At 32.7% G+C, this 110133-nt stretch overlaps 7 protein-coding genes, 1 long non-coding RNA gene and 2 pseudogenes across 14 annotated transcripts; 5 read left to right on the top strand and 5 right to left on the bottom strand.

The window, feature by feature from the left end:
• Positions 1 to 6840: 6840 nt before the first annotated feature.
• LOC127904922 (uncharacterized) lies at positions 6841 to 20150 on the bottom strand. Of its 2 annotated transcripts, XR_008058353.1 has the most exons (3): positions 19872 to 19890; positions 14474 to 14574; positions 6841 to 7330 (listed from the first exon to the last, which is right to left on the bottom strand). It is a non-coding gene; the product is annotated as an uncharacterized LOC127904922 (long non-coding RNA). The 2 variants fall into 2 exon arrangements; XR_008058352.1 differs by lacking the exon at positions 14474 to 14574 and having other exon boundaries at positions 19771 to 20150.
• Positions 20151 to 43142: 22992 nt separating this feature from the next.
• On the top strand, positions 43143 to 47384 carry LOC7491408 (granule-bound starch synthase 1, chloroplastic/amyloplastic). Its single transcript, XM_052456216.1, has 14 exons — positions 43143 to 43310; positions 43692 to 44047; positions 44141 to 44221; positions 44351 to 44449; positions 44572 to 44661; positions 45118 to 45181; positions 45267 to 45367; positions 45461 to 45570; positions 45678 to 45921; positions 46006 to 46182; positions 46273 to 46464; positions 46588 to 46674; positions 46753 to 46881; positions 46990 to 47384. Exons 2-14 carry the CDS (start codon positions 43706 to 43708, stop codon positions 47104 to 47106), a joined length of 1833 nt encoding a protein of 610 aa, XP_052312176.1. The 5' UTR covers positions 43143 to 43310; positions 43692 to 43705; the 3' UTR covers positions 47107 to 47384.
• Positions 47385 to 48544: 1160 nt separating this feature from the next.
• LOC18095990 (cellulose synthase-like protein D2) lies at positions 48545 to 51236 on the bottom strand (annotated as a pseudogene).
• An 11737-nt stretch (positions 51237 to 62973) lies between these two features.
• LOC7491407 (glucan endo-1,3-beta-glucosidase 11) lies at positions 62974 to 66015 on the top strand. The gene is made up of 4 exons (XM_002300469.4): positions 62974 to 63305; positions 63395 to 64506; positions 65258 to 65460; positions 65840 to 66015. The coding sequence occupies exons 1-3, from the start codon at positions 63254 to 63256 to the stop codon at positions 65336 to 65338; spliced, it is 1245 nt and encodes a 414-aa protein (XP_002300505.3). The 5' UTR covers positions 62974 to 63253; the 3' UTR covers positions 65339 to 65460; positions 65840 to 66015.
• A 244-nt stretch (positions 66016 to 66259) lies between these two features.
• LOC7491406 (ubiquitin carboxyl-terminal hydrolase 9) lies at positions 66260 to 75550 on the bottom strand. 2 transcript variants are annotated; one of them, XM_052450058.1, is made up of 14 exons: positions 75313 to 75550; positions 75023 to 75228; positions 73514 to 73750; positions 72561 to 72708; positions 71745 to 71804; positions 71531 to 71629; positions 70365 to 70757; positions 70114 to 70254; positions 69425 to 69595; positions 68666 to 68923; positions 68445 to 68587; positions 67499 to 68062; positions 67104 to 67374; positions 66260 to 66919 (listed from the first exon to the last, which is right to left on the bottom strand). In XM_052450058.1, the coding sequence occupies exons 2-14, from the start codon at positions 75196 to 75198 to the stop codon at positions 66755 to 66757; spliced, it is 2826 nt and encodes a 941-aa protein (XP_052306018.1). In that variant the 5' UTR covers positions 75199 to 75228; positions 75313 to 75550; the 3' UTR covers positions 66260 to 66754. The 2 variants fall into 2 exon arrangements, with proteins under 2 accessions (XP_052306018.1, XP_024445736.2); XM_024589968.2 differs by having other exon boundaries at positions 71531 to 71626.
• Positions 75551 to 76923: 1373 nt separating this feature from the next.
• LOC7490704 (uncharacterized) lies at positions 76924 to 83423 on the bottom strand. 3 transcript variants are annotated; one of them, XR_002977434.2, is made up of 9 exons: positions 82248 to 83423; positions 81711 to 82063; positions 79512 to 80618; positions 79277 to 79435; positions 78828 to 79176; positions 78625 to 78695; positions 78385 to 78507; positions 77980 to 78159; positions 77658 to 77804 (listed from the first exon to the last, which is right to left on the bottom strand). XR_002977434.2 is itself a non-coding variant. In XM_052455498.1 (8 exons), exons 1-8 carry the CDS (start codon positions 83188 to 83190, stop codon positions 77451 to 77453), a joined length of 3510 nt encoding a protein of 1169 aa, XP_052311458.1. In that variant the 5' UTR covers positions 83191 to 83423; the 3' UTR covers positions 76924 to 77450. The 3 variants fall into 3 exon arrangements, 2 of the variants coding, with proteins under 2 accessions (XP_052311458.1, XP_024439817.1); XM_052455498.1 differs by lacking the exon at positions 77980 to 78159 and having other exon boundaries at positions 76924 to 77855; XM_024584049.2 differs by lacking the exon at positions 77980 to 78159 and having other exon boundaries at positions 76924 to 77804.
• A 4459-nt stretch (positions 83424 to 87882) lies between these two features.
• LOC7491404 (polyadenylate-binding protein-interacting protein 11) lies at positions 87883 to 96351 on the top strand. Of its 2 annotated transcripts, XM_024611441.2 has the most exons (11): positions 87884 to 88074; positions 88295 to 88761; positions 89278 to 89385; positions 89496 to 89540; positions 89618 to 89690; positions 89810 to 89922; positions 90036 to 90095; positions 90200 to 90247; positions 90344 to 90412; positions 95736 to 95797; positions 95897 to 96351. In XM_024611441.2, the coding sequence occupies exons 2-11, from the start codon at positions 88327 to 88329 to the stop codon at positions 95952 to 95954; spliced, it is 1071 nt and encodes a 356-aa protein (XP_024467209.1). In that variant the 5' UTR covers positions 87884 to 88074; positions 88295 to 88326; the 3' UTR covers positions 95955 to 96351. The 2 variants fall into 2 exon arrangements, with proteins under 2 accessions (XP_024467210.1, XP_024467209.1); XM_024611442.2 differs by lacking the exons at positions 90036 to 90095; positions 90200 to 90247 and having other exon boundaries at positions 87883 to 88074.
• Positions 96352 to 96469: 118 nt separating this feature from the next.
• Positions 96470 to 99707, bottom strand: LOC7490702 (alcohol dehydrogenase-like 3; annotated as a pseudogene).
• Positions 99708 to 105555: 5848 nt separating this feature from the next.
• On the top strand, positions 105556 to 107040 carry LOC7490701 (uncharacterized). 2 transcript variants are annotated; one of them, XM_024595934.2, is made up of 2 exons: positions 105556 to 106107; positions 106681 to 107040. In XM_024595934.2, the coding sequence occupies exons 1-2, from the start codon at positions 105683 to 105685 to the stop codon at positions 106823 to 106825; spliced, it is 570 nt and encodes a 189-aa protein (XP_024451702.2). In that variant the 5' UTR covers positions 105556 to 105682; the 3' UTR covers positions 106826 to 107040. The 2 variants fall into 2 exon arrangements, with proteins under 2 accessions (XP_024451702.2, XP_002300502.2); XM_002300466.3 differs by having other exon boundaries at positions 105569 to 106103.
• A 1411-nt stretch (positions 107041 to 108451) lies between these two features.
• Positions 108452 to 109102, top strand: LOC7490700 (uncharacterized). Its single transcript, XM_002300465.4, has one exon. It carries the CDS (start codon positions 108452 to 108454, stop codon positions 109100 to 109102), a length of 651 nt encoding a protein of 216 aa, XP_002300501.4.
• The last annotated feature ends 1031 nt before the right edge of the window (positions 109103 to 110133 follow it).

Here is a 110133-nt window from a genome sequence, read left to right as displayed (position 1 = left end):
GAGACGTTCTGTGCCCAGAATTCAGAGGTTCTCGGCAAGTCTTACGACTGAAATAGTCAAGGCAGTACAGAAATCAATTTTCTATGATAGACAAGTCAGCAAAACCCTGCCAACAACTGCCTTTGACTTTTTAATTTTGGACCATAATGAGTTCACACATCCGTCCAAGTTGTTTTTGAAGAGACAGACATTTTGATCAATGCCTTTTCGTTTAAATAACAAGAATACAGAGTCGGTGATAATCCTCTGCTTAGAAGAGCAAGGTTCGACATACTCTCATCAGAAATAATTGAAGCCTCGGAGAGAAAAGGTGGTTGTGGATGCATGGCATATGTTAAAAACACAGGCAACTCATAGTCAGATTACCTTTCGAGGGCTCAAAGGACATATTCGGATTCCTAAGTGAATAATATCAGGCAAGAGTTCTATAATTCTATGATGTCTTTTCCAGGCAAGTGATGCAGGTCACCCGAGATTCCTCATCAAAGAATCTGTAATGTCTGAGCTAGAATTTTGGACGTGAAGCGTTTTAAACTGGTCTTCACTCTTCACTGCCCATGCGTTGTTCTTCTGGCCCTAGAAATGATCAGTCTCCTCTCGGTAGGTGGAGGCATGTACTCTTTGAACCAGGGGATTAGGTCCTACCAGTACTGTATATAAATAAATATACTTGCATTGGGTCAACAATTCTACAGTAACTCTGTTTGATTAGTTGAAGCATTCTTTTTAACGAATTTCTGCCATTGCACGAGTTTGACATTTTCCGTTTGTCCACCGGATAAAACCAAAAAAAAGAAAAAAGAGAGAGAGAGCTTGACATTTACAGGTCCCCCACAGTGCATTTATTGTACTAAATTTGCTTTCCACATGGAGATGGAATTTACCTGTGGAATTGATAAAAGTTGTGGTTACTAGAGCCACCACATCTCCTTACATCATCTAAGATAAATGGAAAGCTAAAAATGAAAAATAAATATTATTTTGATTTGTTTATACTTATTTTACATGCTTTGAATGGAGTGTTAAATAAAATATTATTTTATCATTTCTCTTATGAAAATGATATTTCTATACATCTTGAAAAAATATCAAAATACTATTTATTGTAATGGTATTTTTTTTCATTTGATTTTTATTTATATCTATGTTTTTGTTTTTTTTTTTAAAGATTATTTTGGTCTCATTATCTGTTTCATGGGTTTAGCAAATTCACCCGAGTTGACTCGAGTCATTTTTTTATTTCTTTTAATTAATTTTATTTTTAATTTCATCATTTAATAGCAAGTTGATTCAGAATTGTTTGCTTTGCTTTTAAAATCGTCAAGTCAATCAGATCATATGTAGTTGTTAAAATAATTGTCTATTAAATATATTAAAATATAATTTATTTTTCTAAATGACTTTTTACCAATACAATGCACATAAATAAGAAAAATATATTTACATTATTAAAAAATCATATTGCTAATTTCCTCTTCTACATATAATCTCTCCTTAAAAATGCTTATAGATCCCAACAATATTATGCTATACTTTAAAAGACGTGGGAAAAATATTGTGTATATATTGTTGACATAGACTCAATGCACTGTGGATCACATTATAAACATAAATTATTTGCATTGTAGACGACGCTGTAGCACCATAGAGGCATTGCCTTTGTTGTTTTTAGTTAAAAAGTATTGTTGGGAGTGTTGTCTTTTTTGTTTTCAGTGCCAAAAGTTATTGGGTCTGGCTTGGCAGCCACGCCCAAATCATTTTCAAAAGGTGTTGGGTCTAGATGACCGCCAGATATTTCTAATTTTATTTTTTTTTGCCTCTTTAGATTTTTAATAAATTGATGTTACTTTTTTTATACTATACAAAAGTTAGATGATGATAAATTTTTTTTTATTTGAGGGTGGGTTGAATTTTCTTATTAAAACATGTTTGTTTTTTGCATTTCAAAAATCTTTTAGAAAAATTTGAAATTTTTTTACTTTTTTCTTTACTTCAAATTAATTTTTTTTTATGTTTTTGTATTGTTTTGATGTGATGACAGACCCAAGGAGCTAGACCCGCATAAATATCAAACTAATTTCTTTCCCTTTAATTTTTTTCCTTTTAAGATATTTTTAATTTTTTTTCCTCTTTAATTTTTTTCTTTTCTCTTATTGAATTTTGTTTTCATACTGTAATCAAGAAATAAATTGATGTGATTTTTTTTATATTGTACAAAAGTTGAGTGATGATATTTTTTTTTCATTTGAGGTTGGGTTGAATTTTCTTATTAAAAAATATTTGTTTTTGCGTTTCAAAAATTCTTTAAAAAAAATAAAAAAAATTATTTTTTTAATTTTTTTAAAAAATATATATTGAGTCTGGGTCTGGTTGCACAACAAGACCCAAGAAGATTGGGTTTGGCTCTGCAACCTTTTTCCTTTTAAAATATTTCCAATTTTATATTTTTTAGTCTTTATTTTTTTTATTTTCTCTTATTTGTTTTTCATATGGTAAAGAAGAAATAAATTGATGGGAATTTTTTTATATATTTTACAAAAGTTGGGTGATGATAATTTTTTTTCATTTGAAGTTGGGTTGAATTTTCTTATAAAAAAATATTTGTTTTTGTATTTCAAAAATACTTTCAAAAACAATTTCAAATTTTTTATTTTTTTCTTTAATTCAAATTAATATTTTTTAATGTTTTTGTTTGTTCCGCGTTCTATGATGGGCTAAAATAATTTTATTAAAAAAAAAATACAACGCCAGAATGAAAAAAATCAATGATGAAGGGCATAAAAATGACTACGTCAAATATAATTTAATTAGATAGCAAAAACAATTGAACTAAAAAAATCATAAGAACCTCAACAACACAAAAAACACCAAATTTTTTTTTTTTAAAAAAACCAAATCTTAGCTAACCAATAAAAAAATCTTAATTGAAAAAAAAAATACAAAACAATTTAAGCTAACACGAATAAGCATGTCAAATCTACAACCTGAATGAAGATGCCAAGATAAGTAAATAGAAAGCTAGAAAAACATGACGAAGTCTAATTTCAAATAAAATCAATATAAAATGATGAAATTAAAAAACAAGTCAATTAACAAAAAAAATTAAAAAAAAAACACTAGCAAACTAGGCAAGCCTACCAAACTCTACCTAAATCATGCAAAAGAGATAATTCAATAGAAGACAAATAAGAAAAAAGTACAAAACTTAATTATAAAATAACTCAATGTTGAAAAATAAAATCAAAAAAAAAATAAATTAAAAAAAATTAACCCAAAAAAACCCAAGTCACCGAAGCTAACCCACCAAATTTGCAGCATGGGCGATAAGATAGAGATAATCAAATAAAAAGGAAATAAAAACAAATATGAAGCCTAATTTTTTTTTAAAAAAATACACAAAGTGGAAGAATTAAATTAAAAAAAAATCCTTGTAAAAAAGTAGAGAAACAGAAAGATGAGAGGTAACTCAACTAGTCAAGTCTTGAGTTTGCTCTTCAATAGTCATGAGTTTGAGTCCTCTCAGTGTTACTGAAGACTTATATGATTATTAATTTCAGGACCCGTGAAATTAATTGAGAAGCGTGCAAATTAACTCAGACACTCATGTTAATAATAATAAAAAAGAGTAGAGAAGCGGAAGCGGAAGCGTACAATGCCTATACTAGTGAGAAAGAGGAAAGGATGCATCGTCATGAAACTAAGAAAATTATTTTGAAATGTTGTGACAGGAAAGCTCCAAGTGCACGCTGAAACAAAGGAGAAGAGCACCGAGAGCAGTTCTAGTTTAACTTGTGTGTGGAAATGCATCCGTCTGTTCGCCAATAATCAATGCTTGCAGACAGGCTAATGGTCAGTCCATCCGAAGATTAATCAAATAATTTCCAACCTGGTTAAGCAAACAACAACAAAGGTTGATGACATGAAACGTACAACAGTTTCTTTAAATCAGACATGGGAAGGAACTGTTGTCAAAATTCTGCAATTAATTAATACTCTAAAAGATATTGTTACTCGTACCACTGTTTATCAAGAAACAAATAATTGTGAATCGCTTATTACACTCTTATAGATACAAATTGATGGCCAATTAAAACATATTTATTAAGAAATGACAAGATTTAAAGATAGAAAATTAAAAACAAAAAAAAAAGATAGTTTTGCTAATATTGGGGCTAAACGTATATTTTAGTTCTCCGACTTTTCAGATTATAATATTTCAATTCTTAACAATTTATGAAATTCAATTTTAATCTCAAATTTTTATTTTTATATCCTAGTTTAAGAGAAGAGAGAGAGTGAATGAATTCCGATGGTAAAAAAAAAAATCTTGACTAAGATCTATTGCAGCCATGAAAACTGGTTATTTTGGTTTCAATGGGTTCATTTTGATGAATAAAGTTTAGACAAAGTGATGTTTTTTCCTTAAACTTGTTTGAAATTGTAGATTTGAACCCGAAAAAAATCTTGAATTTTGGGGTTTGTTATGGGTTTTAGAGATAATTATTTATTTATTTATTATTAGAGGCTATAGATATATTTTACAAGGTATCTAAGGTGTTTTATGAATTTTTTTTTGTTGTTGAAATATGATTAAGAATGAGTTTTTCTCGGTAAAAAACAGACTAGCATGATTTTTCAGTTACCGGAGATTGTTGGAATCTGGACAGTAAAGACGACATGTCGCCTCTGTTTTTTCCAAATCTGGACAGTAAAGATTTAATGGATTTAATGGATTAAGTACCAGACGAGGAGCTCTGGCCTTCCTAGCCCAACATACTAGGCCTTTCTGTTTTTTTTCTTTATCCATTAAATCCTTTTATTTTTTTTTTATCTCAATTAATTGAGTAAATTTGTTCAGAAAAAAAAAGTAATATTCAATAAGGAGAGGGAGGATGATGAAGGTGAGTAATGATATTAATAATAACGACTCAAGTAGTGAAAAAGACTAAATTGGTTGAAATAAATTTTCAATTTTGGAAAATTATATTTAATTGATTGAAAAAAAAAAGTTTCGTTTGATAGAATCAATAATTTAAAAAGCTCCTTTAATGAGTTGATGAAAACTTAGAGGACAAATAATGAGTTTAGCCAAAAACTACATCGTTTTCAAGGAAAACCTGGGATGAGCAAGGAACCTTGTGTAGAAAGAGCATCCAGTTCATTCCCTAGTTTTGGATCCCCAAATGTTGTACCTTCCATGAGGGCCAATCCCAAAGCCCATAGGGACCATAAGGACCAGAGAAAGCCTAGACACAGCTAGTTATAGGTGGAAGTAGCCCTGCGTCGGCAAATTCCACTAATTGCAATTCCATGCCATAAGGATCATGGAAACAAGTAATATCATTGATTAATGGAGTGATCGAAGGGCGCCGATGGAGGAGAAGATCTATGCAAGACGGGTTTAAGTGCATAAATCCAATTGATAAGGAGAATTTTATTGTATCAAGATTCAATAATCTGAGTAAATTAGTGAAAAAACTCGATTTTTTTTTATCAAAATAATATCATTGATTAATCTGATTACCAATTTATGCTCGAAAAGGGTATTATAATTAGGCATTATGTTGATTTTTTATGCCAAAGGTGAAGTTAAGCAAAAGCACGGATACATATGGGCTAACTATCCACTTGGCCTTAATTGCGATGATCTCATTATGGCTTTGGCACTAGCTGTGCGTCCCCATGTATTCACCACACATAGAGTGTGTTTGGTATTGCGGTAACTGTTGTGATTGTAGTTTAAAAAAAGTTGTTTTATAAAAAGTACTTTTAGTTGAGGTTGGTTTGAAAAAATAGGTGTTTGGTTAAAACTGTGATTGAAATTGAGTTTGAATAAAAAGTAGTTTAATGTTTTTGGTTAATAATGCTTTTGAAATTGAGATTATAAAATAATTTTAAAAAATATATATTAATATTGATGGTTTTTAATTTAAATATTTTAGATTTAACTATTGTTATTACATCATGAAATAAATAATACTTTATATAAAATATTTTTTATTATTCCATTAAACTATTTACAATTCCATCACGTATGAAATACATCCGACAATGGGTCATTGAATAATGTTAAATACTATTTTTTTTGAATAAAACACAATTAAAAAATAAAAAATAATTTTTATTTTTTATTGTACTGGGTCGGACCTATTTCAATGCATTTAAAGTTTTGAACCGGAACCGGTCGGACAGGAACAGTGTATGCTACACTGCGTGAACAGTGTATGCTGCACTGTTCATGCTAATTAATTGGCGTGAACAGTGCGCAAGAAGCAGCATTTTGCTGCTTCTTCTTTTCCTGCGTCCCGAATGTAAATTTACGTGGGATCCATACACAGTAAACTGTGTTGTTTTGTTAACCAAACAGGTTGCATCTGCGTTTTAAATAAAACGCAGACGCAACCTCGTTAACAAACGGGTTCATAGAAACACTAGAGGCTAACCATGATGATCTTGATTCTTGTTTATAGCATCATAACTAACTAGGAACTTCTGCAAATTTGATAGCATGGAGAATTGCTATGAAGTTACAGCTCGGTGAATTTTAAGTGTATTTGTTTGAGTGGTTGTGATTGAGATTGAGGTTAGATATAACTCTCAATTATAAAAATTAATTTTTTTTCTTTTTTCTTGTTTTTTTTTTTTTGTTGAACAAGCACGAATACAAATTAGACAGGGAGATTAGAGCTGCTATGTACAGGGGATCTTGGCTCTGATAAAAGTAGCCGAATAACATGATTGCCATGATTACCTAGCACCCCCCGCAAGAGCATAGCTTTGAGTATGGTTTTGAGAATTTAATCCATCAAATAATAAAAACTCAAAATTATTTCAAGAAGATGAACAAAAAGAATATTCTAGTCATACAATAGTATATTAGAATTACATTTTAACATTACAATCACCACTTCAGATAGATCGATCAATCAAAGAATAATTCCTACCTTTTTCTTTCTCTACATATCCCTATAAATAAAAACACAACTTCATTGCGTCATGTCATCGAATCTCAATAGTTAACAATGGTCTCGAAGCAGTTGAGTCCATCAAGCTCTGGTGCAAACCTTGGCACCTTCTTCTCTTGTTTCCTAGCCAACGATCTCGAGGAGCTTCCCTCTCGATTCTTGATCAACTTATCTTCTCCCACCTCACTATTATCACCAGCGGTCAAAACCCTCTTGGTATTGCAATCCATGGTTGTAAGAGCGAGTGAAGACCTCACTTTTTGACCCAATAACTCAGCACACAAAGCATCAAAAGAACTGAACATAGAATTCATGGTCTCTTCAAGAAAATCTTGATCGCCCCAAATCTCAAGTAGTAGAAGACCCTTTGAAAGCTAGAGAGGAAGATTCTAGTTTGCTTTTCTTGCTGTGTTTAGGTATTTGACGAGGAGCAATTTCAAGAAAAACTATATATAAGGAAGAACCTTAGCATCCTTAGAGAGTGGGAAACCTTTTAACTTCCAAGTTGTTTCCTTTTCGCTGTAGGAATGGGTTGGGGCTCAAAAGCGTGTGGACGCCAGCTTGTGGGGGCGGCTAGGGGAGACCAACTAACCATGTGACCATTTTCAACTATCGAAGGCATTGTCTCGTCGAAGGTGCTTGGCTACGACTTGGTCCCAATCTCAATTCTCAAATTTTCTTTTGACCTTGCCACTTTAAACGGTTGTGGGTTATTTTGTTTATTATATTATTGTTATTGTTTTACTAGTGATGCTGGGTAGAGGTTAGTGAATTTATATTTTATTTAATACTAATGCAATAACATGTATACCGCCATGATATATTAATATATTATATAAGTGACCCGTGCTGCGCTGCATGCCGGGTTACAAAGATTTTAATATATAAAAAGTTTTCAGATGATGATAATATTTTTAAAGAGCAAGAGAAATTTAGAATTTGGTCATTAATTTGAATAAGTTGAATAAGCTTAATTTAGAATCTGGATCATTAATTTAAATAAGTTGAATATTATAATAATATTGAGTCAGTTAGGTCAACTCGTCAAACTCACGAATTAGATCATGAGATGACGATAACATTACAACAACACACACAAAAAAACACGAAACCTAAAGTTTTAAAAAACCAGTGTTGAATTATGATATAGGAAAAAAATAAGCAAAAAAAAAAAAAAAACCCGATATCAACCCTTGTTAGCTTAAAAACCCATGTTGTGGGAATTTGATCAGAAGCACCAAATATATAAAAAAACCACAAAGATCAATTCTCAATAAATTAAATAATCAATAACACAAAAGGATCTAAAAGAGAAAAATTAGTTAGTAAAAGGCAAAAAAAAAGGCACAAACCATCTAAATTAACCTGTCAAACTTACGATATGTAATGAGATTAGAATAACTCTATAAAAAAAACAAAGAAAACCATAAAACCTATTTTTTTTAGAAAACCAACATCAAGTAATGAGATCAAAAAAGAAAAAAAAGTCTTAAAAAATATGGAACCATGCCAGCTTATAAAACCTATGACCTGAGCCATTTGATTGGAGGCATCAAATCCAGAAAACTGCAATTTTTTTTATAAAAAAAATCAATTGTTAAAGAGTAAAATTGAAAAAAAAAACAATAACAAAAAAAATCAAAAGAAAAAATAGAAATTAAAAGAAATAAGATAAAATTTGAAAGAAAAACATTGAGAGGGTGAATAATTTTGGATTAAATCGATAAATTGAAAAGAAAAATAAATTCTATAAAATAATTTAAAAGAAAAACCACCAAAAAATAAAGATCAAATCTAAAAAAATTAACAGATTAAAATTTTTAATTAAAAGATAAAATTAAAAACAAGCCCGCGCCACCGAAGCACGACGGCCTATCCCATTCGCTTGACAACTTGTATTTTCTTAAAAGATTTTAATCACTTTAAAAGACAAATCCACTCCTCAAATAACTTCCTTATAACTAAAAAAACCCACATGAAAACACGAAGTTGCCCTTAAATCAAGCCTAAATAAATTATAAGGTGAAGGTCAATTTCATGTTTTACTGTGCTATGAATAAAGAAATGCGCAAATGCCCACAAAGCAAGGCTCAAGTAATTTTGACATAAAGGATAAGCAGTAATTAAATTGTGCGAGAAAACATGAAATCTCAAAAAAGCTCCCAGCAACAAAATATTTCACTATTCAAAAACAATTACATGAAAAAAGATTATTTTACCTCTAAACTCAGTTTTCTGATATAATTTAAGGAAGGATAAAAATATCATTTTATTATTACAATTCATAATAAATTCTCTCTTATGGTACAATGAATCTCACGCCCTATATATTTTGAGTGTGTTTATATATAAATAGAATTAAAAAATATATATATAAATATCATGTTGCAAGACGAATTTAAAAATATTGGTACTCTTTTCATTACCAATCAAATAAAATATTCATAAAGAAAAAAAACCCAAACCTATCCAGGTAAGTTCATGTCGGGGGATGCTAGAGGACAACAACTGACCATGTGATCATGTTCAGAGATCAAAGGCATGTGCCTTGTCAAAGTATGTTTACCTGCTCGGGAAATGGATATGCTTAGCTAAGACATGGTCTCGATCTCAATTCTCGAATCTTCTTTTGACTTAGAACATATAAAAAGATGAAAATGTGCCCGTGATTATGCCACTAATTCTGTTGGTGGATATCTGCGTTTGGCACTTGAAGAAAGCATTTCACCTCCCTTCTGGCGGAAAGTCCTTTTATCAGTCGAGGATTAGAGACTTGAGAATGAGATCAACTCGGCTTCCAATAATATTTTAATATATTTTTAATTAAAAAAATACTTTTAATAAATACCATGAATCACGTAAGTGTTTCCAGGGTGTATTCTTTGTTTATTTTAAGGATTTTTATATCATTTAAAGGATAAGTGAATGACGCAACTTCACTGGATTTCAATTGTTTAAATTGAATTTTCAACCATTAAAATTGATTATATCTTTCTTGCAACGTGCTTAATGACCTTAGCACCTTGCTGTGTTCAAATTCCCATCTTATCCCATATTTATTTATTTATTTATTTTTGGCAGGACTTGGAGTTTTTTTTACATGTATACCCTTTGGGCCTGCTTGAATTTTTTAATGGAGTACAGACAGAAATTTTAAGAACAACCTAGCAAATTGTCCCTCATGAGACGAGCCAATTGGCTAATTGAACTAGCAAACCAATTTAGGTAGAGTTGTATAAAGGAAGAATGAACTGTCATCATATGCCAACTCATATAACGGACGATTTCAACTAATGGCAGCTGATATGCCAAGATTATCGCAAGCTAGAATCAAAGATTTCTACTAATGACAGTTGATATGCCAAGATTACCGCAAGCTAGAATCAAGGATTGGTTTTGTATTTATTTTATTTACAGACTTTCCATACTTGGTTACTCTGTTTTTGTATATAAATTAGTTTTTAACAATTAAATAAAATTGTACAAGATTCAAACTAGTGCGTGCTTGTTATCAAATTATAAGCAATGAGACGAGCCTTGGATAAAAAGAGAGCAAGCTCTAAGTGAGTTTGCTCCACTAAATTGAAAACAAAAACAATTATTTTAAAACTTGACTCATGATTTAAATGACTCTTGACTTAGACCGACCTGAGTTTTAAAACAAATAGAGGAGAATTGATGTAGTATAAGATGGTCAAAACTCGGGTTGACCCATGCTTCAGTTAACCATGAGAAAATTCAGTCACAACCTGTTGACTATTTTAATTTTTTTTAAAATAATATCATTTTGACTTTCTTATAAAACAAAAAGATTTGATTGACTTGAATTAACTCGAGTTAACCCACTCGATTTATGACCCAATAATGACCCGATAATTGTCATGGATTGACTCCAGGGAAGGGTCTAGAAACAATTATGAGAATAAGAACCTCATTTGAAAAAGAAATTAAGAGGATAAACACAAATTTTGAATTGAAAGGAAAAATTAAAAAAAAATCAAATTAACAAATGAATCTAAAATAAATAAAAAATCAAGAGAATAAAGATTAAATTTATATAAAATAAAAAACTCAAGATTATGGATCTAAGGTTGAAATTGAAAACAAATTAAAATTTGATAAAAGTCTAAGAATTAAAATTAGAAATCAAACCATTGAGGGTTGAATGATAAATATCATCAAATATTGAATTGAAGGGCAAAATTGAAAAGAAAAATCAAATTCACAAGAGAATCCAAAACAAAAATAAAATTCAAGAGAATGAGGACCAAACATGAAAAAAATAAAAAAATAAAATCATGGATCCAATGATGAAATTAAAAAGAAATTAAAATTTAATAAAAAAATCAAGAATCAAAATTAAAAATCAAAACATCGAAGGTCAAAGCTAAAACAACATAAAATAAGAGGACAAATTCAATAGAAAAATCAAATGATATGATCAAATTGAAAAAAAATAAAGAAAACTTGATACAAATAAACAAATGACTAAATATGATTAACTTAACAAATCACACACCCTTTTTCTAATTTTCTGCAAGGGCTGCATGTTTTTCTAGGTTGAAGAGAGAGAAAAGAGGGGGGAAAGAAAAAATATTGTCAAAGCTCCACCGTGCGTTAGGCAGAGACATGCGCCTGTCCACCGTGATGGGGGTGGCAAATGCATTGAAAGTCGTCTCGTAATGTGATGTTCAGCCACTGGGAGGCGTCGCATGCACTACCCAAAAGGCGCAGACGCCTCCAACTTGTAGGCACGTCTGAGACATGCGCCAGCAAATTTTCTTTTTCTTTTTAATTTTATTTATGCAAATACCAAATTTTCCTTTACCCGCACAATATTAATAAAAAAACATGATAAAAGACCAAAAAATATCTAAAGCTTAGCTATCGATTATTTGACTCTAAGGGTATGTTAGTGACTATAGTGTGCAAAAAAGAATGAAAAATAAAAAAAACACCCCTAGTCTTATTGTTAAGGGGATTCAACTTTTGAGGGTATTTTAGATATTACACTATGCAAATCTAATAGTAAAAGACTCATTTACCCCCATTGAATCTTGTAATAGCAAATGTATCCCATTAAAAATACAATGCTACCCTTGCAAGCAAACTATAAAACTTAAACCACCAAGGGTAAAATGATAATTTTGCTTTAAAAATTCATAATAAATTATGAGTGTGTGCACAGTGAAAGGCTAAATTCTTTTAATATTTTTTGTAATAGGATTTTGAACCCTTTTCTTGACCATCAATTAAAATTTTGAGACTTTAGGAGGTACATGATAACAGTAACAAGGCCTACCTATCGAGGCGCATAGTTTTCAGAACTAGTTTAAGATCTGACATGATTTATAACTTGAATCACTAAATTATTGGGTTAACATATGGATCACCTGACTAATTAGGTACATCATTTTTCTCTAAAATACCAACGTTTTAATTTTTTAATAAAAATATTCTTTGAAGTTGACTTGACTGGGTCTCATTCAAATTTAACTGGGCCAATTGGATCGTGAATCAATTATTTAGGTCAATCAGATCTAATCAGGTCAATATTCAAAATGATTTAAATCAAAACCCACCCAAATTAGGTTCCTTGTCATCAACTCTATAGATTGACCAGTCGAGTCAGCCAAAGTTTAATAAGTATGATCACGAGAAACAGGGTAAAAAGACAATCTACAAACCATGATCAGTAAAGAAAAATTATTATACATAGCTTCAATCCCAAATTTGAAAATTACACAATTTGAAAATTTTGAAAATTCCACATCGAAAGGAAAAAACAAAAACAATTAGTGAGACTAAACCAATGTTCAAGCCACTCTAATAGAAATCATTCAAGGAGCCGTCGTTTCAAAGATGGATAGTCCATCCATGAAGGGTGCAAGAGCTGGTGGCACACGCTGCTCTTTATTATTATTGGCCCTTGACATTGTTGATGGCTTGTTATCACCATTATTCTCGTTCTTCTTGCTAGTAGGTTGATCTGTCTTCTTTGAAATTCTCCAACTCCTTTTCTTTTCCAAATCCTTTGAAAGCAGACGACATTGTGTCACAAAAAGAAGAAGAGTATATCCTAGATATTCTTGTTGAGTTATGTTGATTTACCCTTCTAAGGAAGATATTATGTCACTGTTATAAGACTCGTTGATCCACCAAACTAGGGCTAGCCTCAAGTCAAGTGAGTGAAAAAACTCTCTTTTTTTTATTAAAACATTATCTTAGGATTATTTTTTAAGAAAAAATCAAAGTTTGAATTGAACTATGCATTATGTTGATTTGTCATGCCATAGCTGAAGTTACTGTGTGGATTGATATCAAAGCAAAAAAGAAAAACACAGGTATACATGGGCTAACCATCCACTTGGCCTAAATTGGGATGATCTCTCTGTGGTTTTGGCACCAGCTGTGCATCGCCATGTATTCACCAGACATAAAAGCACTGGAGGCTAACAGTGTAATCCTGATTCTTGTTTATAGCATCATAAATAATTAGGAAATGATGCTAATTTGCCAAATCTGATATAATGGAGAATAGCTAGCAAGTTGACCAGAGGAGATCCCTAAGCCTAGGATTAAGTTGTTAATCTGAATTTAGATTGACCACCATGCTAAGTCAACTACTAATAATTATTCTCTTAATGAGGGTTTAAACTACGGAGACAGGGAGATTAGAGCTGAAATATACAGGGGATCTTGGCTCTGATAAAAGCAGCTGAATAACATGATTGTCATGATTTCCTAGCACCCCCGCAAGACCATAGCTTTGAGTATGGTTTTGGGAATTTAATCCATCAATTAATAAAAACTCAAAATTATTTCAAGTTGTTGACCATAGGAGAACCTTAAGCCTAGACAGGGAGATTAGAGCTGAAATATACAGGGGGTCTTGGCTCTGATAAAAGTAGCTGAATAACATCATTGCCATGATTACCTAGCACCCCCCGAAACACCATAGCTTTGAGTATGGTTTTGAGAATTTAATCCATCAATTAATAAAAACTCGAAATTATTTCAAGAAGATGAACAAAAAGAATATATTCATATAATAGTATATTAGAATTACATTTTAACATTACCATCATCACTCCAGATAGATCGATCAAAGAATAATTCCTAGCTTTTTCTTTCTCTACATATCCCTATAAATAAAAACACAACTTCATTGCGTCATGTCATCGAATCTCAATAGTTAACAATGGTCTCGAAGCAGTTGAGTCCATCAAGCTCTGGTGCAAACCTCGGCACCTTCTTCTCTTGTTTCCTAGCCAACGATCTCGAGGAGCTTCCCTCTCGATTCTTGATCAACTTATCTTCTGCCACCATACTATTATCACCAGCAGTCAAAACCCTCTTGGTATTGCAATCCATGGTTGTAAGAGCAAGTGAAGACCTCACTTTTTGACCCAACAACTCAGCACACAAAGCATCAAAAGAACTGAACATAGAATTCATGGTCTCTTCAAGAAAATCTTGATCGCCCCAAATCTAAAGTAGTAGAAGACCCTTTGAAAGCTAGAGAGGAAGATTCTAGTTTGCTTTTCTTGCTGTGTTTAGGTATTTGACGAGGAGCAATTTCAAGAAAAACTATATATAAGGAAGGAACCTGACATCCTTTGGAGAGTGGGAAGCCTTTTAACTTCCAAGTTGTTTCCTTTTCGCTGTAGGAATGGGCTGGGGCTCAAAGGCGGTAAGGACCGCTTCTTGTGGGGTAGCTGCTAGCCTGCTAGGGGAGACCAACTGACCATGTTCCACGATCAAAGGCGCGTGTCTTGTCAAAGCATGTTTACTTGCTTGGGAAGTGGAGATGCTAAGCTCAAATCTCAATTCTCAAATTATCTTTTTGACTTGGAAAATATAAAAGATGAAAATATGCTCTGCCACTTTTATTGGTCGAGTATTAGTTTGTTCATTATATTATTGTTGTTGTTCTTAGGACATCGATCATTGCTGACAAATTACCATAGTTTTTAAATCCTACCATGATTGACGCGGGGTAAATCTAAGATAATAAGTTAGATGGGTTTACATGAGTTAATTTCAGTCAATTTATTTTTTATTTTGTAAGAAAAAATATATTGATATTATTTTGAAAAATACTTAAAAAAAAGAAAGAGAAATCAATGAATTTTAATTAGATTTTTATATTTTGTTTTAATTAATCGGTTAACCCAAGTTTTTTTCTGGATTAAAAAAATAATAATTCTCTCTATTCTTTTCTAATACCGGCCAGTCCTAGACCTAGAATACACCTTAATTCACCAATAATGATGCTGGGTAGAGTTCGGTAAATTTATATTTTATTCGTATGCACGTGATACTTATCAATAATTATGTTCACATATTTATTGATATGATAATTAATATATTGATTTTATATTATCATATTAACAAATTTGCACTCATGACGTCTTGAAATATCTATGTCAAAACTGTAGTGTTTTAGAATCGACATCTTTAAACATTATCATTTTTTCTATTAACAGCTTTTAGTGTTCGCGAGACAACTTTTCTTTATTGAAATTATTTGTTTTCCTAAATCCTTAGCAAATCATGTTTGTTGGTCGATTGTCGGTCCAAGATATCCTTTGTTTGGTTTATGGAAAGTTTAAATGATCTAGGACAAATGATGGCATAAATCAGCTCGGTTGGTGGGTTGCAAGAATTTAGAGAATTAAGAATAAGATTAAATTAACTTCCACTGAAAAAAAAATAGTATCATATATGAAGAAAGTGTAACTGTAATTTAACCCCTGATTTGAATTAGTTGACTTGATAAAAATTAAATTTGATTTTTTTTAAATTTCAATCTTCTCTATTAAGTTCAAATTTGGCTCCCAAACTTAATTTTTTTACCAATTAAGCCCGTAATAAAATTAATTTAACCCATTTAAAGTATAATTAAATCCTTATATCTAATTAAATCCTTCAATTGGCCCAAATTAATTCTTAAATATAATTAAACTTTAATTTTGCCCATAATTAAATCAAATTGGCCTATTAAAAATCTAATTATGTCCTTATACTTAATTTTTATTCAGATTTGTCCAATTATGATTTATTTTGACTTTGAATCTGCATTGTCTCTCCTGTTTTGGGTAAAATGGGGTACAATTAGAGTCTCAATTTCATCTAAAATTGCAACTTGATTTTTTATATATTTGAAGTCCTCCTAGTTTGCTTTTTCTAAAATATCAATCTTTATTTTATTTTTTGATTTTTTATTTTGGAAAGGAAGAAGATAATTTTGGGAAATAACCCATAAATGAGTTATGACAACCCAAGTGACCCTTGGCTTAGACCGACCCGAGTTTCAAAAGAAATTGAAGGAGAATTGATGTAATATAAGACCGGGTTGACCTATGCTTCGGTTAACCCAGGAAAAATCCAGTCAAAACCAATTAACTATCTTTCTTCTTTTTTTTTTCCAAAATAGTATTATTTTGACTTTCTTATTAAAAAAAAAATATTTCATTGACTTGAGTTAACTCAAGTCAACCCACTCGACGCGTGACCTGAAATTGACTCCCGGGTAGGGCATAGAAACAATCATGAGAATAATTAAGGACCTCATTTGAAAACGTAAATTGAGAGGATAAACAAAAAATTTGAATTGAAGGGCAAAAATTGAAAAAAAAAATAAATTTTTAAAATAAAATCATGGATCCAAGGATGAAATTGAAAAGAAATTAAAATTTGATAAAAGAGCCTAGAATCAAAATTAGAAATCAAAACATCAAGATTCAAACCTAAAACACATAAAATAATATGACAAATTCAATAGAAAAATCAAATCACAAAGAATCAAATTGAAAATAAAATAAATAAAACTTGATACAAGCAAACAAACAACCAAATGTGATTAACTTAACAAATCACACACCCTTTCTAATTTTTTGCAGTGGCTGCATATGTTTCAAGGTTAAAGAGAGGGAAAAGAGGGGGGGGGGGGAAATACATTGTTGGAGCTCCACCGGGCGTTGGGCAGAGACATGCGTTGGTCCACCATGATAGGGGCGGCGAGATGCATTGAAAGTCCTCCTGTAATGTGATGTTCGACCACTGGGAGGTGTCGCAGGCACCGCCTAAAGGGCCCAAGCACCTCCCAATTGTTTGCCCGTTCAAGACACATGCCAACAACTTTTTTTTTTAATTTTATTTATGCAAATACTAAATTGCCCTTTACCCACACAATATTAATGAAAAAAAATATGATAAAAACACCAAAACATCCCTAAAGCTTAGCTATAGATTATTTGACTCTAAGGGTATGTTAGTGACTATACAATGCAAAAAAAGAATGAAAAATAAAATACACCCCAGGTCTTATTGTTAAGGAAATTCAACTTTTAAAGGTATTTTAGATATTACACTGCATAAATCTAATAGTAAAAGACTCATTTACCCCAATGAATCTTGTAATAACAAATCTGTCTCATTAAAAATGCAATGCTATCCTTGCAAGCAAACTATAAAACTTAAACCACCAAGGGCAAAATGGTAACTTTACTTTAGAAATCCATAGTAAATTGTGAGTGTGTGCTCAATAAAAAGCCTACCTAGTGAGGAGCATAGCTCTTTTAGTATTTTTGTTTTTGTAATAGGATTTTGAACCCTTTTCTTGACCCACAACTAAAATTCTAAGACTTTAGTAGGTACACAATAATAATAATAAGGCCTACCTAGTGAGGAGCATAGTTTTAGAACTCGTATCACTAAATTATTGGGTCAACATATGGATCACCTGGTTAACCAGGTTTTTTTTTTTTTTAAAAGAACAACGTTCCAATTTTTTAATAAAAATATTCTTTGAAGTTGACTTGACTAATTTGATTGGACCAATCAGATCATGAATCATTTTTTTTAAATCAATTAGATTTAATCAGGTCAATATTCAAAATGATTTCAATCAAAATCCATTCAGATCAGGTTCCTCATCATCAGCTCTCTAAATTGACCTGCCAAGTCAGCCAAAGTTTAATAAGTATGATAAGGAGTAACGGGGTAATAAAACAATCTGCGAACCTTGATGAGTAAAGAAAAATTATTATTGATCTACCAACAAGAATTAAGAAAAAAAAACAAAAACTCAAATATACATAGCTTCAATCCCCAATTTGAAGATTACACAATTCAAAAACAACGAAAATTCCAGATCGAAAGGAAAAAACAAAAACAATTAGTGAGACTAAAACAATGTTCAAGCCACTCTAATAGAAATCATTCGAAGAGCCATCGTTTCAAAGATGGATAGTCCATCCATGAAGGGTGCTCTTTATTGTTATTGGCCCTTGACATTGTTGATGGCATATTATCACCATTATGCTCGTTCTTCTTGCTAGCAGACGACATTGTGTCACAAAAAGCTATAGATCAATTGTCGAGTATTTGTAACAAAAACTCAGTGAGTGACAAAAGAATGGGATTAGATATTAGACAGTCAGGAGAAAAAAGTTGTCTTCTCCTGCACTCCTTCGGAAATTTCATTGAATGAAACTCCACAGTGAAAGTTATGTGCCCTAACTCCTATTAGCAAGTACACACTAAATTTTGTAAGAAAAAAAGAAGAGTATATCCTAAATTTTCTTGTTATGTTGATTTACCCTTCTAAGGAAGATATTATGTCACTGTTACAAGACTCGTTGATCCACCGAACTAGGGCTAACCTCAAGTGAAATGAGTGAAAAAAACTCATTTTTTTTATTAAAACATTATTTTAGGATTTAAAAAAAAATCAAAGATTGAATTCAACTAAGTGAATTCACCAAACTCGCAAGCTGGACTTGAATCAGGTCGGCGCTTATATCTATGCATTGTGTTGATTTGTGATGCCATAGCTGAAGTTACTGTGTGGATTGATATCAAAGCAAGAAAGAAAAACACAGATATACGTGGGCTGACGATCCACTCGGCCTAAATTGGGATGATCTCTCTATGGTTTTGGCACCAGCTGTGCATCGCCATGTATTCACCAGACTGATATCATGGAGAATAGGTAGCAAGTTAGAGCCTGGGTGGTTTGCTAGTTGTTGACCAGAGGAGATCCTTAAGCCTAGGATTAAGTTGTTAATCTGAATTTAGATTGACCGCCATGCTAAGTGTTATGCTTATAATTGTTCTCTTAATGAGGGTTTAAAGTACAGAAACAGGGAGATTAGAGCTGAAATATACAGGGGATCTTGGCTCTGATAAAAGTAGCCGAATGACATGATTGCCATGATTACCTAGCACCCCCCGAAACACCATAGCTTTGAGTGTGGTTTTGAGAATTTAATCCATCAATTAATAAAAACTTAAAATTATTTCAAGAAGATGAACAAAAAGAATATTCTAGTCATATAAAAGTATATTAGAATTACATTTTAACATTACCATCATCACTCCAGATAGATCGATCAAAGAATAATTCCTAGCTTTTTCTTTCTCTACATATCCCTATAAATAATTAAAAACACAACTTCATTGCGTCATGTCATCGAATCTCAATAGTTAACAATGGTCTCGAAGCAGTTGAGTCCATCAAGCTCTGGTGCAAACCTCGGCACCTTCTTCTCTTGTTTCCTAGCCAACGATCTCGAGGAGCTTCCCTCTCGATTCTTGATCAACTTATCTTCTGCCACCATACTATTATCACCAGCAGTCAAAACCCTCTTGGTATTGCAATCCATGGTTGTAAGAGCGAGTGAAGACCTCACTTTTTGACCCAACAACTCAGCACACAAAGCATCAAAAGAACTGAACATAGAATTCATGGTCTCTTCAAGAAAATCTTGATCGCCCCAAATCTAAAGTAGTAGAAGACCGTTTGAAAGCTAGAGAGGAAGATTCTAGTTTGCTTTTCTTGCTGTGTTTAGGTATTTGACGAGGAGCAATTTCAAGAAAAACTATATATAAGGAAGGAACCTTGACATCCTTTGGAGAGTGGGAAGCCTTTTAACTTCCAAGTTGTTTCCTTTTCGCTGTAGGAATGGGTTGGGGCTCAAAGGCGTGTAAGAGAGAGGTAAGGACCGCTTCTTGTGGGGTAGCTGCTTGCCTGCCAGGGGAGACCAACTGACCAAGTTCAACGATCAAAGGCGCGTGTCTTGTCAAAGTATGTTTACTTGCTCGGGAAGTGGAGATGCTAAGCTCAAATCTCAATTCTCAAATTATCTTTTTGACTTGGAAAATATAAAAGATGAAAATATGCTCTTGCCACTTTTATTGGTCGAGGATTAGTTTGTTCATTAATTATATTATTGTTGTTGTTCTTTGGACATCATTGTTGACAAGTTACCATAGTTTTTAAACCATGATTGACCCGGGATAAATCTAAAATAATAAGTTAGATGGATTTACATGAATTAACTTAGTTAATTTATTTTTTAAAAATATAATATCATTTTGAAAATATTTTTTTTAAAAAAGGAGAGAAATCAATGAATTTTAATCAGGTTTTTATAATATTTTTCTTGGGTTAACCAGGTCTCTAGTGTTTTCCAAGTTAAAAAAATAATAATTTTCTCTCTATTTGTTTCTAATACCGGCCTGTCCTAGACCTAGAATACACCTTAATTCACCAATAATGATGCTGGGTAGTGTTCGGTAAATTTATATTTTATTCGTATGCACGTTATACTTATCAATAATTATGTTCACATATTTATTGATATGATAATTAATATATTGATTTTATATTGTCATATTAACAAATTTGCACTCATGACGTCTTGAAATATCTATGTCAAAACTGTAGTGTTTTAGAATCGACATCTTTAAACATTATCATTTTTTCTATTAACAGCTTTTAGTGTTCGCGAGACAACTTTTCTTTATTGAAATTATTTGTTTTCCTAAATCCTTAGCATATCATGTTTGTTGGTCGATTGTCGGTCCAAGATATCCTTTGTTTGGTTTATGGAAAGTTTAAATGATCTAGGACAAATGATGGCATAAATCAGCTCGGTTGGTGGGTTGCAAGAATTTAGAGAATTAAGAATAAGATCAAATTAACTTCCAATGAAAAAAAAAATAGTATCATATATGAAGAAAATGTAAGTGATTTCGTCCTATAGAATTGGAATTGATGAGGTCCTAAAAAATACAAGTAACTTAGAAGTAAAGTTTATGTGTTGGATAATAGATTAATTTATTGTTCTAGTAATCTGATTCATTTTTTTCTAGCCAAGGTGGCTAATACCTGTAAAAGGTCTTCATGCTTAAATAAATATTTTTTTAGAAAGAGAAAGTACAATTATATTTTAGAAAGATGGACTCTTATAATATGTATGCTAAAAATATTGAGAATGAAGAGATTGTGAACATGAAACTTGAAGGATTCATAGAGAATTTATAACTCATGAGTCTTATCTTTTTATGTAGATGAGGGGCAGAAAAGTCATTTAATCAATGTGATATTTTGAGTTGTATTTTACTCAAAATAATATTTATTGGGTTAATATAAAATATATTGAGAGACCGGCATGAAAGTCATGAAACATTATCGAGGAAGTGTTGGGCTCAGGCGAGTTGCCTAAGCCTGTTAGAGGTAGAAAATAGGCCTAGGCACGTTGCCCAGGGCCCATGGTCATTGGTTCTAGGCAGTGCTTAGATCCATTCTTTTTAGGCTATCGGGGGTTTTGAGCCCATTAAATTTGGGTTCATCAATAGCCCCCAAATTTTTGTGATTTTAATACGCAAAGACTTGTAAAAATACTCAATTACCATGACGAGTTCGTCGAATTTTCTTCTTATGATAAGAGGGGTGGAAATCATGGGTAATATACCGAAGAGCTCGTGTGTTGGGGTATGCACCATGGTTGAAAAAAGAAGGGAACCATGAAGGAACTCATACTTAAAAAAATTTCAAAAGAATAAGGTGAAACCATGCATGAAAGAATCCATACTTAGAAAATGTTTCTAGTGGCTAGGAGGAACCTATGTGAGGAACTCATTTCATTGGAGGAACTCAATGGAGGAAACTGATGGAGGAACTAACACTGCCACAATCTTTAGATTTATCGACGAAATTTTCTGTCGGTATTTGCACTACCATTTCGTTGGTAAAAAAAATTACCGACGAAATCACTGACGGAAAGTCTCCGTCGGTGAATCTTTCGTCGGTAATTTTTTGTCCGTTGATAATAAAAAAAGATTATTACCGATGGATTTACTGACGAAAAAAGCGAGCAAAAAAAAAATATTTCATTCCGTCGGTAATTCCCTAGGAAACAAACCGTATGTAATTCCATCAGTAATTATTTAAAATATTTAAATATATATATTTTACAAAACTATAAAATAATTAAATTAATATTAATCAACACTCTACAATACTCAAAATGCTTGGAAAAAAGAAGAAGAAAATCAACTCAAAAAAATTTACAACAAATAAATAACACGAAAAAATAAATTCAACTAAAACAATTCATATGAAAAAAAATTAAAAATCCTATAAATAAATCAACTAAAAATTGATCTCATATGAAAAAAAAAAAAACCCTACAACAACATTAATACAATTATTAAGAACAAAAACAATAAAAAATAAAATAAAAAACAAATATAGTAAAAAAAACACGAAAAAAGAAGAAATGTTTTTTTACCTTAATGTAGTTACAAGTAAAGCTAAGAAGAGAAAAAAAAATTCGTAAAGTATACTAATTAAAAAAAAATGAGAAGAAAAAATAAGAAAGGAGAAGAAAACATACATGAGAATGGAGGAGAAGAGAAAGAGTTGAGGAGAGAAGAGAAGAAAAAGAAGAAGAAGAAGACATACATGAGCATGGAGGAGAAGAGAGGAGTTGAGGAAAGAAGAGAAGAAGAAGAAGAAGAAAGGAGACGTATCTGTTGTGAAATTAAGGATTCTAGGCTTTTTATTGGGGCTTTTTATCGATGGTTTTACCGACGGATAATTAAATATTAATATTTTTAATCATTTCGTCGGTGATTCCGTCTGTAATATTTAATTTAAATTTTGAATTTAATCAAAACTTTTCAGAAACCGTCAAATATCACCAACAACTTTTCAATCCGTCGGTGATTCCGTTTGTAATATTTAATTTAAATTTTTAATTTAATTTAATTTTTTTAGAAAACCGTCAAATAACACCGACGAATTTTCAATCCGTCAGTGATTTTGTCTGTAAAGAACAGTAATTAACAGTGCAATTGTGAAGTGAATAGTTCTATAGCTCTCTGTAAAATACTGACGGAATGTTCCATCGATGATTCCTTTTGTAATTGACATGATGAATAGTGTTGACAGTTTACCAACAATTTTACTGACGGAATTACCAACGGAATAAATTATTTTTTTTGTGTTGTTTTAATTATTTTTTTTGCCACTGTAATTCCCTCGGTAAAAACCGAGGGAATATTTATGTTGGTAAAATCCGTCGGCAATTTACCAGGGCCCATTAAATTTGGGTTCATCAATAGCCCCTAAATTTTTGTGATTTTAATATGCAAAGATTTGTAAAAATACTCAATTAATTACCATGACGAGTTCGTTGAATTTTCTTCGTATGAGAAGAAGGGCGGAAATCCTGGGTAATATACCGAAGAGCCCGTGTGTTCGGATATGCACCATAGTTGAAAAAAAAAAGGAACCATGAAGGAACTCATACTTCAAAAAAATTTCAAAAGAGTAAGGTGAAATCACGAAGAAATCCATACTTAGAAAATGTTTCTAGTGGCTAGGAGGGATCTATGTGAGGAGCTCATTTCATTGGAGGAACTCGATGGAGGAAACCGATGGATGAACTAATTAATCCCATTTGAGGAACTCAATGGAGAAAACACAATTAAAGAACTTATTCCATTGAAGGCACTTAATGGAGAGAACTAATTCCATTGGAGGTACTCAATAGAGGAATCCAATGGAGGAAACCAATGAAAAACTTATTTGTGAAAAGGCGTCTGACCGGCGAGTTCGAGAAGAAATATAAGTATAAGTTTTAACTTATGTTGTCTTGATTGAATCTTGTGTGCTTGTCTTGATTGGTTTTGAGGTATGGAAGTTATTAATTTATTTTTGTATTTTTCAAGCAATATATGGTGAATTGTGTCATGTCGTCGTGTTATGAAAGCAGTAAGCTTAGCATTTTCAAGCAACAAACATGCTCAGTGCTCCACTTACTGTTCCATCATTTTGTTCATCAATGGCTAATTATTAATATTGTGATTGTTTTGATTGTTAGAATTAATTTTCAAGCATCATGCATCCTGATGATCATCTTCTTGAAATTTCAATACTGTAGTAGGATTTGTTTTGCTTCTTTTGCGTTGTTGTTTTCTTACAAGTATGTCAATAGGAACAAATAAACAGAAACATTATTGTTGATCTAGACCGAGTTTCTAATTTTTTATTATCATTTTATTGTACCAAATATTGAACTTAAAGAAATTCTAGAAGTATAAATTCTCAGTGTTGTTGTTTATATGTAATTTTCAAGACTAGTTGGGACTTGCTAATATATGGGATTGGGATAGATTAGAGATTGTTTACCATCGATCAAACAATTTAAAACTTCGTACAAAATAAGGAATTTACCCTTCTATTATCTTTATTACAAGTTTTATCTGTCTAGGTATTATTCTCTTATGTTGATTCTCTTTTTGTTGATTGTTAGATGTTATAATCTATGAAAAAGATGAAGAATTTCTTTTATGCTGGTTGTGAGATGCTAAAAAAAAACACCGACGAAATATTCTTTTTATTAGCGATTTCATCAATGTTTGTTCCGTCAGCACTTTCTAACGCTAACGGATTGTTTGACAAAAAATGGATTGTAAAAGCTTATTTTGACAACAAAATATTCTGCCAATGATTCTGTCGGAATTAGAAATTATCGACGAAATAAAATCACCAATGATTAACTTTTTGATGACAATATTCTGCTGGCAATTCTGTCGGGAAATTCGAATACCAATGAAATATTCCATTGTCATTCTTCAATTTTTAGGAAGTGGAAAGAAGGAAAAAAAAAAAACGTCTGTGGGGAACGTTTGAGGAGGGTTGTTTACAATGATATCCTTTGTAGCGTTAGACAAGATATTTCTAACAGAACTTGTGTTTGTGGTTGCCTCTGCTTTGATAGTTCATTCTACTTCTCAATTTCATCATGGATAGGGTTCATACTAAGCTGGCAACTTGGAAATAGAGAATGTTGAATAGGGCAAAGAGGGTCACACTTGTTAAATCGATGATTAATGAAATCCCCATATGCAGATTTTGTGGCTTCCTCGAGCGATATGCAATGGCATTGATAAAATCATTCGAGATTTCATTTAGAGCAGCTCTGACACTGGTCGTGGTTTCAATCTTGTGAGTTGGGATACTATTTAAGGCCCTTATCATGGTTGTCCCTATTCCAGCTACTCCTCGTCCAGATGACAGGATTCTTTGGGAGGCTAATGATGTTGGTGTTTACAATTTTAAGTTTGCCTTTCATTGGCTACTGGACAGATCTACAACGCTGCAAGGAAATCCAATTTGGATCTAGGTTTGGAAGATAAAAGATTATGAGAAAGTTGGGATGATGGTTTGACAGATAATTCCTGATCGTCTTCCTACAAATCTTTTACACTACAAACAACACATTGCTGGAATCATATGGACAAATACTCCCATCTATAGCTGCTGCAACCAGAAGGAGGAAAGTGTTTTGCATTGCCTGTAGGACTATCACTTTGCTGTAATCATATGGACAAATATGGGAATAGTAAATGCTCACGGGTTTTGGAACATAAATGTTATGGAATGGTGTAGACATATGGTTAATTTCTTCTAATGATTCGTTCTTTTTTCTTTCGGGTATTTGGTGGATCTGGAGGTGTAGGAACATCATTGCTTATGGGGAGAATTGTGCAGGTAACAATTGGCTCATAAACCAAATTCATCTTTTTAATGAGGGTCTTTGCAATGCTTGGGTGAAGCAAGCGATCAGGCTTTGGAGGAATTGGCATTAACCTGCTTTCAGAGCTTCTCGCTATTAAACATGGGTTGGTTCTAGCTTGGAACCAAGGCTACAGGAAGATCATCTGCAATTCGAACGCCATAAATGCCTTGCGACTAATTCATGATGGAGATTTAATTTTTCATAAGCCTGGGGCTGTTATCGTGGATATCAAGGAGCTTTTTTGAAAAGAGTGGGAGGTTCATCTTCTTCATGCATTGAGAGAAGCCAAATCATGTGCTGACTTCATGAAAGCCTAGGTTTAAGAGCTTGCAGATTCAATGGACACTAAATATCGTAGAGGAGATTAGTTTTTGTTTCTTTTATTTCCACTATATATACCAAAAAAACAAGCATGTAGTGATAATTATTTGGACTAATGCTAATTCATCCACCCCAAACACTCTTGGCGAGTCTTTCTCAACTTTGATATATAATCTCTTTTTATTGATTTGCATTTCAAACACTCTTATGGGTAAAGAGATAAAAAATATATATATAAATCGAACAACAAGAAATTGAAAAATGTGAATCTAGATTGCTTGACTAATCTTAATTCTATGAAAGAGACGCAATTTTCAAAATCCAAGAGAATTTTGTATTAAAAACAATGATTATTAAACTTTGCTTAATTTATCAGGTTGACTCAAGACTTAACCGAGTTTTTTTAAATTGGGTTGGAAATTATCCCGATTAAATTTAAATAATCTGGTGAATATATAAAAAAAAATACTCAAGTAAATCTTAGCAAAATGAACTCCAAGATTTTTTGAAAAAAATTCTTATCTAAAACTACATCGTTTGATATTGAAAAGAATTATTCAAAAACATTGTTATTTTATTTGAATGATAGTCTTAGAACTATCATTGGTCAGACTTAAAACTATGTTGAACTGCTAGAAATCCCAACTAGAAATTAATCTCAAAGAACATGTGTAATCCATCCAAGAAGGTAACAGGCGCTGGTGACACATGCTCCTCTTTATTATTAGCCCATGGCATCGTTGATGGCTTGCTGTCACCATTCTTGCTCTTGCTTGCAAGGTGACCTATTCTTTCTGAATTCTCCGACTCCTTTGCTATGTGACCACCTGTCTTCTTGATCGTGGAAGACAGCAGAGGCACCCCATATTCATCACCAAAGTAATCAGCACAAATTGCACTTGCTGAACCAAAAACAGACGACATTATGTCACAAAAGGCTATAATTTCCAAGTTCTTCAAACAAAATTTAGCGTGTGTGACAAAAGATTGGAATTATGTGACCTTATATAGTAGGTACCTTGTCCGAAAATTAAGAAATAAGATTAATTTGCCGCAAGGGAAAACTTAAGGTCGGTACTCATGTACTTGTCAAGCACTCTTTCTTACAATATTCCTGAATTACTTGGGAAATTTCCTTGAATGAACTTCCTGGCAAGCACATGGTTGCCAACTCGATCCCATAGCTAATTAGAACAACCTAAATTTACTTTTATTCGTTTAGGGTTTAAAAAATTTCCCACTTGGGTATAATCAAGCAAGACTAAACTAGCAAGAAACTACAAAAATTCTCGATCTATTTAATTGAAGTCAATTCATTTTTTTAGAATGTGATTTTGCTCGTACTTGAAGAATAATAGAGATCAAACGTGAGAAGAACAATTAATCTGATGAAGAAAAAGGTTAATTTTGTGTCCAAAATAATTGATTTTAGCCTTGAAAATGGCTAGAACGTGTGGATCATGTTATTCCATGGATATCATGATGTCTTTTTCTTCTTCTTTTTTGGAATCCTGCTTTTCACTTTGATGGAAGTAAGCTTTTAAAAACATCATGGATGTCTAAATTATTTTTTCATGGATATGTTACAAAATTCAAAGCTCTCTTGAAATCTGGATTTACAAATCTTTCAGGCTAACAATCCAAAAGTACAACAAAAACTATGAGAAATCTCAGTTTAGTTATATATAGACACGTAGAGACTTATTCTCAATTGCATCGAAATTTATAAAATTTTATCAATTAGGTGTCAAACGATTTCTATATTTTTCAACTGTCTTTTTATAACTTTTTTTTAGTAATTTATGTGTGATGTGTATACTTGATGCACTTGATTTAAAGAAAGATTAATAAAAAAAAATTAATGAACATTGGTATGGGGTCCTCACGGTGTCAATAAAAAAAATATGCTTGGTTGATGCTTTATTTGGAAAAATCAAATTAAATTTTGTTGAATTTTTTTCTGATTAAATCCTTTCAGGCTATTTTTTTGGTCACTTGACTTTTTTTATTTTTCAATCTGATCCTTTTTTATTATATTGATATAGCATTAGGCTTGGTGATTTGTTTTAGTTGGCTTGGTATGAGGTTCTTGTGGTTTCAGGAAACAAATATGACACTCGATTGCTGCTTGATTTGGCAAAATCAAGTTTAGTTTTGTTGATTTTTTCTAATTAAATCCTTTTTGTGGCCAATTTAATGAGTTATTGGTAGAATTTGTAATAGAAAAACAAAATACAAAGAAAAAGGTCCAAATAAAAAAATAAAAGAAACCGCATGTTCAATCTAAAAATCACACAAAAGATCATTTAAGTTCAAAAATTTATTTTATTTATTTTTTAATCTCTAGGTTGAGAAAGGAGAGAGAATCTAATTAAAAAAAAAAAAAAAGAGAAGTTGTTGGTTGGTCACTTTCCAGCAACCAAAACCAATGATCTTAGTGTTGTTGATATATATTTATACTAATTCTTTTTGTATATTAATAAGAAATGGAGGAAAACTATACTAGAATATCTTTTTGATAGAGTTTAAATTATTATTTATCTATAATAAAAAGTAATTTTATTACTTTATAACTAAAAAATATAAAGCAGAACATGATATTAGATAGCTCAATATATATTTTTATCTCTTTTTTTTATTTTATCTTTGGTTTAAATTAATAAAAAATTTAATATTTATTAACATATATAATTTTATTCAACTCGTATTAAATTTTTAATTTGCAGTTAAGATTTTTGTTGACAATAATAATAATAATAAAAAGTTTAATCATTGTTTTGTGTTGAAAAAAATTGCTTCATGCCGCTCGGAGAATCAAATTAATTTACTTATAAAACATGAAAGAGAAAGAGGCAAACACCAAGCATGTTTGTATAATAAAATAGTAAAATACCTTTTTACCGCAATGCATCATCGTAGTCGTTATTATATCACAGAGCTCTCCTTCCAATTGATAGGGTAAAAAAAAACTAAGAGAATCTAAATTGAACGGCATCGAGCTTAGGCAAAACCATCACCCTTTCCAACTGCCAACATGTCAGCAACCGCACCTTTCTCTCCAATCAAAGCCATCCTCCTCCTTTAAAAAATTAAAAAAAAAATTAAAAATTAAAAAAAAAAACCAAAGCCAATAAAATCACTAACCTCCTTACTTACCCACCCAATTCCCAATAGTCGAAGATTGACCCTAGAAAGGGTCTAGAACACTGCCCGATCGTTATTGCATTTTTACTTGTTTTGTTTCTCTTTTAAAAATATATTTAATTTTAAAAAAATATTAAATTAATAATTTTTTTAAAATAATTTTAATGTGTTAATACTAAAAATTTTAAAAATATATTTTGATATTTTTTTAAGTCAAAAATAAACATGCTATAAATTATTAGGTTAACATGTAAGCTATCTTGTCGGTTTAGATAATGGTTATTAAACCCGGACCGGCCCTGCAGGTCGACTCGGGGGCTGGACCGGTCCGGTTTGTCAAAAGACCGGCCGGTGCAATGACTCGGCCAAACCCGGTCGACCTAGCAGGTTAACCCATGATCCAGGCGACCCGGGCAAGACCTGGGCGAGACCCGGTGTTTTTTTTTTCAAATGTGGGATTTGAAACCCATTAGTATATATACTTTATATTCCCAAGAAAAAAGTTATGCTTTTTTAATGTGGGATAAAAAAACATTTTGATTTAAATATTTCAACTTAAAAGGATAACATAGTATCCTTTTAATGTGAGATTTGAAACCCGTTAGTATATATAATCTATGTTCACAAAAAAAAAAACTATGTTTTTTCAATGTGGGATTTGAAACCCCTTAGTATATATACTCTATATTTCCAAGAAAAAAGTTATGTTTTTTCAATGTGGGAAAAAAAAAATTAGTTTAAATACTTCAACTTAAAAACTTTTTAAAATATTCTTTAAAAATTTATTATTTACAATATGCAAAACCTATATTTACATGAGTTTTTTCTTAATTTTTTCATATAAAAATATTAAAACTTTAAAAAATTTTAATTTTTCCGGGTTGACCCATGAAACCCGAGATCCGGCTCTGTGGCCGGTTCAACCCCGGACCGGGTTTAATATATATGGTTTAGATTAATTATTTTTATTAATATGATTTTTTTTTCTAATTTTATTTGATGCTGACCCGATTGAATTTTGTTTAGATTAATTAACGGTCAATAGTTTATCTTATTCACTAGAAAATTAGCCTAGATCTAACATCATCGCATTTTTTATGATGCCACGTTGACAATCTCATGGATTATGGTAGGTAGTAGGAGCAGGAGATAAGACCTATTAAAATAAGAAATTAATATTAACATATTGCTAATAAATTTACATTAAAAATCCACGTGAGACGGATCTTAAAGCAAAATTAAATTCCATTAACCTGGGAAACCCTCCACCGCTGTATAAAAAGGCCAAAAACATTGTAAACGAAGGTCACAAAACTCAAGAAACTCAATTTCTCTCGACGTCTGTTTGTGGTAGAGATCCGGCGAGAACGACTCGTCGGATTTCGCCCGTTTTAAGCCTTAAAATCTCTTCTTTTCTCAAATCCCACATTAAAAAGAAAAACCCATCAAGAAAACATGAAGGGTTCGTGCACTCTTGTTGCTTCTGTTCTTACTGTCTCCACTGTAGCTTTATCATCATCAGCCCCACCTTCTTCTCTTGTGGTTGAGGTTCTTTTTCTTTCTTCTGGGTAGAAGATATTGTAGCATTTGATGGTTAACTCGATGTAAATCCTGACCGTTGATATGTTTGTTGTTTTGAAGGGTTCATCAAGATCATCCTCAATGGAGAAAAGCGGTGGGTCTAATAAGGAGAAATTTGCGCCAAGATTTGATGGATTAAGGTTTATCGAGACCCTTGTCACGGCTCACAGATAATTGCTGAGTTAACCATTATAATCTCTGTTAATTTTGTTATTTTGAGGGATTAAGATGTGATTAAAGAGAGAAGGATTTTTATTTTTATTTTTTATTTTATTTTTTTGGAATGGTGTCTACTCGGTGACTTTGTGTTTTTCTCTTTGATGTCATTGTGCTCTTGTTATTTTGGAATTTTTTTTATTTTGTAATCTGACTTATAATTATTATTGTTTTTGTTGCTAATTTGGTATAAAAAGAATTAATCAGGGGGTCTTGCGTGTTTTATTTATTTATTTATTTATTTATTATTATTATTTTGGGTTACCTTTATGTTTCCTGGCATTGATTTGTGGTGCATGGGAAACAGCTGCCTGTGGGTTGGGATGTGCTGTGTGTCTTAAAGAGAGCTAAACTGGTTGTTAGATTTTGTTTTGTTTATGAGCTGTCAAATTAGGTTTTTGTAAAGAAAAAAGATGGAGATCAGCTGTGTGTGAAATGATATGCTTTTAAAGGGGAAGGAAGTGATTAGATTATAAAAGATTTGACATTTTTCACTAAGAGATCGTTTGAAGTGATGCTTTTGATCTTGGAAACTTTGTTGCAAGTGTTTTGCATTGTGTTGACTTGAAAAAAATAAATGAATTGATGTATTTTTTATAATTTTAATTTATTGATATTAAAAATATAAAAAAATAAAATTTTTATGTGTTTTTAAATAAAAAAATACTTTTAAAATATATTCAAACGCATAAATTATTGTAAATATGTTTGTTTTGCTTTTTGAAAGTTTTTTTTAAAACAATTAAAATATTATTTTTTAAAAAAATATTTTTTTTGTTTTTATTTTGTTTTGATATGTTAATATTAAAAATAAATTTTAAAAAAATATCTTGAAAAGTAATTGTTATATAATATTTAATAGATATTAATTTTGTAGGAGTTTGGTAGTTGCGGTTTGTAATAAAAGTTGGGTTTAAAAAATAAATTATAATTGTTTTTGTTTTTTTTAATTTGAAGTTTTTATTTTAATTTTATGGTATTAAAAAAAAGTTATAAATTGTAGTATTTTTTAATCCAAATTTTCACTGAGAAGCATAAAAATCAAAGAAGCATCTCCAATACAATTAGTTTATGCAAATACTGGACGGAGAACGACCCAAAATAGGCAATCTAACAACCAAATTCGTGATTTCAAGCTAGCTGGAGAGCTTCATCAAATTAGGCATGTCTTTGTCTTGTGGGTTCATGCTGGTGTTGGGCGGTTGCTGCTTTAGTGTGTTTTCTTGTACTTGTAAAGAACGTAAACAGCAGCTGCTGTGATGGATTCATGGCCATGTTTAGCCCATTGCTGTTGATATTTCTTTCTTCTTACACAAACCTTAACAAAAATGGTTAAAGTGTTGCCACGAATGGTAGATATTGAAAGAATCTATAATTGTTTGGTAAACTTGGTTAGAAAGTAATAGATGGTTAGGTACAACATGTTGTCTTGTCTGCCTTGTGAAGGAGTACCATACATAAATCGTTCTTATTAAACCTAACACCATGTCAACTCATTATTTTTTTTAATTAATGTTTGGTATCCGAGCTAATTTACATGCACATCGACTAATCTTACGAGTCTTAAAGTTAACGATCATATAAATTTCTAGTGACCATTATATTAACAACCACATGGCTCGAACCTGAAACTACAAAGAAAGCAAATTTCTTAGAGTTAATTCTTACCATGTAAACTCTTTATTAGTCGAGTTGAGTGAAAAAAATATGAACTTAGAGTTAATTGAGTTAATTCTCTAAGTTGGTATTTAAAAAAATTAAAATAATATTATTTTAATTTAAAAAAAATACTTGTAATTTAAATGAATAAACAAAACAGAGCAATATTATTTTAATTTAAAAAAAATACTTGTAATTTGAATGAATAAACGAAACCTCTGTTATGTTGCAAGTCTTTTTCATACTATGATTTAGTTTGTTTTTTTATTTTAAAAATATTTAAAAATAAATAAATTTTATTTTTTTAATTTTTTACTTCAAATTAATTTTTTTAGTATTTTTATATTGATTTGACTTGTTAGTGTTAAAATAATTTTAAAAAAATAAAAAAATATTATTATAAAATATTTTAAATCAAAAAATAATTTAAAAAACATCCGCTAAAAATTTGTCGGTCACATTTTCATTGTTGCAGACTGACACCGTGGTCATGCTATAACTACATCAGGAAATAGACAGGTGAGATTTGAGATTTTTCTTAAAATTCACCTCTGCATTTATGCCTCAAGCACATGGCATGATATTTGAAGCCGCACGTCTAGACCCGTGGCCCATGCAAGGTTCAGGCCATTGCTGATGTCCCCTCGCAAGTTCGTGGTCTCTATTAAAATAGTGCATGCATAGTTGTTGAACCTGCCAGTTCGGCAGATTGATTAGAGAATATTTGGATTTAGAGTATAATTTGCCTTTTTTTTTTTTTAGTTTAACATGGATGTTCGGACCAGTTTGCGCTCATCTCGACTAATCCCACGGGTCCTGAAGTTAACGACCATGTAAACCTCCAGTGGCCATTATATGAGCAACCACAGGGCTCGAACCTGAGACCACAGAGGGAGCAAACCTCTTGGTCCCAAACTCTTACCACTGGGCCACCACCTAGATGATTAATTTGTATCATTTTTTAGTTAGACTGAATAAAACATAGACTCACTCAGTTGATTTTATTTAATTTTTAATGATTTAATTAACCTGTTAATCAATGCTTAGGAAATTTTAAAAAAATAATGTTATTTATAATAAAAATAATTGATTTATTACTCACAGTTTGATTCAATAACTTAGTGACCCAAACTCTTTTCTAGATCAATTCAGAAATCAAATAAAATCCGAAAACTATATTTACGTGGATTGTCGTCCACCTGTGGTTTAACAGAACAACAATTGACCTCAAATATGATTATTATTTTTTAATTTGAAATTATACTGCATATTTGGGTTCATAAAATCAAGGTTAAATTACTTGAAAATTAAGTTTTATAATTTATTTTGATTTGATTTATACAAGGTTATCATGGTTTCATGACTCGACATGCAAATTTGCAAGTTAGTCTAAGTTGACCCGAATCAATCTAATATATTGTCGTCTCAATATTTATTAAAAATATATCATTTTAAATATTTAGTTTTTATAAAACTATATTTTTACTAATCATCCGAATTGTTTTTTGATCTGTCAAGTTGACTGAATCATTAGATATATTAACAATAATTAAATAATTTTTTTATATTAAAAAAATTATTCTGTCACGCAGCTTAGCCATGCATAAACAATCTAGTCTTTACTATTTACAGTTCTTGTGTTGCCAAAGTGCCATTGCCATAGAATTTTATTGTTGGGATATTGAACTTAACTTGAAAGAGTTCTTAAAACCAATTAAGAAAAAATAGACCAAGAAAAGTATAAACTCCATAGTCAGAAGTAAATCAAATACTAATTAAAATAACATTCACTCATTTTTTTTAGCAAATCAATGTTGTCGGTGTCGGTCACAGGAGTGGCAAGTGTCTCAACTACAAGCTCCGAAACCCTAAACTTCCAAACTATTCACATGAATCTTGCAAGTTGCCCAGGAAAACAGTGGAATTTTGCTTAGAACTAGAAAAACAATTGAAAAAAGAATCTAAAATTTGTTAATTTGTTAATTTGTTATAATATTCTCAAAATCTAAAATTTCCTACTTGATTGTTGTTAGGTGCCATACATAGAGAGTTAGAGATGCAAAATGCCAAAATCTAGTTTTTTTTTCTTGCAATTATTTGTTTTTTTTTATTCCTTAGAAGATTTGGTGGGTTTTTTTTCTTGCAATCTTTTCTCATTCTTGAAATAAATTACCAATTGATCTAAAAAATCATTCGAGATGACAAGCACCTGACTTATATATCATTTTAGCCATGTTAATCATAATTGTTAGGCCCAATTTAAAGAATAATTTAGGAAAGGATATGGGTGCTCGGGTTACTGAGTTAATCATTTTTATTAAAATAATAAAAATGATATAAAATGATATGGGTCCTCGGGTTACTGAGTTAATCAATTTTTTTTTGTTGACTTAATTATGTTTAGATTGAGTTTAATTAAATTTATCATGTCATTAAAAATCCAATAAGATCAATTCTTATTAAATCAAATTTTAAAAGATAAAATTAAAAAAAAAACTATAATTTTTAAAAGGTAAAAAAACTCACTCAGGTTAGCATGCTAAATCCCCGATTTGATCGTGATGTCAAGATAACTCCATAGAAAGTAAATTAAATAAAATTATAAAACTCAGTTATCAAACAACTCAATGTTGATAGATGAAACTAAAAGAAAAATTAATTTAAAAAAAAATAAAAAAGAACTTCATATCAAGGCGACAAAAAAAAAACTACCAAGTCACATTCCAAATTAAAAACATATGAAAGGATCAAATTGAAAAAAAAATAAGTTGAGTGGTTGAAATTAAAAAAAAAACAAATTTTTCTTTAATAGTACAAATCAATCATTGATGTTGACAAAAAGGACCAATATTTCTTAAAACTTCAAATTCGATCCCTAGAGCTCTAATTATATTAAATCAAAAAAAATTTATTTTATTTTACCAAACCGATAATTAACCAAGCATGATACAGTTCCTTAAAAAAAGGAAAAAAGAAAGAAAGAATGAAGATGTCCGAATGAACAGTGCATCCCCTCAAAGTCTACAGTGAATGATGACTGAGGGGACTTAGTTGTTTTTTTTATATATAATTATAATTTATAATTTATAATAATTATCACAGCTAAGAGCAAAACAACTTCTCTTCTTACCCTCAGATTCTTAGCCATTTAAATTACAACTATAAGATAATGAAGTACTCAAGTCTGAAACCCAATGGGCAGCATTATTTCAAAAAAATAAAATAAAATTGAGGCCAATAGTTGTCTTTTAAAAAATGGCATGGAATAATGAGGGTCACAAGGACTCACAGGGAGACATCAGTTCATGTAAGGGCATTTTAACAGAGACCACAAGCTTGCTAGAGGACATCAGCTGTGGCCTCAACCTTTCATGGGCCATGGAGCTCGATGTGACTTCAAATCAAGCCATATGCTTGAGGCACAAATGCAAGGGTGGTTTTTAAGAAAATCCCAGCTGGAAATTTTGACCTTTCCATATCAGTATAGAACAATAATTTTATTAAATAATTTTGATGGATGTAGTTGAATTAATTAAGTTATATATATATTTTTTAAATATTATTAATTTAAATTTTATAAATCTCATGATCACTTAAAGTTTATATAGTTGTTAATTTTAGGGTTTGTAGAATTAGTCAGACTGCGAGCAACCTAGCCCGAACATCCATGTTAATCTAAAAAAATTAATCTTATTAAATGATCATCTTCAATAAATCATCCATGTTTGTTTTATTCTGTTCTATTGTTAATTAATCTTGCATCTTCCTTCACTACTGATGAAAACAACGTATTCTTGCCTTGCAGCTTATTCTTTCAAACAAACACATTGATTATTAATTGATCTCTTTGACAAAAAAAAAAAAATTATGGTTCTTCTAAATGGTTAAGAACTCAAGCAACTAAAGAACTCTCTCCTCCATTGGTTTAGCCCATACATCCTTTACTTAGGTATTATTTGTATTTGTGGTTACATCATATTTTTGAAAAAAATTGATTTTTTTCAAATTAATTTTTTGGATTATTTTGATGTATTGATATTAAAAATAATTTTTTAAAAATAAAAAATATATATTATTTTGATATATTTCCAAGCGAAAAACACTTTAAAAAAAACCACGAACACTAAAACACTATCTTAGATTGTTTATCTTTAACCCCTTTCTAATTATAAGATGCATGGTAGTGTTTGTCTCAAGATGAGGATGTGAGTACTCTTTTGTAAGAATGGCCACACGAAGAGGAGGAAGAAAAAAGCAAAGTAAAAGAAGCATCAATATCACAATATGTGTCCTTTGACTATGTTTACGTGCATGGTGATACCTCACTTTTAAGAAGTAAAAGGACGCACAAGATGATTCGGATGTGTTTGGTATTGTGGCAGCTGTTGTGGTTGTGGTTTAAAAAAAATTATTTTATAAAAAGTACTTTTAGTTGAGGTTGGGTTGGAAAAATATATGTTTGGTTAAAATTGTGGTTGAAATTGAGGTTGAACAAAAAGTAGTTTAATGTGTTTGGTTAAGAATGCTTTTGAAATTGAGGTTATAAAATAATTTTTAAAAATATATATTAATATTTATGATTTTTAATTTAAATATTGTAGATTTAACTATTGCTATTACATCATGAAATAAATCATACTTTATATATAAAAAAAAAACTATTGTTCCATTAAACTATCTACAATTCCATTACGTACAAAATTCATCCGACAAGAACTACAAAATTAAGTAAAATATTATCAGGAATAAAATTGCGATTACAGTATGAGTAAATTTAATTCACCTTAAACTAATTTTTTTAAAAAAACAAAAAAAAAATTGTTGTTCACGTTCACGTGAACAGTACGAGTGAAATCAATTAAATGTACTGGTTTTTTGAGAAAAAAAATTATTCACGCGAACAGTGCGACAGTGGAGCATGGATGCTCCACTGTTCATTAGAAATCCTCACGAGAAGCAGCAAATGCTACTTCTCCAAAACCTGCGGCACGACTGCAAAGTTGGTGGGTCCTACCAAGCAAAATCACTTTTTTTTTTCTTTACCAAACGCTGATATGTGTGGTTGCGGGTGGTTCACCTGCAGCCACATTACCAAATAGCCTATGTAAGAATTAGGAAAGAGATTGATGGGGAATGGTCTGAATTTTTTTTAACGTGGGTGTTCGGGTCAATTTGCGTCCGCGCACCTCGATTAATCTTACGGGTCCTGAAGTTAACAACTATGTAAATTTCTAGTGACCATCATATTAACAACCACAGGAGGAGTAAACCTTTTGGTTCTAAATTTTTACCACTTCACCACCTACTAGATAGTTATGATTCTTTGAAACTTGATGTTAAAGATGAACTTTTGAATAATTTTTTTGGTTCTTTTTTTTGCAAGGAAATGATTAAAGCTAGATTATTCGGATGAAGAAGATACTTATAATCCTTGACAATGCATCATTAGCTACTTCACCAAGTGTATCAGATTTTGGATTTTTTTTTTTTGAAGTGCATGATTTTTCTTTTTTCGATAGCTGTAGTGAAATTCTTTTTCTTGACGATGTAGCTCATAGAACATGATGTGCATAGTTCAAGATTTAGGTTGAAAATTAAGTGCATAACTTGCATTGACTCGGGTCTATTGAATTTTAAATGAAAATATATCTTTTTAGATATAAAAAAAATAAAAATAATATTATTTTGGACGAAAGTTTTTTGAAAAAAACTCAAAATATCACACGGGCTGATACATTAAATTATTTAAGTTTAATCAAATCAATTTTACAGACATTTTAAAAATAGACCTAACTCAAATTAAGTCAAGGGTAAGCTGATTATTAGATAAATCTATCCAATCGAATCAGATTGGATAATTATTGTAGTACTGTAATACGGATGAGAAACTTACTGTAATGGTGGATTTCATAATTTGTTATCATATAATCCAAACACCAAAGATTTAATTGAGTGCTTATTTAATTACAAATCATTAGAGATATGTTATTTTGTAAAAGAAAAAACAAATCATAATATAAATTTTATATATATATATATATATATATATATATATATATATATATATATATAAAATCATGAACCGTTAAATTAGTCGATCCATTTATGATCCCACCATAAAATGGTTCAAGAATTTTATTGAACACTCAGGTTCGAGCCTTATAGTACCTGAACTTTATAGTTGTTAATATGATAGTCACTGGAGGCTTATATGATTATTAATTTCAGGGCCCGTGGGATTAGTTGAGGTGCGTGCAAGCTAGCCCGGACAACCACATTAATAATAATAAAAAAAATTCTATTGAACATGGAATTTAAATCCTTATAATAAATACCATTTTTTGCATATGAAATGAAATTTAGGTCGTTACAATAAGTTAATGGATAGACTTTCTCCTAAGATACTGTTCTTCAATTCCCTTTATTACATGAATGAAATGACATATTATTTATTGTACTCCTAAGTAGACAAACAAGAATGTTTCACCTAACCGTCTATTACTCTCTAACCAAGTTTACCAGACAATCATAGATTCTTTCAATATCTACCATTCGTGGCAACACTTTAACCATTTTTGTTAAGGTTTGTGTAAGAAGAAAGAAATATTAACAGTAATGGGCTAAACATCATCATGAATCCATCACCAGCTGTTTGATCTCAGCTTGGTATCTTCTTCGAGCCCGTTTGGCTTTGTGGCTGCGGCTGTGTTTTATTTAAAACGCAGTTTGCAGCCGTTTGGTTAAGAAAAAAATTAATATACTGTTCATTGGATTCCACTTAATTTCTGCGTTAGAAACGCAGCAAAAAAAAAGCACCGATTTCTTACTTTTCTTACTTTTTTTTCACTATTCATGTTAATTGTATTGTTCAATGAACAGTGCAATTAACATGAACAGTGCAAGGAATTACACTGTTCACTTAAAAATAGTGGACAGTGCAATTCTCTTGCACTGTTCACTTGCCTGCGTGAACTCTTTTTTTTTTTAGTGTGTTAATTTTTTTAACATTTATTTTTTTAAAAAAAAACTAGTTTAGAGTGAATTTTATACCTGATAATATTTTATCTAATTTTATTACATGCTAAAAATATTATGAAAACTGTAGTTTTTGTCGGATGTATTTCGTACGTAATGAAATTATAAATGGTTTCATGGAATAATAAAAAATATTTTATATAAAATATGATTTATTTCATGATATAATAGCAATAGTTAAATCCACAATATTTAAATTAAAAATAATCAATATTAATATATATTTTTAAAATTATTTTATAACCTCAATTTTAAAAGTATTATTAATCAAACACATTAAACTACTTTTTCTTCAACCTCAATTTTAACCACAGTTTTAACCAAAAGTACTTTTTATAAAACAACTTTTTTCAAACCATAACTACAACAGCTACCGCAATACTAAACACACTCTTCTTGGAGGAAGTTCCAGCGTTTCATAACGATTATTTTTAAAATATTTTTTATTTAAAAATATATTATAATAATAATATTTTATTTTAAAAAATTATTTTTAATATAAGTATAAAAAAATTAATTTAAAATAAAAAAAATCTATTTTCATTTTGGTGAAAGAGCAGACTATACGCAGAGCCTATTACCATTTTGGTGAAAACATATGATTTTGATGAAGTTTTGCAGTAAGCATGCAATCACAAATTGGGTTGTTAGATTGCTTAATTTAGTGTAGAGTTTATAATTGTGGTAATCATCGTTTTTTTTTCTAATTTGAATTTTGCTTAAAAATATATTAAAATTATTTTTATTTATGTTTTAAAAAATATTTTTAACATTAACATATCTAAATAATTTAAAATCATAAAAAAATATTAATTTTAAAAAATATATTTTTTTAAAATACTTTTTAAGAACAACAACAAACAAGTTTCATGTCACACTCCCTCCATTAATTGCCATAAACTAAATGTAACACCCAACTCAACAACCACAATTCTAAAAAACTTCTTGTTGTTCTTCACATTTATTAAGAAAGAATCCTCATGCATACATCAAACCACAAGTCAACTTCCACAAACAAATCTCGAACCACATTCGATGCCTTAAACAGGAAAGTTAAAGGAATTGAAGCACCTAAACAACACAGCTACAGCAAACCCTTGACCAACAAGCCCTTTCAACCCATTTTCGTTTTTGTTCTTTAAAACTTACCCAATTGAATCTTAATAATCTTAATCGAAACTTATTACCCATCAAATGCTAAAAAAATTCAACTTCCAGAATGTGGCCAAAAAAAGACTTCTCTCCTCTCTCTCCCCCCAGTAACTTTTTCTCTTATTTATCATTTTTCAGGAACTAAAACATGGTAGAAATAAAATTTTCTAATCAAAATGTAAATATTAAAAACTACAGAAACAAATTGCCTATAATGTAAAAGGCATAGCTCTATTATTACCTTTTTCTTCTCTCACATTTCACTATAGTGAGATTTTTTCTTGAAAATTTTCAATTTGATTTTTTAATTTTTCATTTGCATAATTAAGCTCTTTTAAACTCAAATTGAAGTCCAATTACATATGTTTTAGGGGGTGAGGGTTGAATTGAAAGATAGGGAACTAAAGTAAAAAACATGAATAACATAGATGGTGGCTTTGAAATTTATTTTAAAATTTTATTTTCTTCCCCCATTTTTTTAGTTATAAGGTAAATGATCCCTATAATTTTAAGAACATACATTTTGGTACCAAATTTTATTTTATTTTTTTAGTCCTTTTTTTGGTGGAAGAGAGCAAAGAGACCGTTGAATTCTGGCTTAAAGAGAGAAAGTTGTTGTTAGGGAAAGATTCAGGCTACCAAAACAGTCTATTTTTATGTTAAAATATTCCAAATAATGAGGAGGGTTAAGATTAGATGTTTTTTTTTACCTTGAAAACACCTATAAAAAAATATCTGAACTTGAAAGTTTTTTTAGTTTTGGGTTGATTTTGGGTTTTGGGGCGATTTTTTCGTGTTTTTGGAGGCCATTGATTGGTTCAAAAAGGTTTCTAGAGTGTTTTGGATAAAAAAAATGGGTTCAAAATAAGTTTTTGGATAAAAAAACCCTGTTTTTTCGGCCACACCAGTGATTATATGATTATTGATTTATTTGATTAGATACTTGTATGAGTTTTTTGATTTATACTTTGAATTTTTAAAAAACAAAACAGCATGCATACCCATGATAGTTTTTTAACCGAAAAATTTACGACCCGCGGCGGCACATGGATAAAATAGCTAGTAAATGACTCGTATTGTAATATTAAATATCTTGATCTACATACATCTCTTAATTTTTTTAGTTTTTTTTTTGTTATTGTTAATTATTTTTTTATTTATATAAATAATTATCGGTTTATTTGATTAGATACTTATATGAGTTTTTTTTATTTATATTTTGAATTAAAAAAAATAGTCTGCATGCCCATTGTTTTTTAAAAGAAAATTTTACAACCCATGACAGCGCGTGGATAAAATAGCTAGTGTGTGTATATATAATGTTGTTAATTTGTTATATTATTTCTCTATTGTTGTTAGGTATTAGGTACCATATATAGAGAATTCGAGATGCAAAATGTCAAAATCTAGTTATTTTTCACCTTTCAATTATATGTTTTCTATTCCCTTGGATTCGTTAGAAGATTGAGTGGATCTTGACATTTAAAAAAATGAAGAAAATAATTGCAAGCTAAGGCATAAAAAAAAGAGCTGTAGCCAAAAAAACGCTAAGGAATGATTACAATCCCAACGTGAACCACATTTTTTTTTTCTGTTTTTTTTATTTTAATTCTATTTATTTTTGTGTTTTATAAAATTTTTTAAAAAATTAATTTTTTTTTTAAATTAATAGTTTTTGAATGTTTTCAGATCATTTTAATGCGTTACTATCAAAAATAATTTTTAAAAATAAAAAAAATATTATTTTAATATATTTTCAAATAAAAATTATTTTAAAAAACAACCACGAAACCTTCACCGTTTTTCTTTTACCCTCGTATATATATTTTTTTAATTTGATTTAAGATTTAATTTTCCCCTCGATTTCTCTACCGTCCATTTCGTAATTTTTTAATACAATAAAATCTGACTGAAAGCAACATTGATGGACACCAGGTTTGAAAATGTTGACACTTGCAGGCAGAAACTGTAGGACCCACTAGCCAAGACATGACACACTTCAATGTCGTTTCTGCCACTTGATTCCAACCCTTCCAAAAAATCTAACACTGTAACCACTAAGGACCCCAAATTTGTGGCATATTCTTCTTGAATCAAAATAATCATGCTTCCATGGTGGGTCCAAGTTTTCAAGTGAATTATAGACCGTGAAATCAATCTCAGGGTTCCTGGTGATTTGGAAGTGACCGTAACCAGTACCATGATGCCATGTGTCATGGCACGAGTTACTATGCAAATGCTACAAAAGCTCTTGTCTTTGGTCACAGAATATACAATGAATCACTCATTCACTTCTAAACTTAGCTGACCTTAGACCACCCTATCATTCTAGTAACAAACTTCTCTTGTTGATCTTGTAAGTTGTTGATTTGCTTAACGTTTGCATATGTTTCTGATTTTGTTAACAACTTTTTGAGATTTTTAATGAACTGGTTTTCTTATGGTTTCAAAACAAAATCAAAGTCTAGAGATTTTCTTGCTAGTTTGTTATTGTTTGATTCACAAAGGTTGTAACTTGTATGATGGCTAGTACTATATATCTTGATCATTCTTTGGCCTTAGTGTCACCATTTCTTACTTCTTTGTAATTCTTTCAGGTTAAAATTTCTTAGCTTGATCAATTAGTAGCTTTTTTTTCAAGCACCCCAGAATTGTTTTCCCTTTTGGGATGATCAACTTGGAGTGTTTAAAGAATTTGACAGGAATTTGGTTTTTGTTTTTCGGTTTGGATTTGCAGAGCAAGAGAGAACCATGGCAAGCCTGACTGCTTCACACTTTGCGCCAAGGAACTCATCTGTGAGCAGCCATGGATCAGAAACAACGGAAAATTTTGGTCAAATTGGGTTAAGGAGCCAAAGCATGACTCACAGTGGTTTAAGGTCACTGAACATGGTGGACAAGCTGCAATTTAAGACTCAAGCATTTGCAAGGAAGTCTGTCAAAAAGGCCTATGCTACTGGGAATGACACTTCTGGAAAAATTGTTTGTCTACAAGGAGGAATGACTGTGGTCTTTGTTGCCACTGAGGTAGCTCCTTGGAGCAAAACTGGTGGTCTTGGTGATGTTCTTGGTGGACTTCCCCCAGCAATGGCTGTGAGTAGAGGGTTTCTGATACTTAGTTTCATCTTTGAAAAATGTCAGGCACGGCTTGTGTTTGATCAATTTTACTGTGGTATTGTTGTGCAGGCAAGAGGCCACCGGGTTATGACAATCTCTCCACGATTTGACCAGTACAAAGATGCTTGGGACACTTGTGAAGTGGCGCAGGTAATTTGTCATAGTTTTTCTGTGTTTAAGAGGGCTCATCTTTACTTTCTGTCTGTGCTTTGTCTCCTTGCCTGTGAAGATGGTAATTTTTTAGGTTGTTTACTAAAATGATGAGCTTCTTATGGGCAGATTCTAGTTGGAGACACAGTTGAAACTGTTCGGTACTTCCACTGCTACAAGCGTGGAGTTGATCGCGTGTTTGTGGATCATCCCATGTTCCTAGAGAAGGTTTAAATTTCTGCTGATTGCTGATTCTTGTGTCTAAAGGCTGTAGTTCTTGCAAATTCAGATATTTGGTTGTCTTTTCTCTTGTTTGCTGTTTCTGATTCTAAATTAACTGGATGTTTAAGGTTTGGGGCAAAACTGGATCCAAAATCTATGGTCCTGCAGCTGGAGAGGATTTCCAGGATAATCAACTGCGGTTCAGCTTGTTCTGCCTGGTAATTTTCCGTTCCTTTTTCATTTCATGTGCCTTACTGTAACTTGAAATCGTTGCATCTTGAGAAAGTATCAGAAGTTTAGAAAATGGTGAAAACATCGAAATCCTCTAGTTCATATGCCGCATGGTTAAAATGTTTCATGACTTGCATTATAAATATAAACTAGCACCATATCTTTCATAATTCATCTTGTTAAGCTGTGTAGAAGCTGGATAATGTGTAGACATAATCAAAGCATGTGTCTTCTAGTACAAACTTTCACCCAAGTAGACCTGACTATGTGCAAGTTTCCCCATGCTATAAAGTTATTAACAACGAGTTAAAATGAATTGCTGAACAAAATTCATGGTAGTTTCCATCCAGTAAAGGTAGCAGATCAGCATCGTTATTGTGATAATTTTTGTTTTAGTGGATAGGTAAGTATATCGCAAATGAATTCGTTTGATTGTTTTTCAGGCTGCTCTTGAAGCACCAAGGGTTCTGAGCTTGAACAGCAGCAAACATTTCTCTGGACCATATGGTTTGTACCTCTTTACGAAGTTGTGAGAATTCATTTTCCTATGAAGAAATTTCTCCAATGCATGTTCTTTTCTCACATAATGCAGGAGAGGATGTTGTCTTTGTTGCCAATGATTGGCACACTGGTCTCCTCCCATGTTACTTGAAATCAATGTACCAATCCAGGGGAATTTACATGACTGCAAAGGTATGGCCATTTAATTGAGACATTTAGAGTTCTGCTTGGCTTGGATGTCCAACTGCACAGTAGCTGACATTGTTGTCAATTCAATCATGACAGGTTGCCTTTTGCATCCATAACATTGCTTACCAGGGCAGATTTTCCTTCTCAGATTTCCCACTCCTAAATTTGCCAGATGAGTACAAGAGCTCTTTTGACTTCATGGATGGGTGAGGGTTTTTAGCAGTTGATGCTTTTAGATGAATTGAAATGTAGTTTTATACAGGTTTTGTGTGTCTCTCCCCTTTCCAAATACTGAAGGATTTTATGTTGGCAGGTATAACAAGCCTGTGAAGGGAAGGAAAATCAATTGGTTGAAGGCTGGTATATTGGAAGCACACAGAGTTTTGACTGTAAGCCCTTACTATGCCCAGGAACTTGTTTCTGGAGTTGACAAGGGTGTGGAATTGGATAACTACCTCCGTACAACTGGCATTACTGGGATAGTAAATGGTATGGATGTTCAAGAATGGAATCCTGCAACAGATAAATACCTAAGCACCAAATATGAGATCACAACTGTAAGTGCTTTATAATATGTTTTAGTACCAAAGAATGCAAATCTGAAAGATAAAGTGGGTGATTTTCGGGATCTTCTTGTTCAGGTCTTATCTGCAAAGCCATTATTGAAGGAAGAACTTCAAGCAGAAGTTGGATTGCCTGTTGACAGAGATATTCCTGTAATAGGCTTTATTGGTAGACTGGAAGAGCAAAAAGGTTCAGATATTCTTGCTGCTGCCATTCCAATGCTGGTTAAAAACAATGTGCAGATAATAGTCCTTGTAAGTGTAAACTTCAACATCCTTTTCCCCTAATTTATGATGCTGTGATTGTCTACAATGTTTAATGATGAGATCTGTTGTTTCCTTCAGGGTACTGGCAAAAAATACATGGAAAAACAGATTGCCGAGCTTGAGAAAAAGTATCCTGATAAGGTCAGAGGAGTGGCAAAGTTCAATGTCCCCCTGGCCCATATGATCATTGCTGGTGCTGACTTTATGATGATCCCCAGTAGATTTGAACCTTGTGGTCTCATTCAGTTGCATGCTATGCGATACGGAACAGTAATTCTCTTTCTCTTTATGGAGCTACTGTCTTGATTCACTCCACAATTTTAGCATTACTTAGAAACTTCTAGCTACTTGTATTCGTGAAATATGACAGCAAATAACTGATAATTGCTGCAGGTATGCATTGTTTCCTCCACTGGTGGACTTGTTGACACTGTCAAAGAAGGTTACACAGGATTCCATATGGGAGCCTTCAATGTTGAGGTAAAAGCACAGTGGCAATTACTCTGATTGATTTATTCGTTTCCTCTATCCTTGATTCTAAAACAAGATATTTTGCAGTGTGATGTGGTTGATCAAGCAGATGTGGCTGCAATTGTTAAGACTGCCGGAAGAGCTCTTGCAGTCTACGGCACTACTGCCTTCAAAGAAATGATCAAGAATTGCATGTCCCAAGATCTTTCATGGAAGGTTAGTGACTAATAAGAATACAAGAGCCTCACTCACCTGCAACAGTAATCGTTTTTAGTTCCTGGGATCAAAATAATGAAAAAATGAATTTCGGTTTGATATATGCAGGGACCAGCCAGACTCTGGGAGAAGATTCTGTTAAACCTAAATGTTACCGGCAGCAAAGCTGGAACCGAAGGAGAGGAGATTGCTCCACTTGCCAAGGAGAATGTCGCCACTCCTTGATCAACGTGGATAATACTTAATGGTGTCTATTTGACTACGGAAATGCATATTGATAAATTCCTACAATGTACAAGACAGTAACAGCCATGCCAATTGAGAACTTGCTGGGATTCTAGGCAGTTTGGCAATGGATGGTTTTTTGGAAAGGCCAGATGGTGTTCGAGTCTGTATAAATAGAATTTGTAACTAACATCTGTAATGGCAGTTTGAGAAACCAGAAAAGGTTTCTCAGGTTGCCATGCTTTATGGGGGTAAATAAATATTTATCTTCTGATAAAGGTGCTTTTGCATCGGGGATAAATTGATAATGTCCACTAACAAATGTAAGCTTGTAGATCTTTACAAGTCTGGGGATTAGGCTGCGTTTGTTTTTTACTAGTTTTTATATTTACGGAAACGTAACAAGGTATTTGATATTGTATCGGGGGGTTTATTAAAAATTGAGTTTGAAACTCAATTTTTGTAAAGTAATTTTTAAAAGGTTTTTTAAAAATTGAGTTTTATAAAATTCTTTTAAAAATATTTATGAAAAAATTTGATTTTTTTTTTAATTTTTTTTTAAATTAATATGTTTAATGTTTTTAAAATGTTTTAATATTAAAAATAATTTTTAAACAATAAAAAAAATATTATTTTAATGAAAGTATTTTAAAAAATAATTATTACACTTCTATTAAATATTTTATATATATTTTTAATTATACATAAACATCAATCATAATTTTTATTAAATATTTAAATGCAATTAATAACGTATAACTATATTTTTTTTAAATCATAATTATAAAAACTATAACAAACACACATTTGCTTGCGGAAAGAAATCTTCTTTATGAATGAATTGCAGAAATCTAGATGAGCTGGAGAAAATCCCTGGACATGGCATGTGAATGCAACGAACCTTACGGATAAATCAGCCAATACTACAACACAAGAACATGGTATCTCAGCAACAAGCCACACACTAAACCTGGAAACTTTGGGTCTTGTAGTCTAAGCTAATATAATGGCATATCATCTGAGAGGTAAATGGGATTTTCTCAGCCATGGTTAATGGATAAATAGTTTACAGGCTTGAACATTTTCACATTTAGGCTTACACGCAGAAAATGGACAAAACGATACTTCCAGTCTAAATTGGAGCTGTTTGTCTCAGCATGCAAAAACTGGTCCAAAGAGGTTATTTGGCCATAAAACTAGTAAAAAAATTCGAATATCAGAGCAAAAAGAATAGCAGAGAGTCATAAATTCCGGTTGAAGAAATTTTGTGCCATCAAAATTTTATAATGGAACTATGCATTGAATTAGATACAACAAACCACAGTCACAAATCCTGTTTTATTTCCAGGAACCCACCAAACTTGTATTACAGATGGAGAATGCAACTATGCAAGCCTGTGATTGAGAGGTTTAGAGCTAGTTCAGTTGCTTCAATATATAATTGGAATTGCAATTCCTATATATTGTTAGTACGGTTGGTTACCACCCAAAGGAGGCAGATGATATTGCAATAAGTCCTGACCAAACATATACAATTGTTGGTGTCCTCTCGGTGTCTTCCCATAAGTCCTTTAGCAAATGGATAGAGGTGAGCTAAGACCCAAAAACTGAAGAACACCCCTCCTAACAATTGACCCCATTGTGGATTGGCACCATATACAGTCCTACAAACCCCAACAGCTATGCCAATCAAGTTAAGGATGATAACTGTGATTGGTGGTATCATCAGAAATGACCATTTGATAGTGTAGAGATCGGTGAAATCATCATCTTCATCACTGGCTGATTTTGATGTCAAAGTAAAAGAGATCTCAATTCCTGCAATGACCTTTAGTAGTCCTTGAAGCACAGCAACTATGTGGGAGCTTGTACCACCGATCAACCAAAACTGCTCATTTCGCCACCAGTCTTGGAGTTTGATGCCTGCCCACTTGATTTCAAGCCAGGCAAGCATGTTGTGTGTAATGGCAATGACTAGGAGGTATAGTAGGAATTCCATGTTGATAGTCTTAACAATGAAGTGACCAGATAAAAGGGAAAATGCAGGAAGGAAACAGGAAGCTATAAGGAAAATGGAAGTGAAAGGGTATAGTCCAACATTGATGTAAGCAACTCTCTGCAAAAAATTCATCCTGGGACCAGCTAGAAGAGCATTGTTGCGTGAGAAGAATATCTCAACAGAACCAGTAGCCCACCTCAGAACTTGGTGTAGCCTATCAGTGAGATTAATTGGTGCTGTCCCGCGAAAGGCATCCCCACGTTCACTTACGTAGTAGACTGATCGCCAAACTCTATTGTGCATCTTGTAGCCAGTGACTACATCTTCGGTGACTGAGCCATATATCCATCCAATCTGTTGGCCCCACTCAGTTTTATCCTCGTACCAGCATGAGATTGCATCTATTGCCTCTGAAATTCTAGTTGCATCAGCTGGTTGTCCCGGAATGCTGCTAATACAACCATTTGCTTGTCTATCCTTGACATCTCGAAGATCATCCAGCAGTTGGATTGGAAATTCGGACTCTGGAATTGAATCTACGAAAGAGCCTGAATGTCCGAATATCTTTGGAAGTATATCATGGTTGCTTGTTTCTTCAGTACTGTCAGTGTCTTCTGTGGTCTTCTCTCCAGCAACAAGGGGAGGATCAAAACCATAGAGAGCAATCCTGCGAAAGAGGCATCCTGTGCCAACATAAACTGCACCCTGAAGGCCATCAAGTGCGGTCAAGTTAATGTCAAAGAAAACTGTGTTGTGATTAGCATAGCGATCTGACAGGTCGATTCCTTCAAATCTCTAAGGAAACTGGACATAACAAATTCTGTCACCTCCACTATCCATCATGAAACATATTCCTTCTTTCATAGCTTGGGGATTATAGATGTAGTGGTCACAGTCAAGGTTAAGAATGAAGGACCCGTTGGTTATGATGGCCGAAGCTCGAAGTAGGGCATTCATGGCCCCAGCCTTCTTGTTGTGATCATAGCCAAGACGCTTTTCACGGGATACATAAACTAGCATAGGAAGACGAGAATCCACTTCACTAAAATCAAACAGATTATCAAAATCAGTAGCAGTTCCTTGTTCTAGTTTAACTGCTGGGGGTTCTAACAACACCTGCAATGAAGGAGTTCAGATTTAGCCAGCAGACTCGACAGTATCATGCATCAGCTAATTTATAGCTAGTTTGCAATGGACTTACTTGTATGATACTGGCATGATCTCCTCTAGAATGCTCAGGTGCGGAAACCACCGAAGTTCCTGGCCACGGGGACAAAATCGCTTCATCAACCACCATCCAAGTAACCTTCTCAGATAACGCCAAACTTTCCATTTCGCTCTCTTTATAATGCCTGATGCAACTGCTCTCCTCCTCAGAATTACAGACATCAGAACGTCGCTGAATTATGTAAGGAAGGGCATTGATCTGAATTTTGAACTCATCGTACTCTCGCTTCATGTGCCTGTGCTCCCTTACGAAATCTTGACGCAGCTTAGTCTTACAAGTTTCTCGCTTCATGTTGAAGTAAGATTCAGGGTTCCTTGGACAGATATCATGTTTCCGGCAAAAAGGGACCCACATTTTCTCAAATTTCGCTGCTCTGGCCATAGCCTCAAAGGTTAGAAGGGCACCTCCATCATCAGAAATGTAACAAGAAAGTTTCTGTACAGGGTAATCAGCTGCAAGAATGGATAAGATAGTGTTTGCAGTAACAAGAGGTGGTTCTTTCTCAGGATCTGCAGTAGAAACAAAGACATCAATCCCTGGAAGATCAGATTTCTTCAAGACTTCAAGATTAGCTGACCGATTAACAGGAAAGAGCTTGGGAAGCTGGTCAAGTAACCAAGTGAAAGCAAACCAGGTTTCACAGATGATAGACATATTATACATCCAAATTGCATCATCATTTGGGTGGTTGATCCTCCACCCCAAAAACAATCCAAGAGACACCATCCGAAGAATGCTTAGGAGCCTGGAGGATTAGTTTATCAGTCAAGAGAGAGGTTAAATAAACCAAGATACTACATAGCAGAAAAACAGATTAATGTGAAGCCTCTGCAAGTTCTGATACATAAATGGTAAGACTGGAAAATCAATATATTGCATCAGAATTTAGCAACATATCCAATGTTTCAGAAACATTAGATATTGTATTCCAGAAATCTCAGTATCTGTAAATTTTGCATTAAAACTTGCCAAGCTTTCTGGTGCCCCACATTTGTACTGCCAAGCAAGCCTTAAATTCTTTTCTTACGAGTAAAGCATCATCATGCATGGTGATAAGAGCAGTGAAAGCTACTGCTTAGATTGACTTGCTATTTGGCACACATTAAACATGTTTAGCTTTCCCAAGACATCTAACCATAGTCTGTATTGCAATATCTTCATGATTATCTAGCCATGTTGAGGCTAGCCCCAATGAAATCCCAGTTTTCCATGTCAAGATTCTGTTCGAAGTACAGCACCTCGTTCTAATAACAATTAGCTTCTAATTGCTACTCGTTGTAGGATGATTTTGTTCACGATTTGCACATATACAGACAAGTGGACCTTATCAAAATCAAACTTCATTAAGAAATCAAAATTTGAACATTAGACACTAGATCATAAAAATCATATGGACAATCCTCTGCCCAAACTCTTTCCTCAAACATGTTGTGTCTAAGAGCATGTTAAACTTGTAAAGGAGCAAAATATTTTTAGATCATCATTATTCCATGCATTTAGCATGCGAAATATGTGCCAAAGTGAGTAAACACACACATACAAAAATAAAAATCCGGCAAGCATAAATTTGTCTTTCGTATGTTAAAAAAAAAAGTCCTGTTCTTCTGCAAATAAAGAGTTTTTTCTCATATTATCACAGTAAAAAAAAAATATTTTCTAAACTAGTACAATTAGAAAATATTTCTCAATCCAAAGGTTTCACTTAATTTAATTTGTGGCAGTTTGAAAAATATTTTTGTCATTATGTTAATGTGGAAAATTGTATGGTAATTAAAAATTTAACAGAATAGCATAATTGAGAAAATAATTGGTAAAAAAGCTTTATACATGTTATGGTTGAGAAAAGTTGTTTTTATTCACAATAAAGAAATCTAAAAAAATATATTAAATGGACAAGAGAGTGGAGAGGAAAAAAAAAATCTTGGAGACAGACTGAATCTCTGATTATGACATTATTTGTATCATCAGAAAGATCTTGATGAAACAAATCTAACTACACCAAGAAAAATCATCTACAATGACTCAGGTGGACCATACTTTGCCGCAAAAAACAAGCGAGTCACTCGCCATATTTGGATAACAAGTGTGATCCACTCGGGTCATCATTAATGATCTTTCTTGGTATTGTTGAATTCATCTAATTAAAATATTTTTTATGTTATTGATGATGTTATAATTGGAGCTTCAATTTATATCCAAGATATTTTTTTCTTTTTCTTTTTGCTCTCTCCTACACATATAATATTTTTTTATGTCACTATTATAAATAGCGACAAACTATAAATGTTGTGTTTTCTAATCATCATATAAACAAACCATGATATTTTATTAATTTTTTTAAACTATATTAATTAATCAATATTTTTAAAAAATATGCTAATAAACAAAAATAAAGCCTAACCTTTCCTTAAATTAAAAACTCCCCTAGTTTTCTGTTCCTTTTTTAAGTTGGTAAAGTTGAAGATTGATGTTATGCCTCTGATATAAATTTAAGTACTTGAACAAGTACGAATAAAAATAAAATGGACCCAACCATCTAAGTGGTAACCCAGTGGTAAGAACTTGAAATCAAGAGGTTTGCTCCAGAGTTTTAAAACCCGGACCGGCCCGGCGGGTCGACCCGGGACCCGGCCGACCCGGGCCTGGGACCGGTTCGGGTGGAGGCAAAAACCCGCATGGAAATTGGCCCGGCAAAACCCGGTCGACCCGCCGGGTCAACCCGGGACCCGGTCAAACCCGGGTGAGACCCGGCTGATTTATATATATATATATAACGGCGTCGTTTACGATTAAAACCACACTACAATCAAATTATCTTCAATGAAGATGAATCAAAGCATCATAAAAAACAGAGCCATCAAAAATCGCATCTTTAACACTAACTTTAGGAGATAAACCAAAAAACAAAGGCTTTAAACTATTTTCAAGACTTTTTACATACTGGGCATCGTCTCTTTTGTTGTAAGTCAATGGAGATGAATCAGAGTCGTTGATTCGATTGTTGCCAATCAATATGAACTGTGAGAGAGAATAAGAGGAGCTAGAGGTGACCTGACTCGGTTGAGAAAATCCAGTCTGGTTCACGGGTTTGAGAAACCAAGAGAGCCGCGATTTGAGGAGACTCGGTGAGTTGGATTGGAGAGTCGAGGACTGCAACTCGGAGGAGGTGAGTTGGTAGTACAAGGTTGGGGATTGTGAAAGAGAGGAAATAAGAGGGGATTATGGTTTCGAAAGTTTTTATGTCAAGGGTCATTGAGTCTGGCTTTAGAAGAAAAGGGGGAGAGGGAAAGAAAGGGAAATCAGGACAGGGGAAGGAAGGAAAAATAAGACGATGGAAGGTGAAGTTAATTTCTTCATTATTCAATTTGCTCAAAAAAGGCGCAGACAAAACTACTTGAAGTAAAGGTCACAATCTAAGCCTTTTTTGGGTTGACCCGGGTCAACCCATCTGATCCATGACCCGGTCATTATACTGGGTCGACCACCGGGTCGGGTTTAAAAACTATGGTTTGCTCGCTCTGTGGTCTCAGGTTCGAGCCCTGTGGTTGCTCATATGATGGCCACTAGAGGTTTACATGGTCGTTAACTTCAGGGCCCGTGGGATTAGTCGAGGTACGCGCAAGCTGGCCCGGACACCCACGTTAAACTAAAAAAAAAAAATGGTCCCTCATGTTTCCTGCATAAATTTTATTATTATTATTATTATTTATTTATTAGTTGGGCTAGTTTGCACATATCTCGACTAATCTCACGGGTGTTAAAATTAATGATTATGTAAGTCTCTAATGTCCCTAAAGTTTATGGAACTCGAACTAGTAATTTTTAAAAAACAAACCTGACATGATCAGTTATTATTGTTGCTATTTAATAACACATAGTAGCTCATGAATCATGAATCTAATTAGAATCTAAAATGTTAGTATATTAAGATTAAGATTTTTTTTAATAATAAATATGTGTTGAACAAATTATTTATATTTCGGATTCGAGTATTGACGAGAAATGATTTCCTTTAGTACTTGAATTGTACTAATGATAGCATAAAAAAAAAAAAGTAAACGTACTTTCCATCAAGATTAAACCCCAAAATTAGTATATTACGAGTGCGTGAAATATATCAAATCGGAATTCATCCTATGCACAATCTAAATTGCAATTGATGTTCATGCTAATGAAAGCATCAACAATTAATTATATAGGTTAATTAAGAAACCCTCTAACTAGATTAATTAATGATGACTGTACATTTTAGTTATTAATTAGACAAGTAAAATGATGGAGTTAATATTAAATTAAAGAACAATGGCATTAAAAATTAAAAAAAATTAAGAATAAATAACAACTAGTGTCATTTGTATATATACCAATATGAACCGAGCATTGCAGCATGAATCTTCGACCTTTGAGTAAGGGGTCTCCTAGGCTTCCTACAAGAACCTGAAAGCCCTTCCATGGATGTAGAAGCTGAGGTGGTGTTTACTGTATACCAAAATAAATAAATAAATAAAATGGAGGTGCCTTGAAGATGGTTCCTAGCCCTTAACTCACAGCCTTCTGGAGAAAAAAGTTGCTCCTAATTTATATACGCACCACCGTACATTTTCTAGTATTGCTACGGTCCAAATACTTTTATGTTCGAATTCTTTTCAAAGCATGTTTACTTAATTTTATATGGTAATAAAAATCACACTCACAACAATTTTCATGCCTTGAAAGCATCGAAGAATTGTGTGTGGAGAAGAAGGAATGTATTTAAATAGTCAATTTAAAAAAATTAGGTAAACTCGGGACTATCAACTGATAAGCCAAGTAGTTTTAATTTATAACAAAGTGGGATGTTGAAAGTTTTCTAGATATTAATTGCATGTATTACCTTAATGTTAGAAATTAATATTAAATTATTTTTAACAATTTAATTTTTTTAATATTTATTCTATTTACAATTATATGAACTCGTTATTTTATTTAAAGAGTGAGCTCGATGATAAATAGATAAAATTTAGGTAAATTCAAGATTAATAAATCAAGTAGTATTGACTTGTAAAAAAGTTGTTATAAGTGAGATGTTGAAAGTTGTCTAGGATATTGACTTGCATTAGTAAAAGTATTGATTTAATGTTAGAAAATAATATAAAATTATTTTTAAATTTTCATTTTATTTAACAATTTAATTTTTTTAATTTTGATAATTTCTTAATACTTAGTTTATCATAATTACATGACCCACTTCTTCTACGTCTCGTAATAGTTTTGCATGACAAATATGAGAAAACCATGAGGGTTTCTTTTAAAAAACAATTAATGTAATTAAACCGGTGACATAAGCAATGTTGCATCACCATTTGCAATCAGGAATGGCTTTTCCCTATGCAATCATGGAGGTAATTGAAAGTATGGTAATGTTTATTTTTTAAAGTATTTTTTTATTTTAAAATATATTAAAATAATATTTTTTTATTTTTTAAAAATTATTTTTGACATCAGCACAATATCAAAATGATCTGAAAACATCAAAAACATATTAATTTAAAGCAAAAAAATTAAAAATTAAAATTTTTCAAAAGCACTTTTCAACTGTAATGTCAAACACTGCCTCATCAAACTACAGTAATACCTTGGACTTACAAAAATTTATTAAAATATTATTTAAACTTTAAATTTAAGCAGATCAAATAAAAATATTATTTAGGCCTCGTTTGTTTGCTGGAAAGTAGTTTTCTTTTGGAAAGTGATTTTCTTGTAAAGTAAATTTCGGGAAAGTGAATTATTTTTCGATGTTTGGTAATGTCATGGAAAATAAATTAAAAAACATTTTCCAGTGTTTGGTTATGTCATGGAAAATGAGCTAGAAAATAACTTATTAATGTTTTATTTTTTTTCAAGTTTATTAAAATAATGAGGAACAAATCTTACAAATTAAAAAGTTGAATGAGAATGAAATTGAAAAAAAATATAATTTCATAAATTATATCAAATAAAATAAATAATAATCAAAATAATAAAGATCAAATCTAACAGATAAAATAATTGAAAGATGATAAATTTAAAATTATAATAATTATAATTTTATAAATTATTTCAAATAAAATAAGTAACAATCAAAAGAATGAGGATCAAATTTGATAGATAAAAAATTTCAATTAAAAAATGATAAGAGAAAAGCAAATAACAATAATAAAAATAAGGACCAAAGTTAATATAAAAACCAAATTCTAAAGGATGAAATTGAAAAAAAAATATTCAAAACAAAATATACATAGCAATCAAAAGTTTGATGACCAAATTTGATATAATCAGCAAATAATATGATATTTCTAAATTTTTTATAACTTATAGAAAGTGTTTTCCACTCAAAATAAAAGGAAAGCACTTTCCTGTAAGACAAGCCAAGTTTTCTTTTGACTGAAAAGTGTTTTCTGTTGACCAACTTTTCTAATAGCAAATAAATACTGTAAAGTTTGGAAAGTGATTTTCAGAAAATCACTTTCCGTCAAACAAACAGCCTTTAATTAATGTTATTAATTTCTGGAGTATTAATTTATCAAAGTTATATATATAATAACAATAATAATTGCTTTTTACAAATTCAAATACAAAACCTACCTAACGGCCCTTTACGACCTGAAGAAAAAGCTTACATGTTTTAATGGAGTTTTGTTAAACGAAGGAATCATCATAAGCTGAAATGTCACCTTCAATAAATTTGACTGATGAAAGCAATGTTTTACCTCTCTACCACTTGTATTATGAACCATATATACCTAATAAAAATTATCTCAAAACAAAAAATCGGTTCTTACTTATCTATCAAAATGATCATAAAGCCTTTCTTTTTAATTCTTTGTGAGTCATAAAATAATATAATAGAGTTTACTAGCTGGTACACCTCTTATACATTATGGGGTAAGATTCCAAGTTAATTTAAAAAAATTTAAAGGTGATGTTTATGTTTAATAAAATAGATTGAAAATGATAAGAAATAATAAATTAAATAAGAATTGTTAATTGTGATTAAAAAGTGAAAAGTTGATTTTCTCTGTAAGAAAAAAAAATAGATACAAATGCAAATATTTCATCTAGGTTATTATTTTCATTTTTTTTATTTATCTTTGAGGTTAATTATACTCATTAGGTATATATGATTTTTATTTTTATAAATAAAATGTGTCAATATAACATATTTATCTAATATTTAAGATGAAAAAAATTAAAAATAAGTTAAAATAATCTTTTTAAAGTATTATAAAATAATAGAAATATATAATTGAGAATATCAATTGATATTTTTAAAAAAGTTAAACTAAACAATTTAAGAGGGGGGGGGGTGTATTAATTAAAAAATAAAGTCTAAAAGAACAAATAAAAATTTAAAGAGAAAGTCATTGTCAAATGGATCTGGAAGGTCAGGCCGAAGCAATTACTTTTTTTTTTCGTAAGAGCGAACAAAGCGTCATTTGCTTTATTTATTTATTTATTATTATTATTATTTTGTAATAGATGATGCCATGTTATCTAGAATGGCTGATAATTTGTCACTTCTAGCGAGAAAAATTAAGGTGAAGGTATTTTGATTTCTAAAATCTATTTTTAAACTTGTTTTTATTTAATAACATCTCAAAAATATTATAAAAACCTTAATAAATAGATATTATAGCCTAAAATACCTTTTATTCACTTTAAAAACCTAAAACTAAAGCTAATAAAAAGACTAAATATTAGATCCTAATCTATTTATGATGATTCTAAAAAATAATTTAATTTAAATATGTAAAAATATATTTGAGAATTCAAAATTTCTATATCTTTTCTTCATGTTTGTGCAATGTATTTTACTGGTGATGGTTTAGTTTATTGTTAATGAACCTTTTTTTTTCCTTCTCTCTCCCCCGTCAAAAATTATAGTTTGAATCTGTTGATTGTTGGTATTTCAACTTCAGTTTTTATTATTTTGATTTTTTATTTTTTATCCTGATACTTTTGTAGAATTATTTTTTTCAATTTCATCATTAAATCTCAATTTACCAAATATTATATTCTTTAATTTGATCCTTATTCTTTGGATTTTTAATTTTTTTTCTTGATTATTTTGTAAAAGTTTTATTGGTTTTCAATTTCATCATTTAATTCAAATTGATAGTATTATGTTTTTCAATTTGTTTGTCATTGCTTTGAATTCTAATTGGCTCTTTTGTAAAAGTTATTGTTCTTTTCAATTTTACTCTTTAATTACAATATTATTTTATTTTTTTATGTCAATTTTAATCCTCATTCTTTTTAGTTTTTTTTCCTTTTACTAATTGTTTTTTTCAATTTCACCATTTATTTTAATATAAAATTTATTTTTTATTCTCATTCTTTTAATTTCTATTTTTTCAAATCCTTCTGTATATTTGAAAAAAATTTTCAATTTATCCTTTAATATATGATTGATTAGGAATTATACTCTATAGTTTTTTTTTCAGATTGGGTGCTTCAAGTCTAATGACTCAAGTCACGGGTTTGAGGTTTGAAAAGTTAACACGATTTTTTTTTTTAAAAAAGCTTTATTTCTTTTTATTTTTTCATCGGATTATTCTAATCACATGATCTGAACAACGAATTTGATGAGATATCTCGAGTTGACTCAGCTCTAATTAACATGATTACATATTTGTTATGACTAGCTTTTTAATGTTTTTTTTACCCAATCTCAAAACTTAAACATCATTTTTTACATAAAAACAATCTGTTTTCACAGTGAAATACGAGCATAATTACAAACTACACCAACGGTCATTTAAAAAAAAATAAAAATAAAAGTGAACTGCAATCATGGAATGGTGACTAACATTGACAAGAGAAATCATTGAATTCTAGCTATAAAAATTACAGTCCACTTTGATTGTTTTATTGGACAATGCGTCACCTTGCTTTGTTTGAACTACAAGCATTGTGTAAAAAGGATAAAAAGAAAGCCGAGACGGTCAGGCCATGTGAACAGCATGGATGGACAACAAAAGGCAATAATTTTTCAATTAAAGCAAGAAAAAAGTGCTAAATAAAGAGCTAAATCCTCAAGTTCCTTTTTTTTAAAAAAATAAAATAAAATTCTAACGGGCTTGGATTCTTAATGAAGCAGCAATTCAAATCCTTTAGCTCCCCCTCTCGATATTTCATGCTGTGACTTTTCTCCGAAATATTTTATATGTAAAAGAACAATATTAATTTAAATATAACTTTTCTCCAATAATACAAATACAAGAGCAGCCCATTGGAGATTCTTGTCAATGAAAGCATCAAATTAATGCATGACATTAGGGTTAGGTTTACATGATTGCTCGAATCATTACCATATTTGTATAGTAATGACATCATAACTTGATGGCTACGCTTATGTCTTCACTCCAATCATACAAATTCTTCGATTTCAATGATATTGGTCCATGCACAAATTGATAATCCTACACTGTAAATTATGAAAAACACAATGATATGCTGTACATCTAAAACATATGGGGTTCCTTCTTCTTTTTCCCAAGTTCTTTTCCTATCAATTACTATTCTTTTCTAGCCTAATTACGTACATTATATGAGGTTTGAAATTATAGTATAAACACCAAATTGCTTTTTTTTTTTTTGGGTGTTTTTATTTCTTTTTCCAATTCCATCTTTTAATGTGGGGTTTTTACTTATTCTTTTTCAATCTTATCCTTTGATCTTTGGTTTATTTTGAATTGGTTTTTTAATCCTACAGTGAAATAAAATAAAAATTAATTAAACCCAGTGAAATTTATGACTTGGTTCATAGATTTGATAGGCTAACACGGGTTAACCTGGGTTGTGTTGTTTTTTGTTCCTTTGATTTTGGTTTTCTTTGAACCTGTCAAGTCAATAAAGTCATGTAGGAGCGACTCTCAAACGATTAAATTTGAATTTTGATTTAGAGAAAGATTCAGGTTGCAGGTGCTAATGTTGGACTCGTTAAACCAAGTTTAATGACAATATCAAAAAGTTTTCTACGAACTAGATACACTCTTTTATTTTCAAAATAATTTTGGTTCATCCCGCAACGTATCGCAAGAAACTAATCTAAAATAATAATCATGTTAACATCCAATATTAGTTACACATTTAAGTATCTTATAAACTTTAGATTTCACTTTAATCTTTGAGAGACACTTTTCCAATAAAACCCATCATAAAACCATGAATCTAAATATAAAATAACATTCCTTGAAAAATCAATAATAGCATGATATGAACATAGTTATTAAACCCAACTTGACCTTGTTGGTTGATTTTGAGCCCGATCTTAACCATGTTTTATTTTGAATCATCTTGGTTATTAACTCAGTTAAATTTTAATAATTTAATGGGATAATCCGTGACTTAGTTAACTCGATCAAATCTAGATAAGACTCGACTGAATCAACTTTAAAAGATTATAAAAATAAAAACTAAAACAATTTCATTATAGATAAAATAACTAGCCCCACACGTGATAATCCCCGCATACCTTACAATTCCCGAGCAATATCCAACAACTATGGACATGGGACAGCATCGAAAATGCATAGGGTGTTCGGTATGGGTAGGCAACATGTTACCGAGGAATAGAAGAATAGGAAAGATCCAGTCAGTAACCGAAAGGCACTAAAGAATACTTTCCATTTGCTTTGCATGCATCTGCCAGCCATGTTATCTTCTTCCATCGTTCCTTTCCTTTGTGTGTTCTTAGCTCTTAGGGAAGAACAAAAACAAGACAGGAAAATGGAGAAAAAGCTATTTGTTTTAGCTGAAAAAGGCTCACCAATTCAGAATGTTATGCATGTGAGGCCTGTCGGCCAAGCTCTCTTTGGACCCACACCCTCCCTTCCTTCATTCACAGTATCTATCAAATCATTTTGTCATACACAGTGCATTATTCCCTTGGCTTCAAGGGTGAAGATTTTTTATTTGTTTGATTTGATTTTTATTTAAAAAATAATTAAATTAATTATTTTTAAAAAAATAAAATTAGTTTAAACTAATCGGTTTCGGCTCGATTCGGTTATTTTAGAATAAAAACTGAAATTCAATTAACTGGTTTTGGTTCAGTTCAGTTATTTTATATTAAAAACAAAAAATTATATTGTTTTTTTTTGGGTTTTTTTTTTGCAATTTCTAATGGGTTTGGTTTTGGTTTGACTTGGTTTTTTCGGTTCTTTTTTTTTATTAATTTCGATTCGGTTTGGTTTTCTAAATATTATAATCGGTTTAATCGGTTTTTTTTCACAGTTCGGTTTTTTTTATTGTTTTTTGGTTTTCTTGGTTTAATTGGTTTTTCGATTTTTTTGCTCACTTCTACTTGGTTTTGAACAAACATCAAACTAGTCCCCGAATTATCTTCCTATCATCAATTAGGTACTACAACTTTTTCAATTGCATCTCCACAACTTTAATGTTTTCAATAGGGCTCCTCGTACAAAAGTGAGGGCGACTTGGCTTAAACCCAATAATTATAATAAACAAAACTTTCATCTTTGTCTGTGTTCCAATTTAAAATTGGATATTTTTTAATTGAATCAAAGTTTTATTATTTGGTAATTTAAAATACATATTATTTTTAAATGTTGAGTTGAACAACCATTTGCGCGAGTCTGCCTTATCAATGTATGCTAGAATTGTTCATCCATTTTATCAATGTATAGCAAGGCTAAAAAATGGCTTTTATGAAATCAGACATGTTGCAAGTGTGCATTAAACAAAATTTGAGTGGTTGTAGTAAAACCTAACATGTTCAACCTTTAGTTTTTATGACGATATGAATTTATAAAAAAATATTTTTTTTTATTTTTAGAATTAGTTAGGTATTGCTTATCAATCTGTCTTTTAAATAAATAAATAAAACATGTTGAAAATATAAAAAATAATGCTTTTCAACTTGTTTTTTTATAAAAATCTAAATTCAAACTTGTATGATAATGCGAAGAAAATATCCACTTATCATCTAGGCTAAACCTTACTCATTTATCATTCAAACTAAGACTTCAACGTTGTAATGCACATATTTATACAATAAAACAAAAATCTAATTACTCATTTATCATTTACACTTATATGTTTGAGAGTATGGTTGCGGATGTTTTTTAAAGTGCTTTTCGTGCTGAAATACATCAAAATAATATTTGTTTTTCATTTTAAAAAAATTATTTTTGAGATCAGCGCATCAAAACGATCCAAAACACACAAAAAAATTAATTTTTAGCAAAAAAAATTAATTTTTTTAAAAACACGGGTACAGCCGCGTTTCCAAATGCTCGTATACTTCAAGGATCTAATACAGATATTTATACAATAAAACAAGAATCAGATTAAAGAATCTCTTAAAGGTTGGGAACTATATCAAGAGATTATTTGGTATTGTGGTATATAATGTTTTTTTTTATTTGAAAATGTATTAAAATATTTTTTTAGATTTTTTATGTCAATATATTAAAATTATTAAAAAATACTAAAAAATACTAGTTAAATATTTTATTAAAATAAATACATTTTTAAGAATAGAAAACTATGTAACTAATTTGTGGTTTCCTCTTTGATTTTTTGCCCTTCTGAATTCAAGGACAGAATCCTTAACATTTATCGCCGCCCCTAAATTGCCCACTATATAACAAGCTACTTGGACGTTAACTCCACCACTGTCTCGCAATCTTAAGCCAGGGTTGCACTCTCCACACAAATAGCCAAAAGCTGAAGGTCCAATCTTTCGGCCATCCCTGACTCACCAAGCCCATTGCTTTCACGGTTGCGTGCCACCCTAACCTCTGTCTCTTTCACTCGCTGATTAGGCCTAAATCTCTAGATATTTTTGTGGTTTGCCCTCAAAAAACAGCTTTGAACTAGCTTCTTGCATCAGGATTTCAAGCCTTTTTGAGCTCACTCGACCACTCTGGCGAAGTATGGAGCACAGTAGATTCTACTACCATGTTTCACTCATCCTTTCCATTTCAGGTACTTTCTCTTAGATCCCATGTTTCTTAAAGGTTTCAATGCCTTCTTGTTTTTGAAATGACAACTAAAGCTTGCTTTTTTATATGCAGGTTTGGTGTTTCCTGTCATGGTGGGTTCTATTGGGATAAATTATGGTCAGATTGCAAACAACCTTCCAACACCAGACAATGTAATCCCTTTAGTGAAATCAATTGGGGCAACAAAAGTGAAACTTTACGATGCAGATCCAAGAGTGCTTAAAGCATTTGCTAATACAGGGGTGGAATTCATAGTTGGTCTTGGAAATGAGTATTTGTCAAAGATGAGAGATCCAGATAAAGCACAAGCTTGGGTAAAAGCAAATGTTCAAGCTTATTTACCAGCTACAAAAATCACTTGCATCACCATTGGTAATGAAATCTTAACCTTGAATGACACAAGTCTAACAGACAATCTCCTTCCTGCAATGCAAGGCATTCAGACAGCTTTAGTGAATTTGGGACTTGATAAGCAAGTCTCGGTTACTACTGCTCATTCTTTGGCAGTTCTTGATGTGTCATTTCCACCTTCAGCTGGATCTTTTCGAAAAGATCTAGTGGGGAGCATCACCCCCATATTGAATTTCCATGCCAAGACTAATTCACCATTTTTAATCAATGCGTATCCCTTTTTCGCATTCAAGTCTAACCCCAAACAAGTTTCTTTAGATTTTGTGTTGTTTCAGCCAAATCAAGGGGTTGTTGATCCGAAAAGCAACTTCCATTATGATAATATGCTGTTTGCTCAAATTGATGCTGTGTATTCTGCATTAGCAAGTTTAGGATACAGTAAATTGCCAGTTCACATATCAGAAACTGGCTGGCCATCAAAAGGTGATGAAGATGAAGTAGGAGCAACCCTCGAAAATGCTAAGAAATATAACGGGAACTTGTTTAAGACAATTTGTCAAAGGAAGGGAACCCCAATGAGGCCTAATACAGATTTGAACATTTATGTTTTTGCTTTGTTTAATGAAAACATGAAGCCTGGACCAACTTCTGAGAGGAATTATGGGTTGTTTAAGCCTGATGGATCGCCAGCTTATCTGCTTGGAATTAATGGAACTGATGCTATTAGCACTAACTCCACCCCCACCACTGCCGCCACCACCACCACCACTCCTGCACCGCGCTCGCCGGAGAGTTCTTCAACTGGGTATTTGTCAATTTCTGCTGCTGTAAAGGTAATGTTCTGGACTTCATGGTGGTGCTTTTACTTTCGGTTCTTTTGTTGTTGTTTTGTGTACCTAACTTGGGAAAGTGTTGTCGTTTGTGGCATGATTTGATTAACGCGTGAAGATAGAATGATGAAGTGTTGTTCAATATGATTGGTTACTGTTGTTTTCATTTAATCAATGATAAGGTAGTTTATTAGAATTAATTTGGCTAGAAAAGTCCTTTATTATACAAGTAGCCCTAGTAGTTAAGTTTTGTTATCTATTAGGTTGTCATTGATTAGGACCGGAGTCTAATCTGAAGCCAGCGTGAATTAAGCACCGATGGTGACAACGGTTGAAAACCGTGTCGGCTCACATGTTGTAGATTAGATGAGAAATATGCTGTAGATAGCTTCAGCAACTTTCACATGCTTAGAGTAGGTTTTTTGGCGTTAGTTGCAATTGAAGCATTCGGATTGGGTGCACTTCTTGCATGCTAAGGCACATGAATAAGAACACGCACAGTACTGATGCAGGAACTGGTTCTGACATCTTGATATGAAATGTTAGCAAGCCATTCAATCCAATTGCTTTCGATTTGTTCATGTCTGGATCTACAGTAAGTAAAACAATCATGTTGTGAACTAGCTGTGATGGCCAACAAATGTAATTCCAGAAACTAAGAACTATTGATATATCAGCTATAAGATTGTTTTAGTGTTTTCCATAAAGAGTGTTAACTCATTGATTAGCATCTTGCTGTTGTCTTTTCTTTCAGGGAAGATGGATCAGTTGCATAGGCCAGCTACTGTTTCCATTGCTGTTGTTGAGCTGCTTGGCCTTTAGACTAGCATTTTGAATCGTGCTTTGCTTTCCAAGCCCTTGGTAAAAAAAAAAAAAAAGGAATCAGCCGTTAAAGCAAAAATGGATGAAAAGCAGGGATTTGGAGAGAATAAGAGGCAACTTCGTAGCTAGGGAAAGGTGAAGTTCTGTTCCTTTGCTTGTACTCTGCAAAATGCAAAGCATCATTCTTTATCATTAGTTGACTACCACGAGCGCACAGAGTGCTAATCTTGTTGGGATAAATTCCATTCCCAATGAGCCCTAATAGCTCCTCAGCTGGGCCCTCGCTACCCACTTTTATTGATATTTTCTTAAGTTATCACTGCCACAATTGCTGGTAGAAATTTCCCATGGGCCATTGTATGGGTCCTTCACCAACTTTTTTTATTGATCGTCGTTGCATTTGTTGGAGGGGGGGACTAGCTCATAGGTGTGGCTGATAATTAGGGTTACTTTCTACTCTTTTTAGTAGGTAACGAATTTTTCTTTTTTAACTTTTTGCTCTTATCTTTTACAGGGGATGATGCTTCCATGCCTCAATAATTTTAGTTTGCTAGGTTTGCTGATGGAGAGAGAAAGAGTGGACTGCATTTGTTGCTTCAGATAGACTACTGATGATTAATTTGCTGTAGTTGTATTCCATCTCCTTTATTTAGTGTGGATGAGTATTTATTAAATTTTTTATGCCCAGAAGATCCTCCTTTTATTCTTAAAATATTCTTGATGTCGCAAGATCATTAAAAACCTAACAAAAAAAAACCAAGTGGATCAATCTCCTATTCGATCGGACCCTAGGAAACCTAGGATCAACCTGTGCTAATAGTGAAGAGAAATGGTCGGCAGTGTTCTTCTTCATGTTCCCGTTACTAGCTGATGACACCCAAAATGCATTATAATGACAGCATAATCAATCAGATTTGGATCCACAAGGCAGATATTTAAGGTCTTTCGAAGGTTAAAAAAAATTTATATGATAATACTGTCTAAGAGCGAAAAATACAATCTTATTTCAGATTCAATGCCCTTGATCTAATTTTACAGCACTGTGAATCTACACCGGTGATTGTTTTATGCCATGTCGATAGAAACCGAAAGGCATGGCGAGTCTTCTAGATTTGTAATCCAATCACTAGGGGAAGTCTGGGTGTAATGCAAAAAAGGCAAGAAAAAACGGCTGCGCCGACTAATATTGATAAGAGGATGATCAATAAGCTGCCTAATAGAGAGCCAAAATCTCTCCCCAAGAATTAAAAAAATATGGTAAACTAATTGCCTGCTACGTTTTGCAATTTCTTTTCCTTGAAGGCAATCCATGAGTAGAGCTTCCTCTAATGGTAACTTGCAGGATTGCTAGGCGGAATTATGTCCCATGAAGCTGGCCAATGTGGTATGGAACATTATGATCCAAACCCCAGAGTGACCGCATAGCATTTTACGAACCAGCTTCAACTTGTGATGTCTCTCCCGATTCAGCCTTTGATTCAGTCCTGACTCTTCGGTAGAACAAGACATACGCTGCTGATGTCTTGATGTCATCTTCATTAACTGGAGAAACTCGGCTATCGTCGAAACTGTACCATCTATTCTCATCAATCAACTGCACAGTAGGTGAACAAAAAACTTAAGAGCTCGGAGAAAATCAGTGTCTGAAAATTCATCACAGACATGCTATAATTATGATGATGGGCCTTCTGGGTATTATATAAAATCATAGAGTAGTTTGATAGGGTCCAAGATGACTGGACTAAGGGGCAACTGCTGCACCCCGAGTCTTCATTTACCTTGGCAAATGCAGTATAGTGCCCTCCACCTAGACCACCGTAATGGTTGCTGATGGCAAATAGCTCGTACGTGAAAGAATGTCCATCGTTCTTTTTCACATATTTACTCAAATCAAGATTGTGAATAGGGAAATCCACAAAAGTATCCAGTTTGTTCTTCAGGTATCTGCTGTATGAGAACCGTTTCAAGTGAAAAACAAGTATATCTGGCAACATCCACAAGTCAAGTTTCTTGGTAGCTTGTCTATGTTCTTTACAGCTAGGACAATACCTGCACCAAAATAAAGTGCATTGTCACAAATATAGTTAAATGTGAAGTGCTTTCGCCAGGTATCCAAAGAATATTCTCACAGGAAATGTAACAGAGTCGTTTTTTTTATAAAGAACCATCATACCACATGTCATCGGGCCCAAGAGGCTCTTCTGTCAAGAATGCCTCCAGGCATGAAAATAAAGAGACAGCTTCCTGTCGGGTTTTCTTTGTTGTATACCCAGTCTTATGATAAACCTCGGGGAGATCCTTCAGATAGCTGGAATCGTATAATTTCTGTTCTTTCTCAGTCCACTCGACGACAACCTTTATTTGATTTCCAGAGTTTATGACAGAATCCTTAAAGATTGGCTTGCAGCTTGAATACCGATCATCAGTCAAAAAGAGCTGGAATGATAATTCCTGGCTAGATGTGTCCTCTAGTTCTGTGTCACCCATGGATTGGTCTCTAGGAGGTTCACATTGACCATTGCAGCTACTTGATGTTTCAGCATTAGCCTCTGAAAGCAAACCATTCTCCTTGCCACTATGAGCCATAGTAGGGGAACATGCTCTTTTCAAAGGTGAGAGAAGTTTACAAGCAGCTAAATAGATATCAGCTCCAGTTGGTGAGTCATCATCCATGTAAGTTATCAGAGGTGTGCCAAAAGATTTCCCAACATTTCCCTTCAGTAATTCCAGAGTGGACCTGTGAAACCATAAAACTTCATTTCAAAGAAGTGAAAGAAATGAAGAATAAGAAGAAATAGAGAGAAAAACATAAATAAACAACAGCCAAGGAAAGCATCCAGCTTCTCCCCCTGTCTACCCACTGTTGGACCCATTCCCTGCTGGGAAGAACACATCCTTACTAGTTCAAAACCATAATTTAAGACATTATTTGCCTGCAATTATTTATCGGTGATGATGTGCAACACATTATGGACAGCCACTTGGAATATGAATGATCACTATCATTGCAACAAAACATATTCATGACTAATCCCGTGGCACAACTACTAACAAGTAACAACAATTATTTATCAGTTCTCCAATAAAAAAACCTAACAGCCTCTGAGGACGTAACTCACTTATCCCGATGAATAATTTCCAATTTCCTTCTTCCTGTTCCCTTTCCAGAAAATCGATAGGCCACAATACGATCTTCATCCTTTATAGAGACCAATGGTTCAAAAGGATTTTCCAGCAGACGATAAATCTTGTGATCAAATACCTGATAAGAAAAGGTCTGACACTTTAGCCACTTAACAGTGTAACTAGAAAGAATGAAGTTAAAGAGAAAACTTCTTACTTCTGCCAGCAGAAGGCTTTCTCCACCTTTCAAACAGCATGCAGTTCCCAGTGCCTGGCTAAGATCTCTACAATTACCATGTTTTAGCACTGAAATGGTGTATGGCATTGGAAGGCCACTTCCATCACCATAAAACACTGTTACTGTCATTGACCGAGTGACAGTTGAAGGCAGTGGCAACGACAAATACATGAAGGGGTCAAAAGTAACTGAAATTTTGCTGCAAATTGGGCAAACTAGCGTTGACTTATATTGACCCTGAGAATTATTTTCCAACATAGCCAAAAGGTCAGTGACTGAAAACAATAATCCATACTAGATTTCGAGAGCTAAACTTTGAGATGCAAAACTGAGTTACATTTAAATAACAATATTATGGGCCAATTTCTCATCACCAATTGAAGGAAACAAGTAGAAAACTAAATGATATTAAATATTCATAAGAAATGAATTGCATTCTTAAACAGGTTGGAAGTCTCACCATTTCCTTACTAATCTGAATATTGGCATAGCTGGTACTTCTAGTTCTACAGTTCAGGCATACATAAGCATCAAACAAAGACAGTAAACCAGGTTTAAGTAACTAAGATCATTGTGTGATGAGGACCTCATAATTAGATGTTATAAAAAGAGCTCAACAACAACCAAGACTCGGTCCCAAACTAGTTGGGGATATTACAAAATGAGTTCATTTATGAAAATTCTATTGACACTTATTATGCAACCATAGAAACAGACGAAAATATAACACTTCCTTACTTGGCAAACATCCACAATAACTGAGTCATTCCGAGCCTTGTGATTTCTCCAGCACTCGTCTGCAATTTCCTCGTCTGGTTCACCACTCCAATCCTTCATTTCAATGTAAGGCTTCTGCTTGACACGATTCAAATCTTCATGCAGCCCATCCAGCAAAAAAGCAAGAAGTTCCTAAAAAAGAAAGGATTCCATCAACAATGGAAATTGTGAAATATCACCTATCATCATTCAAGACAATGAGAATTAACAATTAAAAAAACAAAAAAAAATCAAGTGCCAAGGCACACCCCATCACATGTCAAGTCATCACTAGTCCGTGTGTCTAAATTATTGTACAGGTCGCTAACAAATCATATAATTAAGAACCCAGAGTTCTGAATGCATAAGAGAAAAATTGAGGATGCAATCTTTTCTCATTCATAGTTTTGATAAACTCAAGGACATGTAAACACTTGGGCCAGAAATATTTGGAGCTACTAAAGCACTTTTTTATGCGAGAGATCCAACTTTTGTTAGAGTTTTGTGAAAGGTGGGATTAAGACTTGAGACCTCATTCCTCTTGCTTTTGCAAGAGTACTACTGAGCTATGCCTACAAGCTCATCGGTAACAAACAGAGCATTTAAAATTTGAATTATGCTATTAATATTATTGCAGTAAAATAAGAAAGTAGAAATCACAGAGTACTAACTTGAGAATCATGTTGATTATAACCACTGAATTGAGGAGCAAATAGTGCTAGTTTTCCCTTAAATACACGCGGTGCAACGGCAGTCCGGCCTGAGGACCACAGTTTCCTCAACAAGTCACCAAATGCAAGTGCAAGTTCACCCTACACAGCTAAAACATAAGTTAGCAATAGTGTAAGAATAAAGCTAGTGTCCTTCAAAAAATCAAAATGGAATAGCCAGCAGATGACAATAAATAAGCAAAGCCACCTACATGCATTCCTAAAGGATTCTGTGTGTTGATTTCCTCAGAGTAATCTTGCAAGAAATACTCAACAAGTTGAGGTGTGTGGACTAAGCATTGCAAAGCACTATTCATAAAGCAAGTATTTCCCATATTCTGCAGTCCTGCCAAACCTCCCTTCTCTACTCTCCTAACAGAGCTAGCACCAAATCCATTGTCCATATCTGTGAATGATGAGTTTAAGGCACTTCCTGGCTGTAAGTTCAAGCTATAACTACTCGAGTGACCATTTGACATGACTGGCCCCCCTGCAATCGACACGGGGGACCTTGGAGGTTCCAAGGTTACCACTGCTAACTCATTCCCTGTCGAATCCTTTCCAGATTGAGAAGGAGAACTATCTTCTTTCAGCTCCAAAAGAATCTGTGAAAAAGAAGAGGATGCATCAACCATGGTAATCAATCAACTCCCATGACCAATGGGAAGCTAATCCCACAGGATAAAAAAAGCACTAAATCACAAAAGAATTATGCATCCATGCACGGCATTACAAATGTCTATTTAGATTAACAAAAGTTGTGCAAGTTGGGTTATCATCAGTGAAAAGTTGGTTCCAATAGTGCATTAGTAATCTCCATTGATGTTTTACATCACTTAGGCAATGACTAGAGGAATAAGTTGAAGTTATTAGACACGACAATAATTTTACTTAAGGAGTCTCTCCTTAAGTTAATGCTTGTCTCTTTAAGAAAGCTGCAACTTGGAATTAAGACTCTCATAGTAATTATGTTGGACTTTCTAGAGCCTGGTTAGAATGTGAGTCAAGTTCTAGAACTGTTAAAATGTCTTATGAAATAGAACTAAAGTCAATCAAATTACTAAAAGTCCAATGTGGCAAAAAATTTAAAGATGGAATGAAAATCAGAAGCATTATTAACATGCTGTCTTAAGCATTTGGTGCAATGTATAATTCCTCAAAAGATGCATGTGTGTGCTCAAGCGCATGTCTGTGTTTCAACTTTCAATTATAAGACAGCATAAAAACTCATTAGTTACTGGCCATGATAAAAGGTTTATTTTTTCTTGAAAAAAAAGATAGTGGGAAATTGCAAATTATTGTTATATAAAACCAAAAAACGAGTACCAGAATTGAAACCAGTTATCCACCATATATACAATGATACCAAACTACACACCTCTTGATCCATCTGCAAGTTTAATTCCTCCAAGGTTTGGTTTGAATCGCTCAACTGTGAAATCTTTTGCTTATTGAAGTAGTCCCATATAGAGGCCTGCTAACATGCATTAGAATCAGAAAATCAAGGGGGAAAGGTAAAAAAAAGAACCAGGCCTTCAGCATCCAAAAAGAAGTAAAAGTACATAGAGCAAAAACCAAAACATAAAACAAACCTTTTCACGCTCTACTCTTCTAACTGAGCAAACCCTCTCATAGAGCTCTTGCAGAGAAGCCTAAAAAAGAAAGCAAGTTAGAACCTGGATAGTCTACAACAGATAACTTGAATAAAAGGACTGCGTCCAACATAAAGAGGACCTTGAATCAATTATTCAAAAACTGCAAAACCACACTTTCAGAGTCATTTCTGCAAATATTACAAAAACTCAAACAAATAGATCATCTATAATCAGAAATTCAGGAAGATAAAATACAAATTTGATAAACCCAGTTTTTCTACTCAGCATCATATCATAACCTTCAAAGCCAAAGACTTGGCAGATCCTTACAAAACCAAGAGTCACTCAAATATCTCCTATGCATAGAAACAATAAATTGAATCCCCACTATGATGCAATGCAAGTGTTAACTTGCACTACCTGCGTGTTTGTGCACCTATTATATATGCCTTGTATCAAAGTTGATGCAATTAAACAGTTAACATGCACCAACTTCATTGTCATTGGAAGATGTCAAAAAGTGACAGTAGAAGCATGGAAAATTGAAGAGGTAATCACAATGATGTTGCAGTATGTAATATCTGAGAAGTTACTCAAACAATAAGAAATCTGGCAATCTAGTAAACCAATGAGCCGAAGACTCACCCAGCCAAAGCCATGATCTAATGAACATTAATTAAACACATAAGAACTTTATATGTGAGAAAAATGATATTTCATGCAAATAGCAACGTGTTGAACAGAACCATCTTAAATATTGCGATGACAGAGTAAAGAAAAACAAAAGGAAAAGCAAAAAGAAAATGACATTACTTTTTTGCTTATCCGTATAGTTGATTCACTATCATCTCTGGGGTCAATTAACTTGAGGCAAAGCGGATAGACCTCCACATTGAACTGCTTTCTGTTAAAAACACCCTGAGATATCATCTTTCTTGGCAATGTTGGTCCTCCTTTATACCTAAAAGAAAGAATAAAAAAATAGGATCAGCTCACAAAGACAAATAGTAGTTTAAAAATACAGCCAAAAGAGCGTGTGTGTGTGTGTGTGATTGAGAGAGGGAGGGAGGGGGGGAGGGAGAGATTCAAGTTAAAATTTTAAACAATTAAGCTCATTCATAGATTCTGCATCCATTCAAAATTCAATCGCTAAGTTACTTAGAGATTAATGCAGAGTGTTTCCATATAAACTAGATAGAGAAAAGAAGCACTGTCTACATTCACTACAATGATTTAGAAAATTAATGATTTCGAACAAACTTCCAAATCACCTGTGAGCCTGCAGCTAAAAATATCAATACCAAATATTAACGTGGGCTAAGATAGCACAACATTTTGCGGACAAAGGATTAAAAAATAAAGTCATCATAAATTTCCAAATGTCAAACCCCAAGCCTTCAGGTGGTAAGATCATAACACACATAGACCTTATCAAATTCCTACTCTACAAATGTTTGATTCAGTCACTCAAAAAGCCTAAGCCATTGGGCAGCAAGACCATAACACATAAAATCATAACAAGAATCAAGATCCCTACCTTACCAATGTGGAATTCAACCACTAACAGTAACAATCAATCCAAGTCAGCATACTTGTATAACACTCAACAATTACTACCAAGCTGTTTATAACTTCCAGAAATGTACCAAGTATACATCACTTTTTTCTACATATTTTATCACATCCAAATTAATGAATTTCCGTTTTTATTTTGGCAAGTGAAACAGTCAATTCAACAAGGAAAATAAATAAGAAAAATTCCTTACCACTGGACAAGCTTCTCCCAAACTTTCTTAGGAACTAATACATAGTCCTTTCCTTCCAACAGTGCTCTAACAAGCTCCAGTTCATCACCCTCATTACCACTCCCACCCTCAATTATATCAGAGTTATCAATTGGCCCAGGTCTTTCAGCATCCAAATCTTGAGACTCCAAAGATTTCCCATTATCCAAGTTGTCAACAAAGCCTTGACCAACATATCTCTCCCATTTCGAGAACCACCTACACAGCAAAAGAAAACCCAATCACAACCATGCAAGTTCTTAATTGAAAAAACAACTTCAATTATTAAGAAGTGAAAAAGAATCACGTTATTATGGTAAGCATACCTCAAATCCCTAAGGCAATAACAATGTACCCTTATCATATTTAGGCTACCTAACTAGCCTAATTGTAGCTAAACCAGTCAAGTTTGGTAAAAAAAGTAACAATGAAAAAATGAAAATTTTCAATAAAATTGATCAACCTCAACACGTGCACAAAACATCAGCCAACTTAAATCACAGCGGCACATGCCTTTCAGGCAGTAAGACAGCACACACCATATCTAGCATGCCTAACTAGCCTTAATAATAGCTGAACAGGTTGACATTGTAAAATTATAAAGTTAGTTTCTATTTTAACCTAATCATTCCAAAGATCCCTTAAAATACATGCCTTCCAAGCCCAATCAAGCATAACTGCAGTACCTTTCCGTAAAATTTTGCAACCATTGAACGTGCCTTTTTAGGCACGCGCGCGCGCACACACACAAAAATAAAAAACTTAGTTTCTTTCAAAAATTCCCTTAAAACACACACACACACACACACCTAACTAGCCTAAAATAACTGAATGGATTGACATTGTAAAATTAAAAGACTTAGTTTCTTTCAAAAATTCCCTTAAAATACATGCCTTACTTGCCCAGTCAAGCATAAAAGCAATGTCTTTCCATAAAATTTTGCAATCATTGCCAAAAAGGTTTTTTCTCCATTGGATAAAGAATAACCCCTCTATTCAAAGAATATATAAAAACACATGTATTATTAGCCTAACCAACCATTATCAGCATGATTTCCATAAAACTTATCAAGCACAACACGTGCACAAATCTCATTCAAATTAAGTTAAAAAAAAAAAATTAACTCACCAAGATGAGTTCGAAAAAAATAAACACATGCAGATACAAAACGCAAAAATGTAGCTAGAACTGATAATCATTGCACAAGGGTTTTTTTTTTTTTTTGGATAACCCAGTTATTCAAAGAATCTCTTGAACACATTCGTTACCTACCCAAACAAAAATAAGATATCCACAGATTTAAAAAAAATACAGCGATTAAATCATGCAGCTCAAAATCCAGTAAGAATTACAATCAAATCTAGAAAAAGATTAAAAAAAAATAAAGTTCAAAATTAAAAAATACAACGATTGAATCATGCAACTCAAAATCCAATAAGAATTACTAACAAATCAACAAAAGATACAAAAAAAAGAAAGTTCAAAATTACCTAGAAGAAACAACAAAATACAAATTCCCTTCTTTCAAATCACGTTCAGCTTCACGATTCAACTCCTCAACGATCTGTTTCTCTTCTTCAGGCGTACACGGCAAACAACTTCCTCCTCCTCCTCCTCCAACTCCTCCTCCATTCTCCATTAAACAACTTGAATCAATCATCGTCATGATTTCTCTCTTAATCTTCTTAATCACTCTCTACATTCCAATAATCAAACAGTGATTAGTAATCATTAACATCTCAAGAAAAAGGAAATGGATTCGGATTTGGAATTTACGTACTTTGAAATTCAATTTCGTGGAGATCCAGTAGCGGATTTGAGAGACTGCAATTTTCTCTTCTTTTTCTTTGGGGGGGGGAGGGGTGGATTTGAAATTCGAGATAGAAGGAAACCCTAGATTTATGGGTTTGATTTGTTATTATGAAGAGATTATGGAGGAATTTATGAATAGCAAGAATTTAGAGAGATAAAATTGGAGAGAGAGAGGGGGGGGTGTCTTTTCAACCATCTTGCTGTCTTTTTATAACTTGAGGCTGCCACGAACCGTTTTATAGAGGGGGGAAAAATAATTAATTAGCTAATTTCGAGTAAAATATTATTAAAAAAAACCCTTTAAAGGTATGTTAACTTTTGGTTGGTGCTAGCTATTTAATAGCAAGAGTTCAAATTGAAACCATGTGGAAACTCTAAAGTTGATATTGAGGAAATTTAAACTATAGGGACCAAAGTGGAATATTGCAAAGTCTACAGGGATTAGAATAGTATACCATGTGATTTTTTAATTTTTTATTAAAAAACTCTAAATTTGTTGTTGTATTATTTATTTATTTATTTGTTCTGTTTAGAATTTCCTTTAAAAATGACGGGTGAGTCATTCATTAATTCTTAAATATTTTTATTAAGAATTTAAACATGCTAAATGACCCTTGATTGATGTAATTAAATGGAATTGATGATTTTGATTTCTAAATTTTATATTATGGATTTTGTTTTTTTAATTTATGGAAGGTAGAAAAGATAAAGTTTCAACTACCTCGCATGTGAGTGCTGAGCTCCCCTTTTTGGCCGAGAGATTTCTAGTAGATTCTTTTGTGGTTTTCATGCATTTATCCATTATTATTTAATTAAGATTGACGGACAAGTTAATTTAAAATTTAATTAATTCAGGATCTAACTTAAGATGATTTTAAAAAAAATAAAAAAGAGCTAATCTAACAAGATTTGTTTAAAAACTCGAATTAATTCTCAATTTTTTTTAAAATAAATTAAAAATAATATTATTTTAAATTTTTTAAAAATAAAAAATTTAAATAATTTAAATCAATTCGGTTTAACCTATTTAATCAGCGATTCAATACTTATGTCAAGTGAATTTAGTAAGTGGTTTTAAAAATTATGGAAAGGGTCATTTTCTTGTCATTAAATATTCATACAAATTAGAGGTTGAATGTGAACAACTTGGACCGAATTAAAGAAACAATAAACCTAGTAAACATAGAATATTTATCAAAATTCAAATTTGGAAAGCCTCCACCATGGCCGGTTTTTGTGGGAAAAAGTAGTAGTTGATGCCAATTTTTTAGTTTTTATATGTTGCATAGTATATATTTCATCCAAGTGAAAATATTTGGATTTGTTTATTTGACTAAATCCCAGTTGACACATTTAAAATCCCACATTAGACAAAGAACTCAATAAATAATAAAACAAATCCCATCACAATTGTATCAAATTGAATAAAAATCAAGGTTGAGCATTGAAATTGTAGTTTTCTCATTAAACCTCTGAAATTCGAACCATTTCTTTGCAGTTTGACCAGTTTTAGGTTGAAAGGGAAGAGAGAGGTGAATTGCCCGGCAAGGAATGCTGGACAAGAAAAGAATCCGGTGAGTTCACATCAAGAACAAAATGATTCGCAGCTTCGCAAATGAAGCAAATCTCCACGTTACTTGTGGTTTTTGATACATGGAATCCAAGGGATTCTTTGCACCTAAGTAAACCTGCTGATTCTAAAGAAGCTTACAAACGAGCTGCTTCTTTTCTAAATTTTGCAGAATCTACTCTAATACAATGGCTGCTACGCCTCTACATAAAAGATGGCCTCTTATAACATATTGCTACAAAAGCTACAACAATTCATATGTACACTAGCATTACAAGTTTGGCTCCAGCTTTCATCTTGCACCTGCAAATTGGTGGCCAGGAAAATTAATGACCAAATGTAACTCAGTAAGGTCGCGGACACATATCCATTCACAAAATTACAAAAGGATTCCGAGGCATCCTCCAAAACTAAATGCGATGTGGTAGCTGCACAATATTAACCCCATGTGATGTGGTAGCTGCACAATATTAACCCCATGTGGTGGACGCAGGACTTGGCTGAAACCAAGAAGCAGCTGCTGTAAGGAGTCACTGCTATGAGGTTTCTGTATCATCTGAACTAGCTGTGGCCTCACTTCCAGTCACGCCTGCTCCATTGTCTTGACTCTCGTCCTCGCTAAACAATGTCTCGTTACTTGAATTAGAAAATAGGCCACTATCATCATCAGTGAGCATGTCTGCCTTCTGCCGTTTCCTGACATCCTTTATACCTCTTCCTTGCAGTGCCAGTCGCCTTCGTTTCCTTGCTTTTCGCTTGCCCTTGGGAACCTCTTCTCTTTGTGACTCAAGCCTTTTGCTTTCTCCTCCTTTGGTAGTTCTTACCTCGCCATAGTCATTATCTTCTGATTCATCAGGATCAAACTTGCGCCGTTTTCTACTTGAATTTGTCTGGTACAGAATGATCAAAAGCCAGATTTGATTGATAATTAGGAAGTACAGCTGATCCAAGGGCACTAAGTATTAAGCAAATTCAAGGTGAAGACGATCCATAAAATCCTACTTGAAATTTGTAAATGATTACCGAAAGAAAGTATCAGAATCAGTATTACAGTCATCCAGTTACCTTACTTTCCCCAATTGGCTTTTTAAAAATCCATGTGGATATATATGGATATGCAACACCACCAGCATTACTTAAAGACCAGAGTTGGCCAAAACCAAGGTCAAATAAAAGCCTTCCCAATGCTCCTTAGGCACCAGTATTAGACAATCAGAAAGATCAAACCACCAAGGGTTGAAATGACTGAAAAACATGCATTGATTGTAAACGAGAATGCATCACTAAATATCCCCACTTACAGTTTATCAAAGCATGTGGTACAATTGAATATTATCTAATTTGGTCAAAAATCATCTTTAAGTATGGGTTGATGGCATACTTTAATGGCAACCAGCATCGGAGACTTTGCGCAGTAAAACACCGTTTCATGTGATTTAAAAACAACAAAAAAAAAAACAGTTTGTGTACCTTGGGACCACGATCCACCAATTGAGCCCATTCTTGTCGATTCCTCAGGCAATCAAGAACGGCCTGAGATGGACTTGAATATGCATAGCGTTCTCCATTATGCTTCCTCAAGTTATGCCAGTGCTGCAAATGGAATCACAATGAATGAAGGAAATCTGCTTTGTTTTACTCAGGATCAAAGCTTCACGAAACAAACATGCAGAAAATAACAAGCGATTAATTAAATAAAAGTAACCATACCGGTAAAACAGCATTACAGAGCTCCACATATGTCATGCGCCTGCCTTTACTCATGATCTCGTTGATTAACCCTATGGATGATGCAAGGAAAATGCAAATTAAGTTATTAACTGAGCAATTAAAAAGAAACAGCCTCATTTGTTGTTATTATATCCTTTTGGCCCTAAACTGACACGGAATTTAAATTCCAGCGAGGTAGCTACCTGGTAGAGTGCGATGAACAGGAGCCCGAACAGTGCCTGTCTCCTCATCAGAAATATTCCTGGGTGAATTACGTCTAGATGATAAATGATGGTCATTAACCTCCGTAGAGGAAGATGGGCCACTGTTAGCAGTTGAGGTGGAGGCAGGAGGGATATTGTTCTTGACAGAATGTACTGCTGTCGGAGATCCATTATCCCCTCTCTTCGACACTGAGTCAGCTTTATATCCTGTATCTTGCCTCCTCTGATCAGAAGAAGATGGTCTGTCAGTCTTCTTAGCCTCTTCATCAGGCTCCTGATTACGGCGAAACCCATCTTTTGATGTATCCTTACCTTTTCTTCTAGAAGCCTGAACAATGATGAATCACAGATCATTTTCAAGCACCACTGCATAACCTTAATAAGGAAATACTATAAGAAAATCATCTTGTTGTGGAAATACATCTTACCGAGCTATGATCTTTCGCTCCAGAACTAGATGCACGCTTCATCAGCGCACTTGTTGCAGTTGGAGAAGCTGAATGTGGTAAACCACCAGCATGGCGAACACGTGGAACACGAGGTACTCTAGGAGAGCTATTGAGTTCTTGATGTAAAAGCAAAGCAAGCTGTCACAAAAAGAAAAGAAAATGAAAATGAGAACAAAACCAACCATATTTAGAAGAGCTTGCAATTTGTTTTCACCTCTTCATCACTTAAAGCTGCAGGAGAATTGATAGGAACGGAAGGATTCGTTGACAATGCATGACTTGTCTTAGAACATGACTGGCCATTAGACTGATTAAGCTTTTCAGCTCTTAGGGGTAATCCTGATACTGTTGCCTTATTTTGTGCAAGTGAAGCTGTCTCAATTTGCAGTGATCCAACAGTATCACCAGAATTCTGTGCCAAAGATGCTTTAGGGGACGAGTAATGCATGGAATCTTTGGAATCTGAATTGGTTCTCTTAGGAACAGATGTATGCGAACTCTTGCTTGAGTGCAACAATTTTGAAGCAGAATTCATAGAGGATTTTGGACACTCTTTTACTGTTTTTGTTGACAAGTCAAGCCTTTCTCCGTCTTTCACTATCTCACTTGTAGCTCGATCTTTCTTAATGCTAGTACTGCTGTCAGGTATAACTTGCTGCTTAGTGTTAGAACTAAAATTCAAAGTATCTGGAGATCTAAAATTGCCAGAGGCAGGCATTTTGGAGTTCATCACAGTGGATGAAGTAGAAGATGACTTTCCAACACAAACAACCATTTTACGGTGATTGAGTAGTGCTGGAGTGCTTGAGATAGTTTCACCTGATTTTGACAGTTCTTCAGCAGCCTCTGTACCATTTTTGGGTTCTGGAGGACATTGTTGCATTTCCATTGAGCCTTCAGATCTTTCCAATTCTCGTTTATGCTGACAAGGATCATCAGATAACTCATTAGCTTTATCCATGTGACAAAGAGGGACTGCTTCCATATTTCTGTCAACCTCTTGAACCTTATGGTCATTTGATGAACCACCTAATGTTGCATCATTCATTTTTGAATTTTCAGATATGTTTTCATAAGATATCCTTGCATCTTTTGCATCACCATGAGGAGACTGACAATTCAAGACCCCCTTAGAGTTGTCATCATCCACTTCTACTTGAACACTAGGTTGTGCAAAACTTGGAATTGCATCACTGTTACCATTAATCTGATTGCCTTTAACTTCTGGTGAAGCCCTAGCTGGGTCTCCAACTGCAGGCACATCTCTTCCAGTGGAACCCTCCAATTTATCATCTAAATTTCCACTTAGAATGTTATTGCCCTATAGCAAGCACAGACGAAGTCATTCAAACACAGCAAGTGAAATCTAAAAGCATAGAAGTGAACGTACAATTACACCCAAGAAAAGAGCTATGTTATAGGTAAGATGTAAAAGTCAATCAATAAGGCACAAGGAGGAACCACCATATTGTAGAACAAGAGAAACTACTAATGTGCATATCTAACAGAAGAAGTAACCTGTCAAATTTAAGAGCTCAAAAAAACAGGCAAGGTGTCAAAATGTATGGTTTAAATCCGGGTTTGCTGGGGTAGGGGCCAGTTGCATGATGCTGATGGGACTGGGAATGGGGGGATTTCCACTGAAGCTTGGCTGGTGCACAGCTATCAGAGCTGAAATGTTAGCATTTCATGTGGATTTGCAGGAGGCTTGTTATAGAGACTATCATTGCATTGTGTTGGGCTTGGATTCAATGATAAGAGTTTGGTGTCTTCAAACTCGATGGTGCAACTCAGTGACAATTAAGGCTCATAATGGCCAATTAATGGATATGCTGTTAAGAGAAGGGTTTGGAAACTTAGGTATGTTATGGTTAGGGGAATAGGAGTACTGCTCTTTTAGTAACATTGGGGTTGAGGCAGATGTAATTCCTTTTTGGTTTGAGGATCTGCCAGAAGAACGGGGCCTCTGTTGTTTGATGATTCAAACAAGGAGGGCTGATTCCCTTGTTTAGTTTTAGTGATTTTGTCCTCTGAACCAATTTTCATACAAAAACATAAAAAAGCAAAGAACCCAAAAGGTTGTTCAAAAGAGACATTCTTACTTCCTTCTAGCATCATGATTGATGCGCTGCATTTCTTGAAAGAAACACAAATTTAAACAGTATTTCAAATCACTAGTTATGTATGCTCTGGTCAGAACTCAGCTTTTGCTAGATTCCCACATATTGTCATTTCTCATTCCCTGTCAAGGGATTCTAAACTATTATCATCACTTACAAATGTCATTCTTGGCTTTATTCTAGTAGTCTTGTTTGTTTTCTGGATCTGTAAACTACTCCCAATAACAATCATCAAGAGACAAAGCACAGTACTATCCTAGGCAAAACCAAAAAGGAGAGAGAGCACGGCATACCTCTTGTTTTACAGGCATTCTCCCACAAGATACATTAAACTCTTTGGGAGAACTCTCAACTGCAACCAGAACTTCATGGCTAGACTTCTCTTCCTTCAATCCAGATCCAGTTGAAGAATCAGGTCTAGATATGTCAGGTGACAGTGCTTCCAAGGGCAGCTCAACCACTGCCAAGTTATTCTTGAGCTTCTCAACACCATTTTCTACTGCTATATAACTATCTGACTTCTGTTCTTGAATATCAGAGTCCTTTAAATTCTTGTTCTTATTACTTTGAAGTTCACTCTTGAAGGACTTCAGAGCTCTGTCTTCATAAAACTCCAACGGTTTTGCATCACTGGTGGATGTAAATGCTAGTAATAAGAATAAAAACAAGAAAGAATTGGAGTCAACAAGTGTGTGTCTACTACTACAAGATGTGACCTAATGCCTAAACTTCATGCCATTAATGTGAAATAAGTGCACTTAGACAGCTAGAAAAAGGAGAGACAGACAATACAATTAGGAAATAAAGCAAAGCAAGTCATATCCAATCACCTGATTTAAAAGCATGAAAAATCCTCTTCTTTGCCTCCATCTCCTTCTCTGCAGTTCGAGCCTTCTTCTTTACACTCCAATCTATGGACATCCCAAGATCTTCTTTCCCCCGCTTACCTGGATTTGCAACAACCGGCTTGAGTGCACTTCTCTCCCTTCGCACTGCAAAATTAGCACCCCCAACTTCTCCATCCTCACCCTCCCACTTCTTCATCTCTCTCGAATACACCTTCCTTTCACAACCACCACCCTCATCCCTCTCTCTCATGCCACCTAACTCTGCCACCGGCATCCCAAACACGCTCTCCTTCGACAAAGAAAACAAAACCCCTGCACCCTTATCAACCATATTCTCATTCTCCTCCTCACTCCTCCTGTTCTCCACCTTCCTCTCCTTCTCATCCCAACACGGAAACTCCCTGTACTGAAAACTAAATTTCTTCGGAACATATCCAGCACACTTCCACAACTCTGGCGTGAAAACCTTCGAAAACCCACTAAACAAAGCAGGATCCCCACCCGGAATCCCCTGCACGTGAACTCTTTCCTCCATCGGAATCTCAGTCCACAACCTCAACCCTTTCCTCGGGTGACACACATTCCCCCCACCACCATCACCACCATTCTCTAAACTAACCGTTTTCGTCGTCAATTCGACTAATAACTGCGCAACCTCAGTCTCATCACTATCATCATTATTACTACTTTTACCCCCCTTCTTCCTCCTCTTACATTTATCACAAGTAAACAATTCTTCCCCCTTAACATACTTTGAACATCGCGTGTGTACCCACACGCCACAATCATCACAATTCACCATTTCCTCTCCATCATCAAAGTTTACACCACACACACAATCTACTGTCCATGACCCATCCACCCAGTCCTCATGCGGGTCATTCTGGTGGTGGGTCTGGAGCCGGTGCGATCGGCTCCCCTTCATTTTTTTATGCCCTAACCACCCCAAGAGAAAACAAAAACGTAACCCTGCCCTTAAAAAACCTAATCACATGGTAAATTTAAGAACTTTCCTGGGGAACTCGCCTGACGTTGAATTTCTCCGATGAAGCTGGTTTTTTTGAGGATGTTTTTGAAAGAAATTGCAAAATTTAAGGATTTGTTTATGTAAGGAGGGATCTGTCTGGGTGAGCACGAGGAAATGAATGATTTTATGGGCGGAACTGTGAAAGAGAAGAAAGTTGAATTTAAGGATTAGTGTTTTGTTTTTTTTGGCGTCCGGTTTTTTTTTTTTTTTTCAGACAAGACTTGGGCTTGACTGAGGAATGGTATGGGTTCGAGTTGGGCTATTAAGAATGGATTACTGTCTAAAGGGTTTTAATCTTTTTAATTGATTTATTTGGAATTTCAAAAGAGTTTTGGAAAAATTAAATTTCATGTGGAGTTTTTTTTTTGTTTTTATTGGTGTAAAATAAGGATGAGCAAAAAAATCAAAAAATTAATTAAATTAAAAAAATTAAAAAAAAATAACTGAAAAAACCAAACCGTGAAAAAAAACCGATTAAACTGATTAAAATTTTGAAAAATCCGACCGGTTCGGTTCGGTTTCGGTTTTATAAGTCTAAAACCAAAAAATCCGAACTGAACCAAAACCAGAAAAAAAACCGAGCCAAACCAAAAAATTCAAGCCAAACTAAAAAACCGAACCAAACCAGAAAAAACCGAGCCAAAATCGAGCCAAACCGAAAAAACCAAGCCAAACCGGTTTGAACCAGTTTTTGTCATAAAAAACCAAACCGAACCAAAACAGGTCGGTTTGAACTGGTTTCGGTTCATTTTGGTTTTTTTTAAATCGGTTTGATTACTTTTTTTTTTATAAAAACCGAACCGAACCGAAAATGATCACCCCCCTAGTATAAAATTAATAAAATTATGTTATTATGATTATAAAAGATTATGATAAATTGAAGGCGATGAAGTGGTTGAAATATATAAACGATTTGTATAGAATTTTAAGATGTTTTTTTATATATATATAAATTTATTACATGTTTTTAAGACATTCTTTGGAGACTAGTTTTGTATACCTATTTAATGTTTTACTATAGTTTAATTGTATTTAATAAGTTGTATGGTTGTAATATTTTGTAGTTGAACTACCTAGTTTTATTTGGATTTGATTAATGATGTGATGTTATGATATTATTTAGCCTAAATACTATATATGACAAAAAAAACCTCTCATAAATCCATGCATTGTATATTTTAATTACATGTGTGCTAAAAGTGTGATCTTTATAATGTTTATTGAAAATAGTTTTTCTTATGTATGATGGTCTTCCACACTTTTAAAAATCTAAAAATCTCTCAAATCTTTGAAGATAAATATTTTTTATAAAACTACTTCAATTATTTTCAAATTAATTTTTAATGGTATGAATTTGAGGTGGGAAATGTATTCTACTTTCCCATCTTATATAACTTTATTACAATTATAATAAAATATAAAAAAAATAAGTGTATATTTGATATTGTAGTAATTTTTATTATTATGGTTTTAAAATATAGATTTATAAAATCTATAAACATAAGATATAAACACTTTCAAAATTATTATTAAATTAAAATACAATTTTTATTCCATCCCACCATGCTCTCAATCAGAATCAAACAACGAATCAATTTTTTACAATCATAAGATATAAACACTTTCAAAATTATTATTAAATTAAAATACAATTTTTATTCCATCCCACCATGCTCTCAATCAAAATCAAACAAAGAATCAATTTTTTACAATCACTTTTATCAAAACTTTAAATCATTCCTTAATTTTTGGGATCATGACCTACTGCCATAAATCAAAACACATCAAATCATCAAGAAAGCTTTTCCCACGAGCCCATGCCTAGATGTTTCAACTACATGAATTTCCCCAAAAACAATTTTCTCCACCATTAACCAATCATTTTGTTTCCTTGGTATATTCTTCAGCAGCCTAGAAAAAATCCCTACACCTTGAATATATATGTTGGACTCTAGCATGTAAAAAGAAAAATTGATAAAATAACTGTATTAGTTTAGAAAGTTACAAATAACATCTGTTATTTGTGATTTACGATTCTTAAAGACACATATTCAATAAGAAGAGAAATAGAAAAAAAAAAGCACACAAAAACTCCGATGATGATATCATTGGTAGCGTTAGAAAAATATTGACAAAACGAGTCCAACGACACCAAGAAAGGTTATCAATGGTAACCGGAGTGGGCCACATAAGCGGCCCAAAAGCAAGCGAGCCCCAACATTTTTGGACAACTCGTGTTGCCAACTTTGTTCACCATTTGTGACCTTATTTGATGTCATTGGACTCGTCTCATCGAGATATTTTCAACAATACTAATGTTGTCATCATAAGAACTTCAGTTTGCCTCAATGATCTTTTTTTTTACTTTTCTCTCTCTCTCCTATCTCTTCACAAATTACAAGGAGGAGATAGGAGAGAGAAAGAAATAAAGAAAAAAAATGTCCTCGGAAGCACACCGAAGTTCCGATATGATACCATTGATATTATTGGAAAGACCTCTGACTAGTCTAATGACACTAAAGAAGGTCACAAGCAATGAACGGATTGGACCACACAAACTGTTCAAAGGTATCGGAGCTCACTTACCTTGGAGCCGCTCGTGTGGCCCACTCTAGTCACCGTTGACACCGCTGGTGTCATTATCGGAGTTTTGGTGTGTCTCCGAGGTATTTTTTTTTCTTTATTTCATTTGTTCTCTCTCATTTCTCATAATTAAACCATGTGTCTTTCAAATTTTGCAACTTGAAAGAGTCGCAAATGACATTTGTGACTTATGAATAGTAGATATCATTTACGACTCTATAAACAATATTATTTTTCTAAATATTTTATTAAACTATGTTATTTTATTATATTTTTTTTCTTTTAGAATGTTCGAAACCAAAAAAACTCGAGAAAAATATCCTAGGGATGTAAGACAAGACAAGATGTCCTTTTGCTAGTTCATATTTCATAGCCAGCGGTCACTTTAGCGTTAGCCACTAAACTAGTACGGTGTCAACAACCCTACCTACACGGCTACACTATAGAAAGTAATACCTCTACTCTACTAAGGTAAGAAGTTAAGAAGACAATAAAAGTGAATGCAAATATCATAGTTACCATTCATCCATCACACTTAGTCATTATATGCCACGTGCGGGTTTGGCGAGACTTTGTTTTTCAATTCAACTCGATTTTGTTATGGGTTTTTGTTTTTTTTTTTGATTTCATCATTTAATATTATATTGACTGAGAAATTGAGTTTCATAATTTGTTTTTATTTTTTTATTGCATTTTCAAAAACAATTCTGGTATTGGGTTGATGTTCAATTTTTTAACAATTGTTTTTCATCATATAGTTAAATAAAAAATAATTTTGAAAAAATAGCTATTAATCCAAGTAAAGTCCATGACTTAATTAATGAGTTGGATGTGTTGACTTAGGCTACTTGATTTATGGGTTTTGTTCGATGAGGGGAGTCTTATCTAGATGTTATTTTCCATTCCTATCTCCTACGATGGTAGATCTGTGCTTAAGATGTTTATTTTTTCATATTGATTTTGGGTTTGTGGGTTATTCGAGGTCATTGATAAGTTTATTAAAGTTTATAGGATGTTTTTTAAGTGTTTTGAGGTAAAAAAAAATCAAGCTTTTTGATAAAAACAATCGTGGCTCAGTTTATTAGCAATCCTTCAATCGCTTGAAACTAGGTGCATCGACTGCTTTTCTTGTTTTTTTCAAAAACATAAAAGGTGATAGACAAGCATGTTGCATGCTTTTTTTTTTCAAAAAATAAAGGGTAGATGACAGGGGCACATACCTTTTAATAAAAAAAAAAAAAAAATCAACCCAGGTATGGAGCCTGTGCTTTTAAATTTTTTTTTAGTCATTTTAATTTTTTTCTAGTAATTTCATCATTTATTTGTTATTTATTTTTAAATTTTAATAAAATTTTAACAAAGTTTTATGATTTTTTTAATAGAATATAATTTAATTTTTACTTAGTTTATAAATAAAATATTATCATTTTTTTCTTATGCCAGGAGGCATACTTTCAATGCAACCTTGCTTAAATTTTTTTTTCTTTAATGTTATTTAATTATTTTTATTTGTATTTTTTATTGTTTCATTAAATAAAAAAATAATTTTAAAAAGTAATGTTATTAAATATAAGAGTCTATGGCTGTTTTTGTTATCAAATTTGTACAATCACATTTATTTCTTAACTTTCTAATTTCATATTTTGTTAAATATAGTTTAATTTTTATTTGGTTTTCACATAAAATTATAATATTTTTTTTATAATATATGCAACTTTACATAATATATTTTTTTTATTTGATTTTTTTTAATTACTTATATATATATATATGTGTCTGTTTTTATTATCGTTTGATTCTAAAAATTAAAATTATTAAATACAACCAACTATATAACCATGACATAAATAATTTTAATCTTATCTCTTAATTTTATTTTAATTTAATCTCTAACTATCATTAACATTTTTTTTGGATTCATGTATGTGTGTGTATATATATATTATTTTTTTTTGTTAAAAAAAATCCAACGGACGGGTAAGATAGGCTACTTTATATAATGCAGTGTTGCAAGTATAGGCTGACGGTCGAAAGGTGTGCAAAACAAAACAAAGAAGGAAGGAAAGACCAGTCTTCAACAATCAAATTCTCTCTTTCACTCACCATTTCAAGATCAAAATGTGAAGAAAACCAGATCTAAGAAACCGATAAATCCAAATACAACACAACAAGAAAACACCGACAACATCAAACACCACTGTAAGGAATTATAAAGTTTGGTTCTTTATTATTATTTTTTGTAAAGTTTTAATTTTTATTACACTTTGTTGTTGTCTCTATGATTTTTTTTTGGGTTGTTTTTTGTTTTCCCCGTAGTGATTTTGAGGTGGGTTTTGTTTCTTTTAGCTTAGTCTTGAGTCTTTGTATTTTTATAGCACTAAAAATGGTTTATTTGTTGTGTTTTTCTCGTGTTCTGCAGTTGATTTTGAGGTTTGTTAGAGAGAAAACATCATGGCTGTTGGAGAGAATGTTAGTGTTGATTTGGGGAATTTTAGGGCGGAGTCAAGTGTATCATCATCATCAAATGATCAGGATCATCACATCCACAACAACAATGTTCTGATTCAGCCTCTGTACATGAAGGTTTCCCAGGTGGGCCATCATCAGGCTCCTCCTTATAATCATCATCATCAACAGAGATCAAATGGTGGGGAGAGTTATAAGAGGGAGATTAGAGAGTTGCAGGAGTTATTCTCTAAGTTAAACCCCATGGCTGCTGAGTTTGTGCCTCCTTCACTTTCCAACAACAATAGTTTCGGTACAGTTAATGGGCTCAATGGAGTTAATGGGGGTTTTTATGGCAACAGCAGCAGCAGCAACAACTTGGTTGTGAATGGAAATGGCTTCGACAGAAATGGACAAGTTAATGGAAATGCTGCTAGAAGAGTAAAAAATGACTCTGCCTTTTTAGCTGATTAATTAAGTATTTTTATCATAAACTTCAAGAAAGAAAAAAATAAAAGGAATTTTGAATGCTTTTTTGGTGTTGTGTTTTTTTGGGTTAATTGAATTGACAAGGTTTAGTTGAACTAGGACAGACCTAGTTTTGAAAAAGATGAAACTATGTGGTTCAAACGCTTGTTTTATGTTGGTTTTTATTTTTTTAGATAGTTTTTCTGGCTGCCTAAATTAGATATTTTGAACATGAAATATGGAATTGGAATCTTGTGTTTTGTGGTTTTGGATTATTCAAGTAGTTTTATTATCTATTTGGTTTAGCTGAGTGAAGGTTATTGTTCAAGTGTGTCTAAAATGGTCAAATTAAAAATAAGAACTTTAATGAGAAGTTTTATTTGATTTTAAAGAGCTTTTATTATCCCTTCAGGTTAATGAACTTTAAAGGGCTTAATTTAATGCCTATGACTTCTAGAATTTGTTGATGGGTATTTTTGCTCGTTTCAGAAGAAAAATTATGGTCAAGTGAAACGTAGAATCAGTAGCAGGACAAGTATGGCTCAACGGGAGGATACAGTTCGCAGGACTGTGTATGTCTCTGACATCGATCAACAGGTATTTGCTTCTCTGCGATTGTTACTCTTCTTTTGATTTCTATGTTGGTTTCTGCATGCATCATCTATTTGTATTAACTACTGATTTAATGGCTTCTTTCATGGAATTAGGTTACTGAAGAGCAACTAGCAGCTCTATTTATTAATTGTGGACAGGTAATGGTAATCTAGCTGCTTATCTAGACAGCTTTCATATAACTGTGCTTTTGAACAAGTTCCTTTCCCTTGTGCAGGTTGTGGACTGTCGTATCTGTGGCGATCCCAATTCTGTACTTCACTTTGCCTTTATTGAGTTCACTGATGAGGGTAATGCTAGTCATGTGTGCCGCAATGACTCAATACCTACCTTAGGATTCCATTGTGTGTGTGTGTGTGTGTGTGTGATGGTTATGTGCTTATGTATGCTTTGGTGGTTGGCTATACAGAAGGTGCACGGGCTGCCTTGAGCCTGTCTGGGACGATGCTTGGATACTACCCTGTTAAAGTGCTACCCTCCAAAACAGCCATTGCACCAGTTAATCACACCTTTTTGCCCAGGGTGAGAATGCTTTGCTATATGGCCATTGAATCATTCCAAATTTCCGACAATAGACATTTGTGTGTTAGTTTGATTCTATATACCCTGCTGATCAATTGTTTCTCCAAGCTTAGAATGATGATGAGCGTGAAATGTGTGCAAGAACTATCTACTGTACCAATATTGATAGGAATGTGAGTACCTGGATTACCATCACAAAAATAATCCCTTTTTTTCCTGTGACAAGTATTGTAATTGATGTTAATTTCTGCGGCTAATTCGACCTAATATTCTGCAGTTTACTCAATCAGATATAAAACTCTTTTTTGAATCACTCTGCGGGGAGGTTTGTTATTACACCTGGTGAACTTGAAAGCTCCTTTTCTTTTGGATGTTACAGCACTGTTAGTGTGATTTTTTCGGTTTGGCTTGTTTGATGCAGGTTTATCGCCTGAGGCTGCTAGGAGATCATCATCATCCAACTCGTATTGCTTTTGTGGAGTTTGTGATGGTAATTGCTTCACTCTTTATTTCTAATGCTGAACTTTCTCTCTCTTTCAACATCAAACAAATTTAGGCGGAGTTTAGTCTAGCACTTGGCAAGGTAATAAAGGATTCTAGGCGACAAGGTTGTTTTGAGGCAGGACTCTAAGCTCTTGCAGATCCTAAAATGGCCATATGACTATTTATTAAGTAATACTCTAAAAGGTGTGGGGAAAATATTGTTCCCCATTCACCAAGAAACAAATTACTATGGATTGTCATAGTATTTTGTATTTTTTAGCTCCTCTTTTTTATTTTATTTTTATTTTAATGCACCTTTATAGACTCAAATTGATGCCCAATTAAACCATATTTATTAAGGAAGGGCAAGATTTAAAGATAGGGGATTAAAATGAAAAACACGACAAAAAGAGATGGTTTTGCTAAAATTGAGGCAAAACATACACTTTAGTTCTCAAACTTTTCAGATTATAAGCTTCAGTCCCTAACAATTTATAAAATTTAATTTTGGTCCAAAACTTCATGTTTTTTTTTTTTGGTTTCTGGTTTGAAAAAGAGGAGGGAGAGTGGCCAAATTCTGGTGGTAGAGAGAGAGTCTTGGTTGAGACCGATTTTGGCCACAAAAATAGGTGATTTTGGTTTCAATAGGTTCCGTTTGATGAGTGGAGTTTAGACAAGGTGTTGTTTTTCCCTTAAACTTGCATGAATGGTGGATTTAAACCCGAAAAGAATTTTGATTTCAGATTGATTGTGGGTTTTAGAGACAATTTTTAGGTTGTTAAAGGCTATGAATATGTTTAGAGTGTTTTTATGGTTTTTTCAGGTCGAAATATGATTCAAAACAAGTTTTTCTTGGTCTGAAACAGACCAACCTAATATTTTTTTTCAAATCATTAAAGGCCCTTAAGAAAATTAAGAAGAAAAAGGCCCACAAGCTATGGGCCTTCCTAGCCCGAATGATTGAGCCATTTTCTTTTTAAATTATTATTATCTATTACAATTACATTTGTTTTTTTAATTTTTCTTCCTTATTTGTTTTTTCAATTTTATTATTTATTATTTGGTTTATTATTAATTGGATAACATAATTTGTTTCGATTTGATTTTTTTTCCCAATCACTTTGATATTTTGTTGGTTCTTAATTTTATAGGTGTCTATTTTAAATAAAAAATTATAAAAAGATAATTGTTGAACCCAATTAAGTTCATGACCTAGGTCCTGAGTTTGATTGGTTTATTTTGGCTGGGTAGGGATTAGGCTTGATAATTTTTTTATTGTATACATAATTCTCAATTTATTTAATTAGATGCATGTATAAATTTTTGAATTCTGCTTGAGATTTTTTTTGGATAAAAAATATCATAAATAGCTAGTATAGACCAAAACTAGATTGGTGGCTCGATTGACACCGCAAACCAGACCCAATTTTTATTTGAAAAAAAAGTTAAAGAGACATATTTTTAAAGAAATAAGAGAAATTCGATAATCATGTTAAATATTGATTAATTTGATAATATTATAAAAATATGAGGCAACAACAAAAAAAGAAAAAAGTAAAAACAATATTGAACAATGATTTTGCAAAAAAAATAAGATAAATATATTTCAATCCCTGCTAACTTTTTAAACATTGACCCAAGTTATTAGACTGAAACTACTATACATAAAAAAATTATAAGGGTTAAAATTACACAAAAAACCCAAAATAAAAAATAATAATTAAAAGAATGAAGGTTAAGATTGCAAAAAATATAAAATAAATCAGAGGGCAATAATAAATTTTCAATTTAAGAGATAAATTGTAAAGAATAAAAACATTAACAAAAGGATAAAAATCAAAAGAATGAAGTTTAAAATAAAAAAAATACACTATAAACTTGGATTGAAAGGTGAAATTAAAAACAATGAAACTTCTATAAAAGAATCAAGGAAAAAAAAATCAGAAATCATAAGAATAAGGATCAATCTAAAACATCAAAACATAATAAAAAAATCGAACAAGCAAAATTTTTCAACGTCTTTTTTTTACATATAAAAAGTCCTAGATGTAAATTGAAAAGCTTATGCACGGATCTAATTAAACAAATCAATAACCATTGTGTAAAGAAATAATTAAAAAAAAACAGTCATCAACAATAAACAAAAATGAAACTAAAAAATCTAAGATGTTTCGTTCACCCCAATCATTTAAAAAAAAAGATGTGTCGCCTACATCAGTAGACGATGTGTCGTCTGTGAATCCCTAGAAGCCGGCCACTGTGGTGGCTGGAAAAACAAGGTCCCAAAGTTTTTGATAAATAAACCTATTTTCAAACCTATTTTTTATCCAAAATACCTTGAAAGCACTTCAGGAACTTTGCTAAACCAATCCATGGCTTTGAAAAACATAAAAAAACCAATTTAAAACCTAAAATCAGCCCGAAAACCAAAATCTTCCCAAGCTCAGATTTGAGTCAAGGAACCAGTTGACACAAAGAACGACCATTTTGGTGGCTGAAATTGTCACCAACAACTTTCTCTCTCTACACTAGAATCCGATGACTCTCTCTTCTCCCTCCAAAAAGGGATTGAAAAATGAGAAAAATGAGGTTTGGTACCAAAATTGAATTCTTAAAAATTACAGGGACTGATTAACCTAATAGCTCAAAAAGATAGAGGATGAAAATGAACTTTTAATACAAATTTCAAATCTGTATCCTAGTCAATCTGTCTTTTTCACTTCAGTCCCCTGTCTTTCAATTCAACCCTCCCTCTTTTTCCTACTTTGTCTAGTTTCACGACTAGGAAGATTAGGCTTGTTTCACTTGGCTGAGGAGGCGCCGATGTAGAGACTACAAAACCTTTTGTTGGTGAAGTCAATAGGTGTTGGTCCCTCTCAAGAGACAACATGTCATGATTCAATTAGCTTCTAACCCCCATCATCATTAATCCTTGCCCTCTCAGCATCAAAAGGTTCAATTGTTTTTGCAGTAACCTGTAGTTTTAACCGGTTGATTGAATCCTCTAGAGTTTGAACTGGTCGACCTTTTTCAAGGACAATAGCTCTCGGGACTCTGTTGTGTTCAACCGGTCGTCCGGTTCATGGGGTGGTTGAACTGATCAACTAGTTCCACCTAATCTGTCTGTCTGGGTTACTGATTTTGCTGCAACATTAGCAATCGAAGAAGATGTAGCCCCTTCAGTCATAATAATTAGGGAGCTACAAACATGGAGAGCATCCCCTCCAATTTTTTTTTTTTTTATTATATCTTGAGCATGTCTTCCACCAACATGGTTGGGACCTCAACCAATGCCTTGCATAAGCGGCCAATGACTTTACAAATTTCAAAAGCTGTTGGTTTCCATTCATAATCAACCATAATTGTGATGGGCTCTATAGATAACCTACACCGAAGTTGAAAAACATGAATCATAGGTAGCGAAGCATCCAATTCCACTCAAACTCTTGCATAATCAAATCGGGTGCCACTAAGACTGTTCGTCACAAGCCAAAGGGGGAAAGGTAATCCCTGAAGGTGAACCTATATTGACACTTTTGTGATTTTGTTTTTGTTAAGAACAAAGTGTGGGTGCCACAGTTGGAGAATAATAGATCCCTCCTTAAACATCCATGATTCCTTTTTCATAACTGAGTTAGCATCATCCTCACTTTTAAAACCAAAGATCAAGAAACCTTATTGTGTCGCTGTGACACTCTCAAGACCATAATTCTTCCATACTCAAAATGTAATAGAATTGGCTGCATGATACGGCATCTTATAACCTGGGAAGAATCCCACTAAGCATCGATTCCATATGGATGTGCTCTCATCAATGACATTATTCGGAATGTCCAAAATGGTGCCCATCTCTTGCCGTGGAAAAGAGGCTATCTTGGCACAGATTGTAGCATTTGAGACCTTTACTTTATCCGTCCATGAAGTATTTTGGGCTAAGTTAGGGGTGGTTGTGTTTTTGTGGGTCGTGGTGGTATTTTGTGTAGGGATAATTTGGTTTTTCTTTTTGTGGGGTTGTTTAAGGTTGGTCTTGGTGTTTTGATGTGGTTGGTGAGTGGTTTTTCTTGTGGTTACGGTGTTTGTAGTGTTTGTTGTGTTTGTGGAGGTGTTAAAGGGATTTTAGTGGCTATGGCTGGGTTGACAGTAGGTTGTTTGGTGAACCGGTCGATCTGGATGATTTGTATCCACGTCTGGGCAGTAACTATTAAACAACACCACATACAATAGAGATAAAAGTAGCTAAAATCCAATGGTTTAGCTCAAGATAAGCAGGTATAGTATAACATATCAAAGAGTGATCCAACAGCTAGATTAAACGCAATCTACAAAGAGACGATTAGATCCGAAAACTGACTGGAGGTACTTTGAGGAGTAAAAAACTTTCTAGGAATGTTGGAATCTGATCTCCACCATTTAGACCTGAGAGGACCTCTCGGCGAACCTTTGTGTGAAAAATGGATTTGATCCAACAATGAGACTAGGCGAACCAAGCCGGTGAATATGGCTGCTCGGAATCCAGTTTCCCAAAAAAACTTGCGACGACTATAACTCTCAAGTGACACCAAATAAACCAAATCCGTTCAGTGAGCTTATAAAGTAGGGTATGGCGCACAACACATACAAATTTGAGTAAGATCTAACGGTGGCTGAAGTACTAATATCTTTGGCAGCCCATTCTCTCTCTTATCTCTCTTTCAGACCTTCTCTCTCTTCTGCCCTTGTTTTTTCGCACTTGAGGTAAAAATCAAGAGTGGTCCCTTTAGTTTGGCTTTTGGTCAAATCTCCCTCTCTACCATGAAACTAGGTGTTATAGACTTTAACTTTTATTAATTGGTCATGCGTGGTGCCTCTAACTTGATTATAAGTTAAGTAAAAATGGATGGTGTATTCGCTACATGTGGGTGGTGGTGATTACTAGACTTGTTAAAAAATAGAAATAAATGCACTGAATTACCAATTCAAAGTATTTTAAATATTTTAATATGTATTATTATATTAATATATACTATTGAAAAACAAATAAAAGAAATATTGTTTGTTCCCAAACCCTGAAAAAAATGTTTTCCCCAAATTAACTTATATTATTATTATAATTTTTTTTTTGATATTCCTACTGAAATTTGTCTCTCCCACATGGCCACTCCGTGGCGCCAGTGATATTTTTTGCACTATTTTTGTTATTTGTCTGCCTCATGCTTGCTAGCTAAGATACTATCAGGTATCAGAATGGTTTCATTATTAGTTCAGTGATATGCGGACGCATTTTGTGCTTCTGTAAATTGGCAATCTGTATGAATGAATCTGTAATTTAATCACTCTTTACTCCTCTGCAGGCTGAAAGTGCAATAGCTGCTCTCAACTGTAGTGGTGCGGTTATAGGTTCATTGCCAATAAGGTCAGATAGCAAGCTGTTCCTCTTCCCTCGAGAATTCTGAATCTCTATGACAGAAAACTGATAAATGCTTTGGTTGACCTCTGGTGTTTCTATTTTCAGGGTGAGCCCATCAAAAACACCTGTGCGGCCCCGTGGTCCTCGTGTTTCTGTGCTTTGAAGTGCATGGTGCTCCAGTCGACTTTAAAGCCAGCTTTTATATATTTAGAAACGTACACCTGACCAATGTAAAGATGAACCCTTGTTTATATACTTCATGGCTCCATCCTTGCCTCCTTTGGCCTTAAACGTTATTATCATATGAGTTATCTTTTGGTTATTCTAGCAATATATAGAGTTGGATGGAACTTCAAGGCTCTAGGAAGATTTAATGTATTATTCCTCTCAAATGTGGATTGGACTCGCCTTGAAGGTTGAACTTCGTCGAGCAGTTTCTGAAACTTAAAAGACTTGTTATTATGAAAAATCGAATGGTTCCTGGAAAGGGTTGGGATGTTAACTCAGTTCCAACGTCACCTTGTTGATCTTTGAAATGGCTGTTTTCAGTTGATTGGGTTTATGTGGTATTTGTGCTTGACTGTTTTCGTTCCTTTTTTCATATTATTCTTCCGCCTTGAGTTCTCTATAACAGTTGATGGAACCTCAGGATAGTGGCTGTATTTGTTCATATCGAACCTCGATTTCTCTAGACATTGCCATGTTAATCCAAAAGTCATTTTAGAGGGTGGCAAGACCAGATGATTATGGAAATTGTAGTTTTGCTGCCCAAACATAGAATCACAACGCAAACGGTGATATTATTGTCCGAAACTAGTAAATGAACTACAATTTAGTTCTGTCTGAGCAGAAGAAATCAGCAAGAACTTCAACTTGCTCCCAGTGCTTCCCTGTGAGACCTCAAAAGTGCAGAAGACATCTCAATGCCTTCCCATCACTGAGCAGCTTGAATGCTTCGTTTATCTTCTCGAACAGAAGTTCATGCGTGATGAACCCATCTAGATTCACAACCTGGAAGCAAATTCAAGGATGAAATTCCATGATTTTGGTATCTTCAATGTACAAACTACTTGCTTGCTAATGAACATAAATATGATGTATTGAACTGACCCCATTCATGCAGGCTTTGGCAAGCCCAGGCAGTTGGCTCTTCCCCTTGAAGTCGCCAAAGATTGTACCGATGATGCTCCGACCATCAAACAACTCCATTGGATGGAGAGGCAGCATTTCCGGGGTTGGATAAATTCCTACCACCACTGTCTATCCCCAGCCCTGCCATGTGCAAAATCATACATGTCAGCATTATTGCCTCCTAATTCTGCTTTCCATTTTTGGGTTGAAATCTGTCTTTTTTCCCTATACAAGGACTTGAATCTGAAACGTCTCGATAAAGCGTTAAGATGTATCACCAGAGACAAGCATTGGTGGTCGGGTGATGCGCGCAAATTGATTCGAGAATACATTTGATTTTAACAGTTACACACAGACACCCCCACACACAAAAAAAGAAGAAGAAGAAGAAGAAGAAAAGAATCGAAAATATGGCAATGAAATGCCATTTAGGACTTACATCATGAGTGGACAAGAAGGCCTCTCGGAGAACCTCTAGATCCCCTACACACTCAGTGCTGTAATCTACACCCCCACCAGTCATTTCCCTGATTCTCTGGAACCATTTGCTAGAATGGTTAATGCTTAATAGTCACAAAATCAGCAATAAGACTTGGAGAAAATTCCATGCATATTAGTTGCTAACCTGGTGCACTGGCTTTGAACCGTCTTTTGGGTTTACGAAGCCAGTCATTCCCATTGCTCTGGCAGCCACCAGAACAAAAGAGATTGCCATATACTAGGCTTGTTAGCTTTTCCCCAGCACATTTTCCATTTAGAAGCATTTTTTTTTCTGGTTGGAATTATTGGATGTATCATGAAGAGCCTAAAAAAAGAGAGGAAAGGATACCTTTATTGAACTTTTCTGGATTGGTATCAACACCTATTATTTTAGATGCTCCTCTGGCTCGTGCTCCTTCTGAAGCCTGTGAGAATTGAATGAAAACATGTTTTAAGTTTGATTAGTTAATAAAAAGAATTAATGAGATAATGTATAGAAACTTCATTATTAAACCCGGACTCGAATCTTGGATTGGTTTAGATTTTATAAAATATAGAAAAAAGAATTAATTCAGTGTAACCTAATAAAAAATTAAGTAGAACCAAGTAAAATTCGGTCAAAATCCATTTTATTTTTATTTTTATAAAAATGATATTATTTTATATTTTAAAAAATTAAATTAACTTGAGTTAACTAACTTTACCCATACTCATTCCTTCCTTTTAAGTTTTAAGTAAAGTTTAATCATGGACAGAACTCTTTGAAAGTAAATTTAATTCTCAAATAAATTAGAAGGTGAATTATTTTGAAATGACACCAGAATCTGAAGTAAACATGGCCAAAAATTTGCCAGACTTGCATGCCCCAGCAATATTTCATGTGGGGCTAAAATAGAAATAGAAGCAGATGAATGGAAATGAACTTACAGCAAGCCCCACCGCCCCCAAACCAAAAATTACTACACTTGATCCAGGTTGCACATTGGCAGTGTTCCATGCAGCTCCCATTCCTGATCAGGTTCACCATCATTTTCAGATGTCCAAGATCCGAAAATACATCTCCAAAGTGAGCCTCAAGAATTTTGTTGTCTTACAAAAAAGAAAAATTAAAACTAAAATGCAAATGAATGCTACTTAGGTTGTATTCAAAGAGTAGATGAGACTGGACAAGATTGGACGGGACTGAACGGAAATGGAGGGAGGTGGGGGGTGGTAATTTGGCTATAAGATTAATAATCTTGGTATCTTACCAGTAGAGATGCCACAGCTTAACAAGGTCATCTTCTTGAGGGGAGCATTAGGATCAATCTTGACAACACAGGCAGAATCAAGCACGGTATACTCAGTGAAAGTTGATGTGTTGAGAAAATGGAATATGGGTTCTCCATCCTTGGTTGAGAACCTACACTTTCCATCATGTTCCATCACACTCTTGAATGGGTTCACACGATAAGTTTGGCAGTGATTACTAGTCTTAGTTTTGCAGTAGGAACAATGGCCACATTCTCCATTGAAGATTGGAATCACATGGTCTCCTGCTTTCACGTCTGTGACACCTTCACCTACACTCTCAACCAGGCTGCAAGATTTATCCACATCCCATTAAAATGGATATCAAATATAGAAAACACAACATTGAATGATCAAACAACACTAGGAACATGTCTTACCCAACAGCTTCATGTCCTAGAATTCGCGGAAACGCTTGCTGAGCTTCATTCTTTAGAAATTTTGTTGTGATTAGTTCTACAGGAACATAAATTCAACCAAAGTGGATTAAGATTAAGGTTGTTTGGTGTCATGTTACCTCGCCTTTCCAAGCGCCTAGATCGGTATGGCAGATTGAAGTGTAGAGGATCTTGATTCTGACCTCCATCTTCTTTGGGGGATCGACTCGAATCGTTTCCATAAGAAAAGGTTGTCTCGGACCACGGATAATGGCAGCTTGATCACCATAACAACCGATGACATAAATGAATCAATGAAGCAAATTCGAATCATGAGATCACACACAAGGTTGCAATACTTACCATTGCAAGTGATGACCTTTCCTGACGTCTCATTCGGATTGAACAACTTTCTTTTCGTTACATTATCGTGCAAGCCATGCGTCGATCCTAGTAACTTAACAAAGGTTTGAGGTGATTTTGAGTTATATCTAGGCAGAGTTTGTGTCAATACTCTTCTTGCTTGCAGTAGCATTGCCATGTTTTGATGAATCTTGAAATGTTCGAAACTAGCTATAACATGGATGTGTTTACGTGCATATATAATTATAATTTTACTGTTTTTTGCATAATCAAGATTAATACAGTCAAAAGTCCTTTCCATGGACGAGGACAGAGTTCAACTTGCATAATACAGGAAAATTACTTATTTTGAGAATGACAGAATACTAGCATTAATTGGGTTGACTACTATAATGTCTGACTTTTATTTATATAGTATCTCTTCACAAAAGAAGATAGAAGAGACACCTTGGATAAGGAAAACTATCCAGTATAGCTTCTAAATAGTATTTCAAGTTAATTATAATATAAGAAAAAATAATACTTTTATGTTGTGGATGTATTTTCTATTATAATAATTTTTTTTAATTAAAGAATGGAAAGATAACTTTTGTTTAATAAAATACTTTGAAAAACATATTAACTGCTAAATTAAAAAAGAGTTTTTAATACTAATTAAAAACCGAAGCAAAAAGCTAATCTTCCTTGTAAAAAGTAATTAATAATGGATGTGAATGTAATTATTTTATCCCGGTTAACATTTTTATTTTATACATTTTTTTTAATTTAACTTTGAGGTTAATTCTAGACAATAAGTAAGTGTGATTTTTATTTTTATAAATACACCATGCAACATCTCTATCTAAAATTTAAAAAGAAAAGTAATTTAGGGTGTGATTGTTTCCTGGAAAGTGGTTTTCAGGAAACCACTTTCTAAACTTACATGTGTTTGTTTGCCATTAGAAAAGTTAGTCAACAAAAAACACTTTCCGGTCAACGGAAAACACTTTCCTGTAAAAAAAATTTGGCTTGATTTTCAGGAAAGTGTTTTCCTTTTATTTTGGGCGGAAAAAACTCTCTAGAGGTTGTGAAAAATTTAAAAATATCATATTATTTGCTGATTATGTCAAATTTGGTCCTCAAACTTTTGATTACTATATATTTTGTTCGAATTTTTTTTCTTTCAATTTCATCCCTTAAAATGTGATTTAATTTGATTTTTATATTAACTTTGGTCCTTATTTTTATGATTGTTATTTACTTTTCTCTTATTATTTTTTTAATTGAAATTTTTTATCTATTAAATTTGATCCTCATTCTTTTGATTGTTACTTATTTTATTTAAAATAATTTATGAAATTATAATTATTATAATTATTTTAATTTCATCATTTTTTAATTTTTTTATCTGTTAGATTTTATCTCTATTATTTTGATTATTTTTTTTATTTGAGATAATTTATGAAATTAGATTTTTTTTCAATTCCATTCTCATTCAACCTTTTAAATTGTAAGATTTGTTTCTTATTATTTTAATAAACTTGAAAAAAAAAACATTAATAAGTTATTTTCCAGCTCATTTTTCATAACATAATTAAACACTGGAAAACGTTTTCCTACTTATTTTCCATAACACTACCAAATATCTAAAAATAATTTACTTTTTCAGAATTTACTTTCCAAGAAAACCACTTTCCCAAAGAAAATTACTTTTCTGCAAATAAACGAGGTCTTAAGAATAAATTACAACAATCGGACTTTTAATTGCAGGAATGTGATTGGCCAAATATGTTTTTTTTTTATTTTCCTTTCCTGGCAACTCTCTTTCCTCCCTCGATATGAACATAATAAGAATAAAGTTTTAGATTAAAATAAAAAAAATTAAACAATAAAGATTTAATATGCATAATTTTAAACTATAAAGATTAAATTGAAGTTTTTCATGTATGTTAACAATTAAACTGAAAAACATTTATTTTTTTAATTGATGTTACTTTTGGTTTTTATTTTTTTAATTTTCTTTTAACCATAAACTAAAATTATATTTTATAAAATAAATCTTTAGTTTAACTTTAGAATATTCCATATATGACATATTGGATAAATGACATAATTCAATCTTTAGTTCAAGGCCCATTAGACTTTTCATTGATAATAAAAATTTAAAGAAACTTGTAAATTTTTTATGTAAAGGAACATGAAAAAGGGCTGGCTTTGGAACTGTTTGACAGGAGCAAGTTTCTGATTTCATTGTTGAGTGTAAATAATTTTGAATAGGTTTGTTTTTATGTTTAAAAAGTGTTTTTGAAAATTTTTAAATTTTTTAAAATTAATTTTTTAATGATTTTGAATTATTTTAATGGATTTATGTTAAAAATAATTTTTTAAAAATAAAAAATATTATTTTAATATATTTCTATAAAAAACTATTTTAAAATACAATTACCACTACAACCCTAAATATCCAGGCTATCCCTCTGATTTTTAGCCTCATTAATTTCACCGATTGATTAGTCAGCAAAGTTCTTGAATGTTCATGGTCCACCAATAATGGAGATGGGACAGCAAGAAATTAATGGCTGACGTCTCCATTTATGAAGAAAGGGATAACTAAACTGGAAATTGTTTAGTGTACACGACAGCTTTCATCACCAATATTTCTTTTTCTTTTTTTTTTAATCCTGTACGTAAGAACAGATGTACTTGTATATTGTCTTTTTATTAAGAAAAAAATCAGAAAATGCTCGTGAAGTTAATATTTTATTAGTTATTTTTTATATTTATTTTGAAAAAAATAATAAATATAACTAATATAATACTATAACTAATATTACTGAATACTATAAAATTACTGGAAAAATCCAGGGGATGATGGATTAGAAATCCAAAATTTAAAGACCATCTGATCTGGTACCATGACAGCAGCAATCGTGTTAATAAAAAAAAGAAATATCATTATAGTATAATTTAATATATCAAATTCTAAGTTTGTTCATAAAAATTATAATTTCAAGTACTACAAACCTTCAAACCACTAAAAGTTTATATAATTGTTAATTTCAGAATCCGTAAGATTAATCGAGGTATGCACAAACTGGTCTGACACCCACATTAATCAAATAAATAAATAAATTATGTCATCATAATGTTAATCATTGAATTATTGTTGGGCCATTGGCAATTAACAGTAAGGTTCGCAGCCATCATCAATCATGTTGTATTGGAGAAAACTCGAATCAGCTAGAGCAATTAATTTTAATATTAATTGAGTAATTACTTTTGTAATTATATTATTTTTATCTGAAAACATAATTAATAATCAAAATTAATTCTTTTAGGAAAATCTGGATATGGCTTTCAAAGATTACATTAATTCTTTTGTAATCATTGAATTATTAGTAAGGATTTTATATTTTGATGTTTAAATCTTATAAAAAAGAATTGTTTTTATAAATTTATAATATAGGCAAGAAGACAAATTTATTTATTACCTAAAAACTCTATCCAATTATTTCATGTGAGAGGTGTCAGGAGAAAATATTCATTCAGGACTTGTGATTGATGAAATTTAAAAGACCCAACTCCCACCAAAGTGAAAATAGAATTCGTCTGTGATCATCTCCTGACCCATTTTGGATGGGATTGAAAACGTCAAAATCTTAATGTATATTACGAATTCTGGATTTTAACTCATGAAGGATTATATATTTTTATTTTCTAAGAAAAATTATGTATACAATTTTTTTTTATATATATTTATATAATTTAAAAAATTTAATTTTAATTTTTTTATGAATATATATAATTAAATAAATCAAGAACTATGTCTGCGAATAAATAAATAAAAATCATTAATAATACTTGAAAATAAAACTTGAAAAATTAAGAGATAAGTATAGATCAATATATTTAATCTTGAAAGACAAGATATTTACCCGGTTGTGTTAGCTAAATTTGTTTATTACATTAATTTTTTTATTTAAGAAAATGATAATAGAAATAGAGATGCAAATTAAATTGATCTAATAAAATAAAAGGGGAAAAAATCATGCAAGACTTTACTTATTAGAAATATTATCTGAATTTTTTTTTATTTTCAAAAATAAATTTCAACCATATAAAATATAAATAAATTATAGCTAAATCATAAAAACTCTTTAAATTTAAATGCATAACTAAAAAAATAATCATGATTTAAAAGAGACTCTCCAAATAAAATAAAATAGAGAAGGGGTACTAATTTAAATACCAATTTAAAAAATTAGACAAAAAAAAAGAATCATTAATTTAAAAAAAATTAGAAAAATAATCTAGAAAAAAAGGAAGCAAAGGCCCTGCTGTTGGGCCAGGTAAGCTAGGTTAGCCTGCTTGACCTATTTTGTCTGGACCTATGTGATTGGACCCTTAATTATTTTTTTGTTTACAATTGGAGCAAACATGTCGCTCATCTCAAATTGTTTTCACCTAAAAACTTATTTTCAACCTATTTTTAACAAAAAAACACTTAGAAAAAAACTATAGGAATCACGTTTAACCTATTTATAGCCTAAAAAACTCATAAAACCGCCCTAAAATTTAAAATAACCTGAGCTCAAATATGTTTTTCATGAACTTTAAAGGTCAAAACCACCTAATATGAGCTTCCCTTATCAATGAAACTATTTGACACAGGTATTATCTGTTTTGGTGGCTTAAATTGGTGTCAACAACACTTTTCTCTCTCTAATACCAAAATCCAACAACCCCTCTCTTTACTCTCTCAACTAGGAACTAAAAAATTAACAAAAAAGAATTTTTGTACCAAAATCAAATTGAAAAAATACCGAGGTACTGAAATTGTATAATTTGTGTGACTTTTAAAGTTTAAAGACCAAAATGCATGTTTTGTGAAACTTATGGCATGTCACTCATGTTTAAGCCTCTTTTCATTTCGTTTCCTTTTCTTTCGATTCTATTTTTTTTATATAAAAAATCAAAATCAATTGGTTTTTAATTAGAACTAAATTGTTGAAAAAAAAATTTGAGGATCAAATTGAAAAAATAAAAAATTTTGCATAGCCCATCCATAATAATATGTGAGAGGATGAGCATTGAAGTCTTGCACAGTCGAAAAAACTCACGCCTTTTAGAGTTATACTTAATGATATAAGAAGAGCATATGTTCATCTCAAAATATACAAGTTCAAGTTTTTTAGTGTCTTTTTATTAAAGTATGTTTTAGATTAGGATAACAGTTATTTTTCAAAGTAATTTTTACTTGAAAATGCATTTAAATAATATTTATTTTTTATTTTTTAAAATTTATTTTTAATATCAACATATTAAAATGATCCAAAATCATAAACAAATTAATTTAAAACAAAAAAAATTCAAGAATTTTTAAAAATATTTTTTGAACACAAAAACAAACACCCACTGAACATCCAATTATCTATATAATATGTCAGTGTTTTAAAACAATGTATTATAATTCCAATTATAATTCCAACTACAATTAGACCAAAAAACCAACAAATTCATTGAAGTTTTTATGCGAGTTCGTCAACAACAAATCTCAGCAAGCCGTAACAAAAAACACATTTCCTCTATATAAAGTATTATATTCTCATAATCCTTACAATTATTTTTACCGATTTCTTTTTCATTTTAAAAAATATATTCTCAAAATTAAAGAGATGAAATTGAAAATAACGAAAATACTCTCTCCTCAATGCTTATTAGCTTTATGAGCGTAGGCAAAACATGATTTCTCAACTCGCTAGCTTTACTGATTACCACTTCTCCCCCTTTGTACAATTTCCTGACCTCCCATTGCTAGTGTTTCCTAAATCCTTTCACACACACACACACAATTTATTAGCCACAAATTAATGTGAAACTGTATTGAACAAGGTTTGATGTAAATATGGAGGGATGTCAAATGAGCAAAGCCAAAAGACGCACGTTCCTCCGACCATCGCTTGCATTGTAAGCTTGGTGACAAAATTCTCCCCCTTTTTGTATTATACACATTTCATACAACGATTTTCTTTAGTCCCATACTTCCATGCATTACGCTACTAGTTTCCAGTTTGTCTATCCAAATTAACACCCTTTCAAAACAGAAAGTAACATGCCCACTTACAAATCCTTAACAAATGAACAACCTTTTCATCTACAAAACGTTTGACGTAACAATATTTCACATCTCCCCTTAAAACTTCTCGCTCTCTTCCCCATCACACAAAGTTTTATCTCTGTCCTCTCCATTACACCACCTCTTTGAAGAACAATGGGCAATTGCTTTGCTTTGCACCAACTCACCAAGAGAAAGTCTTGCTCTCAGTCAACCACAACTAGGCATGAAGATGTTTTAAGGGTCATGAAGACTAATGGAGAGATTTTGGATTATACGAGGTCTATATTCATCAAGGGCTATGGAAATAATGATCATCATTGTTTTCCCATATGGAACCTGGGCAGGCCTTTTAGAGTTGCTGGCGATCATTCTCCTACTTTAGTAAGCATGGATAACACAAGTGGTTCAAAGAGAGTTAAAATGATTCTAACAAAGCAACAGCTTCAAGAATTGCTATCCAAGAAGAAGATAGCAGTAGAAGAGATATGCTTCTTGGGCATGCAAAGTGTTGCTCTGTGTGGAGTCAACTCTTCATCAAGGTGGCAGCCAGGGCTTGAAACCATCCTTGAAGAAAGTGAGTACGTAGTGTTTTGTTGAGTGTAGGAAATTAATAAATGTATATCATGTAGCTAGTCATAAAAGAAATTGATTCCTGTGTAAAGGTATAGTGGGAAAAAATGGAAAGTGAAATCAATTTTCTTTTCAGCTGAAGAAAATAATGGGAATTAAACTGAATTTCAAACAAAATTAATTAGTCAAGAGAGACACAAAGTTGAGCAAGTTGACATATATATATTTCCTTGTTCGTATCACATTAGTAAGATAGAACTGTAGATTATATATTGCTTGACATGGAAATATGTGACAGATTTCCCAGCTCAAAAGGTGATTATATGTGATAAACCCTACAATAATGTTATTTTTTGTTGGTGCTTTGATTCAAAATATTTTTCAAAAAAAATATTTTTTTGTTTTTTATTTGCTTTAAAATATTTTTTTTTTGTGTTTTCAGATTATTTTAAGGTGTTAATATCAAAAATAAATTTTAAAAAATAATAATAAATATTATTTCAATATATATTTTTTTTAAAATTTTAAAAGATAACTACTACAATAATACTGAGCAAAATCTTTTTCTACCTCAATCACAGGCCACAGGGACTTCTTTGTCTTGAATTGAAAGAGAGGGCCAGCAGGAGTGAACCTTCTCTGTTCAAAAAGTTCCAAGATTTTCAGTATCTTTTATGCTTCAATCACGTCCAAGTTAGTGCTGTACAGTCTCTATCAATTCGTTGAAGTTAAAACCATCTGTGTGGATGGTCTTCCTGTATATTCTTAGATGGCATTCAAAATCAAACAAAAGAAGAAAAAAAAAATGAAAGGTTTCAAATGATTTCTTGTGTAATTTTAAAAAAGAAAAGCTACTAAATTATGATTAAAATAATGTAATAATTACGTTATTCTGAATTTAACTTCGTCAATCTTAAATAGAGTATCCTTTTTTTTTCGGATTTTTTTGATGTGTTTTAATAATTAAATTATTGTTATATGTTCTAAGGACATCCGTGATTTTATAACATATTTTGTGCCTAAAATTATCCTTTAATTATGTTTTAAGGATAATTTTAGATTTCAAGAAAATTAGGGAAGAACACTTGTTAAGGATTATTAATTATGCTTCTTAAACTCAAATTATGTATTAAATATATTGAAAAATGTATATTTAATGTTCTCTTATTTCGACTGACTCGTGAATGAACAAACAATTATTGAAATTTAAAATCCTAACCTTATGTTGAATGCTAATTTACCATATTAATCATTTAACAACAAGTGTTCCCGATACTACTTAGCTAAATCCCAGAAGAAAATATTTAAGAATTCTTCAATTACAAACTCGAGAATTTCTAAAATAATTAATGGAAGAGTGAAGCTCTTTCGAGTTTCGACTTTCCTGGATTTCAGTAGTGTTCCCCTTATATGTCTTTGTTTCTTTTTATTTTTTTTTACCAGACACTTATATTTTCCTTTAATTCGAATCTCTTTTGGTCTTATGTGAATACACTAAATTCCACTAAATTGAACGCAAAATAGAATTTGAAGACACCATCCAAATGTCCTGGGGAAAGTGGCTGAAAGTGCTTTGCTCGCTATTCCAAAAGGACCCCCCACATCACTGTTTGTGTGAGAGTGTGTGCGTGCCTGTATGTATAAAGAATTCCTTGTTTTCCTTGAAGATCACTGAACTGTCCCTTGAATCTGGCCTGGGATCGATACATCCCAGGCGATGATGGATGTCCCTTGTTGAAGGAGATGCATCCCTTCACTTTGGTGACGAAAATCTCTCTTATGGGACCAAGTTTTGATAAAGAGAAAGTACAAAAGATGATAGTTCCCTTGGCTTTCCTCCATTGACCCTTTATGAACGTTGACTGAAAGGGCCCCCTCTCTAAGATCAAAAGGAAATTGTCACATTGCTAGTAATGTGAACATGGCATACAATCCATCATACCAAAAACTTAAAAAAATCATTTCTTTCCGTGTATGAACGTATAGTTGAACTGTAAATTACACGTCAATAAATTTCTAATAGTAACGCCGGTGATGGTGGTGACATTTTCTCCTTCTTTTTCAATCTGTTCTTTTTGTTTCTTTAGTGGGATTGACTGAGGAACTCCCAAAGAATAATCCTACCGACGATTGTCTTTCTCTTTGTCTTCACACTTTCCCTCCTTTAGGCTTCAATTCCCACCACCAAGCTAGAGCTATAAGAGAAGGGTCATGTTTTCTTTCAACTATCTTTTCTTGTTCAAATAGAATAATTTTTTTTTCTTTATTTTCATTAAACCATAGAAGTTTCATTTACCTTGAAACTAAATCCATTTCGAAAAGCTATTTGTTCTTCTTCTTGTTTTTTTAGGCATGGGAAATTGCATATTTGGAGGCCTAGGAGTGGCAGAAGGAGTGATAAAGGTGATAACATCTAATGGTGGAATCTTAGAGTTTACCACACCAATAACAACAGGATCCATCACCAACGAGTTTCCAGGCCATGCTATTTTTCCAAGCCATGATCTTTTTTGGAGACCACTTTCTCTACAAGAAGAGCTTCATGGAGGTCAGTCTTACTATTTACTCCCACTCAACAACTCAAAAATTGGTGGCCAAATAGTGAGAGAAGGTCATGTTAGATCAAAAAGTATACCAGCTGCTGCTGCTACATCAAATATTGTTGCACCTTATAGGATGTCCTTAGATTATCAAGGCATGTTAAAGAGGTCATACACTGAAGTTTTCTCTAGGCACAGCAGCAGCAGCAACAACAACAAAAATAATTACAACAAAAGTAATGATGGGTTTTGGAAAGTGAAGCTTGTGATTAGTCCAGAGCAGCTAGTAGAGATTTTGTCCGAAGAGGCTAGCACTGAAGAGTTAATTGAGAATGTGAGAGCTGTAGCCAAATGTGGAAATGGGTTCTCATCATCAGCATCTTCTGTTGACTTTTCAGATTCTTGGAGTCTCTCTAGCAGCAGGACTGCTACTTGTAAGAAAGATAGTTTAGTTGATATTTAGTGTGAATCACTACAGTGTGCTTGAAATCTCTCTCTTATGTTATAATTAAGTTTTTAGTCTCAAAAAAGATTAGCATATTCTATCATATATATAGAAAAGATTAGCATATATATATATATATGTTGCCATTGTCCACTGATCATTACAGTGTAGATTCTCAAGAAAAATATTAAACAAGTCTTTGCCAAACATGATTACTCACATATGAAAAATTGGATGTTGGAATTGAGAATAGATTTTTGTCAACTCATACTTGGATCGGCAGTCATGGGCCAACAACTGGAAGGAGAAAAGAGAATTCAGTGCAATAAGACTCGGAAAAGATGCTAATGTTGACATACTGGCAGTTTGGTTGAATTGTAGAATCAAGCAACCAGAAATCTTACAAGGTGTGGGGTGAAAGTATGTGATCAGGAAAATGGGTGGCCATTTCATAGGTGGTGCAAAATGTTGACTTTCATCTTCATACTTTTTTAAATGATAAATTTTTGATCCCTTAAAATTTTAAAAATTCATTTTTGATTTAAAATTTTATTTTTCTTATATTTCAGTTCTTGATTTGATAAATGAGAGAAAAAGAATATTGGTAGATATATATTTCAGCTACAAAAAAATCGATCTTGGTGTCAATTACTTCATTTAATGAGAGGAGTTCCACTAGGATGTTCTCTAGCCTTCCCATCACTTGAGAGGTTAGATTTGAGCTTGAAAAGTTTTTTGAATTCGAATTAATTTTGAATTTTTGAACCGATTAAATATTTTTGGTGTTTCAATTATGAAAAACCTATAATTGTATCCAAACACCCATATTTGGTTAGTTTTTGATTTTATGAGCATCTATTTTTGTTGTAATATAATTCAATAAAAATATATATAAAAAATTATTGAACCCAATTGTACCCATGATCCAGGTCACGGAGTTTAAGTGTTTAACTTTGATCGATAAGCGATCGAGTTTTATAATTTATTTTGATTTACTTTTTATAAAATTATTAAAGTCTCAAAGAAACATCCCGACTTTGAGCCAGTGC

Source organism: Populus trichocarpa, chromosome 1 (assembly GCF_000002775.5).
Source record: "Populus trichocarpa isolate Nisqually-1 chromosome 1, P.trichocarpa_v4.1, whole genome shotgun sequence".
NCBI classification, from domain to species: domain Eukaryota; kingdom Viridiplantae; phylum Streptophyta; class Magnoliopsida; order Malpighiales; family Salicaceae; genus Populus; species Populus trichocarpa.
Note: the sequence above shows the minus strand (reverse complement) of the source record. Positions and strands in the feature narration are given on the sequence as shown.

Excerpts from the sequence above, each read along its gene's own strand:
- LOC7491408 (XM_052456216.1), top strand. The coding sequence starts at position 43,706 with ATGGCAAGCCTGACTGCTTCACACTTTGCGCCAAGGAACTCATCTGTG. Across the intron at positions 44,662-45,117 it reads GGTTCAGCTTGTTCTGCCTG|GCTGCTCTTGAAGCACCAAG; the intron begins GTAATTTTCCGT and ends ATTGTTTTTCAG. Across the intron at positions 46,183-46,272 it reads ATGTGCAGATAATAGTCCTT|GGTACTGGCAAAAAATACAT; the intron begins GTAAGTGTAAAC and ends TGTTTCCTTCAG.
- LOC7491407 (XM_002300469.4), top strand. The coding sequence starts at position 63,254 with ATGGAGCACAGTAGATTCTACTACCATGTTTCACTCATCCTTTCCATT. Across the intron at positions 63,306-63,394 it reads ACTCATCCTTTCCATTTCAG|GTTTGGTGTTTCCTGTCATG; the intron begins GTACTTTCTCTT and ends TTTTATATGCAG. Across the intron at positions 64,507-65,257 it reads CAATTTCTGCTGCTGTAAAG|GGAAGATGGATCAGTTGCAT; the intron begins GTAATGTTCTGG and ends CTTTTCTTTCAG.
- LOC7491406 (XM_052450058.1), bottom strand. The coding sequence starts at position 75,198 with ATGACGATGATTGATTCAAGTTGTTTAATGGAGAATGGAGGAGGAGTT. Across the intron at positions 72,709-73,513 it reads TGGGAGAAGCTTGTCCAGTG|GTATAAAGGAGGACCAACAT; the intron begins GTAAGGAATTTT and ends TCTTTCTTTTAG. Across the intron at positions 70,255-70,364 it reads AGAATCCTTTAGGAATGCAT|GGTGAACTTGCACTTGCATT; the intron begins GTAGGTGGCTTT and ends TTAGCTGTGTAG.
- LOC7490704 (XM_052455498.1), bottom strand. The coding sequence starts at position 83,190 with ATGAAGGGGAGCCGATCGCACCGGCTCCAGACCCACCACCAGAATGAC. Across the intron at positions 80,619-81,710 it reads GAATGCCTGTAAAACAAGAG|GGCAATAACATTCTAAGTGG; the intron begins GTATGCCGTGCT and ends TGCTTGCTATAG. Across the intron at positions 78,696-78,827 it reads TGTTCATCGCACTCTACCAG|GGTTAATCAACGAGATCATG; the intron begins GTAGCTACCTCG and ends CATCATCCATAG.
- LOC7491404 (XM_024611441.2), top strand. The coding sequence starts at position 88,327 with ATGGCTGTTGGAGAGAATGTTAGTGTTGATTTGGGGAATTTTAGGGCG. Across the intron at positions 88,762-89,277 it reads ATGGAAATGCTGCTAGAAGA|AAGAAAAATTATGGTCAAGT; the intron begins GTAAAAAATGAC and ends TGCTCGTTTCAG. Across the intron at positions 90,248-90,343 it reads TTGAATCACTCTGCGGGGAG|GTTTATCGCCTGAGGCTGCT; the intron begins GTTTGTTATTAC and ends TGTTTGATGCAG.
- LOC7490701 (XM_024595934.2), top strand. The coding sequence starts at position 105,683 with ATGGGCAATTGCTTTGCTTTGCACCAACTCACCAAGAGAAAGTCTTGC. Across the intron at positions 106,108-106,680 it reads ACCATCCTTGAAGAAAGTGA|GCCACAGGGACTTCTTTGTC; the intron begins GTACGTAGTGTT and ends CCTCAATCACAG.
- LOC7490700 (XM_002300465.4), top strand. The coding sequence starts at position 108,452 with ATGGGAAATTGCATATTTGGAGGCCTAGGAGTGGCAGAAGGAGTGATA.